The sequence below is a fragment of the Sminthopsis crassicaudata genome, chromosome 3 (assembly GCF_048593235.1).
Source record: "Sminthopsis crassicaudata isolate SCR6 chromosome 3, ASM4859323v1, whole genome shotgun sequence".
Lineage (NCBI taxonomy): Eukaryota > Metazoa > Chordata > Mammalia > Dasyuromorphia > Dasyuridae > Sminthopsis > Sminthopsis crassicaudata.
Window position 1 is genome coordinate 595096876 of NC_133619.1, and position 144179 is coordinate 595241054.

Below are 144179 nucleotides of genomic sequence, written 5' to 3' on the forward strand. Positions count from 1 at the left end.
TATAATAAAATTCAGAAGATTTAGTAAGTGATCAACACACAGTGACCAACTACAAATCCAAAGGACTCATAATAAAACATATTACATAATTCCAAACAGTGAACTGATGGAACGAGAGTACAGATTGAAGCATATTTTCTTCTCTCTCATTTTTTTTTTTTTTTTGGTCATGGCTAATATAAGAATTTGTTTCACATGTATTTGTAAGGGTTTTATTTTTCTTATTATATCAAGAGATAGAGGAAGGAAAAATAATTCAGAACTAAAAATGAAACTGATTTTTAAAATATTAAATAAGATTTTATATTTTTGTTCAGTATATGATTTTAGTGAATACAAAATTCTTAATGTGATTTCTTTCTTCCAGATAGAGTACTGAGAGGGGTAAGAATGATACAATAAATTAAAGTCAATTCTCTGTATATTTTGGAGATGAGGCCTTTAGTAAATCCACATAATATTCTTTTCTCCCATATCACCTAGGATTATACCAAAGATCAGTCTGAAGTCCCTTTCCAGGTTCTCCATCCTCAATTCCCACTATAATACTGGCTCCATGCTTTGGGCTGGTCAGATTCACAGAGGCATCCATGAAACATAATAAGTTCCTGAGGGCAGATTTAGATTAGAACCAGAAACTAACTTAAAGAGTTCCTAATTCAACCCTTCCTTTCATAGAGGGCACAAATGTTTTGGTCAAAATCAGAGAATAGTAAAGTTGTATTGAAACAGATCCAGTGTTTTCTCCACTATACCACATTTTTCTTTAAGAATGCAAACTTATAGCACTACTGTCTATCTACCCAGGTTACTTATACCTTCGGAATCTAATACTTAATGTGCAACAAGAAAATGGTCTTTACACACATATATTATATCTAGGTTATACTGTAACACATGTAAAATGTATGAGATTGCCTGTCATCAAGGGGAGGGAGTAGAGGGAGGGAAGGGATAATTTGGAAAAATGAATACAAGGGATAATGTTATAAAAAAAAATTACTCATGCATATATACTGTGAAAAAAATTATAAATAAATTAAAAAAAAAAGAATGCTAACTTAAACTTATAGTGTTGTAAGGTTTATAAGGTAATCAGTCAGTCAATAAATATTGATTAATACCATATATACAATTCTGATGGATGTGGCTCTCTTTAACAATGAGATGATTCAAATTAGTTCCAATTGTTAATAATGAAGAGAGTCAGTTGCATCTAGAGAGAAAACTATTGAAAATGAGTGTGGACCACAACATAGCATTTCTACCCTTTCTGTTATTGTTTGCTTGCATTTTTGTTTTCCTTCTGGGTTTTTTTTAATTCTTTCTAGATCTGATTTTTCTTGTGCAGCAAGATAACTGTATAAATATGTGTGTATATATATATATATATATATATATATATATATATATATATATGTTGGATTTAACATATACTTTAACATTTTTAACATGTGTTGGTCAACCTGCCATCTGGGGGAGGGGGTGGGGGGGAAAGAGGGGAAAAGTTGGAACAAAAGGTTTTGCAATTGTCAATGCTGAAAAATTACCTATGCATATATCTTGTAAATAAAAAGCAAAAAAGAAAAAGAAAAATCACCCATGCATATGCTTTGTAAATAAATAGCTATAATAAAAAAATACCATATCTACTGTGTACCAGACACTATTCTAAGCCCTGGAAATAAAAAGAAAGACAAAAAACAGCCTCAGTTCTAAAGGAGGTCACAAAGTGAAGGAAACATTCAAATATCTATGTACAAACAAGCTCTCTATAGGATAATTTGGAAATAATTATCAAAGGAAAGGCACTACTAGCATTAAATGGCATTAGGAATGGCTTTTGGTAGAAAATAAATTTTAGTTGAATAAATTGGATTGCTTGCCATCTAGAGGAGGGGATGGGAGAAAGAGAAGGAAAAAAAATCTGGAACACAGGTTTTTGCAGGGGTGAATGTTGAAAATTATCTATGCATAATACAGAATGTTGGAGGGGATGTGGGAAAACAGGGACACTGCTATATTGTCGGTGGAATTGTGAATACATCCAGTCATTCTGGAGGGTAATTTGGAACTATGCTCAAAAAGTTATCAAAATGTGCATATCCTTTGACCCAGCAGTGTTACTACTGGGCTTATATCTCAAAGAGATCTTAAAGAAGGGAAAGGGACCTGTATGTGCAAGAATGTTTGTGGCAGCCCTCTTTGTATTGGCCAGAAACTGGAAACTGAGTGGATGCCCATCAATTGGTCTATGAATATTATGGAATACTATTGTTCTGTAAGAAATGACCAGCAGGATGATTTCAGAAAGGCCTGGAGAGATTTAACATAAACTGATGTTGAGTGAAATGAGCAGAACCAGGAGATCATTATATACTTTAACAACAGTTCTGATGGACGTGGCCATCTTCAACAATGAGATGAACCAAATCAGTTCCAATAGAGCAGTAATGAACTGAACCAGCTACACCCAGCAAAAGAACTCTGGGAGATGACTATGAACCACTACATAGAATTCCCAATCCCTTTATTTTTGTCCACCTGCATTTTGGATTTCCTTCACAGGCTAATTGTACACTATTTCAAAGTCTGATTCTTCTGTTGCAGCAAAATAACTGTTTGGACATGTATACATATATTGTATTTAATTTATACTTTAACATATTCAACATGTATTGGTCAACTTGCTATCTATGGGGGAAGGAGGAGAGGAAAAATTAGAACAAAAAATTTGGCAATTGTCAATGTTGTAAAATTACCCATGCATATGTCTGGTAAATAAAAACCATTAAAATAAAAGAAAAAAAAAGAAAATTATCTATGCATGTGTTTTGAAAATAAATAGATTAAAAATTTTTTTCTTTAGTTGAGAGATGATGGAAGGCAGGGAAGGCACTGGGGAGAATACTTCCAGCATATACAACAACTGGGGAAAATGCCCTGAAGTCAAGAGATTGAGTGTCTTGTTCACAAAACAGCTAGGTGGTCAGTGAATTACAGAATACATGGAGGGGATAAGATGGTTATAAGATGTAAAAAAAAACAAAAACAAAACCAAAAAAGTGGCAGAGGGCCAAGTTATAAAGGCTTTTGAATGCCAGAGAATTTATATTTGATCCTGGAGGCAATAGGAAGTCCCATGAATTTATTGAAATGGGAAGAGGGACTGGTAGGAAGAAACTTGAAGAGGTAGGAACACCAACCAGCAGACTATTGCAATAACTTCGGAAAGAGATCTGCACCAGAAGTGTGACAGTGTTAGAGAAGGGGACATACTCAAAAGATATTGTGATATAATCAAAGTTCTTGATAACAAATTGGATGATATAAGAGATGAGTGACTTATAAGTTTAAGATGCCCGTCAGTAGTTAATGATTTGAATTCACTACATACCCAGAGTATGTAGTGAAATGCCCAAAGATCTATAATTAGTTCCCTGTTGTTTAGAATTTAAGTCAATGACTTGAATAAAGGTATAAATGGCATACTCAGCAAATCTTTAGATCACTCAACAGTGGAAGGAACAGCTAATTTGTGTAAGAGTCAAGATTTTGACAGGCTACTTCACTGGTTGAACCTAACAATATAAAAATCAGTAGGGATAAATGAAAAGTCCTACCAACTTTACAAATGCAAGATAGAGACTTGGTTAAGTGGCAGTTTGAAAAAGACCTGAGCATTTATAAGTTGAGGCAGCAAAGTAAGTTGGCAGACAAAAAGCATTATGTGATTTTGAGCTTCATTAAGGGACACAGCTTTTTGGAATAAGAGAGTGATGATTCTTTCATATTTAGTCACAGTCAGACTTTATCTGGAATATTATGTTCAGTTCTGTGAACCAGAGTAGTTTAGGAAGAATACTGACAAGTAAGAAAGCAGCCAAAAGACGGCAACCAATATGATATCTGATGCCATGTTAAATAGGTGGTTGAGAGAACTAAGAATATTTAATCTGGATAAGATTCTGGGGGGAGAAGATGGGTATATTTAAGTAACTGAGAGATATATGGAAAGGCAACTAGGTGGCACAGTCAGTAGAGTAACAGACCTGGAGTCAGGAAGTTGTTGTATAGTCATTCAGTCATGTCCAACTCTTCATGATTCCATGGGTCATAGCACACTAAACCCTTCTGTAACATGCTCTCCTGGCAGTTACAATTACTAGTCTGTCCTAGACCCACCAGAGTACCTTTGACCACTGTCCTTTGCAGTGTGAACTCTACCGGGCTCGCCTCCTCTGAGGCCTTCTAAGGTCTCTGGCCACAATCTCTTGAATCTATAGCTTAATAACTGGTAGGGCACTCAAGAACAACCACGTGTAATCTTAAAAGCCTTTATTATACCTACTCACATAATGCCCTAACTGATGCCCTGACTTGTTGGTTCCCGAGTGAACACCTGGTCAGAAGACCCATGTGTTCACTACCAAAACCCTTACCTCTTTTGGCTATCCATCTTGGCTTGGCCACCCAGGCTGGGGAGCCAGGGTGAACAGCAAGACGTTAAAGAGGGCGGTTGCTGCCTGCAGTGGGCTTACATAGGGCCTGTGAGGTCACACACACAGCCAATCAGCGAGAGAGTCACCCATTACAAAACTATCTCAATATGGCCAGGATCCCGCCCAAGGGCAGTCCTAATATCCACAGAAATTACTTCCGGGCCTCAATCTCCCGATGCACTGTGTCTGCCCATTTAAAGGCCCCTTACACCCTTCTATTCTCTATTATCTCCCAAAGTCTTTCTAAGCTATTGTTCATTGCTGTACGCTTTTTTCCCAACATCAGGATCTTTCCCAATGAATCCTATCTTCTTATTATGTGGTCAAAGTATTTAAGCTTCAGCTTCAGCATTTGACCTTCCAATGAATAATATAAATTATTTTCTTTTAAGTTTTGATTGATTTGATCTCCTTGCTGTCAGTGGGACTGTCAAAAGTTTTCTTCAACACAAATTGAAAGCATCAGTTCTATAGTGCCCAGCTCCTTATAGTCCAGCTCTCACAATCATGCAATATAATAGAAAAAAGCACAGCTTAGACTATATGGACCTTTGTCAGCAAGATTGTCTCTGCTTTTTAATATGCTAACAGAATTTGCCATAGTTTTCTTCCCAAGTAACAAATATCTTTTAATTTCATGGTTACAGTTGCCATCTGCAATGATCATTGAGCCTAAGAATATAAAATATGACACTATTTCCATTTCTTCTCCTTCTTCTTGCCAGGAAGTAATAGGACTGGTTGACATAATCTTAGATTTTTTTTTTTTTTTTAATATTAAGCTTCATTCAGCTTTTACACTTTCCTCTTTCACTCTCACCAAGAGGCTTCTTAATTCTTCTTCACTTTCTGCCATTCAGAATGGTATCATCTGTATATCTGAGATTGTTGCTATTTCTCTCAGCAACTTAATTCCACATTTTAATTCATTCAGCCCGACATTTTACATGATGTACTGAATATAAATGAAATAAATGAGGTGACAATATAGTTTTGTTACCCCTTTTCCAATCTTAAATGATAAGTTTCTTTTTTGGTTCTTACATGCTTCTTAACCCACCTCAGGCTCCTCAGGAGACAGGTAAGATCTGGTATTCCTATCTCTTTGAGGATTTAGTACATTTTGTTCTTTTTCATAGTCAAAAGCTTTTAGTATAGTCAATAAAGATATTTTTTCCTGGAAATTATTTGCTTCTCGGTAATCTTATCACTTCTTCTTAATCTTTCCTACTTGTGTTAAGTTCCTACCATTTTTTATTTTTATGTTCATTTTTACATGAAACTTTCTCTTGATATCTCTAATTTTCTTCAAGACATCTCTTGTCTTCACCATTTTATTATTTTCTTCTATTTCTTTGCATTGTTCCTTTAAGAAAACTTTATTTTGAGAGAACATTCTAGGAATATGGAAGAATAGGTCAGAAAATTCTGAGCTCTCCAATTTCCCTCACAAAGATGACAAAAAGTGCACTTCTAGTGAACACAGAGTAGCTAGAAACAAATAGGAATTGGGGTAGAATAGTGGTCCTCCTGGTTCAATCAGGAACTTACAGGAGGATGGAGTTCTTGGCTTGGAGTTCAGAGGGGAGAACTGAAGGAGGACCTGAAGCACCTCTCCCCATGACAAGAGGTGATTACATTAACAAGCTCTTATTTAAAAAAAAAAATGAGCAGGCAAAGGAGAAAAATCAACCAGAGAAAATTATTCATGGGAATAGGGAAAACCAGGATTCATCTTTACACAAGGACATTTAAGTAAAAAAAAAAAAAAAAAAACCCTCTCCTACATATTAAATGGATAGCTGTTTCCCCCAAATTTACTGAATTTACTCAAAAAACACTTTAAAAATTTAATGAGTGATTGAGGAAAAACTATAAAATACTAAGAACAATCCAAGAAAAATAAGATTTTGAAAAGAAAGTCAGCCAATTAGAAAAGGGGATCCAGAGTTTTAAGGAAGAATATGACTCTTTGAAAATTAGAATTGAGCAAGGGGAAGCTAGTGAAATTATAAGAAATAAAGAAATAATAAAACAAAATATAAGGAATGAAAAAAAACAAACAAAGAAAATATGATGTATCTCAGAAACACCTAGAAATCCTGGAGAACCGATCAAGAGGAAAAGATATAATAATTGTACTATGTGAAGCTATGACCAACAAAAGAATCTGGATACAATAATGCAAGAAATGATTGAAGAAAATTGTCCTGAAGTTTTAAAACAAAAAGAAAAAGTAGAAACAGAAAAAGTATCCATCACCACCTGAAAGAGATTTTTACAAGAAAAACCTATAGGAACTTTACTGCTAAATTTCAAAACCTCCAGATCAAAGAGAAAATTTTACAAGCAACAGCAACAAAAAATACAATTCCAGTCACAATCCGAATTATACAAGACCTATCAGCAGCTACAATAAAAGACTGTAGGTCTTGGAATACTATATATCAAAGATCTAAAGAACTAAGATTGTGGCTGAAAATATGTTCGGTAAAATTAAGCATAAGATGAACAACAACAAAAAAGGATATTCAATGAATTGCCAGATTTTCAGGATTTTGTGGCAAACAAACCTGAATAAAAAATTTGGCATATAATGAGTCACTATCGAAGATTTGTTTCAAGGGACTTAATAAGGACCTCCAAAGGCTGCCTCTTCCTTAGATGTTCACTTAGGGGAACCTCAAAGGATCACTGGGAAAGAATTCCTGTCCAGAAAGCCATAGTCTGTAGAGCTCCAAACCGAAATGATTCTCAGAGGGACACCTGACTCATTCAGCCAATAGGAGCCGGAGACTGCCCGATTGGTCAGCAAATGGTGTTTGAGGATCAGGACCTGATGGAACAGGCCAGCTCTGGTAACTCGAAGTCTTATTGGTTGGGATTCTCTTCCTCCTGCCCACCTTATCCCTTTCTATAGATGGAGCCCTCAGGTGGCTAGGTTTAACCCAGAGAGTGTTTATTGTGGCTGTCCAGGAGGGCACTAGAGCTGGGGAATGGGAGGGGAAGAGGTTGCTAAGCTAGTTAAGGACCCTTTTTTGTTTTTCTGGAAATGTGAATGAGGTGCTTTATCCAAGAATGCACTGAATTTTCAGCGCAGTGAATTTGGAAAGGAAAAATGAGTGAAAGAAGATCATCTCCCCCAGGAACAACCAACAAATAATTATAGCTAGCATTTAGAGAAGGCTTTACAGATGAATACTAATTCATTTTACCATCACAGCAACCCTGGGAAGAGGTCGGTCCTATTATTATTCTTGTTTTACAGATGAGGAAACTGAAATAGGTTAAAGTGATTTGTTCAGGGTCACAGAGCTAATAAATGTCTGAATTCAGGTCTTCCCATCTCCAAGTGTGGTGTTGTATTTATTACACTATATAATACAAATCTATCCTCCAAGCTGAGGAAAGTACCCAATTTGAAAATCCAGTGCCTGCCCTCAGAATGCTCACAAGTGCCTTATTAGAATGTATAAACTTGGGGTCAGGGACTAGTTTTTGCTTTTGTTTTGTTCTTGGATTCCTGGTACCTAGAAGGAGTAGTTATTTGGAGAGCTGACCTTGGAGCCAGGAAGACATAGGCTCAAATGGCATCTCTTATGCAAAATAGCTATGTGACCCTGGCAGCAAGCCACTTGTCCTGTCATTTCCCTAGGTACCTGTCTAAGACTGCAAATTCCAGAGTAGATGCCCACCTGCATTTATATGAGAGTTTCTTCATCCAAGGGTGTCCTACTCTGAACCCAAGGTCTGGTTCTTATTCCCCAGAGCATAGCTCAATGGCTTGAACTTTGGTGCAGAATGTTTGATGGATGAGGTGAGAATCTAGTACAGAGAGAAGATAAAAATACACAACTGCTGGAATACAGGATAGTACAATGAAAAAAAAAAAAAAAACATCTTGTGAAATCACAGGACCAATGTTCAAATCTCAGCTGCTTCCATCTAGGTGATTATGGCAAGATAGCTCACCTCTAGGGACCTCCATTTCCTCATCCGTAAAATGAAAATATTGGATTAGATAGCTTCTAAAGTCTCTTACAGCACTAAATCTATAATCCTGTGAAGTTAATAAACAGTCAATATTATGGAATAATTTGAGATAAAATATTGTCAAGAGCATGTATGACTAGAAAAAATAAACTAGTCATTCAAGGAATCTGAACAGAGTATGTAGGGAAAGGTAACAGGAATTTTGTCCTAAGGCACTGAAATTTAGAGTATTCTGAGTATGTCAACATCAGCAGAAGAAAATGACTTAGTCCCTGGTTGACAAGAATAACTAGTTAAAATTAAAAGGGCATGTTTCCTCTCTCCAGCAGCTATATCTCCTAATCAGCTCCTCCCCATCTGGCTCAGCTGTGTTCCTTTCCTCAAGTGGCAGCCTCCCAACAGTGGTCTTAAAGTATACCAGGCTCTATCTCTTCACCACAGAGTAGAGCTATAGGATCTCTCCTCATCCGCCACCTTCCCACCCATAACTGAATGTGTCTTTAGAAGTTGATTTGAGAGTTCACATCACATAGTTTACCCCAGGTGCTGAAATTGATAGTTACGGCTTTGGGGTGGATAACAGAACAACCTGAGGCGCCATTAGAAAGATCAAAAGCTTTTAGTGAATCCTCCATGGACAATTTTTGAAAAGACTTGGACAAAAACTGATGGTTAAGATGAAAGTGTTGCAACCTGAATTGGGGATGGGAGCCCTCACATCATTGAGAGTCACTGCCTGGGAGAGATATAAGCAAACAGTAAAGGGAGGTCATAGCTCAGAGCATCATAAAATTTCAGAACCTGAAGAGCTCTTTAAAAAATCATCTCCTTCAACTCATTCTTTATTCTCATTTTAGAGACGAATCCCAGAAAATTTAAGTGACACAAGCAGCAGAGAAGGAAGGATTTGAATTCAGGTTCTCTAATTCTAAATGTTTCTTTCCATTTCTTTCCATTTTCCTGCCCTGCTTTTCTCAAATTCAGGACTAATGCTTTATGTTTCCTGAAATAATGTCTTGGAATCTCAACCTGGGTTGCTAATGTAAATATGCGTGTCAAAGTTTGTCTGAAATAAAAATCTTGAGGATAGATCATTTGGATAAAAAAAAAACTGACAAAGAAAAGCACTGTCTCTAAAATATTTTTAACCATGGCTATGATCAGTTATTTCTCCCTCTCCCTCTCTTTTTCTTTCTTCCACTCTCTCTCTTTCTATTTCTCTCTGACTTCGTGTTTTTCTCTCTCTCTCTTAAAATAAATTACCCAACTCCCAATGAGAGAATTCTTTCACTCTGTATTGTTTAGGACCCAGCTTCTTAAGCTGGGGTTCATGACCCCATATGGGATCTTGTAGCTGAATGGGGATCACGAAATTATGATTTACTATCAGTAAAATGTTTGATTCTTATACCTGTTTTATATATCTATATACCTGGGGTCGTGTAAAAATTTCTTTGGCGAAAGGAGTTTTGAATGGAAAAAAAATTTTGTTAAAGCTTTTTCTTTACAAAGCATATGCATGAGTAATTTTTCTAACATTGACCCTTGCATAACCTTTTGTTGCAAATTTTTCCCTTCTTCCCCTCACCTCTTCCCTTATCTGGCAAGTAGTTCAATACATGTTAAATATGTTGAAATACATGTTAGATCCAATATATGTATACATATTTATACAGTTATCTTGTTACACACACACACACACACACACACACACACACACACACACACAAATCAGATCAAGAAGGAAGAAAAAGAAAAATGAGAAAAAAAAATGCAAGCAAAAAAACAACAGAGTGAGAATGCTGTATTGTGTTCCACTCTGTTCCCATGGTCTCTCTCTGGGTATAGATGGCTTTCTTCATCACTGCACAAGTGGAACTGATTTGAATCCTCTCATTGTTGAGGAGAGCCATGTCCATCAGAATTGATCATCTTATAGTCTTCTTTTTGCTGTGTACAACATTCTCTTGATTCTGCTCATTTCACTCAGCATCTGTTGATGTAAGTCTCTCCAGGCCTCTCTGAAATCATCCTGCTGGTCATTTCTTACAGAACAATAACATTACATAATATTCAGATACCATAATTTATTCATCCATTCTCCAATTGATAGGCATCCACTCAGTTTCCAGTTTCTTGCCACTATGAAAAGGGCTGCTACAAACATTTTTGCACTTGTGGGTCCCTTTCTCTCCTTTAAGATCTCTTTGGGATATAATCCCAGTAGCAACACTGTTGGGTCAGAGGGTATGCACAATTTGATAACTTTTTGAGTATGTTCCAAATTGCTCATGGAAAAAAATTTTAAGAAGTCCTGGTCTACTCTATATTCTCCTATATCTACTTTCTCTGATTTCTGTTTTGCTATTATTTAGACAAATATTGTTTTCTATGTGTTATGTGTGTTCATTGAGGAACTGGTATTAGGAGCAAAGGTCAAGCCATTAACACAGAGCTTGGGATCTCCCTTCCCCTGCAAATGACTACATAATCAAAAGTTAGATGGAATCTGATAATATCCACTAGACAAGCAATACTTAAGTGCACAAATAGATATACTTCTAGCCTGGGAGTCCCTCTCTCTGAAGTCAAAAGAGTGGCCTCTGGCCCACATTTTGCTTCATCTCCTCCTGGCAGGACAGAAAGTGTCAGCATTTTTTCCAAGTGATCATTCATCATTCATTTCCTTTTTAAAAAACTGTCTATTATAATACTTTGATCATTTATCAATTGTAGATAGAAATTCAGTATGATTTTTAAAAAGCAATTTTTATTTTAAAAATCTAGTTTTATGTGTCTTACTTGCCATCAATATTTTCCCCCAAGCTGTTATTTTTCTTTGTTATATTTTGTTGTATAAAATTTTAAAAATACATCTTTTATCCCTAATAATTCCATCTATTTGATGAAAATTATTTTAAAAAATCTTCCCTCAACTATTGAGATAAATACATTATTACATTTTCTTCTCTCTCTTTTATGTTTGTACTTCCATCTGGAATTCACTGAGGTGTTTGATAGAAGATGTAGAACTAAAATGCTTTCCTACCAGATTACCAACCCATTTGCCCAAGTATTTATAAGTCTTTTAAAAACTTATTTTCTATAATTTTATCAAAAACTTATCTTTTGTATAACTTAGTTGGAGTATCAATATTCTATTATTTTCTATCAAAGTCATAGCTCCTATTTTTTTAGCCCAGTGCCAAAGTTTTAATAAAAACTGTTTCATGATGGTTTAAAATCTAAGACTACTTTTATCCATGATTTTTTTCAGTGTGTCCATTGATATTCTTGTCCACTTGTTTTTATATATGGAGCAGGAGTAATCAAGAGAATATGTTTTTCTGGACCTTCCAGAAAACCAAACTTTGACATAGGTTCCTTGTTGATACATAGGAAATTTACCGGAATGACCATAGCAAATCCTAACTGCTCTCCAACGACTGAAGAATGTCTCAAAAGTAATCGCAGAGAACCCAGAGACTGATGAGGTAGGATTACTGTTGAAGAGTCTCCCACTCTGTGGTCTAATAGAAGACTGGTGAAAATAACTCTACCATTTTTCTTTGGACTCTCCCCTTGTGCTCCCTTTACCTATTTTGAATTTCCAGAAAGCTGGAGAAAGATGATTTCTCTCCTGCTCTTCTGTGCTAGCAATGACAGCTTACCACATAAACACACATAAACAGGAATATATAGTTGCTTAGCCTTTGAGGTCAGAGACTGAACTTTAAGTCCATGACTGACTTCTGTCCATTAAGTTCTTTCCCTGAGCAACCAGTGTTTTTTTATTTTTTTATTTTTTTTTATAAGAAGTAATCAGGGTTAAGTGACTTGCCTAGAGTCACATAGCTAATATAGCCTGGATTTTGAGGTCAAGTCCTCCTGACTCCAAGACCAGTTATCTATCCACTGCAAGCGGTCAACTAATAATTCTGAGAAAGTAACTCGTACAACCTTGGTAACTTCAAGAGTTCCTAAATCAGCTGCTACTAGCCCAGAAAAAAGTGATTTATTTTAAAAATGTATTTATTTAAAAAATAAAAAAAGAAAAAGAACACAAAGAAACAAAAACATTGTACTATGCACTGCAGAACATAGAGATTTCAAAATGCCTAATAATTTTCATTTCTGTAGAGAGTCACAGACAGTGGGAAACTCTATATGAGGTATAAGACCCTTCAGCCCAGAGAGAACCACCTAACAATGTCTTGTTAAGCTCCCCACCTCCCCTAAGGGCTCTCAGCCTTCCTGAGAAGTCAAGGGGCAGTGACAACCTATGTTGCTATTGAAGCAGAGTGATACCAGGTGGCAAACTAGGTACAATAGTAAGTTGTTTATGTGGTCCCAAGTGCACAGTATATACTGGGTGTATGAGCAGTGTTTTTATTACTTAAGGGTATGAGGGTATAAAAGGGGAAAGACCTTGTAATAAATGGACTTCATTTTTCCACCATCCTCAGGAGTCCTGCCTCATTACTTCTCCATAAGAAGGGTATAGCTTAATCACCTCGGCATAGGAGTTCTAGAAAGCAGGATATTTTAATCACCCCGGTGTAGGGGCTCTAGAAAGCAATAGTACGTTTTGTCACCCAAACTTGGGTCTCTAGAAAGCAGAACACAACACATTTCAAGAAATCATATATAATAATAGAAGACATTGCATTTAAAACTGTCCATATTTTCTTTGCTTCTTTGTAGGTTTTCTTTTGTTCTCTGCTGGGCACTTATTTATTTATTTTTTTCCTTTCCTCCCCTTCATGTCCTCCTTTGACCTCATTTGTATAACATAATTACTGTTTTACCTTTTCCTACATGGTTTTGTTTTTTAGTGTCCCATCACACTCAGCTCTATTCCTATCTTTCTTTTAGACTATTCAGTTATTAATAAGTGAATTATAGTTTACATTTCCACATTTAAAAGTTTGTTCTTCTTAAAATTAGTCTTTGATATTGGTTCTTGTATGTCAAGAAGTGATTTCTATAATCAGGGAAGATGAGCATAGCTGTTAGGAGTGTCCTGTAGCTGAATAACTAAAGAAATAACTAAAGCTGGCCAGAAGACTGGAACTTGTGACTTGTTCATACTATACAGGTTTGAGGAATGTGAAATATCTCTCTAGCCATCCCACATCCCATAATTTCCAGTGTATATGATTTCAGATGTGTTTGTTAATATGTGCCTGTAACTCCTTTGTGGTTTTTGCGGTAGAAGAAATAAAGAGCCGTGCTATAATACTACTACCCTTATTGTACATTGAATATCTTTTCTAGAAAAGATCCTGTTACCTTAACTCCAACCATTCTGGAACTATTTGGAACTATGCCCAAAGAGCTATTTATTACCCTTTGATCCAGCAATGTTTCTACTGAGCCTGTATCATAAAATCTATTGAGCCTGAAATCATTAAAAAAAAAAAAAAAAAAAAAAAAAAAAAAAAAAAGGGAAAAGAACCCATATGTGCAAAAATGTTTGCAGCAGCCCTTTTTGTAGTGGCAAGAAGCTGGAAATTGAGTGGATGCCCATCAGTTGGAGAATGGCTGAATAAGTTCTGGTATATGAATGTCATGGAATATTATTGTTCTTTAAGAAACGACCAGCAGGATGATTTTATAAAGACCTGGAGAGACTTACATGAACAGAGGCTGAGTGAAGTGAGCAGAACCAGGAGTTCATTAACCACAGCAACAATAAGATTATGTGATGATCAACTCTGATGGATGCAGCTTTTTTCAACAACAAGATGATTGAGGTCAATTCCAACAGACTTGTGATGGAGAGAGCCATCTACATCAGAGAGAGGACTGTGGAGACTGAATGTGGATCATAATATAGTATTTTCATCATTTTTGTTATTGTTCACTTGTTTTCTGTTTTCTTTCTCATTTCTTTTCCTTTTTGATCTGATTTTTCTCGTGAAGCATGATAATTGTGGAAATATGTATAGAAGAATTGCACGTGTTTAACACATATTGGATTACTTGTTGTCTAAGGGAGGAGGTGGGAGGAAGGAAGGTAGAAAAAATTGGGGACACAAGTTTTTGCAAGGGTGAATATTGAAAACTATGTATATATTTTGAAAGTAAAAAGCTAAATAAATAAAAGCTTATGCTGATAAAAAAGAAAAACCTTTGTGTTTCATTAGTTTTTATTTTAATATCTCGATTTGGATTTTATTTGCATTGTGGTAGTTATATTGTAGCTCACAACACTCATCATATGTAACACTCAAGTATCACATGTGTACCAATGTTTCCTTCCTCTTTAAGAGTTTGCCTTGGTACATGAATGTCATGGAATATTATGGTTCTGTAAGAAATGACCAGCAGGTTGATTTCAGAAAGGCTTGGAGAGACTTACATGAACTGATGCTGAGTGAAATGAACAGGACCAGGAGATCGTTATATATGACAACAACAAAACTGTTAGATGATCAATTCTGATGGATGTGGCTCTCTTCAATAATGAGATGATTCAGACTAGTTTCAATGCTCTTGTAATGAAGAGAGCCATCTACACCCAAAGAGAAGACTATGGTAACTGAGTTTGGTTTACAACATAGCATTTTCACTCTTACTATTGTTGTTTGCTTGTATTTCATTTTGCTTCTCTTTACAATTGTATATAATTTATATGCATATATTGGATTTAATGTATTTCATCCATGTTTAACCTATATTGGACTACTTGCCTTCTAGGGGAGGGGGCGGGGAAGAGGGGGGGAATTGGAACATAAGGTTTTGTAAGGGCTGAATGTTTTGAAAAATAAAAAACTTTAATAAAGGAAAAAAAATTTTGCCTTGAAATCACTACTACAGATTTCCATGTCTTCAAAAAATTCTGAATGGGACTCAAAGCTTGAACTGTATTAGCTCAATGAAAGCTGATCATAACTAGCAGTACTCTTCACCTTCTAATACCCAGCTTTTAAAAATGTGGTTCTCAACCCCATAAGAAGATTCACAACTATATATAGGGGTTGTGAAATTATGATTTATTATCAATAAATAACTTGTACACCTATTTTATATATCAATATGCCCAGGGCCATGTAAAAATTTCTCAAGTGAAAAGGGTTCACAAGTGGGAAAAGTTTAAGAAGGCTTGCTCTAAAAATTCCCTAGCATTTCTAGATTCAAATTCAAATCTGGGGATAAGAATTAATTCCGTCAAAATCTTATTTATCAAATGTTTCTAATCCCCATTTCCAGTTTAGGTTCTCCAAACTTACTTTTCCTACTCTGGGAAAATTCCTGAATAATTTTCTTACTCAGCATGTAAACTAAATAGAATTTGTTAAAATGAAATTGAAATAAAAGGTTAAAATCCAAAACAATTTAATTATCAGCCACTACTGCTTGTTATCAAGCGTAATTTTTAATTTCAATATCTTTTCTTTCTTATAGGTTCTGATGCCTGTTTTCTGAAAGGATCAGATACTTCTAAAGGCTTTTTGTTGGTCATTAGTATCAAGCACTCTCAATCTCAGAGAGGTAAGTCAGAGTGGAAAAAACAGCTCCCCATAAACCAGATCATACTATCTCCTTTCATTATCAGTGGTGATCATCACCTCCCTATCATGGTACCACTACCAAAGAGACTGCAATTTAGTTCCTGGTTCCAAACCAAGAAATCAGTGGTTCAATCTGTCAGCAGACTAGCCTTAGGGAAACTCCAAAGCACCCATCAATCACAACTTCTTCCTCTGTGTCTCTTCACAATGTGAAATATATACACCAGAAGCCAGAGAGAGAAAATTCCAGTCTGGCCTCAGGAATACTATAAGGAGGGCATCTGTCATAAAGGGGACATTTGTCAGAGATCACACTTTGGCACCAAAGTGTGGAATACTTTGGGGGGGAACCTCTGTCATAAAGGGATCATTTGTCAGAGGTCAGACTTTGGCTCTCCACTTCATTTTTTTCTTTGGTATCTAAATATGTAAAAAATGTCTGAGAAATAATAAACTACTTGACAACAGAAAATTGCTTCAGTATTTTTGTGTTGCTTCTGCTTTATTTTGCATCATATTTCATAGTTAGTCCTATATTTCTCTGAATTTTTCCTATTTGTCATTTCTTAGAACAGAGTAATATTTCATCACATTCATATACCATAATTGGAATGTCCTTCTCCAGTAATTGAGAAATCTTGTGTTTTATTTTTAATTGTTATAGAAGTAGTTTTTGTAGAAGTGGATCATTTCTTACTGTCATTAACTTCCTTGGGGTATAATTCCAGTAGTAGAATCTCTGGGTCAAAGGACATGATCAATATAGTAATTTTCTTGCACAATTTCAAATTGTTTTCCAGAACAGAGAACAATCCATAGACCCAGCAGCCTTGAATCAGTGTGCCTGTCTTTCCATTACATTGACCACTACTCCTCTTCTAAGCTATTCTATTCTTTGGCTTCTGTAATATTATTATTCTCTCCTGGTTTTCCTCCTACGTATCTGATCAATGCTTCTCATTGTCTTTTTTTGAATCAATTTCTATCTTCAACTTCCTAAGAATATGGCATTGCCCCTCCCAAACTTTTGTCCTGCATTCTATTTTCTTCTCTCTACATATTCTTTTCTCTATTAATTTCATCTGTTCTTTGGGTTCAATTACCACATCTATGCAGCTGATATAAAAAAATTAGATGTAATTAAATTATCTATCTAATTTTCAGACAATTTCTCTCTTGATATTTACTGAATGTCCCATCTGCCCTCAAATTCAAAATGTCCCAAATGCAACATATTTTCCCTAAACACACACTTCTTTCGAATTTCTTTACTTCTATTGGTTGATACCATTCTAGCAGTCATCCAGATCAACGACTTCTGACTCATTCTTGATGCATTCTTTTAACATGAGTTAAAAGAGATTTTAGAGATCATCTAGTCTAACTCCCTCATTTTACAGATAAGGAAATGGAGCAGTTAAATGACTTGACCAAAGTCACATGTAGCAAGTAGCCTAGCCAGAAATTCTATGGATACTCCTCTTTCCTTCATCTTCCATAGCTAATAAATTGTCAAGTCTTCATACCTGCGCATCTCTCACTTCTCTATATTCACAAAGGAAATGCCCTGTCAGAGGTCTTCATTCACTTCTAGCCAGGATTATAATAGTTTCTTAATACAGTTATAATTAACCCAAAGTTACTGGGGAATTAAGGGTAGCTGGGTAGTGCAGTGGATAAAATGTCAGGCCTGAAGTCAGGAAAACCTGAGTACAAATTCAGCTTACCTGTATGATCATGGACAAGTCAATTCTCCCTGTTTGCCTCAGTTTCCTCATCTGTAAATTGTAAATTTGTAAACAATTGAAAGAACTGAACAACAACAAGAAGTGGGGATTTACCCCAAGGCTCTGACAGCTGGAGGAGACATTTTCTTCTATTTCTGTGCCAATTCTTCAGACTTCCACTTGACTGCCTGGCCAGGCTCCAGGCTACCAACTTTAAGATCTTGTTTCTTTGACATCCTTTTTCTGGAGCCCATCTTTGTCTACTTCCACATCATTTCTGTCTGACATTTCCATACTATCACCTCTTCTTAGAGGCTGTAGGGTCAAGGATCATTAGTTCTGTTATGGAATTATGGCCTGGACTTTATGGAACAGGCTTCTCCCTCTCCTGCTGTGAGTGCATTTGACCAGTTCAGATAAAGGGATGGGAGACTGCCAGATGAGCCCAGGAGAATGCGTTACACTCTATGGACTGACTAGTTTAATCATCAGGTTAAATCCTATCCTATTTAGCAAAAAGATTCTGTCACTGGATGGTAAGTACCATTTTCACCTTGGTGGTTGTATAGTTTATTTCACTGAATAGAAGTGTTGGAGAACTGCTAAATTATATGATTCTCAGAGAAGAGAACTTTCAATGCCCCATCTTCACCTTCTTTATGGGAGACTGTGTCAATTTGCTATCATAGAAATATATTTTAAATCCTTTTTAATTCAAATGAAAATACTGAGATATAAATATTTCTTTAGTATAAAATCTTTCCCAGATTTTTCCCTTTAAGATAATGTACAAAAGGTCAAAAATTAAGACTAAGGTTATAACAATAGGGATTGAGTGGTAACAACAAAAAAAAGTATTTTTGGTAAGGTTAGTGATTGACTCTATAACTCATTTAATACCTTTTCTCCATAAAGTATTAAGATAATTGTAACTTTGACTCAAGGCTTATGGGGCAGATTTATAAAAATAGGTTCCAAATTCACAGGGATACTGCAATTAGAAAGGGAGTTGTGAAATGACTAGTGTTTATGCCCTCAGTTAGAAAACAAGTCTTTAACAATGATCTGGGCTTCCAGCCCTGCCCTATGGTACTCTCATTGAATCCTCATGAAACAAACAAAGGGATACTCAGAAATGTAAGGGCAGAGTGTTTATGAGAAATAATATTTACTCTGACAAATATGTTCAACAGAACAAATTTAATAAAAAATAATAAGCAGAATTAAAGCAAAGGAAGGGCAGGTCATGTGTGATCTTCTTAGCCAGCTTATTTCTCTTGGTGCCCCTGATTCTGGGGCAAACACCTGTGATAAAACATATATAGTCACTTGTTCATTTATGTAGAAATGACCTTTTATGATCATAAAAAGAAAACTATACATTTGGCAGACTTTGGCAGCTGTGCTGGTGACTACAATGAGACAATTGTTACCTCTGCCTTTTCTTATCCTTCTCTTCCAAACTTTTCCAAACTCCTCCTGCTGTCATGTGAAAATCTATGCTCCACCTTCCCTATGGCTTATTTCAAGTTAGTTTTTTCTCTTCCCAAACTGGGAAGAACCAGGAATCCTAGAGTGTTTTGTGACTAGTCAACTCATTGCCAGGGTAGTTTTGTATTAATTGCAGGGAATCCTGAGGAAAATTGAGAGGGGATACTCAGAGAGGAAATTGAGTACTTTGTTGACTGTTCTATTAAGGAGAGTAGAATATTAACCCCAAACTACCTTTTAACATTTGGTGACCTTTTATTTGCCCAGGACTCCTATAAATGTTACTTCAAATTGTCTGATGGTACAGAAATACCTAAGGATATGAATGGTAAGAAAGAAACTATGCTGCTTTAAACATTTGCCTAAATAATGTCAAATTTAAAATAATGTCAAATGAATAAAAATCATTTCTGGAAGATGTGCCTAAATATACAGTACAATAGTAGCATGATTTCTTTGATATTATCTATGGTGGTTTGTAGATTATTGTGGATTTACTTAATCAGAATCAGCTCTCAAGATCCAACCTGCAAGAAACCTTGTCTCTTCCCTGAATTTGCTATTTCTCATGAGAAACACATGGTGTAGTAACTAGCACTAGACTGGGAGGAAGGAATAAAAGGAGGAAACAAGTATTTATTAAACATTTACTACATTCCAGGCACTGTGCTAAGTTCTCTCTCTCTCTCTCTCTCTCTCTCTCTCTCTCTCTCTCTCTCTCTCTCTCTCTCTCTCTCTCTCTCTCTCTCTCTCTCTCTCTCCTCTCTCTTTCTCTCTCTCTCTCTCTCTCTCTCTCTCTCTCTCTCTCTCTCTCTCTCTCGCTTTCCTCTCTCTCTCTTTCTCTCTCTCTCTCTCTCTCTCTCTCTCTCTCTCTCTCCTCTCTCTTTCTCTCTCTCTCTCTCTCTCTCTCTCTCTCTCTCTCTCTCTATATATATATATATATATATATATATATATATATATATATCTACATATTTTTATTTGATCTCCACAACAATCCTGAAAAGTACATGAAATTATTATTCTTCTGATTATACAGTTAAGGGAACTGAAGCAGATAGTGGATGATTGATGGAATTATTTCCTGAGGCAAGCAGGAAGGGCACTGATGGGGATCATTTTCATCTCATAGAGATTCTCCTATGGAGGTTATGGGCAGTCCTGCCTCAGAAATCCAAATTCCATTAAATTCCCCCTATAGAAATTCCATTCCAAACAAATGTTGAGAGTATAAAGTATTTGGGAATCCATCTACCAAAGAAAAGTCAGGAATTATATGAGAAAAATTACAAAACACTTGCCACAAAAATAAAATCAGATTTAAATAATTGGAAAGACATTCAGTGCTCTTGGATAGGCCGAGCGAATATAATAAAGATGACAATACTCCCCAAACTAATCTATTTATTTAGTGCTATACCAAATCAGACTCCCAAGAAACTATTTCAATGACCTAGAAAAAATAACAACAAAATTCATATGGAAGAATAAAAGGTCGAGAATTGCAAGGGAACTAATGAAAAAAAACTCAGAGGAAGGTGGTCTAAGTGTACCTGATCTAAAGCTATATTATATAGCAGCAGTCACCAGAACCATTTGGTATTGGCTAAGAAATAGACCGGTAGATCAGTGGAACAGATTAGATACAAAGGACAAAAAAGGGTACATCTATAGCAACCTAATCTTTGACAAACCCAAAGATACCAACATTAGGGATAAAAATTCATTATTCGGAAAAAACTGTTGGGAAAACTGGAAATTAGTATGGCAGAAATTAGATATGGATCCACACTTAACACCATATACCAAGATAAGATCAAAATGGGTCCATGATTTAGGCATAAAGAGGGAGATAATAAATAGATTAGAGGAACAGAGAATAGTCTACCTCTCAGACTTGTGGAGGAGGAAGGAATTTATGACCAGAGGAGAACTAGAGATCATTATTGATCACAAAATAGAAGATTTTGATTACATCAAACTAAAAAGTTTCTGTACAAACAATACTAATGCAAACAAGATTAGAAGGGAAGTAACAAATTGGGAAAATATTTTTAAAAACAAAGGTTCTGACAAAGGTCTCATTTCCAAAATATATAGAGAACTGACCCTAATTTATAAGAAACCGAACCATTCTCCAATTGATAAATGGTCAGAGGATATGAACAGACAATTCTCAGAGGAAGAAATTGAAACTATATCCACTCACATGAAAGAGTGTTCCAAATCACTACTGATCAGAGAAATGCAAATTAAGACCATTCTGAGATACCACTACACACCTGTCAGATTGGCTAAGATGACAGGAACAAATAACGATGAATGTTGGAGGGGCTGTGGGAAAACTGGGACACTAATACATTGCTGGTGGAGTTACGAAAGAATCCAGCCATTCTGGAGAGCAATCTGGAATTATGCCCAAAAAGTTATCAAACTGTGCATACCCTTTGACCCAGCAGCGCTACTACTGGGATTATATCCCAAAGAAATACTAAAGAGCGGAAAGAGACATATATGTGCCAAAATGTTTGTGGCAGCTCTTTTTGTTGTAGCTAGAAACTGGAAGATGAATGGATGTCCATCAGTTGGAGAATGGTTGGGTAAATTATGGTATATGAAGGTTATGGAATATTGTTGCTCTGTAAGAAATGACCAGCAGGAGGAATACAGAGAGGCCTGGAGAGACTTACATCAACTGATGCTGAGTGAAATGAGCAGAACCAGAAGATCACTGTACACTTCAACAACAATACTGTATGAGGATGTATTCTGATGGAAGTGGAAATCTTCAACATAAAGAAAAACCAACTCACTTCCAGTTGATCAATGATGGACAGAGGTAGCTACACCCAGAGAAGAAACACTGGGAAGTGAATGTAAATTGTTAGCACTAATATCTGTCTGCCCAGGTTGCATGTACCTTCGGAATCTAAAGTTTATTGTGCAACAAGAAAATGGTATTTACACACATGTATTGTACCTAGACTATATTGTAACACATGTAAAATGTATGGGATTACCTGTCATCGGGGGGAGGGAATAGAGGGAGGGGGGGATAATTTGGAAAAATGAATACAAGGGATAATATTATAAAATATATATATATAATAAAAAATTTAAAAAAATTATAAAAAAAAAATTTCCCCTATAAATCTGTCCATGGTCCTTGCCATGTTTGCTGAAGTCCTTTGGATCAGTCTATCATGACACCCCGCCTCCATCACCCTCATGCCACATAGTATCTCTTCTCTCACCTCACCATTTCTCATGGTGTCTTTCTACTTCTTATAGCTAACTAATTCTTTTAGGGTCTAAACTCCTCTATAGATTTGGCCTGCCAGCTCATAGACCTCATAGAGGTCCCTTTCTCCTGGTTAATACTGAATTTCATACAGGAACTTGTCTTTTCCATCACTAATTATTAAAACTCTTTCCTTGCTATGTTCTCTCCCAACTCTATTTCATATTTACCACTCCTGATGTCTATTGTATCTCATTTTGTCTGTAACCTCTTTTCCTAAAAAATCTACCCTTTGCCAGGGAGAATGGCCATTGTGACTTCTTCACACGATTAAACCCCAACATTTGGTGCCCACAATTTCATCATTTGATGCTAAAACCCAAATACATCATTTGGAACCAGCAATTTTTCTCCTAAATCATATCATAATGACTTGACCGGTGTCACAAAGCTAGGAAATGTCTGAGGCTGAATTTGAACTCAGGTCTTCCTGACTCCAACACTATCGACTGTAATACCTAGCTGTCTGGGTTCAGATCCTGGAGCAGGTAGCTACTAGCTATATTACCCTGGGTAAGTCATTTTATCTTTTTAAGCATCTGTTTCCTCATCTGTAAAATGATCTTTAAAACCTCTTGTAACTCTAAATCTATGATCTTATTTCACTGAACACTAACTATGTGACCTTGACATGACGCTACATGAGAATGAATGGGCGGGCATGCTTAGCTACCTTATAAAATATTTTGCTCCTGGAATAAAAGGAATAAAACAATATTCTAAAACATCTAGCATATGTCTGTGAGCCTAGAACTTCTCCCAGTTCCAGGTTGTTTTCCAGATAGTATACAAACCTCTGTGAACCCAGAGGTTCAAGAAAACATGCAGCTTACTTTGCTTAGCTGCTCACCTGTTTTTACAGCTCATCCTCTGACCTGTTGGTGATCAAACAGCACAATTTTCATAATAGACATTCAACTCATATTCAGTAGACCCAGTCTATAGATGAAGTCTCTTGAATTCAGGACCCAGGAGTTATCACAACATGGTATATAGACTTGAAATCGGATGTAGATTTGAATTCCTGAAGGCTGATTTTTCCATTCACTGTCCAGTTACTGGCAGGGACTTTTAACTGCTCCTTGATGTGGCTAGCTCATTGTCGAGGTATCAAGGAAGACATCTTTGGGACCTCTCCCACTGCCACATCATTATTGTGATATTCCCATCTTGTTCTCTCCTACCCAAAGCCAATAATTCCATCCACCTTCATAACTCTATGCAGAAGGAGGAAGGAGAGCTAGAGCAAGAGGGATGCCACATATTATCTTCTTGCTGGAGAGATCCTTTGTCTAATCTCCCTTGCCCACTCTCTGTTCCCTACCCCAGATTCAAATATGCCTTTGCTACAATAATTTCTAGTTATTGGGTATTATTCTGCCTCTGAACCAGTTTCCATGCTTCCAGATAAGTGGTTCAGTGGACTGAGCTCTGGACTTAGAGATAGGAAGAAGACCTAAGTTAAAATATTGCCTCAGATACTGAACAAGTCATTTAACCTCTCTGTGCCTCCATTTTCTCTTCCATAAAATGAGGCAGTTACTCCTAGTCTCTAACGTCCTTCTCCCACCCCAGCTCTAAATCCTGTGACCTCTATAATATATCTTTTATCCAGCTGTTAAAATAATCTTCCTGAGGCATAGGTCTGACAAACCATTCCCTTGCCTCAGATGGCATCTCTCTACATAATGAGTCTGAGGGGCCAGCTTCCAGGAGAGTCCAGACGATGTGTGAGGGAAAAAAATGCCTTGGATAGACTGTGAAATACTAAAAGGCATTATGTAACTGGTTCAGCTTGGCTGGCTAACTACATGATGAATGGGAGACTCTCTGGCTGCTCTGAGAGGCACTCAAAGACCTCAATTGGTTTCTGGGATTGTGTTGCCTTGGGGCTACTCTTTAGCTAGCCTCCTTCTCTCAAGGCATCCAGAGAAAATAAAGGGCAAGAGCAGAAGTGGCTTTCTCTCTATCAGGGCTACATGATCTGAGAAAGTGACCTCAGTCTTTGTCCTCTGTATTTATTTGTCAAAATAGTATAATATTCAACTTATAAGTTTTAAATGGTCAGAAGAATGACCCACAGGAATCCAAGAGTTGGCATCCAGGCTGGGTTTTGCAGCCTGCCTAGCACTGATGCTCTCAGGACTAAGAAGTAGCCTTTGACAATGACCTTCTGAACCTAGCCCAGTGGAATCTAAGAGTAAGAACCATTCAGCAGACATGTTGCCTCTAAACATGAACTCAAGAACAATGCTATGAAGGAACTGAGCTTCCATGAACCCATTCTGCCCAGAGACAAGGGTGGTATAGGAGAGAATATGCCCCGGAGGTACTGGATGCTTGTACTTTGTTCTCACTTTATTTTGAGGTAAATAATTGTCTGTAAAAGCTAATTGATGTAAAATGGTTAAATGGAACTGGAAATGGTAAATGGAACTATAGTTCCTGTTGCTTGGAGAAATGCACTGGGTTTGGAATCAGGAAGACTTGTCTTCATGAGTCTTTCTGACTTCAGAAACTTGGGAAAAGTTACTTAACCCTGTTTGCCTCTGTTGCTTATCTGTAAAATGGGCTGGGGAAGGAAATGGCAAATCACACCAGTATATTTGCCAAGAAAACTCCAAATGAGGTCATGAAGAATCAGATATGATTGAAATGACTGAACAACAATGTTAGGGGCTAGGGAGAAAGGCGGGGCTAGAACCAATGACAAACAGAGAAGAGATATCTGTCAACTAATTAAGGTATCCAAAAATCCTGGGAAGGCTGATGGCAGGAAAAGCTCTGGGGCAGATCATACTGTCTACAGAATAAAATATAAATTCCTTAGTTTGGCATTTAAAGCCCTTTAAGGGGTCAGGATTTGACTCCATCTATTATTCCTGTTTTATCTTATACATGATCCATTCCATATATGCTATTGTTGCAACCAATTTCCAACCAACCATCATTCCATTTTTCTGTCTTTTGTATAGGTTGTTCCCTATGCATAAAGTGTACTATCTTCTTATCTCCAACTCTCAGAACCCTTTCTTTCCTTTGAGGTTTAGCCTAGGTGCCTGCCATCTGCTCCATGAAGGTTTTCTTTCTTTCTTTTTTTTATTATAGGTTTTTATCTACAAGATATATGCATAATTTTTCAGCATTGACAGTAGCCAAACCTTTTGTTCCAATTTTTCCCCTCCTTCCCTCCACCCACTTTCCCAGATGTCAGGTAGACCAATACGTGTTAAATATGTTAAAGTATAAGTTAAATACAATGCATGTATACATGTCTATATAGTTATTTTGCTTCACAAGAAGAATTGGACTTTGAAATAGTGTACAATTAACCTGAGAAGGAAATAAAAAATGCAGGTGGACAAAAATAGAGGGATTGGGAATTCTATGTAGTAGTTCATAGTCATCTCCAGAGTTCTTTTGCTGGGTGTAGCTGGTTCAGTTAATTACTGCTCTATTGGAACTAATTTGGTTCATCTCGTTGTTGAAGAGGACCACGTTCATCAGAATTGATCATCATATAGTATTGTTGAAGTGTATAATGATCTCCTGGTTCTGTTCATTTCACTCAGCATCAGTTCATGTAAGTCTCTCCAGGCCTTCTATGGAGGTTTTCTTGAAACCGTTACCTATTCATGACTGTTTTCTCTCTCCTCAAATTTCCTTTTATTTATCTCTTTCCTCTACTCTCTCCTATCCATTGTAGGATTTAAGGCCCTTTAGGGCAGAGCCTATATAATTTTGGTCATTGTTTCCCTATCTTCTAGAACAGTACCTACCTTGAACTTTGCGAGTGTTTCAAGTAGTTGCTTAATTGTGTTTTTTATAGGCTCATAAACAAAAAGCTGGAAGGCAGCTCAGAGTTTGTCAGATTTATTTCCCTAATTTTACAGGTGAGAAAAATGAAGCCCAACAAGATCAAGTAATACTTGTGCAAGGCCACTTTAGGAAGTATAGTGACAGGTTCAGGATTTGAATCCAGGGTCTCTTATTTGAAATCCAGTGCTCTTTGTATTGCATCATATTGCCTCATAGCATCTAGCAGAGTTTGAAGAAATGCATATAATCTGTAAGCATAAAATGGATAAATATTTCCTTAACTGAATAGAATTAAAACAACCCTTTTGTTTTTCATAGGACGTAAAGGAAATATTCTGTTTTAGCATGCCTAGGTTGTTCCAACCCTCTTGTCCTCCTAGGGTTTTTTTTTTTTTTAAATCTCTGATCACTTCTCTCTCTTCAAGACACCTGAATTCCTGCTCCAATTAGCTTCAGTCAAATTATTTCTTCAGAATTTCACTACTGCCAGAATTGTTTCAAGATTGATTGCTGGGGTACTTTTGACTACTTAGGCAACAAGAATGGGCATACTGCTTGTAATCATTGTGGAGATATAAAATTAGGCTGGTTTCTTCACCTACCCGGGATAAAATACTCTTCCCTGCTCATCTCTCCCTTATAAGGAGTCTTTTTTCTATTAGAATGTATGCTCTACTTCTTAAATTTTCTATATTTTTCTTGGATTTTGGTTTGTTTTTCTTTTTTTTTTTTAACACATCTAATATGGAAACATGTTTTGAATGACTTTATATATATAAAATCAATATCAAATTACTTGTCTTTTCAAGGAAGGGATGGAGAAAATTTGAAATTCAAATTTAAAAAAACTTAATGTTAAAAAAGTTTTTATATGTAATTGGGAAATATTTAATGAAATAAACAATAATTTAAAAAAGAATGTATGCTATTAGATACTTTGTAGAAACTGAAATATAACTATATGGATATGTAAACATATATTGTATTTAACATATTTAACATGTATGGGTCTACCTGCCATCTAGGAGAGGGGATGGGGGAAAGGAGGGGAAAAGTTGGAACAGAAGGTTTTGCAAGGGTCAGTGCTGAAAAATTACCCATGCATATATCTTGTAAATAAAAAAGCTTATAATAAAAAAAATAAATTTAAATTTTAAAAAATCATTTGAAAATCAAAAGACCTAGAATACCAAAAGAAATGATGAAAAGAACTAAGGATGAAGGGGAAATAGCACTTTGGTACCTCAAACTATATTTATAAAACAGAAATCATCAAACCTATCTGGTATAATTTAAAATACAGAGCAATGTAATAGATTAGACTAGGGAAATCAGAACCAATAGGATTCAAACTCAGTGTTTGATAAAGTGGAAAAGATAATTTACCTAAGAAATAAACTCTTAATTCCATTAAAAACTAATGTGAAGGGGCAGCTAGATGGTGAAGTTCATAGTATCAGCTTTGAAGTCAGGAGGACCAGAGTTCAAATTCGACTTCAGATACCTAGCTATGTGATTCTGGGCAAGTCACTTAACCCCAATTGCCTTACCAAAATAATAATAAAATTTTAAAAATAAAAATTGCTGAGAAAATGGAAAGCAATATGGCAGAAATTAGATTTAGACCAGCATCTCTACCATATTCACCTTACAATATATTCTAAATGGATGACCTTAGGATCTTCAATGTCTAACCAAGCTCTATATGCTCCACATTACCTGCCTCACCTGCCTTCATGGGTGTTGGAACAGAAGTTCTTATCTACCAGTTCCACCAAGGGAAGTCTTCACATGCTTGGGGTAGACACTTGCTAACTCAAACTGGAGTTTGAAATCCCTTAGAAGACTAGTCTGAGCACAACTCCCTCGGGATGGCCACATTGTTTGAATGCCAAATGTACACTTGCCAAAAGGACTATTTTATGGAGAACTCATGCAGGGCCAGTATTCACAAGGAGTTCTGAAAAAAAACAATACAAAGATACTCTCAAGGATTCTTTTAAGAACTTTAGAATTGACTGCATGACATGGGAGACACTGGCATGGGACTACCCATCATGACATGTCCTCGTAGAGAAAGTGCTGTGCTCTATGAGCAAAGCAAAATTGAATTAGTTCAGAAGAAACTCAAGATGTGTAAAGTTAGAGAAACCAACTCAAATGCTGATATGGACTATTTGTGTCTGACCTGATGCAGAGCATTCTGATCAGCCACAATCAGACACACTAGCTTGATTCTAATGTAGTGATGTCATTTTGGTCCTCTTCAAGAACAAAGAACAATCACCAACTAAATGAATATATAACCTTAATAGTAAAGATTATATTATTTAAAAAATTAGAAGAGAAGCAAATTATATACCTCTCATAACTATAAGTAGGAAATGCATTCTTCATCAAATAAGAGATAGAGGCAATTACAAAATATAAAATAGATTCTTGATTATATAAAACTGAAAAGCAGTTTGACATTAAAAGCAGTTTGGCACAGATGACATTAAAAATGCATTTAGGGTAAAAAGGAAAGTGTTTGAGTGGAAAAAAAAATTTTTTTCTATCAAATTTCTCCGATAAGGGTTTGGCATCCAATATGGCATCACAATAAACAATTGTGATATGTGTATCCATACACAAATACATATACATACACATACACATTTATAATAGCCATAACAAATAAATGATCAGTGGATTTAGAAAAATAGTTCTTAAAACAAGAATTGCAAAGTATTCCCACTATTTATAAGAATGCTCCAAATCACTAATAACAAGAGAAATATAAGTCAAAACAACTCTGAGATTTCATCGTACACCCTGAAAATTGGCAAAGATGACCCAAAAAAGTCAGTGTTGAAAGTGTTGTAGAATAAAAAATACAAATATATTGTGCTACTCATTTCCCCTCACCCCCTCATCCTTATGATTCTGGTATGAGAGAGTGATGGCCACACATATGGGATGTCAGTGGGTTTTTCAGAAAAGTCACTGTGATAGCACAATGTACACTAAAACATTCTTTTTGCTCTGAATTTGCTGTTTGTACTTTGGCAGGCTAGGATGTGGTCATAGTATCACTAAAAACACCATTGATTAACTTCACTTTTTGTTAAGTCAGAATTGAATCTAGAAAATGAGATGAAATGTTATTCCAAATTTTAATATAAGGAGTGTATTGTCCATGTGGGCTATGTACATGTCCACCTGGTTTTTTCTTAATTCTTAATAGGGAGACATGAATAGATATCTCTGGAATTTTGGACACTCTTCCCCAAGAGATTTTGATTTCTGCCTGTAGAGGAAGAAATTGGGAGGGGGAGATTGGCTTATTGTATTTTCTTTACATATGTAATGTCAGACTAGAATTATATCTATCTACCACCCTAAATATTACTAGTGTAGTGAAAATGATTTGTTCTTAGCTTTACGCCATTTTCCTAGTCACCATCTCTTAATGCATAAACTATATCTGAAGACTTGCCTCTCTTCCCACCAAATGCTAATTATACAAAGTCCATCACATATAACGATAGCAAATAAGCCTTTTTATTCCAACGGATAGCAAACAGAAATCTGAGAAGTTATATAGACTAGAAGTTATCAGATAGTAATATAAAGCTGAATGAATTATCCTACTGGGAGCAAGACATCTCACTTAAACTGTGAGAGTCTCCCCTTATATGAATAAATTAAGCCTGTAACTCCAGGATGAAATTAGAATACACAGAAGAAAAGGAAGCTTGACTAATTACTCCTATGTAGAGTTATTTATCTCTAATCAAGCTATCTTCTCATTTCCATCCTAGACTTTTGACTGTGGGGGTAATAAATTCCTACCACACACATCCATGGTTCATGAAAAAGGATATATGGATAGGGGGTTCTCCCTTCCTAGCTCAGAATTCATGGACTAAAAAGGGAAATCATTCCTCAGATCACCAGCCCAATAGTAGACATAATAGCTGGCAGTTACAGTAACTCCGGATCCTTTCTGCAATGAAATGACTTCTTCCTGGTCACCATCTCTGCTCCAGGCACAGAGGCTCTTCTCATGTCACCATGGCTCCTGGCCAACACATGACATGTTGTCCCGCCTCTCCATCTGGTCTCCAGTCACCCCTGATGCTTCTTTCTGTTTCCCAGAAGTATAAATATCAAGGTCAGAGGAAGAAAGAGAGAAAGCAAAGAGGAAACGTCACAATATGTAGATACCATTCCTTTATAGTATCACAGTGACTTCTATCTCATTGCAACTGAGAGCTCAATAAAATCCCAAATGAGAGGCCATAACCCTTTCCTTCTAAAGTCTTAAAAGAGGCTCTATCACTCTCTCCATAAGGGTCGATTCAAGGAGATAAGTAGGACCAGCAGAAGCTGCAGATACAGAAGGAAAGGGGAGTGAAGTTAATGAGACTGCTATCAACCATACTCCTCAAGACCTTATTTTTTCATTTGTATCCCCAAAGCACAGCAAAAGTGTTTTGCACACAATAGATGCCTAATAAATGCTTGTTGACTTAAATTAGATTGAGTTTAATTAGTTTAAATTCTATAATTCCAAGAAAAAAAATCAGAAATAGGCAAAGGAAGCAGACATCCAGCTGCTGCCAGTAATTCCCTAGTCTGTGTGGGCTGAGTTTAATGGGGAATGGAAAGGATAAAAGGATGAGAGAAGTATGGAGCTGTCTGTAAAGTGTTTTCTGGAACCTTAGCTGTCTCAGATAATTTTTTTTTCTTTCTTTTCTAGAGAATTTTAAAAAGTCAATGTGTTTATTTGGGGGCAACTACCCTCTTCTACTTTCTTAGGGACCGGATACTCTCTTTAAACTGCTAAAATTTCTAACTTATCCAAAAAGATCACTTAGCTTATTGTTTAAGCAAATGTCAGGGAAGAAAGTCATTGCCAACTGCCTGTTTTTAATTCTTCAGACATAAACCCCACCCAAACCACAGTGTGGTATAACAGAAAAGAGCCCTGACCTTGGAATCAGAAAGCCGGGGTTTAAGGCCTAGCTCTACCATTAACTATCTGTATACCTTCAGTAACTCACTTCTCAACTTTAGTTTCCTCATTTGTCAAATGAGGGACTTGGATTAAATAATCAGGAAGGATCCTTTCAGCTCCAATATCCTAGGATTCTTTATGCTTTTGTAATAGGGCCCATTTCTTTTCCCACTATGGAGAATAATGCCCAGTTATCACTGAGGGTACCAAATAAACACATGGAAGTTTATGGGCAAGAACCACTTATGCCTATGTATAACTCATTGCTAAGGGATTTTCACTGTGTGATGATGAAAAATCCCCTAACTGGTTACTGAACCAGAAAAGCTGATTATTCAGGGGATTTTAATAAGAGATGATAAAGTTTCCTAATTGGTTGCTCAGCTGGAACTCAATAAAGTGTGACCTGTGTGTGGAGCAAGTATGAAGTAAGGATATGGTGAAGAACTTACAGCAAGGTTAAATTCCTTTTCTGTATTCTATCTTCTCTAGGTCTCTGTGACCTGCATAGGTATGTTCAATGTTTAGGCTACTAATTGCTTAGATTTTTTGTTGACATTTATGTCTGTCCAGGCTATCGATGTTTAGGCTATTAATTGTTTAGTTTTTGAGATATATGATGACATTCAATTAACTGGTGGGGAAGGGGGGGGCACCTATCTCTTAATGTTCCCCAAACTCATGATGTAATCCTTTTGCAATTAAACCTATAAAAACTGTATATCTTCCCTTAGTTCTTTAGCCCTTCTACCGTGAGCTTTCTTTCTTTCCCTCCTCACGGTGGAATTGCTCACTCTCATGAGAATTTGTTAAATAAACAACTTTTCTGCTTTTTACTTCGAGAGGTCTCTGAAAAGTCATTTTTGGATAGGATTTTCTATCCCTCACACCTGTCTTTTTACTCTTTTCTCTTTTCCAGTTTTGAAGTCTTTTGAGGATTATCGCATGCAGACAGTCATGTGGGAGAAAAATAATGACCTTATCTTTCAGGTCCATATGGGGAAGAGGACATGCTCTTTCCAAGCAAGGTCTAGGATGGATGGGGCCCCTTTTTTTTTTTTTTTTTTTTTTTTTTTGCATTTCCTTTACTTAGGTAGGAGTCTTTATGAGTTTTGAAAGATATGTTAGTCTGTATTTGTAGAAGCAATGGTAACAGCTTTCTCACTGATTGGTAGTAGCACCGAGTCCACCAAAGCCACAGTGGCTGGGGAAATATATCAAATAGACTGGCCAGCAGAAAGTACTGATCTAGTTGGGTTACTTTACCAATGGGTTATTCTAGGTGTTAACAGAGTACAAGGAAGAGGATAGAGACAAAATGTAAAAATTATCAATTAGCAGTCTTGCAGAATCCATTATGTCCCAATATTCTTACATATAAACCTCCTAGTATTATTAATTGGTTGTATTAGCGTATTTGTTACTGAAATCCTATTTAATGGGTTTTATTGTTATATACTGTGATTCTATCTATAGTTATCATTGTTTTCTGTATAGAAACTTGTTCCAAACCCAATTCACATTGGATATCAAGTATTCTTTTCCAACTTCCTTTTTTAGGAAAACCCTAGACTTGAGCCAAAAATAGCATTGTCCTTAAAACTCTTAGGTGGGGGGAGGAGGGGCAGCTAGGTGGCGCAGTGAACAGAGCACTAGCCCTGAAGTCAGACAGATCCAAGTTTAAATCTGGTCTCAGATACTTAACACTTCCTAGCTTGTGACCCTGGGCAAGTCACTTAACCCCAATTGCCTCAGGAAAAAAACAAAAAACTTAGGTGGGATTTAATGAGTCAACAAATTTGAGAATGGAAAGCTAAATTCCCTTAATTAGAAACAAAAACTTGTAGCACTGGATGCAGTATGAATTACAATGGCAGAGTACAAGAAGTAGGGAATAGAACTAATTATCATACTCTGTGAATCCTATTATCTATGTCTCTATGACAGATTGTTTTTCAGGTGAGGATAATACAGTAATTTTTAAGTGGTAGTTTTCTTTCTTATTTTGTGATTTGATTTATCTAGTTCTGAGAGAGGAAGGTAGAGATCTCCCACTATTATAGTTTTGCTATTTCTTCTTGCAACTCTCTTAATCTCTCCTTTAGGAATTTAGATGCTACACTACTTAGTGCATATATGTTTAATATTGATATTGCTTCATTATCTATGGTACCCTTAGCAAGACATAGTTTCCTTATCTCTTTTAATTAGATCAATTTTTGCCTTTGCTTGATTTGAGATCAGGATGGCTACTCCTGCTTTTTTTACTTCCCCTGAAGCATAATATTTTTTTCTGTTACATCCCCTTTCCACCTCTAATTTTTTTTTTTTTATATTATAACAGTAAAATCAAATTATAGATGTATTCTCTATGTATACTCATAACAGAAATAGTTCTCGAGTTTTTTTTTCTTTTTCTTTTTATCATTTTATGCTTCTCTTGAGTTCTATATTTGGAGGTCTTGGCTGCATTCCAAGTTCCTTGTCTTTCAGCCCTTTGATCCTTTAAAATGAAAGTTGATAGGTCCTGAGTAATCTTTATTGTGGCTCCTCAGTATTTGAATTGTATCTTTCTGACTGCTTGTATTATTTTTCCCTTGGTCTGATAGTTTTGAAGTTTTGCCACAATATTCCTTGGGGTTTTAATTTTGGGGTCTCTTTCAGGAGGTGTTTTGTAAATTCAATGATTCTGATCTATGACATCTGGGCAGTTCTTTTTGATTTCCTGAAAAATAGTGTCTAGGATCTTTTTTTCATCATGGATTTCATGGAGTCCAATAATCCTTAGATTGACTCTCCTAGATCTATTTTTCAGGTTAGTTGTTTTCCCAATTAGGTATTTTACATTTTTTCTATTTTTTTCATTTTTTTGGTTTTGCTTGACTGATTCTTGTTGTCTCATTGAGTCATTCATTTCCATTTGTTCAGTTCTGAATTTTAGTGAATTATTTTCTTCATTTACTTTTTTTTTTTACTTCTTTTTGTAATTGTCCAATTGAATTTTTAAATGAGTTGTTTTGTTCTATGGATTTTTTTCCCATTTCACAAATTTTATTTTTTAAGGAGTTATTTTCTTTTTCCATTTCACAAATTCTGTTTTTTAAGGAGTTATTTTCTTTTCTGTTTCACAAATTGTTTTTCCGGGAGTTGCTTTCTTTTTCCATTTTATCAAATCTATCTTTTAATTAGTTATATTCCTTTTCCAAACCCTCTTGCAAAGTTTTCATTTTCTTTCACCATTTTTGTTCTAGCTCTCTGTTAAGATCCTTTTTAATTTCTTTTAGGAGAGTCTTGTATGATGGGGATCAGGTTATTATCATTTTTGGGGGCTTCATCTGGAGACCATCTGCCTTTAGTTTCTTCAGAGTTTGATATCTATTCTTTTTCACCATAGAAGCTATCTATTGTCAAGAGTTCTCTTTACTTTTTTACTCATTAAAAAAAAAAAAAAAAAAGTTAAGGTCTACTTAAAAGTAGGGGAGGTTTTTAAGCTTCCTCTACAAGCAGCAGTTTTCTCTATGTGCCACCGTGGCTGCACTGGGTCAGTGCTGACTCATTCCCAATACTGGGTGGGCATGTCCAGGTCCCGTGAGATTCTGGTGTTTGGGGGTTCACTATTAACTTTTGTGTTTGAATTGAATGTTTTCTAACTTCTCTGCTGATCTACTAGCTTGCAGCTAGGGCAGAGTAACCAACACTAGTGTAGATTCCTCCCGATAGATTCTCTTCTGTTTAGACTCTGCACCACAACACAGAATCTGCACTCTCTGCAACTGCCCTGGAACTCTGCATTGTCTGCACTGGCATTTGTACTCAGCTGCTTGTGCTTGCCTGCCTCCCTCCCATTTCCAATTGAAACAGACTTTTTCTGGCAATCTTCAAAGTTACCTTCTGCTGGTAGTTTGTTGCACTCCCAAAATTGGTACAGAGGCAATTCAGAGACTGGGTTTGCTTAATTAGTCTGGGGTTGTAAAAAAAAAAAAAGTCAGAGAGAAACTTGTATCATCTCTATCTCCTGGAAGTCAATGTGGTAGTTTTTTAGAAGAAGAATGATAAAGATAAGGAAATATTTATTTCTCCTAAATTTGAAAGGATGAAACTGATACTCTGGGAAACTGACAGGATCAGCGAGATATAAAACATCGGCCAGGATTATTCTAAAATGATCAACTATGATTGTCTTCCCTCTTCTCAGCTACACACAATGATCCAAGACAAATGGCTCACAAAGAAAAATATTATCCATAACCAGATAAAAAAGTGATGGACTCTGAATGTAGATCAAAGTATATTTTTCCTTCCTTTTGATTTGATTTGATTTGACTAATATGGAAATATGTTTTGCATGATAGTATATGTATAAATTAGATCAAGCTGTATCCCTTCTTCAGAAGAGAGAGTAAAGGAGGAAAACAGAGAAAACTTTGGAACTCAAAATCTCATAAAAATAAATGCTAAAATTTTTTCTTATCATGTATCTGGGGAAAAAATAAAATATTATATAAAAAATGTTAGGCTCTCTGTACACAAAAAAAAAGAAAAAGAAAAAAAGGAAAAAAATGACATTAGCTTTCACTGAAAAATTCTAGAAAAGGAGCAAAACTATTTTATTTGTCCACATTTGAAGAATAGTAAAAAGAGAATGATTATTAGCATAGAAATAAATAGGATAGAAAATCAATACTGGTATCAGCGGAGGCAATAGGGGCAGCAGCAACAGAGGCTGCTTTTGGAACTCTCTGTCCAGAAATCTGAGTTGCAGTGTTCACTCATAGTACAGGTTCCTAGAAGGATCTCTGAAAACAGCTGAATAAAACTCATGAAACTTGGGATATTCCACCTTTCACCCTGGAAACAGAGTCCTACTTTAACAAAGAGTTAAAAGCTGAGCAATAGGCTGGAGAAATGAGCAAACAACTGAAAAAGATTCTGATCATAAAAAGTTACTACAGTGATATGGAACACACTCAAAACACACTCAGAAGAAGATAACAAAATCAAAGCTCCTACATCTAAAACTTCTAAGAAAAATAAGAATTGATCTCAGGCCATGGAAAAGCTCAAAAGGAATTTTGAAAAGCAAGTAAGAGAGGAAAAATTGGTTAAGAGAAATGAGAATGATGCAAAAGGAAATACAAAAAAGTATTGAGGATAAAACATGCCTTAAAAAGCAAAATTGGCCAAATGGGAAAGGAGGAACAAAAGCTCATTGAGGAAAATAATTCTTTAAAAATTAGAATTGAGCAAATGGAAATTAATGACTTTGTAAGAAATCAAGATACAATGAAGCAAAACCAAAAAAAAAAAAAAAAAAAAAAGAAGAAAGAAAGAAAGAAAGAAAAGAAAAAGAAAAAATGTGAAATATCTCATTGGAAAAAGCTGTTCTGGAAAATAAATCCAGGAGAGATTATTTAAAAATTTTTGATTTACCTGAAAACCATGAAAAGATCCAAGACATCATCTTTCAAGAAATTATCAATGAAAACTGTCCTAATAGTCTAGCATCAGAGGGTAAAATAGAAATTGGAAGAATCCACTGATCACCTTCCGAAATAGATCCCAAAGATGAAAACTCCCAGGAATATTTAACCAAATTCTGGAACTTCCAGTCAAAGAGAAAACATTGCAAATATCCAGAAAGAAACAATTTTAAGTATGGTAGAACCACAGTCAGGAAAACTTTAAAGTTAGTAGCTTCTAAATTAAAGGACTGGAGGACTTGGAATATGATACTCTAAAAAGCAATAGAGCTAGGATTACAGCCAAGAATCACTTATAAAGTAAAAGTAAGTATAACCCTTCAGGGTAAGGTGGATATTCAATGAAATAGAAAAGTTTCAAGCATTTGTGACCAAAAACAAAAACAAAAACAAGAGCTGAATAGAAAATTTGATTTTTTTTTTTTTTTTAAATTGGGGAAAAGAAATTTATTGTACAATGCTGAATTAGTGTCTTCTAAATTAATAGTTAATAATTAAACTCTTTTTTTTAATTATATATATATATATATTTTATAATATTATCCCTTGTATTCATTTTTCCAATTTACCCCCCCTCCCTCTATTCCCTCCCCCCGACGACAGGCAATACCATACATTTTACATGTGTTACAATATAGTCTAGGTACAATACATGTGTGCGAATATCATTTTCTTGTTGCACAATAAACATTAGAATCCGAAGGTACATGCAACCTGGGCAGACAGATATTAGTGCTAACAATTTTCATTCCCCTCCCAGTGTTTCTTCTCTGGGTGCAGCTACCTCTGTCCATCATTGATCAACTGGAAGTGAGTTGGATCTTCTTTATGTTGAAGATTTCCACTTCCATCAGAATACATCCTCATACAGTATTGTTGTTGAAGTGCACAGTGATCTTCTGGTTCTGCTCATTTCACTCAGCATCAGTTGATTTAAGTCTCTCCAGGCCTCTCTGTATTCCTCCTGCTGGTCATTTCTTACAGAGCAATAATATTCCATAACCTTCATATACCACAATTTACCCAACCATTCTCCAACTGATGGACATCCATTCATCCTCCAGTTTCTAGCTACAACAAAAAGAGCTGCCACAAACATTTTGGCACATATATGTCTCTTTCCGCTCTTTAGTATTTCTTTGGGATATAATCCCAGTAGTAGCGCTGCTGGGTCAAAGGGTATGCACAGTTTGATAACTTTTTGGGCATAATTCCAGATTGCTCTCCAGAATGGCTGGATTCTTTCACAACTCCACCAGCAATGTATTAGTGTCCCAGTTTCCCCACATCCCCTCCAACATTTGTCATTATTTGTTCCTGTCATCTTAGCCAATCTGACAGGTGTGTAGTGGTATCTCAGAGTGGTCTTAATTTGCATTTCTCTGATCAGTAGTGATTTGGAACACTCTTTCATGTGAGTGGATATAGTTTCAATTTCTTCCTCTGAGAATTGTCTGTTCATATCCTTTGACCATTTATCAATTGGAGAATGGTTCGGTTTCTTATAAATTAGGGTCAGTTCTCTATATATTTTGGAAATGAGACCTTTGTCAGAACCTTTGTTTTTAAAAATATTTTCCCAATTTGTTACTTCCCTTCTAATCTTGTTTGCATTAGTATTATTTGTACAGAAACTTTTTAGTTTGATGTAATCAAAATCTTCTATTTTGTGATCAATAATGATCTCTAGTTCTCCTCTGGTCATAAATTCCTTCCTCCTCCACAAGTCTGAGAGGTAGATTATCCTCTGTTCCTCTAATCTAGAAAATTTGATTTTTAAATACAGAACTCAGGAGATGCATGAGGAAGTAATCAGGAAAGGAAAATCATAGGGGAGCAATAAGATTTTTCTGTTTACATTCCTACATGAAAGGGTGATACTTGTAATTCATAAGAACTTTCTCATTATTATAGCAGAGGTAGTATATATAGACAGAGAGCACAGTTGAATACAAAGGGATAATTAAAAAATAAAATTAAGGGGTAAGAAAGGAATGTACTGGAAGGAAGGGAAAGTGAGAAGTAGAATGGCATAAATTATCTCCTACAAAAAGAAGCAAGAGAAAACTATTGCAGTGGAGGGGAAGAGAAGGATCAAAGGGAGAATGAATAAACTTTACTCTTAGGAATTGGCTCAGAGGAAGTAGCATAGACACTCAAAACTATAGAGGAGAGAAAGAAGGAGAGAAGTGGGGAGGATGAGAAAAAAGGGCATATTGGGGGAGGGAGTGGTCAGAAGCAAAACATTTTTGAGGAGGGACAGGGTGAAAGGAGAGAGAGAATAAAATTGACAGGATGGGGGAGTGGAAATACAATTAGCAAGAGTAATTGTAAAAAATAATTTTGAAGCAAGTTTCTCTGATGAATGTACAGAGAAATGAATCAAATTGAGAGAGAGAGAGAGACAATTTTCCAAAGGAAAGGATATGATCAAAGGATATGATCTATGCCCAAAGGGTTATAAAAATACGTACACCTTTTGACCTAACAGTACCACATATAATCCAAAAGAAATTTTTTAAAAAGGGAAAGAACCTATATGTACAAAAATATTAACAGCAGCTCTTTTCTCAGGGCAAAGAATTGGAAATTGAGGGAATGCCCATGATTAGAGAATGGCTGAATAAATTGTGATATGTGATTATGATGGTATAATATTATTCTATAAAAAATGAGCAGAAAGCTCTCAGAAAAACCTGAAAAGTCCTCCACAAGCTCTTGAAAAATTAAATGTACTGTTTAAAGTAATAGCAATGCTGTGGGATGATCAACTGTGAATGACTGCTATACTCAGCCATGCAAAGATCCAAGACTATTCTGAAGGACATGAAAAATGCTATCCATACCCAAAGAAAGAACTGATTGGGTCTGAATACATATTGAAACATACTTTTTTAAACTTTAATTTCTTGTGTGTTTTTTTGGGGGGGCAGATTTATGTTTTCGTTTGCAACAAGACTTTTATGGAAATGTGCATAATTTCATATGTGCCTTCTCAATGTGGGGGTGGGGTGGGGATGGGAGAAGAGAGAATCTGGAACTCAAAAGTTTTAAAAACAAATGTAAAAAATAGTTTTACATGTAATTGGGAAAAGTAAAACATTTAAAATTAAAAAGAACAAAAAATAGTAAAACCAGGAAATGATTTTTGACCAACAAAATTGACAAACTGTTAGTAGTTCTTATTAGAATTAGAATCTCTTATTAGAGAGAAAGAAGTAAATCAGAAAAATCACAAGCAGAAAAAAGAAATCACCATAGCAAAATCCTAAGAATATTATTAGGAAATAAAACAAATGATTATAACAAATATGAGAATTTGAAAGAAATAAATTATTTGCTACAAAAATATAAATTGCTCAAACACCACCGGAAATTAAAATTTTTAATAGATCAACACTGAAGGAAGAAATTAGAATAAAAGAATTACCCCTCTACTGGGCATTCAGTCATGGTGTTGCCCTGAAGAATTTCACACCAATGATTCCTCAGTCACCTGGCATGTGGCAATAAGGTCTTCCCAGATCAAAAGTACCAACAGTTTTTGGAAGGTCAAGGAAAGAAAAATTGGTCGATAATCTTGTACCATAACCCTCTATCTACCATGAGAACAAGGTTCCAAAAATAAAGCCAAAGCTATGCAAATCATCAAGCAGTCCCTAATAACGAACAGCAAACAGGACTGACAGGTGCCAGATGTACTCCCTACACAGACCTCACCAGAGAAGGAACCAAATAACATCCTGTGGCAGAGGTAATTACTATTACTTCATTCTTTGGCAACAGTATCCCATGCCCAGTTGCTGTTACCCTCTCAAAAAGAGGCTTTATTTATTTTTTTCTTTTCATCCTCTCAACATAAAGAGGCAATTTTTTTCTTGTGGATTTCAATGTTTGCTATTTGTTGATATTTGTTGATCCTTTGTTTTCCAAGAGGACCACAGAATCATGAAGAGGCTGCCATGATGTGCAAATGAATTGGATTTCACTGAGGTAGGGCTATATAGTCACCAGCATCATTTTTCTCATCCATCTGAGTCAAATGGCCAGGTATAGACCAGGATGACTAGAAATGGTCCTGGATGCAACTGGAGACCTTGGCCTTTGCAAACTAAGGTCTTTTTAACAGGTCTCAGTTGACTGAGACAATACCCAACCAGTGATTAAGAGTAAATAAGAAAATAAACCTTTAACATTCTAATAATTGGCTTCCTAGTTCCATCAGCTCTTTAGGCTCCATGACTGATACCATTAATATAAATAATATTTTTACAGAAATAGTTATATACTAGAGCTGAAATTCTATTCATAACCTCATATTCTCTTTCATTTCTTTTAAACCCGTTGTATGTTCCCATTGTGACTTCTAGTCACTCTATCCTTTCCCTGTTCTCTATATATCACCTATGTTTTGATCTCACTTTTCCCTTTATAGTCTTGACTCTATAATTAATCAGTTCAAATATGTTCTAAATTCCCAAATCCTTTCATCCCTTGATGAAAGATGTTATCAAGCTCTTTCCTTACCAATGCCCAACCCTGTGCCATCCCACTTTTTCTGCTCTTTCTCTAATACTATTGAATAGTGCTAGAAGGAATTATAAAACTATGCTGGATTCACTACAGGTTTATTAGCTGATTTCAACTGCTGCTTGGCAGTTTTTTTTATTCTTCCTTGATTGACTGTCTTGTATTCTTGAAAAGCATTTGTTTCAATTGGTCTTTTCTCTTCAAACTTCATATACCTTTGTTTCCCTCTTAGGGAAGACCTTTGCTATTTACTTTACTGAGAAAATGGAAATCATCTGTTGTGATGTACCTAATGTTTTAGACTTTAAAACTTCTCTTTATTGCTCATTTTATTTTCATTTCTTCCCCATTTCTGCCTCTCTGTACACTTAATCACATACCTCTTTGCCTTTACAACGCTGTTTGTATGTCTTTTTCCTGATGAAAGAAAGAAAAAAAGAAAGAAAGAAAGAAAGGAAGGAAGGAAGGAAGGAAGGAAGGAAGGAAGGAAGGAAGGAAGGAAGGAAGGAAGGAAGGAAGGAAGGAAGGAAGAAGTGAAGGAAGGAAGGGTGGAAGGAAGGAAGGAAGGAAGGAAGGAAGGAAGGAAGGAAGGAAGGAAGAAAGAAAGAAAGAAAGAAAGAAAGAAAGAAAGAAAGAAAGAAAGAAAGAAAGAAAGAAAGAAAGAAAGAAAGAAAGAAAGAAAGAAAGAAAGAAAGAAAGAAAGAAAGAAAGAAAGAAAGAAAGAAAGAAAGAAAGAAAGGAAGGAAGAAAGGAAGGAAGGAAGGAAGGAAGGAAGGAAGGAAGGAAGGAAGGAAGGAAGGAAGGAAGAAAGAAGTGAAGGAAGGGTGGAAGGAAGGAAGAAAGAAAGGGGGAAGGAAGTAAAAAATTCTTATTGATTAAAAAAGAACATTAAGAAAGGAAAACAACATAATCATAGTAAAAACCAAAACATACCAAACAACATGGCAATGTCAATAGATGCAGAAAATGTCTTTGACAAAATTCAGCATGTTAAAAACGTATAAAACATAAGCAGGAAGTTTTTAAAAAATATGATAAATAAATATATCTAAAACCAAAGTATAATTTTACATGCAATGAGGAAACACTAGAAACTTTCATAATAAATACAAGAGTAAAGATGCCCTCTTTCACTAATGTATGACATAGTTCTAGAAACTTTAGCAAAAGCCATAAAAGAATGACATCAAAAGTATATACATAGTATTTACAAAATTATAGCTATAAGATTATAACACAAAAGCTTACTTAGAAATATTAAAGCATCAGTAATCTACCAACATTTTTGAAAAAATTAGCATCTGCCAGGCAAATTGTCAAAGAAACTCATGGAAAAAATGTCCATAAGTAGTAGATAAAAACAAACTCACAAAATCAATAGTGTTTCTGCAGAAAAATAACAAAATTCATGAGAAAGTAATAGAAAGGGAATCTCATTGAAGATCAGTTCAAAATTCGTCAACCTACTAAATCTATTAAAGCACATTCAATATTTGTATATATTTGATTACAAAGAACCTCTTAAAGTTATAAAGAATAACTTAAATAGCTAAAGGAATATTCAGTTCTCATGACTGAGCTATGTCATTGTAATATTATTGATAATACTACCAAAGTTAATTTACATATTTAATATTACATCAATAAAACTAAAGAGTTACTTTGCAGAACTGGATGAAATAATAATAGAATTTATTTTTAAGAACAAAAGATTTAGAATATCAAAGGACATACTGAAAAAAAAAAAAAAAAGATAGGAAGGAAAGGAGAATATTACTTCCAGACCCTAAGCAACAATATAAAGAAGGGATAATTAAAACCATTTGGTTTAACCAAACTATTTTAAAAATAGAAAAGTGTACCAGTGGAACAGACTAGAAAAAGAATCAAATAATGAAACTCAATAACCTAGTGTTTGATAAACTTAAAAACATAAATTATCTAGGAAAGAACTCCCCATTTGACAAAAACTTCTGGAAAAACTAGAAAGCAATAAGACAGAAATTAGGCTTACATATCATACCATATTTCATGGTGGTAGTGGCAGTTGTTTGTCCTTTGTTCACAAAGAGGACCATAATGTCAGGGAGGTGATGCTATGACATGCAGGTAAATTGGATTTCAGGGAAGGCTATGCAAGGTCACCTGCCTCACTTTCCCCTCCAGAGTCATCAGTGACCAAATATAGATCAGGACTACTGGAGATGACCCTGGATGAAATGAGAGACCTTGGCCTTTTTAAACTTAGGTCATCCAACTCTGAGGTTTTATTACATATCTTTCAGACTAGCTAAGATAAAAGGAAAAGAAAAGAATGAATGTGGGAGGGGATGTAGGAAAACTGGGACACTAATACATTGTTGGTGGAATTGTAAACTGATCCAGCCATAGTGGAGAGCAATTTGGAATTATGCCCAAAAGGCTATCAAACTGTGCATCCCCTTTGATCCAGCAATGTTTCTACTGGGCTTATATCCTAAAGACATTAAAGAAGGGAAAGGGACCCACATGTGCAAAAATGTTTGTGCCAGCTCTTTTTGTAGTAGTGAGAAACTGGAAACTAAGTGGATGCCCATCAATTGAAGAATGGCTGAATAAATTGTGGTATATGAATGTTATGGAATATTGTAAGAAATGATCAGCAGGATGATTTCAGAAAGGCCTGGAGAGACTTACATGAACTGATACTGAGTGAAATGAGCAGAACCAGGAGATCACTGTACAGGGCAACAGCAAGATTATGTGATGATTAATTCTGATGGACATGGCTCTTTTAAAAAATGTGATGATTGAGATCAGTTCCAGTGATCTTCACTCCAACGAAGAGAGTCAACTACACCCAGAGAGAGGACTGTGGGAACTGAGTGTGCATCACAACACAGCATTTTCACTCTTTTTGTTGTTGGTTGCTTGCATTTTATTTTCTTTCTCATTTGTCTTCCTTTTTAATCTGTTTTTTTTATGTAGTGAGATAACTGTATAAATATGTATGCATATATTGGATTTAACAAATATTTTACCATGTTTAACATATATTAGACTACTTGCTATCTAGGGGAGAGTGGGGAGAAGGGTGGGATTGGAACACAAGGTTTTACAAGGATTAATGTTGAAAAATTATCCATGCATATGTTTTGAAAATAAAAAGCTTAGGTCTTCAATAAGTCTCAGTTTGATTGAGGCCTCACCCATTTCATGGTAAATTCATAATAGATAGATGATCTGAATATTAAAGATCATACCACAAAATTTTTTTTCACAGGTAGGGGAAGAACTCTTTTTTTTAATTAAAGTTTTTAATTTTCAAAATATATGCAGATAGTTTTCAACATTCACTTGCAAAACTGTGTGTTTCAAATTTTTTTCTCCCTCCTCACCTCCTCCCCTAGACAGCAAGCAATTCAATATATGTCAAACATGTGCAATTCTTCTATACATATTTCCATAATTATCATGCTGCACAAGAAAAGATCACATCAAAAAGGAAAAAAATGAGAAAGAAAACAAAAAGCAAGCAACCAATAAAACAGTGAAAATACTATATTATGATCCACACTCAGTCCCCACAGTTTCTCTATGGGTGCAAATGGCTCTCTCCATCACAAGATTATTGGAACTGGTCTGAATCCTCTCATTGTTGAAAAGAGCCAGGGTCATCAGTATTGATCATTGGATAATCTTGTTGGTGCTCTGTATAATGTTCTTTTGGTTCCACTCACTTCATTCAGCATCAGTTCATATAAGTTTTTCTGAAATCACCCTACTGATCGTTTCTTATAAAACAATAATATTCCATAACATTCGTATGCCATAACTTCTTGAGCCATTCCCCAGCTGACGGGCATTCACTCAGTTTCCATTTTCTTGCCACTACAAAAAGGGCTGCTACAAACATTTTTGTACATATGGGTCCTTTTCCCTTTTTTATGATCTCTTTGGGATACAGACCTAGTAGTGACACTGCAGGATCAAAGGGTATGCAGAGTTTGCTAGCCTTTTGGACATAGTTTCATATTGCTTTTTAGAATGATTGGATCAGTTCACAACTCCACCAACAATATATTAGTGTCCCAGTTCTCCCAGATCCCCTTCAACATTCAGCATTATCTTTTCCTGTCATCTTAGCCAATATGACAGGTGTGCAGTGGTACCTCAGAGTTGTCTTAATTTGCATTTCTCTGATCAATACAGTGATTTAGAGCATTTTTTCACATGACCAGAAAAGGTCTTAATTTCTTCATATGAAAAATTTCTGTTCACATCCTTTGACTATTTATCAATTGGAGAATGGCTTGAATTCTTACAAAATTGAGTCAATTCTCTATATATTTTAGAAATGAGGATGCAAAAAAATATTAGGGGATACTGGAGTGGCTTGTCATACTTCTCCAGTTCATTTTACACAACTGAGGCAAACAGAGTTAAGTGATTTTCCCAGGGTCTTACAGCTATTAAGTATCTAAGGTAAGTGTCTTGAATTCAGGAATATGAGTCTCTGATGCCAAGCCCAGTGCTCTATCCACTGCACTACCAAGCTGCAAAAATATTTTATAACATGAAACTGAAAAACTTTTACACACCAAAACAAAACAAAACAAAACAATACAATACAAAAAAAAAAAACGTTAATGCATGTAAAATAAAAAAAGGAAGCAGTCAAATGGGAAAACAAAATCTTTATATCAAATATTTCTGAGGACTTTGCATCCAAGATATATAGACAAGTAACAGAACTGCATGTGGCCAAAAAGTCATTCCCCAATAGACAGATGGTCCAGAATTATAAGTTTTCAAATGAAAAATTGCAAACTATTAACTGTGAAAAAATTATGAGAAATGCACATCAAAATAGCCATGAGTTTAAAAAGTGGTTCTCTTTACCCTTTCTTCTTTTCTTTCCCCTCTTCTTCCTTTCCACTTTTTTCTCTCTCTTCCCTTTCCCCCTCATCTCCGTATCTAAATCTATGTAAATATAGCTATTTATTTGTGCTGTCTCCCTTATTCCCAAGGTTCTTGAGCTCAGGGAATATTTCATTTTCTGTCTCTGCTTTGACACAGAATAGGCACTTCAAAACCGGTAGTTGATGATAAGTGAAGTATTTTTAGTTTTATTTTCCTAGTCCAGTAACACATGTGTGACTTTAATGCACATTGCTTGTATAATATAAATGTAGAGGGCTAGTTAGATTGAAGAACTTATTCCAGACATAGTTCGGGAGGAGGACCAGAGAGAGTTCCACAAGATTAGTATTTCAGAATGCAAATCCATTTTCATATCCTTAGATTAATATTAATATTGATTCAGAGCCAGCCGTCAGGCCATGAAGTCAATAATCTGGAGTCAGTGAAAGGGGAGAACAGTCTAAAAGTTTGAAAGCTTAGTCTTTGGAGAATAAAGATAATACAGCCGTTGAGGGAGCCCACCCATGAGAATTTGATATACTTTGATGAAATTGTTAGTTAATGACTTGTGAGCATATCACCACCTGGTGGTTAAAAGTATATTATAAAAGTATGTTTTGATATGCATTTCTCAATTTGGAGCATTCTTTCACATAGTTAATACAGTTTGCAAGTTTTCATTTGAATTATGCCATCTTGCTCATTAATCAAACAAAGTAAGTAACAATATGTCTTTCTGTATGCAAGAAGGTTGGATTCCAGGTGTACAACTAAATTTCAATGGCAAGAGCTACAGGTAATATTTTGTGTATGTGATCTGCATCAGTGTGGTATTTCATCTGTAATATAGATTTACTTTCAGATTCCTTTCCTGAAAAACACTTTTGACATGAAAATAAAATAACCCTATTATTGTTTTCCTTCATTCTCAGAGGACTATGACATCAGGAAAGAGATGTTGTGACTTGTAAGTGAATGGGATTTAAATGAGGGAGAACTCTGCAAAGTTGCCAGCCTTAACTCTCTCTTCTGGACTTATCTGGGTCTAGTGGCAAGATATAGATTAGAATAACTGGATATGGCCCCAGATGCAGTAGGAAATGTTAGTCTTTTTGAGCTAATAAGCACTTTCCCTGACCTCAGTTTTTTTCTGAGGCAAAGTCCATTCAATGATTAAAACTAGGTAAAAAATGAGGCAAAGAATGGCTTCTTAGTCAAATAAATTTAACTGGGAGGGGTTTTGGTCAAAACAGAAACAAGTGCTTTTACTTTCACTCTGAGCTATCTGAATCAAAACTCATTGTTGTCCCCCAAAAAATGAGAGCCAGAGTTATCTGGGTTTAAAGATAGGTTTATTAAGAGAAATCTAGCAAGATAATTATATAAATATGTTTACACATATTGGGTTTAACATATATTGTGTGTAACAAGTAAAAAAGAGAGAGAAATCTGGTCCCCAAAGTCCAAGATATTTTGCCAGGTTTCAGCTACAAAAATTTAAATTCCTTTGGGCAGAGCACCCACAAGTAAGGATATGATTTCATATGTGGACAGGAGAAGGAAGTGTGGAAAGAGAGGAAGGAAGGAAGGAAGGGAAAGAGAGGAAGGAAGGAAGGAAGGAAGGAAGGAAGGAAGGAAGGAAGGAAGGAAGGAAGGAAGGAAGGAAGGATGGAAGGAAAGAAAGGAGGGAGGGAGGAAGGAAGGATGGAAGGAAAGAAAGGAGGGAGGGAGGGAGGGAGGGGAGGGAGGGAGGGAGGGAGGGAAGGAAGGAAGGAAGGAAGGAAGGAAGGAAGGAAGGAAGGAAGGAAGGAAGGAAGGAAGGAAGGAAAGGAGGGAGAGAGGGAATGAGGGAGGGAGGGAGGGAGGGAAGGAAGGAAGGAAGGAAGGAAGGAAGGAAGGAAGGAAGGAAGGAAGGAAGGAAGGAAGGAAGGAAGGAAGGAAGGAAGGAAAGGAGGGAGAGAGGGAATGAGGGAGGGAGGGAGGGAGGGGAGGGAGGGAGGGAGGGAAGGAAGGAAGGAAGGAAGGAAGGAAGGAAGGAAGGAAGGAAGGAAGGAAGGAAGGAAGGAAAGAAGGAAGGAGGGAGGGAGGGAGGGAATGAGGGAGGGAAGGAAGGAAGGAAGGAAGGAAGGAAGGAAGGAAGGAAGGAAGGAAGGAAGGAAGGAAGGAAGGAAGGAAGGAAGGAAGGAAGGAAGGAGGGAGGGAGGGAAGGAGGGAGGGAGGGAGGGAGGGAAGGAAGGAAGGAAGGAAGGGAGGAAGGGAGGAAGGAGGGAAGGAAGGAAGGGAGGAAGGGAGGAAGGAGGGAAGGAAGGAAGGAAGGAGGGAGGGAAGGAAGGAAGGAAGGAAGGAAGGAAGGAAGGAAGGAAGGAAGGAAGGAAGGAAGGAAGGAAGGAAGGAAAGGAGGAAGAGTGGGAGGGAGGGACGGAGGAGGGAAGGAAGAGTGGGAGGGAGGGAGGGAGGGAGGGAGGGAGGGAGGGAGGGAGGGAGGGAGGGAGGGAGGGAGGGAGGAAGGAAGGAAGGGAGGGAGGGAGGGAGGGAGGGAGGAAGGAAGGGAGGGAGGGAGGGAGGGAGGGAGGGAGGGAAGGAAGAAAGGGAGAGAGGAAGGAAGGAAGCAAGGAAGGAAGGAGAGGAAAGTAGGAAGAAGGGAAGGAGTCAGAGAACCTGATTTCTAATCCCAGATCTGCCATTTATCTACCTGTATGACCTTGGACAAGTTGTTTAATAAACCAGTTTTTATTAAGTGCTTACAAGGTGCCAGGCTAAGTGCTAGGAATATTAAACAAGGCAAAAACAATTCCTGAGCTCAAGGACATCCTAATGGGGAGACAGCATGTAAATACCAAGATATAGAAGATAAGAGGAGATGAAAGGTCTCTAGCAGCTGACAGGATCAAGAAAGTCCCCCTGTATCAGGTGGCATTTAAGTTGTGTTGAATAAAAAAATGACAACTAGGGGGCCAAATGTGGGGCCAAAATTACCATCACAGAGGGCAGTCTGTATGTAGTGTAGATGGAGAGGAAAAGCAAATAGGCCAGTGTATTTAGATGGTAAAAGTGTGGAGTGTATGGCATTAAAAGATTAGTGTTCTAGGAAGGGTCCAGGTTATGAAGAGTCCAAAATTTCAGGGAACTTTATATGTGGATCCTGGCAGTCAAAAGGAGTCATTGGAGTTTACTGAGGAGTCAGATCTAAAATTTTAGGAAAATCACCTTGGCAGTTGAAAGGGTGAATTGGAGCGGGAAGGGATTTGAAACAAGGAGATCTGTCAGAATTAATAGTCTAGGAGATTGGTAGTTTTTTTTTTTTTTTTTTTTTTTTAATAAGTGAAGTGCAACCCTAGGAGAAATTCTGTGAAGGTATGAATGAAAAAGTTTGGCAATGAACTTAGCATATGGAGATTCCTGATTTGAGGATAATGTTAAGGGTGTGCAACTGGCAATACCCCCACCTTTAATGAAGAAACTAAAAAGAGGGGAGGATATTGGGGAAAAGATGAATTGTGATTTGTACATACTGAGTATGAGATTAGTTCAAGATGGTTAAAAGGTAGTTCATGATATATCACTCAGGAGAAAGACTAGGGCTGGATAATCTGGGAATCATCTACATAGAAGTGATCATTGAACCCAAATCTGATGAGAACACCCAGTGAGATAGTATTGAGTAAAAATAAACCTTGGGACACAGGTACAGTTAATGGGTATGACCTGAAGACTACAGGAACAAAGGAGATAGTAAAGGAGACTGTGGAGATGTGGGATAGGATGAAGAAGGACTAAAAGAACATTCTCACAAAATCTCACAGGACATCCAGGAAATTAACAGTAGTGTTAAATGTCACAGCATTCAATGATGAAGACTGAGGAAAAAAAAACTTATTAGGTTGGATGTTTAGGGAATCACGGGTAAATTGGGGAAGTTTCTGTGCATACCCTTTGACCCAGCCATACTACTACTGGGCTTATATCCCAAAGAAATACTAAAGAAGGGAAAGGGACCTGTATGTGCCAAAATGTTTGTGGCAGCTCTTTTTGTTGTAGCTAGAAACTGAAGTTGAATGGATGCCCATCAATTGGAGAATGGTTGGGTAAATTATGGTATATGAAGGTTATGGAATACTATTGTTCTGTAAGAAATGACCAGCAGGAGGAATACAGAGAGACTTGGAGAGACTTAAATCAACTGATGCTGAGTGAAATGAATAGAACCAGAAGATCGCTGTACACTTCAATGCTGTATGAAGATATATTATGATGGAAGTGGATATCTTCAACATAAAGAAGATCCAACTCACTTCCAGTTGATCAATGATGGACAGAAATAACTACACCCAGAGATGGAACACTGGGAAGTGAATGTAAATTGTTAGCACTACTGTATATCTACCCAGGTTACTTATACCTTCAGAATCTAATACTTAATGTGCAACAAGAAAATGGTATTTACACACATATATTGTATCTAGGTTTTACTGTAACACATGTAAAATGTATGGGATTGCCTGTCATCGGGGGGAGGGAATGGAGGGAGGGGGGGATAATTTGAAAAAATGAATACAAGGGATAATATTATTTTAAAAATTACTCATGCATATATACTGTGAAAAAAAATTCCAAATTAAAAAAAATAAACTAAATAAATAAATAAATAAATTGGGGAAGTTTCAGTTCAAAAAAAGATGGGAAGCTAACTTATAGGAGATTATTAAAAGAGTAGAAGTACTGTATATACACTATCAAGTTCTTTAGGTAAATAGAGGGAGAGAGATAAAGGACATTAGTGTAGATAGTAGGATTAAATGAAGATTTTTTTCTTAATAATGGAGAAGACATGGACATATTAATAGCCTGCAAAGAGCCAGTGGTTAGGGGGAAAAAAAAGATAAAAGAGTAAGAATGATAGTGGAAGCAAACTGCTAGAAGACATGGGAAAAGGGTAAATGAAAGCTGCAAAGGAGAGGGACTGACTTTGGCAAGAAGAGCCACCTTTTTATCCAAGACCAGAGTGACCTTCTTATAATTAGTGCACATGGTAAAAACCAGTGGAGCTATGGAGCTAATCTTTTTTTTTTTTTTTTTTTTTTTTAACAAAACATATGCATGGATAGTTTTTCAACCTTGATCCTTGCAAAACCTTCTATTCCAACTTTTCCCCTTCTTCCCCTACCCCTCCTAGATGGCAGGTAGTCCAATACATGTTAAATACAATACGTGAATACATATTTATACAGTTATCTTGCTGTGCAAGAAAGCTCAGATCTAGAAAGGAAGTTAAAAAAAAAAAAAAACCTGAGAAGGAAAACAAACATGCAAGCAAACAATAACAGAAAGAGTGGAAATGCTATATTGTGGTCCATACTCATTTATGGAGCTAATCTTATAAACAACAGAGTTAAAGGAAAACACTATGAAATCAAGTACCTTATATTTGCATCTCATTATAGCAATTCAGAGGTGCTGCATAGCATTGCAAAAACAAGATTCATCATTTTTTAAAAATTAGTTTTACCTATTATGATTAGAGTTATTTGCTATGAAAGGAAGAGGGAGAGACACAGTTTTAACAACATTGGAACTGGTCCTTCAGGTCTAAGAGCACATAATCACTTAATATAAGTATAATGGGACAAAACATTCTTAGCTCTACATTTAAATTCAGGTAAGAGTTATAATTAATTTTGTGGAACAAAAAAAACACATAGAAAAGTTTCACATTATTTGCAGGATACAGAACCAGGCTCAGGATTAATCAGACAAAAAACATTCTTGCTCAAAAAGAACATAATATAATAGGGAAACTGAGTCAAGAAGACCAGACTTTTGTCTATGCAAAATCATCCCCTCAAAATTCCCAGAGACAGACATTCCACACTCCTTTTATACCTGAATTCAAAAATCAAAACATCAAATTACAAACCCAAGAGATTTTACCTCAAATATCAACTTTCACTAATCATAACTTAGGGATAGATATAGAAATTATCTCATGTTATTGCAATAATGTATGTGTAGCAATATAAAGTTTACTAGCTCTTTAAAAAATTCACTCAATCTCCTCCTTCATTTTCTTTTTGAGTTTAATCTCATTTTGGTATAAAAATAAATCATTAGAAGTCATTAGAAGTTAATAAAATAATTACATTCTGGAACTACACATAGAAAATTATATAAATTTCTGCAGTTTGAGGGAAAAGATCCCCTCCCATCTTATTTATGTTGGCTCTTGTCTGCCTCCCCAGGCTGACCAGAATTTAAAATGTAGAGTTTTTTTTTTTTGAAGGCTTTGAAAATTCTGTAGAAAAGTTTTCTTTTTCCTTTGGCTGATCAGATTCCGGAAAAATTAAGTTGAATTTACTTAAGATACAAAATACAGGTAATGCTAACATCATACTGGATATTATATAAACTGAAACAAAGAAAAGACACAGGAATGTTTGCTAAGTCTTCCCAATTAATCCAGAGAAATAGGTTTCTAAGCCAGAACCAAACCAAACCAGATTGGATCAGACCCTTCTACCTGATTGATAAGATGGGAAAAGAGGGATTGCCATTTTTGGATCAGGGCAGCACAGCCAATCCTTACCTGACTAAGTTTACTTATCAGGTCCTCAGTATTGAACTATAAAAGCTATCCTGAATGGAGAGAAGTCTGTGGAATTTCCCAATTGTAACCCTTGCAATTCTACAACTCAGCCCATCCAGGAATCTCATATTCCAGATAAACCCCCGTTTGCAGTGAGTGAAATTGCTGGTGCCAGAATTAAATCCAAACCAAACCAGATCATTGGAGTTGCTTTAGCTTTCTTGGCTACTCAAAAAGTTCAAATGATGGTTGATTGATAATAGATACCAGTGGGGTCTCAAAAGCTACACTGTTAAAACTATGTCAAAAGGCTATAAAATTGTACATACTCTTTGAACCAGTAGTGTCACTGAATCTGCAGCACAAAAAGATCATAAAAAAAGGGGAAAGGACCCAAATGCACAAAAAGGTTTGCAGTAGCTCTTTTTGTGATGGCAAAGAATTGGAAAGTAGATGCTCATCAACTGGGAAAAGGTTTAATAAGTTAATAGTATGTGAATGTAATATAATATTATTGCTCCATAAGAAATGAGCAGGTAGATTTCAGAAAAGTCCAGAGAGACTTATGTGAATTGATGCAGAGTGAAGTGAGGATAAGCAGAAGAACATTGCATCCCAGTGATAGCAAGACTGTGCGATGATTAACTATGAAAGACTCAGTTTTTCTCAGCAATACAGTGAATTAATACAGTCACAATACACTTGCAATAGAAAATGTCATTCACATCAAAAGAGACAACTATGAAAACCTTATACAGATTGAAAGATTTTCACCTTTTTTTTTCCTTTTTCTTTCTCATGGTTTTTCCCCTATTGTTCCAATTTCTGTTTCATAATATGACTAATATGGAAGTATGCTTAAAATGATTATACATGTATAACCTCTATCAGATTGTTTACTGTCTTGGGGAGGGGAGAGGTAAGGAAACAAAAACAAAAACGAACTTAAAATCTTACAAAAATGAAAGTTGAAAACTATCTTTACATGTAATTGGAAAAAAAAATATTGAAATAAAAAACCCTACAATGTGAAACTAGAATTGCTCTAACATGCTAATACATGCTAATGTATGAGCTAGAAGTCCAAAGAGTATAATATTTGAAAAAAGGGATCCTAATCCTAAGCTGCAAATTTGCTCTTAACTAGGTAAACAAGGTAAACCCCTCTCTTTGCTTCCACTACATTCCTGTTACCATGATCACCATTCACCTTGAAACAATGCAGTTAATGGCATAACTCTGGCTAGTTTCTCATATGCTAACTATAGCCTATGATTCTGACAAAACAATGAGATTTACTGCCCTACTTTTACATTGAGGGGGCAATATATGTTTATACAACAAGCCTTTTTTCCCTATCTATTATCAAACTTTTTCAGGAATTTATAACCTCTTAATTTATATCCAAAGGAATGAGAAAAGCTCATTTTCCACTAGGTTATCAGAATTTGAAATTACATTCTTTTATGATTGCAACAAGCATGCAAAATACTATGCTGTACAGTTAAACAGACTTCAACCAGCTGACCTGAGTGATAAAAAAAACCCAAAGAATCACTGGTTCATATCGTTAATCTAATGTTTCTAAGATCAAATATAAACTCCTCTGTCACTCAAAGCAACCTATTTTGAAAGATTGTATCCATGACCCCTTTCATATACTTTGTTGTTCTACCATACTTGATGTTTCTTATATTCTACATCCATCTGGCCCCTTTGTGCCTTTGAACAGAATGCACTCTATCCTCAATCCTTGGCCTCTTAGAATCCTTAGGTTCCTTCTAACTTGGCTCAAACCAATCTACATGATTCCTTTCCATCTGCTAGTTTGTCCCCACCAAGGTCATATAGAAATTTAATGTTAGTTTCTTAAGAGTTACATGTCACTTGACAAAACATGATCTCCAGAGTAAGATCAATATTTGTCTTTGTAACCCTAGCACCTATAAAAGTACTTGGCACATAGTAGGTATTTAATAATTGCTTGTTGATTTGTTAGATTGGGAAGAAGCTTTAGATCTAGTTCAGTAATTCCATTTTACAAGTGAAAAAAAATTTAAGCTTCAGAAAGATTTACTGACTGGCTTGAGAATAGGTCAGGAGGTGACAAAACTGGAACTGGAATTCAAATATTCTGTCCAGTGCAGAGACCAATGCAAAACCCAGAGAAAAATAATAATCCAATTTTCTTTGTGGTTATCCAATATAAATCTTTTATTTAAAAAATGACAAGTTAGATAATGAAGTTCTTTTTTTGACAGTTTTGCTTGAAGGTACACAAACTTAAATCAGGAAAACGGAGAGTCATTTTTGAAATACAATGTATCATTTTTGTCAAATATTGCTCTATGTTGCAATGAAGTGGTCATTCTCTCTATATAATACATGTTTATTTTTATAGATCAGGTTTTTCAATCAATAGGCTCTTGGCCCCTGTCATGATTAACTCAACTTTCTGCTGAGTCACAGGACAATGTTACTTTTTTAAACAGATATCCTTTACATAGCCAAAATCTTTCTTTTAGGTAAATCTTGGCAAATATGGAAATAAGTTATAGCATTACCCACTGGCCACTTTTAAAGAGAAATGTATAATTAGTAAAATAAAGTTTTTAGTGCTAGGAGGGATGCTTCAACCAAAATCTTTTCTGCAGTAGAGGCAACAGAGAAAGATCAAGTTTAAAATCTGACTGAAGCAGTTTCACTGAAAAGGACAGCAGCAAGACTATCATTTGAGTGTAGTTTACCTGTTCACTTGAACCTTTATCAGAGAAAGGTTACATTATTAATTATGACAAACACACTTAAATATATTTTCCTTCCAGTCTCTAACAATTTACCAATGTTCATTTTTAAAGTATTAGAAAGCTATTATATCTTTTAATTACCTGAAGGGAAAACAATCTAAAAAAAGAAGGGAAGGAGTCAAAATATTTCAGTGAATTTTTCAAAAAAAAAAAAGTCTTTTTATAGTATAACTATAATCATTTCTTAATCGATCTGTTCAATAGTCCATTTTCAAAAATGGAAAATGTAGAAAAGCCCATAGGGTTATTAGTATGCTTCTTAGGAAGATTAAATTTCTTCCTACTCTAGCCAAGAATTCATGAATGAGGAAACATACTCAGGCCCTGAATTTTTTTCTAAGTTTGAATAGAGAGAGAATTGAATATATCTGTTTCAGTTTCTTATAAAGAAGGCTAGCTATTCATCTGTCCTTTTTCTTTCTCTCCTTTTTTAGGACAATCACCATGTTTTTCCCCTAAGGGAAAAGAAAACAGTTCTTCTTAGAAGTCCTTTCATTTCTGTGTTTTAAATGTCAATAATCACAAAAACTTCTGGCTTCTCCTCATCATAAACTTGCATAGCTGAATATGTTATTGCTTTGACTTCAGTCCCCTAAAATGGTGATTGGAAACAGAAAAATTTAAATAAAATTTAAATAGAGAAAATGAAATGTCATAAATCCTGAAAACAACATGGCACAAAGACTAAAAATTTATGCTGCTGTTCCTCTTATCTACTTATCTCCTTCTACTGCCTTTCTGAAGCAAGGTAGTACTCCAGAGAGAGTTCTAGACTTGGGAGTCAGGAATACTTAATTCAAATCCAGATACTTACTAGTTGTGTGACCCTGGGCAAGTCATTTAATGTCCTACACTTTCCTCATGTATGCAATAGGCATAGTAACAGCACCTGCGTTCCAGGGTTCTCATGAGGATTAAAGAACTAATATATGTAAAACCCTTTGCAACCTCAAAGTGTTATATGAATGTTATTATTATTATCTCCCTGTTGCTCATCAGCACTTCACTTTTACCACTAATTTAATGGCTGCTGATCAGGTGAGTTACATGACAAGAATAGTTGTCATAAGCATAAGGCTTGCTAGAAGTGGCTTTCATCTATGGCTTTCAGAGGTTGTCCTTTAGGAAGAAAATAGTTTTATAGGGCTGACCTCCGAAACCTCTGAAACCAATCTAGTGCAATCCTCTCATTTTATAGATATGCAGACTCTGGCCTGGGGCAGGTGAGTTGGAGGGGCTGCTAAGTAATTTGGTTGTTGTCATACATGTAATAAACATAAGAAGTAGGATTTGACCCCAGGTCACCTGACCCCAGAACTGCTACCCTCTACTTTTGGTCTCAGGAAATAATGTTTGGCATATGATTAACATCATATTATCTTATTAAAAACTATAATCCATATCTGTGAAGTCCCTCTACCAATGTGCTAAGAGCATCTAAGCACCTGCTTTGAAGCTTATGGACTTACTCAGAGCTGTGTGGGGGCCCCAAGGTCACCCGACTTCCTGTCAATCACTCAGCCAAGTAGTTTCTAGTAAGGGACACTTCTATCACTTCTATGAGCTTTAACACTTATCACATGCTTTACATATACTAGTCATTTACTTCCAGGCAAGTTATATTAATTCTGGAAAAACCTGTCCTCTAGAGTATTCTGTGACTTGCTCATGACAGCTAACAGGAGAAATGCTTCCTTCAAAACTTTTGACATAACATTTGTTAAGAAAATTCTATCATGTTTCTCTTGCTCTGGGTAAAAAATGTTTTAAAGCTACAAAATGTTTACATACCTGAGGATGCTTGGTCAAAGAAAACTCTTCTCCCCACCTTAAGAAGAATTTAGATATGGTTAAGTCTTGCATAATTTTAGTAATTATTACTGGATTTTTGTATTTTTCATGGCACTTTATGGTTTGTAAAGCCCTTTATACATATTATTTAATCAGTGAAATTAAATTATTTCCTTATTATTTGATCTTCACAATAATACCATTAGGTAGGGGCTACAAGATGAGGAAAAATGAGCACAGTAGGGAGTGAGTGAATTGCTTAGGGTCACACAACTAGTATGTGTCACTGATGGGGAATAAGGATTTATACAATCCCTACTAGATGCCAAGAACTGTGATAAATGCTTTTAATAACGATTTCATTTAATCCTCACAACAACCTAACAAGTAGGTGCCATTATTATTACAGATGAGGAAACTAAGACAAGGCAGACAGACTTGACAGGGTCTACTAAGTGTCTAAAGTTACATTTGAACTCAAGTCTTCCTGACTCTAGATCCAGTGGCACCCAGTTGATGCAATAAGCAGTAGGAAAATGGGGCAGCTAGGTGGCTCAGTGGAAAGAGCACCAGCCTTGAAGTCAGAAGGACCTGAGTTCAAATTTGATCTCAGACACTTAACACTTCCTAGCTGTGTGACCCTGGGCAAGTCACTTAACCCCAAATGCCTCAGGGGAAAAAAAGAAAAGCATTAGGAAGATCAATGACCTACAATTTCAATAACTCAGCATATGAGGTTGGGGGAAGGGAGGAAAGAATAACTGATGAAGAATTTTAATTTGGAACGTCCACTGTTCTAATTTTTTTAGGCAATTTGGTCACATAGATCTTTTCTACCAAGCTGACAGGCACTCCTGAAAACCAAGTGTGCAGTACAGGATTCCTCATAAAGAAGGTATTTGACAAATGCTATTTTGACACACACATATCTTCTTAATGAGGTTTCAGGTGAAATGGAAATAATACCTATTGTTATTTATTCTTCATGTTTATTATCTGGTTTATTTCAAGGCTCAGTTAAAATCCTACTTCCTACAAAAAGCATTTTCTGATTGCCCTTAATGTGACTTCTCTCTCTCAATTACTTCCAATTTCAACCTGTCTATAGCTTGTTAGTAAGCTTTCTCTGTTCAGGCTGTAAACTCCTTGAGAGAAGAACTATCTATTGCCTTTCTTTGTATCCCACTGATTGGCACACAGTAAGTGCTTAATAAATACTTGTTAATTGACCTAAGATTGGCCTCAAAGAAGAAATATGTGAATTTACTTCCCCTCTTCTCTTTAACAGATGAGGACTGTTGTTTATAGCTCCAGATTTGATTTATTCTGTTGAATTACTTTTTTTTCCCCACTCTTCCTTTTCTGTTCTTTGTTATAAAGGATAGCTCCCCAGGTAAAAACAAACAAACAAACAAAAAAAGTCTGAATATATTGGAGAAGTAATGTCTCATAAGAATAAAAGAGAGAAAGCAAAATAAAAATAGATTTTTTAAAAAACCTATTGCTTACCCAATTGAGCGTAATTTGAAGTTTCTTTGGTCAATAGATAGTACTTTCACTTCCTAAGGAGAAAGAATAGAAGTAAACCAGACTTGTATGTAATAATAAAAAGTATGTTTGCATTACCCAATTTTTCTAAATAAAAAATGATCAGGGTCATCAGAATCCTTCCTTCAAGTGAAAGGAATTCAAATATTAAGTAACTAGGGCAAAGTAACTATATTTCAACAAAAAATTAGAATAATTTCTCTGAATCAACACTTTTTTACACATTTGCATAAATAGTCTTGATTTAATTTAACTTTAAACAATCTAAGGACTACAATTTTGAAATTAGTCAACAGTGCAATATGTAACCAATAAAGCTAATGTAATTTTAAGCAGCACTGAGGAGCCCAGTGTCCAGGATTAGGGAGGTCATAATCAATGCTGCAGTAGTCAGAAGACATCTGGAGTACTAGATCCAATTTTAGGTAGCATATTTTAAGAAGGTTTTTTTGAGAAGCAAGAGAGTGCCTACTGAAGTTTATGATTTGTGATTTGAAGGAAAAGGGATGTTTAGCTTGGGGAAAACTCAGGAACAGTATAGCTATCATCAAGCATTTGGAAGGTGATTATTACAATATATATTGTATATTGTAAAAAATAATAATTATTATTATAAATTAGGAGAATTTGCAACAATGAGTGAAAACTACAGAGCCTACCACAGGCTTAATGTCAAGAAGCACTTCCTAACAATAAGAGCTCTCTAGAATTGAAATGAGGTGCCTAAGGAAATGTAGGTTATTCCTTCCCTTCCCTAGAAGCATTCTGACTAAGGTTGTGAGGATATACAGGGGGATTCTTGTTTAGGTTGAAGAATATGGCTTCTGAGGCAACTCTAATTCTGTGTTTCTGTGCAGTAGAAAAAAAAACAAACAACTCTGCTCAGTAACAGAGAAAATTAGTGCTTACCCGAGGTATGAAAAATTCATCAGCACTGAATTTATATAGCCATTCATCCAAAAAGTGAAAGAGAAGAGATTGCAGATCATCTCCTATAAAGTCAAACCACAAAGAATTATAAATTCATTGTTCCTCAAATTCAGAAATGATCTTTTCTAGCAAAAAAAAAAATCTGTACCCATTTTATGCTTTTATTTTTCATTTTGCCCATTATATATTTATCATATGGTATGGCATACCGATATATTGATCATCTTCTTTGCTAGATTATAAATTTCATGAGGGAAAGAACCATTATCTTTCCCTCACTCCAGCACAACATATATACTTAGTACATGACTGATGAGTCAACAAATGGATAAAGTGAATACTATTTTAATAGTCCCTACATTTTCTACCTTGAATGAAAATCAGGAACGAACTATATATTTGCATATGTAATGTGAAAGTAGGTCTGGCTAATATTGTTGTTAAATGTTCTAATGCATTTAATAACATGAAATGCTGTACATTTATAGCAATTCTCTCTTTGGAGGATGTGTTTATTCCTAGAAGAAAAATAAATTGAAGTAAAAAAAAAAAAAAAGATTTAATGATTATTTTATGTTTTTAACCATACAGGCTCTGAAGTGAGCATATGAGGAATATTTAGTTAGGAGTCAGAAAGTTCAAATCTGGCCTCAAGATACATTTCCTAGCTCTGGGATTCTAAGGAAGTCACTTAACTGCTGTCTGCCTCAGTATCCTCAATTATAAAATAGAGATAATAACAGTACATATTTCAGAGGGTTACACTGAAGATCAAAGTGAAGGACTTAGCAGTGTCTGGCACATAGATGTTTAACATTTATTCCTTCCCCCCCCAAACCACAGACCTCTTTTTTGAAACAAAAATCATTAAATGTAACAAATAGAGTAGCCATGTCTAAGAACATATGCATCTTTTATACCCACAACCTCCCACTCTCCACCAAGAAGAGGGAAATGTGTTATCCCCTAGGTTCTGAAACCAATATTAGTCACTATATTAAACCCAAATTCAGACACCTTTGTTTTGTAAGAAAAGTGCTTTTTTACCTTCAGCTTCCACCTCAACTGTTTGGAGAGGCTCAACAGTTCCTGTATCTGTCATGTAACCAAACATGGCCATTGCACACTGCTCAAATGCTTCTTCCAGCGTGTCTCCCCAAGCATGTAACCTATGGAGATAGAATCAAGTCACTCCTGCAAAGAATCATTTCAGGGCAAAGGGAGAACAAACCAATGTAAGCACAAAAAAACTAACTACACTGACAATGAATGCTTCAAAACCACCCCTTTTATTATTCCAGAGGAACCAAATTAGGCAGAAGAAAAGGATTAAAGTAGCCATATACAAAGTCCTCCTTTTTAGTCTCAATTTAATATAGATTTTTAAGGGGATATATATAGTGATTTTAAGGCTTCAAATTCCAGTAATACTCACTGTACATCAGCTGTGTGATCCAGATCTAGGGGAGGGAAAAATACTAATGAGATCCTAAATTTGATGTTCACATAAAATACAAAAATTACATCTAGATCATTATTACAAAATTTCTAAACTTTGATGAAGACAACAAAAACTACATTTATATATCTCATACTCCAGTATCAATTTGTACAATTATTTTAAAATTTAAAGTCTAGCTGGCTATATGCTACTTAGTAGCTGTATTTATCAAGCAGCACAATATGGCAGACAGAATTGGCCTCATACTCAAGAAGACCTGGATGGATTTAAGCTCCTGTCTCTGCTACATATTAAAGCTAGGGCAAGTCATTAAACCCAGTTCCCCAGGTAACTCTTTAAAACTATAAATTGCTGAGAAGGTGCCAATCTGCAATGATAAAGGAAGTTCCTTACCCAGAGGTCTCTCCACTGATGAAATTATAGGTCCAATGTAAAATTGGTATCATTAAATTTAGCAAGTCAAATGTGTAATTAAAATAAAGGACAATTCCTAAAGGGAAGAGCAGGAACTCTGATTTCACAGTGATCTGGAGAGTTACTAAGAAATTTATTACTTAATTAGAAAAATATTATCTAACCAAATAATTTCTTGTCACAGTAAATAGCAAAAACATAGTAAGAGTGCATCCTAGTTGAATTTCCTCTAACAAGGAAAATTAAATTTTTACTAAGTGTCCTTTGAGTACAAGGAATTACAATACCACTATAAAAAACAAATGAAAAGCTTTCTATAAATTTTGCTTTTTCGGATAGCTAGGATACTAGAAACAAAAAAATTTCTCACAAGTAGAAAACAGATCATATATATTTTATAATCTTCATAAAAATATTCAAAGCTAAATTTTACATAGGACTGGTAAATATACACACATATACTTATATGATATATTAAACAATTTCTATTGTATCTAAATAGTTCTGCTCAAAGACAAAACATTGAAGTAGCAATGAAATAAATATTTTATATATTTGAAATAAATATTTTATATATTTGTAACAAAGCTTAATGATTATATTCAGAGAAAAGAAGAAAAATTTTTGTTAGTGTTTTCATAACAAAAGAGGAAAGATAGCAGCATAGTGGGATTGAAAGAACACTGGATTAGGAATTAAAAGATTTCATTTCTCTTCTCAATTGTCATTAATAACCTGTGTAAATTTGGTTGTTACTTAATTTCTTTATGGTTCAATTTCTTTATATTTAAAAATGAGAATACCTTCCCTACTTCACTGGATTGTTTTGAAGTTTAAATTTGTAATTATTTTTCACATTTGTTCCTTCCTTTCCGCCAAACCTTCATTAGTTCATCTTTTAGAAACCTCAAAGTATTATATAGCTGGCATTTAGCTAGATACTGAGTTAAAATCATTATCTAAATTACTATAGTAACTTAGGCTTTTTGCCTCTACTTCTGCCCCCCTTCATTGCTAGATTATTTTTGAAAAATGATATTTTAAGAAAATTATTCAGTGACTTACTGTCCACAAGACAAAAATCTAAATTCTTATGGTGATCAATAAAATAATTGATGAAATGATATTACTGAGTAATATTTATGTGGATGACTAGTATTATATTTATCTATATCTCACACTTCTTAAAAGTGTGGTTCAAGATCCAAATGGGCTTATAACTGAATGTGAAGGTCACAAAATTATGATTATCAGTAAATGTTTGATTTGTATACCTATTTTACATATCTATATACCCAAGGTCATGTAATATAAATTCTTTGAGCAAAAATGGGTCACGGGTGGAAAAAGTTTAAGAAGGCCTACACTACACTACAACTTACTTTGAATCAAAAACAATACCTCAAAGGAGTAGTAGGATTTTTAGGACATCTAAAATAAATGGGGACCAAGGTAGATAATTATTCCAATCAGAATGGGAGCACTGTAATGAGGAGAGGAGATAAAAATAGGGCCAGAATGCTCCTAGATCCTCCATTTGAGAAGGGCAATCATCCAACTTTACTTTTCTCATTACTTCATGGTCTCTACAAACTCATTATCCTGAAAGATTATAACTCTTAAATTCACACCTCTTTCATTTCCCTTTCTCTTAGGGTCCAGATCTCCCTTTGACTAGAGATGGTGGACAATGGAGATCTCTTACCAAATCATTTATTTAAAGAAAGGCCCAGAGCAGTCTTCTCATGATTTGTTACTAAGTTCTAGCACTTACAAATTCATCAGATTGTGAGTGCCCAGAGTGTGGGAGTTGTTTCTGCCTTTTTTTGTACCCTCAATACTTAGTATATAGCACTGAGCACATAGTAGTTACTTAATATTTATTGATTAAGAGAGAGCCAGCTAAAGAAATAACATTTGTTCATCCATATATAATCAGACTGGAAAGGACACTGGACAACATTGCCTCCATTCCTCTTCTATACACATCTGTACCACAATAGGTGGTATATAGCTTTTGGACTTTTTAGTGGCACAGCAGACAGAGCACTGGGCTTAGAATCAGGAATCAGGAATCCTGAGTTCAAATCTGGCCTCAGAAACTCAGTCAGTAGTTGTGTGATCCTGGGCAAGTCACTTAGTCCTGTTTGCCTCAGTTCTTCATCTGGTAATGAGCTGGAGAAGGGAATGTCAAAACACTCCAGTATCTTTGCAAAGAAAACCCTAAATGGGGTCACAAAAAGTTGAATATAACTGAATAACAACTGAACTTTTATGCCCTTTTCAGCAAAACTGCCCTGGAGATTACTTTCACAAGCTTTCACCTATTTAAAAATACTGGGAGAAAGGAAACTCACAGACTGTGACTTGTCCTGGGCTGAATACTGAATCTTACATGAAGTCACTTTCATTTCACACTTTCTATCCAAGCTCTTTTACCTGGTTTTTAAGACTCTTCCCTTCCTATCTCTCTCCTATCATTCCCCCAAGTTACTATTTGCTCTAATCTGGCTAGTTTCCACACTATCACACAAATATGCCAATTTCATTTCCCTGGTTTCAATCATGTTGTCTCCCTCAATGGGAATGCTTAATCTTCTCTCAACTAATCAAAATCTATACATCCCAGCTCATGCTCGACCTCTTCTTTAATTCATCTTCTGTGATAACACTTTTCTGAACTCTTACAGCAACCTACAATTTAAACAAACACTCAATTAGCTACTTATTACATTGTTGTAATTCTTTCATGCAAAGTGGTCCTGGGTTCCCAACCAGACCTCTTTAAGGGAAAATATCTGGCACAATTATTTGCAGATAGTGGCCATTCAAATACTTGGTTCAATTTTTATCTCCTACAATTGAAAATAAATAAAATATTTATTGGCTGTCTTTAGATTTACTAAGCAACTTTGTCTACTTTAATACAATAGAATGATCCAACAGAAAAAATGTTGGATTTGGAGTTATAAGAATATTCAAATTGCAAGCTCTGCTGAATCTCTAATACCAGTTTGACTTTAGGCAAGTCACTTACCCCTTCTGGGATCATGTCCTCACCTGTAAAACGAGGGGATTGGACCAATGACCTTCAAGGTTCCTCCTAATGTCAAATCTATGATTCTGTGACTTTTACCCTCTAAAAGAACTTTAAATGTATACAATACATATACATTTATATTTAATATAGACTTAAGCTCAACCTTTAAAAACGAAAGGCTGTAAAGCTTGAATCATATAAACATACTCTGCATAACTTCATACATCTAATAGATATAATGTTGCTTGCCTTCTCAGTAGATGGGAGAGGGGCTGGAGGGAAAGAATTTGACATTTTAAAAATGTTATAAATCAATGACTAAATAAGCAAAGGAAAAAAAAAAAAAAAACCACAAAACCCTGCAAAGTTGGAACCCAAATCACCAATATTTCATTATATAGCACTACAAAATCTGAAATTTACTTACAATGACTCTGTGAGGTAGGCAGGGTATTGTTACTACCACTTTACAGTAAGGAAATTGAGGCTCAGAGAGTGAATGATTTCCCAGAATAAGTTTTCCGCAGTTTAGCCTTCTGAACATTAAGACTAGTAACACTAATTTCATTCCATCCAATACTCTATGCTGCCTAGGATTAAAGGGTCACAGAATTTCAGATATGAGTGAGGACCAGAAAGCCTAGGTGACTTCCTCAAAGTCTCACAGGTAACATAAGTAGCAGAGAATGATTCAAAGTCAGGTACTCTATTTCTGGATCCTATTTCTTCTGCTACAGTCATTCTGTTTATTAATGAATTCAAGTTCACGGATGAATTAATTTGCCTACTTCAAGAAGACTCCGATGCCCAAAGTTAGCACCCAAATCGGATTTCCCTCAGTCCACAATTTGCTTATTTCTATACCATTTAGAAACTGACTTTGCGCATCTCCAGGCTTTCCTCTCAACTAGACAGATGAAGTCATGCACGGCAGGGACTTCTGGGCTGGAAGGGCCCAGAAAATGAATTACAAATAACGTAAAAGTGGGAAAAGATCTTGGGGCATCTGTAAGATGCGGGTGCTTCCGACCCTAAATCTACATCCTGGGATGGACTTTACAGAAAAGGCCACTGACGCTCATTCGAAGGAAGGACTCCTAGGGTCCCCCAGGGAGCACGAAGCTGGACCGAATTGCTCGGGGAAAGAACCCCGGATCTGAGTGAGTGCTCTGGGGATCCCTTCGGGGTAACTAGGTTTTCTCTTCACTTCCGGCGACACCTCGGTAAAACGAGGTCGGGTGAGAAGAGCCTCCAAGGGTCACTAGTGGAGGGACTTCCCACGCCGCGGGAAGGGCCCGTTCTCCCCCCTAGGAAGGCCGCCCCCGCTCTGAGGACCCAAAATCTGAAAGGAAGCGCACTCACACTCATATTTACGGATGGCCGGGGGGTACTTGGCCTTGATCGCCTTTTGCGCTTCATTCAGGTTGTAGTCCCTCACGTCTTCCCCTTCCTGAGCCATGACTACTACGCCCGAGGCTCCACTTCCGCCCTCCGCTGGCGTAGCTTCCGCCCGGAGTCTCCGCCCCGCGACTAGTGCCCTTAAAGGGCCAGACCTCAGTTCTTTCCATTATCGTAGACTAGACCCTAGCCCGGAGTGGTGCTGGCCAATGGGATTAGGCGCTAAATTAGCTCCCAGCCTTTACACTACTGTAGGTCTGGGCGAGGATGCCTTCGCCCTCGAGTAGAGAAGCTGGGCTTCTCTTCAGTAAAGGGCCCTGGGCTCCCTCTCCCCTAGATGCAGGGGGATCTCGACTCTCCAATTTAAGGAGGTGAAAGCCAGAGTCTCGGGTGAGCCCTAATGGAGCCTAACTTTGGAAAATGGCCGCCTCCCGGGGGAGCTCCGAGTCTCCTCGGTTTCCAACTTTCCCCTCCCCCGCCCCCGCTCACGTGACCGCCAACCGTTTTCCCGGGCGGCCGAGCTGCGCGCGCTCACTAATCTCGTCAACTCGACCGCGCGGGGAGAGGAGGAGGAGGTGCCAGGTCGTGGGGGGAGGGGTACATGGCGATGCCGAAGCCGGCTCCCGGCAGCGACGCGCTTTCCGATTGGTTACCAACAAGAGCTTTCCTCCCCCTTCCCCTCCGTTTCGCTTCGGCCCGTTCCGATTGGCCGCCGTTGGCGCGAAGGTGCACGGCTCGGGCCACACGCAGGGGCGGCAGGAAACAATAGAGGCCGTGCGCGCGGAGCGAGCGCCCTCGAGCCCTCCCCATCCCCCACCCCTTCACCCTCACCCCCCCCTTACGGTGCCGCGACCCCGGGAGCCCCCGGTCCCTCTGCCCGTCATTCCGTCCGTCAACTTCTTCGCCCGCCATGGCCGACAAGGAAGGTGAGGGAAAGTGGTGAAGGGAGGGGTGCTGAAGGCGGAGGAGGGGGCCTCCAGGCAGCCCCAGCCGGCCCTCCCGGACCCGCAGAGGAAGGAGTGCGAGAGGAGCCTTTCCTCCCCGCGGTCCCCGGCCCTCCTCCGCGTCTCGGGACTGCCGTCCTTCCGCAGGCCTCCGCCTCGTCTACGTGTCCGTCCCCAGGAAGGAGGCCAGGGGCCGGCGCTGTTCCACCTGGGCCAGGGGGAGGGGTGCGCGGCCAGAAGCTCTGTGGTGAATCCCATGCCCGCATTTTACACATGGAGAAACCGAGGCTGCAGAAGGCCCGGAACTTTCCCAAATCCGCCCAAGTGCCGAGTAGCAAAGGCAGAATCGGAACCCAAGTTCTCTCCTGGGGTTGTGGGGCTTAGCCCCGACTCCTGCTCAGGCTGCGTGACCTTGGACAGGTGGTTTAACAGGAGGTGGGATGGGGGTCTGCTGATCTCGGCTTCTAGTCCTTTCTCTCGAACTTCTGCAATAATCTTCCTAAAACGCGACGGTCCTTGAGGAGCTTCCCTAGTGCAGGCTCTCTCCGGCTCCCTAGTGGCCCAGGAAGAGTGCGGACTTCTCGATGACATTTAAACACTTAATAATCCAGAAGCGGGCAACCTCTCCAGTCAGGTCTCCCCGGCGGTCTTCGCCCAGCCTAAGCGTGGAGCCGTTCTCAGCCGGTCTCCTAACGTGTGGTTCCTGTCTGAGCCTTTACTTCAGCTCCTGCCTGGAGTACACGTCCCTGAGTGTAACAAGCATCAAATAAGCTGCACGTTTCCACACAGGGAGCGAAAAAGCTGTTTCCCAAACTATCACCCGAGTTATCTGCGTGTGTCTATCGCCCATTCTCCAAGTGTTAGCGGCTGAAAGTGGGCGCTGTTTTTAATCTTTGTATCCTTGATATTTTCAATGTATAAAGCACAGTTATGTTTGCTAACTTTGGCTCAGGTCCATTCTTTTCTTTTGTTGACTCCTGTTTACTCACCTGGAAAAGGCTTAATTCAATCTTCAATAAGCTTTTTCCAGGAATAGGATGTGAAATGGACCCTGGCGTTCATTCCAGGCTCACGCATAGGAATAGGGCGCGGTTTGGAGGGGTCACACCTACAAGGGACTGGATGTCCCCCTTCTCAAGCTGCTTGAGAAAAGGGCCAGCAGTGCGTTTTTTCCAAGTACTTTTATCAAGAGGTTAACTCCATTTATTTTTTTTTTTTTTTAGCAGCCTTTGACGATGCTGTAGAAGAACGAGTGATCAATGAAGAGTATAAAATATGGAAAAAAAATACCCCTTTTCTGTATGATTTAGTAATGACCCATGCCCTAGAGTGGCCCAGCCTGACTGCACAGTGGCTTCCAGATGTAACCAGGTGATGTGAATATCTTAATGGTTAAAAAGACTAGGAATGGCATCAAAATAGTAATAGTAGTGGCTTTCATATATATCTTTACTATTTACAAAGAGCTTTACAATATCCTAATTAAAAAAACAACCCTCGAAGTTGTTTAATAATAGCGAAGGGCGCTATTATTATCTCCATTTTACAGATGAGGAATTTGAGGCAAAAGTTAAGTGACTTAACTTACAACAAGTACATGTCCTTTGCTAGATCTCAGCCTTGTCTTCCCGACTCCTGGTCCAGCAGTCTCTTCACTGACCCCCTAGCTATCCTAGATTTGAGGATATATCTGTAACTGTAACCAAATGTATTTTTTCTACAGTGAGGACCCTAACCTTGAGTGGGTTAGGACTATATCGATTGTCGTTCTCCTCCCCTCTCCAATAACTTAAGGAGATGGCATAGGAAAAAAAGATAGTAGGACTTTAATGGTATTTAAGGCTTCTAAAGTGCTTTACATTTGTCATTGTTGTTTGATATTGACGACAGCCCTGAGTAGTAAATTCTCATTTGCCTATTTCATAGATGTGGAAACTAGGACTAAGTATGATTTAAGTATAAGTGCCTAAGATCAAATTCTCTCTTTGGGTCCAACACTGTGTGCTGTACCAACTAGCTATATCTAAATTGGTTGATAGCTATTTTTATGGCTATTGATATTGCTCCGTTATTCCTGTGTGTGGAAAGATAGAAGCAAAATAGTTTCAGTAATTTCACAAGGGCTAACACTACTGTGAACAGTTTTCTAATCTAGAAGAAATAGTTTAGTTTTTGGTGAGCTGAGTAGTCATGTGAAGGATATAGCAAACTAGAGAGTGTCATTCTGAGAATGATGAATTTGGAAGGAGACCTTCTTTAGAGTCTTGCAATCACTTTAGCCTTACAGTTTTCTCTATAAAATGAAAAGTTGGTCTGAGACATCTTCAAAGTCCTTTCCCATTTTTGAATCTTGGTCATCTGTAAAGCACTGACCAGGAAGCCTCCATGTGCAGAAATAGTGCTTGCATATAGCCAGCATAATAAATACATTTGTCTGTTTAGAATGTTAAAATAGGTTTTTAAAAGATTACCAGTGTTCCAAAAATATTTCATCTTTCCTGTGTTAGTAGCATAGCAGTAAAGCTCATTACCTTTTTATGTCATCAATATCCTGAGGAAGAATTGTATTTAAAGCCATAGATTACAAAAATTTTGCTTAACTTATTTCTTTTAGCACTCATGTAATTTTTTGTAACATTAGCAAAAAAAATAATGGAAAGAATACTGGACAAGGAATGAGTGACTTGGTTTCAAAGTTTGCTTCTTCTAGTTTTGTTCTCCATCAGCAAGGCATTTAACTTCTTTAAGCCCCAATTTCCTGATCTGTGAAATAGGGGATAATAGTGTTTAACCTTGTGGTAAGAGATTTGAATAAAATATTGGTAAAGCTATTTGCAAACTCAAAAGTGTTATATAATTTCAGCTATTATTATTGCAGACTTTGGCTTTATTCTGATTTGCCTGCCTGACTACAGATAATTTTAAATGTTTATTTTGGTATGTTTTTCCTATTCATTTTGAACTTAAATATGTTTATATGGTTTTTAAGAAATTTTCAGTTAATAAGTTTTTCATTCTCATCCTATGTGACATGTGTGCAAATTATATCTTTCCAATAGAAAGTAAAGTTAGAATAAGAACTATTTTATTTTTGTCTTTTGAGGAATTTTTCTGAAGATATGCATAGCAAATGGTTAGTTGTAGGGTCTCTGGAGCTGGGCAGGGCCCCAGTGAACTTCTAGTCTAAGGATCTTAAACCTTTTGTTAAGTATGTCTTATACTCCTTTGGCAGACTAATGAAGCCTCTAAACTCATCATAAGGGTGCACATTATTTTACAGTACAGTTGAAGAAACTGTCAATTTCAGTTAAATATTAGTGAAAACAAAGGTGTAATTTGTTATCAGAATTATGGGCCCAGTAAAGTCTACTTGATCAATTTCAGACTCTTATAACTGAGGAAGATGGAGGCCCAGGGTAAAATGATTTGCCCCAATCTTATAGTTAAAAAAAAAAAAAAAAAAAAAAATGTCAGAAGCAGGGTTTGAAATGAGCACTTCTCATTCCCCAGTCAGTAATCTGTTCATCTATCTCAATGGTCCTCAAACGTTTTAAATAGGAGACCAGTTCGCTGTCCCTCAGACTATTGGAGGGCTGGACTATAGTAAAAACAAAAACTCACACTCTGTCTCCGCCCCTCAGCCCTTTTGCCATAACCTGGCAGGCCACATCTGGCCTGAGGGCCTTAGTTTGAGAACCCCTGGTCTATCTGTTCAGTAGTCTGTAGTTGTTTGTGTTGAATAGTACCAAAACAGGTGTTTCCCTTTTTATTTTCTACTTACATTTTGCAGATGTAGGCAGCTCTATAATTCTGGTCCTGGAGATTTTGGTGAATTCAGATATAATTGAATGTCTGGACCTATGACCTTTAGTGGACTGCCCTAGGAATCTTTTGGATGTGTTATTTAGGGTGTATTATTTAACATGTCTGTCAGTGACTTGTATAAAAACATATCATAGTTATATAATTTGCAGAAGATGCAATCTGTGAGAGGTAAGTAATGCTCTAGATAAATCAGAATTCAGAAAGATTTCCGACATAAATTATTGAGCTAAATCTAAGTTAGTTATCTACTGTGCTCCAAGCACTGTGCTGGGAATATAAAAAGGAGGCAAAAGAATTCTCTAGGAGTTTACAATCTAATGGGTGAGACAATATGCAAACAAATATATACAAAGCAAGATATGCATATAGGATAAATCAGAAATAATTAACAGAGGGAAAGAATGAAAATTAGGAGGGACTGTAGTATGGAATTTTAGTTGTGACTATAATTTGAGGATCCAGTAGAAGAGAGAGGCAGGAATGGTCAGATAGGTCAACAGAATCAAATGTTCCAAAGAGAATGAAGTTTTGAAAAAAAAGATCACTGGATTTTAGTAACTTTGGAAAAAGTAGTTTTGGTGGAATGATAAAGTTAGAAACTAGGTTGTAAGGGGGCAAGAAGAGTGAGAGGAAGAAAAGTGGCAGCACATATTGTAGATGGCCTTTTTGAGGAGTTTAGCTACAAAGGGCAGAAGAAATAGAGAACCACAGATATAAGGGTGGCAGGATATGGACATGATTTTAGGCAGTAAGATGAGCCAGTAGGGAAGGAAAGATTGAAAATAAGTGAACACTAGTTGGTGCAGTGGATAGAGCACTAGCCCTGAAGTCAGGAGAACCTGAGTTCAAATGTGACCTCAGATACTTAACACTTCCTAGCTGTGTGACCAGAGGCAAGTCACTTAACCCCAATTGCTTCAGCAAAAAAAAAAAAAAAAAAAAAAAAAAAAAAAAAAGTGAATGAATGGGTGGGGGGGGAGATGTGTTGGAGGAAATGGGATGGAATGGAATTACTTGAATCAATGGAGGGTTAGCCATGGTAAGGAAGAGATAGTGGGAGAAGGCTTCTCAGAAATGGGAGAGAACTAAGGAAAAAGAAGAGATTTCATGGTAAATGGCCTCAATTTTTTCTGTAAGATATAAGGCAAGGTTCTTCTCTAAGAAAATAGGATGGTGAAGAGCACTGGTAAGTTTGAGGAGATATGACAAGGTATGGGAGAGTCACTGAGGAGAGTGGGATAGTAAGTTGATAAAGAGAGGTATAGTAGAATTGCTTAGTAGTAGTGAAGTCCCAGTTGAATTCTTAACAAATTTGTAGAGGCCTAGTCACACCAGTTGCATGATTTTTTCCCTCCACCTTTGTACAATAGCACATGAATGAAAACAATAAATGGCTGGAGTGAATAAAGACTCAAACGTGTGGGCATTATCATTGATATGATAAAAGGATTAGGGCTTCTAGAGAAGAATACAGTATAGAGGTGATTCGGTTCACCAGGAAGTCAAAATGGGAGAAGAATAGAAAGTAATAAAGGGTAAATGAAAATTAGGAGAGAACTGAAGGATCAAGAATACGGTTATATAAGGGAAGGCAGAAGGAGAGGTGAAAAACTAATAGATTATAATTGGGTAAGGAGATTTCAGAATTCTTGAACATGGAAATACTGGGAAGATCAAGTATGATCATTTTTGTGTGTGACTGAAATGGTAGGAGTGTTGCTCATGGGAGGCGAATTGATCAAGGAACTGAGTGGTAAGGATATTTGAGGGACAATATGTGTATTGAGAGCAAGAATTCGAGGGGAGAAAAAAATTGTAAGGTTCTGAACTCATAGAAAGAAGGGGAAGTAACCTGGGCTCTGTAGACAGTAGCATCTAGGATCTTGATTGAATAGTAGATATGAATAGCAGAAGCCAAAGAAAAGGTTATAGAGTGATACAGATAAGGGAAGAACCTAAAAGTGGAAGTGGGAAACAAATAGGATAAATACACAGTCTTGGGTTCAAAAATTCAGCTTCACAAATAAAGATTGGGACAGTCATAGCTAAATAGCCTGATTTAAGCTTTAAAAAAAAAAAAAAAAAGTCTTAGCAGATTATAAGCTTGATATGAATCACCAGTGAGATGGGAAATCTAGAAAATGACTATAATATTAGTTTGCCTTAAGAGAGACCTAACTTCCAGGAATAAAAAGCAATAGTCCTATTATAGTTCTCTGTTGTTAGCCTACATTGGAGTAATGTTCAGTCCTAGGTAACACCTTTTAGGGAAAATAGTGGTAACCCAGAGAAGGATGAATGGTATGTTAAAAGATTTCAATTGGTATGTTCAGTTGAGAGAAGAAATAGCTTTCCATTTTGTAGTAATAAATTAAAAAAAAAAAATTTAGGTAACATAGAGGGCTACCATGTGGAAGAGAGATTAGGTTTGGTATTTGGCTTCAGAAGGATGAACTAGGAGCATTTGTCAAAGTTGTAAAAAAGGAACATAAAACTGTAACACAACCTGAAAGTGAAAATGAGGTGGAGAAGGGGATAGGGTACATAGTGTCTGGCCTCAGACACTTCCTAGCAGTATGACCCTGACCAAGTCTCTTCACACTGATTACCTCATTTTCTGTAAAATGAGCTAAAGAAGGAAATGACAAACTATCTCAGTATTTTTGCCAAGAAACCTTTACAAAGAATAAGAAATTACTGAATTTAAAATAACAAAATGAGAATGTCTTGAGAGGTAATGACTAATTCATATTTTGCTGGAGTTTTTTAATCAAAAGTTTTATAAGACATGTATTGGAAGGGATCTTTTGTCAGGTATCTCTTAAACTCACAGATAGATAGACTGATTCCTTCCCATTCTGAGGATTTATCCTCTGCTCAATGCATGAATCCTTTTTTTGCTGTTTTTCACTTCTCTCCAAATTACTTTGATAAAGTCAGAATTCAAAATGTCTGCCATGTATCCATCACTATGGAAGATTTAAAAGAATAATGTATGGGTAGCTCAGGAGCACTCATGATTCCTTCCCCTCTACTGCTGTTTGTTGTCTTTTGTATAAGTTTAAAGCATCCATTTCAAAGACCCAATAATTAAAGATTAATTAGAGTAACCATCTTTGCTGTTGCAGACCTGAAGGGAAAGATTTCAGCATTCATCGACTTGTCCTGGGCACACACACATCAGATGAACAGAATCATCTTGTGATAGCCAGTGTGCAACTTCCCAATGATGATGCTCAGTTTGATGCCTCTCACTATGACAGTGAGAAAGGAGGTAGGATTCACAGCAAATTTTATTTCCAACATTTTATGTCATGAATTTTTGCAAAGGTGGTGGGAAATATTTAATAAAAGGGCTATTTATGTTTGAAATGACATTCTAGCAATATTTTAGGTTGGGAAAGCAAAATTCACTGTATCCTTGTTGTTTTATGATAGAGTGAGAAGTTTAGATATTTCTGTTCAAATGTATATAATTTTGGGACAGCTAGGTGGCATAATGGATAGAGCATCAGCCCTTATGTCAGGAGGACCTGAGTTCAAATTTGGCTTCAGACACTTAATACTTCTTAATTGGGTAAGAGGTGTTCTAGTCTTTTCCAGTGGTTTTAAGATGTTGGTTTAAAAAAAAAAATTTGTTTTTAATTAAAATACAATTATTTAGAGCCTTGTAGAGCTAGAATGTATTTTACTGACACCAAAACAAAACCTTTAGCTTTCAGTGGTAGTTTAGACTACTATTTAAAAAAAAAAAAAAAAAAAAGTCAGCAAGAGATTTTTAGAATAGACTTGAAAAGATAGAACTGATTTATATCCTTTTTTTTTTTTTTTTTTTTTTTTTTTTTTTTTCCCCTCATGTCCTTTTGATTTAACCACATGTATCTTTCACTTTCTCCTGCTCTGTGTTGATAGTGGAGATATTTTGGTGGTTCTCTTTGAGGTTTCCTTATAACTAACCTAGCTTCTTGGATGGCTATAAGGGCAGCTTCTTACCATCTCCCAGAGTAACCAAGTGGAATGTTTCTGTCTCTCTTCAAAGTCCTTAGTTGATTAAGAGGGGAATAAAATAATTTGATTTCAGGTAAATGGTGGCAGGCATTTATTTGTATAAAGCATTTTCAAAGAAACACTGGTAATGCAAGCAGTAAAAATGTGAAAACTGGCTAAAGTTTTACTTTTTCCATTAAATAGGATGCATGTGTTTATTGTGGAAACTGAGCAGAGAAATGTTATAAAATGAAAATAATTTATTGAGCTTAGGTGGAGGAAATTTTCAGTCTAGTAAAGTACACCTTACCAAATAAGAACTATTTTCTTTTTAAACATCATATTTTAGGATCATCATTTAGTATTCTCTCAGCTATACAATAGTTAGTAAACTAATATTAAATTTTGAAGAAAACAAAATAATTGCATAATTAACACTTTGACATTCTCAACTTAGTGTTCTACTGACGTCTCCCCTAACGCAGAAAATCATAGCTTACCTTCCAGAGCCTTTCTTCCTAAGTGAAGTGATGTGACCAAAATATAAATGATCTATTCATCATCTACTATGGTAGCTTTTGGGAATATGTGTATCCTTGTATAATCCATGCTGGAATCAGAAGGCTTATCCAGTCCTATAATCCCTAACTTTAGAAGGAAATAAGAAAAAGCTTTTGTTTTCTGTGTCCTCTACATCAGTAATGTCAAAGTCAAATAGAAAAGATCCCTGTGGCATCATGTTGTCTTAGAAAACAACAAGTTAATATGTTATCTGTGTTGTATTGTAGTTTTAGTTTCTCAGTCTGGTTCAGTTTTGAGAGGAGAGTTGTCACTTCTGCTCCACATTGGAACCTTTGAGAGTTGTAGAAACACCCAAAAAGGGATGAGGGGAATTGGGAGGGAAACTGGAGACTTCAGTGTTTGTGGTCTTGAATTTGAGAGATTTTCAGCACTGAAAATTTTTAAATGAGAGTTGTATATTACTTAATTTTTTTTTTCCAGTTTAAAGCAATAAGTTCAATAGTTGAATATTTTAAATATATCAAATTATTTTGAAACTTGAAGGACTTTAAAAGCTAACTGGCTACAGTGTATAAGTTGGCTGGTATTTCATATGATAGAAATGCCTTTTGAAGCATTGTAGCCTGTTTAGTTTGTGACTAAGTTAAATATCTGTAATGTGTATCTGTAAAACTTTTATATAAACATAATGTATTTTATATACCAAATTGAAAATACAGAGCTATTGTCACTACTTAGGAGATTCAGGTATAAAACAAAAATTCTAGAACTAGGAATAAAGGAATGGAAGCAGTCAGAAATGTTAGTTTAGAAAGCCTTCCAGCTAATGAATTAAGAAAGGACTTGGTCTATTAAGTTCAGAATGAAATTCTAGCTTAATTTTTACTTGAGTTAGGGAGGGAAGGTACTGTTGGTACTCAAATTGAAATGAAATGCCTAAATTTCACCATACTAAGGAAAATCATTCTGTTCAATCAGTTACATTGTATGTTACTTTGTTTTTTCAGTTAAGAGCTTCTACTCCTTAAAAACGTCTTAAGTTGCACGGGGGGGGGGGGGGGGGGGTTGTTGTCATTGTGGGGTGTTTTGTTTTATTTGAAATCTTCTGTATAACAAAATACTCTGGGCCTAAGCAGTCGATTTTTCAATTTCTTGACTTACTTAAGGAACTTCACTTAAGTCTCTGAATTGTATTGTATTAGGTAACTAATAGCTATTTAGATTTGTAGCAGGGTATTATCCTTTTACCTAAATAAAAAGCCTTTACTATGTAGACATGGGATCAATAAGATTATTCATAAATTACTGTGTGTGTGTGTGTGTGTGTGTCTGTAGTAGTAGTAGTAGTAGTAGTAGTAGTAGTAGTAGTAGTAGTAGTAGTAGTAGTAGTAGTAGTAGTAGTAGTAGTAGTAGTAGGGTTTAAAATCTGTAAGATATCTTTGCTGATTAACTGTGATTTAAACTAACATTTTGTAGTAAAATGTTTTAAGTAATAACAGACAATAAAATTTGCATTGTAGACTAACAAAGTTGTTTTTATTGCCTTTCATTTATTTTCACTAGCTACTTGTACATAGCTAGGAAGTGTGGAGTGATCATTAGTATTTAAATCTAAAAGGAATTTTTAGAGGTGATATGTTGGATGAAAGCCTGTGTTTTCATTGTTTATTTGGTATTTCTGAGCACTGGTTGTAGGAACAACATTTTATGAGACTCTAGCAGAAGCTAAAGGGGGGGGGGGAGATAACATATGGGGAGGCAGGAGTTGGCTTTGAGCAGTGGAAATAACAAAAACCTTTGTATCTATAGTGAAATAGATGGTAGGTACTTGGTAGGTACTTGGTTATTAAATTGAATCCTCCCCCTATATTTAAAACTGGAAAAAGTTTCTGGGAACTTGGGAAAAGACTGAGAAACCAAAGAAGAAAAGTATCTTGGCCTAGGCTATGCTTTTTTTTTTTTTTTTTTTTTTTTTTCCTTTTGTTGGATTAGATCCAGGGGGCACATGACATCCAGCTTAGTCATGCCAGTATATGAGGTGGTGGCATGTATATACCTCATACAGCAAGCTGCCTCTGTACACTTGGACTGTAGTTACATAATAACATGAAAAGAATTCTCCTGCACCAGCTTTATCCTGCAGTCAATGAGAGACTCCCCCAGGAGTATCTCAGTGACTATTTATTGTCCCTGGTCTCGGAAGGAGTGTTTCTCCCAAAGGATAACTTAAAATTCATCTTTGATAAGAATGTGTGCCCATTAAATTTTTTGGAGTTTTTTTTAACATCACCAAATTTTGTTCCAGTATCTCTTACTTTCCACTAAGAGAATCATTCCATATAATAATGTTTTTTAAGTAAACAAAACTGCTTATTTAATATATCAAAATGCATCAAAAATAATACATCATAGAAAGTTATGCAGTGCACTATACCTGTGGACTTCCTACCTTGGTGAAGTGGTTATGTGGGATTGGGGTATTGTCATAACATTCACTTTTGATTTTATTTAATTGTTTGCTTTTTAAAATTAAATATTTAATTATTTTGATCATTATTTACATTGTTGTTGTCGTCATTTTGTGTATTGTTTATTTTATTTTCTAAGCACAATGATAACCCAATGCTGCATATAATTTGTTTAACTGTTCCACAGTGGAATGAAAACCTTAGTTTCCCTTTTTGGCTTTCTTCTTGTTGTATAAGAATAAAAACTGATAAGTTGTGTTTCATTGTGGGTGGGGTGGTTATGTCAGTGACATCAGAGATGCAGTGAAGCTTATTGATCAGGTCCTGTCTTTGTTTTCACTTAAAAGCTGAAAACTTTGGCTCCAAGATGCTAATTTGTGTTCAATAGCTATTCTTAATTGTCAGCACCATTGTCTCTGCCTTCCTTTTTATTTGTAAAATTTTATAAATGTCTAACCTGAATTTTTGTATTTCCAATTTCTTTCTGTCAACACTATACTTGCCTGGATAAATTTGTTTTCTTTAAACTTCAAGAAAAAAGTAGGTGAACAATCTGGCATTAATTTAACTTCACTGTAAATAGCTGGTATGCCAAGTTAAGTTACACAGAATGATAGATGTTTGCAGATATACTTGTGAAAGATTTTTTTTTTAACTTTTAGAGTAATTCATAAAGATATATAACTTTGATATGTCTATATTGATTTCAGCTAGGAATATATACATTGGAAGTTAGGAAAGTAAATTTGATGATGATCTGCTATCTCCAGCAGGGAGAATACGCATTTTTACAGAACCAGTTATGTGCCAGTGTTAAGCATTATAATTATTATCTTATTTGAGCTTCATAACAACCTAGCAGAGTATATCAGTTGAGGAAGCTGAGGCAAACAGTTACATGCTTTGCCCAGGATAACTAGGAGCCAGATATTTATTAGCATCATTATTAGCAGTGCCACTATATCCACTGTGCCAGCTGCTATCTCGTGATAGCAAAATTACCCTAGAAAGAAAAAAATGAGGGTGGTATTCTTATTTTTGTAAGTTGAGAATTATAAATGGAAAACACAAATTGAAATTGTCAGTAATTGGGAATTGCTGGGGAATAATAAGCAATTTTTAATCGCAAAATTTTCACATGCTTAGTTAGCATCCTTTAGATTTAATATCTAACAATAATATTAATGTGTGACTTTTCAAAAATATTTTCAACTGATTTCTTAGGAGCTGTTTCTGGTATGATATTGGCAACCTAAAGCTAACCTTCCTTGTGTATAGTTTTGATTAGCATATGTGTAATATATCTTCCTGCTTCTATATCCTTCAAATAGTTTTTCTTATATTTACAGAATTTGGAGGCTTTGGCTCTGTAAGTGGGAAAATTGAAATTGAAATCAAGATTAACCATGAAGGCGAAGTGAACAGGGCTCGTTATATGCCCCAGAATCCTTGCATCATTGCAACAAAGACTCCATCCAGTGATGTCCTTGTGTTTGACTACACCAAGCATCCTTCAAAACCAGGTACTCTCTTTTTTATATAGACAAACTTGTGTGTTCACCTGGAAGAGAAATGCCTCGGGCCAAAGGAAAGTTTGCCAAATAATGGGAATGCATAGCTCCTTTCAATCTAGCCTAATTGCTACTTATTCTTTGAATAATTTAGCATTTTGTGTTTAGTAGGTGGGAAAAGATTCTTCCCTCTTATTTAAAAAGAATCTTCCTGTAGTGAAAAGGACTTTAGTACTTCTGTTGCATATGTATTGTGTGTTTAGTCAGTATATCCTTGGGGGTGGAGGAAGAGAAAGAACAAGAGAATGAACTTAATGAATAAAGATCTTGAATTGGAAGAAAGGCTCCAAAATAATAGTGAACTTCTTGCCTGTGGTTCTTCTATTGCCTAGCATAGGTTCAAAGTGACAAGAATAATTTGTCCCTTTGCAGATCCTTCTGGGGAGTGTAACCCAGACTTGAGACTCCGTGGACATCAAAAGGAGGGGTATGGGCTGTCATGGAACCCAAATCTCAGTGGACACTTGCTTAGTGCATCAGATGATCATGTGAGTATCTTTCCCATCATCTGAAAACTTCTTAGGAAGACACTGGGATTAGTCATTTGGATTTTTACAAGGAGTGTGGGTGGTGGTGACTTTTCTATCTAAAAGTTTGTTCTACTTTTTAAGACCATCTGCTTGTGGGACATCAGTGCAGTTCCCAAGGAAGGCAAAGTAGTGGATGCAAAGACCATATTCACAGGACACACAGCAGTAGTGGAAGATGTTTCTTGGCACTTGCTCCATGAATCTCTCTTTGGATCAGTGGCTGATGATCAAAAGCTTATGATGTATGTAGAATTTAAATTTTTCCTCATTTTCTCTCATTTAGATTACTTATACTTTTAGACAATCTCAAACTTACTATTTTGTTCTGTTTCTTCTTTCTGGCTATAGCTGGGATACACGATCAAATAATACTTCTAAACCAAGCCACTCAGTGGATGCCCACACTGCCGAAGTAAATTGTCTTTCTTTTAATCCTTATAGTGAATTCATTCTTGCCACAGGATCAGCTGATAAGGTAAGGTGTTTTGTTTGGTTTTTAGTTTGTCTTGTCCAAATGCGTAGAATGAATTCTTACAAATTTTCTTGTGTTGAATAGGCTGTTAGATCTTTAGGGAATGCAGGTATTTGCCTTTCCTATTTTGTGAAATTTTGTCTTTGCTTTTCTTTTTACATCTAGACTGTTGCATTGTGGGACCTTAGAAATCTGAAACTGAAGTTGCATTCCTTTGAATCACATAAAGATGAAATATTCCAGGTAAGAATGATTGCTTTACTCTTGGGGGGAAACTTCCTTGGATTTTAGGTAATAGAAGTAGTTCTATTTTCCAATTCCAATAACAAAATGTGTTTCCAAGGGAAATTTGCCACTTGTGAATAAGAGCTAGCTTTTTTTGTCCTGCCTGCAGAGGGCTTTCCTACTTTATTTTCCTTTGATGATGTTTTTAAAAAGGGAAGTTCTAATTTAATTCTTCTATACTAAGTCCTTATTGTTGCCTCATTGTGATATGAAGATAATCTTGAGGTTCTTAAAATCCATATCAACTCCAACGGGTTCTTTCCCTGGCAGAAGATTTAGAACATCAGCTTAGAAGTGTATTTCATTTATGTTTTCTGTGAACAAGTCTCATTAAGTACAGAGAAACTCATTTACCAAGTTGGCCACAAGATTAGGAATTTTTCAGTTAATATGACCCTTTAAGATACACTGCTAATCTCTAAAACGATTAGTCCATGTCATGAGTAAAATAACAGTTTCTTGAAATTCAGATACTTGGGTTTGTGTCACAATCACTTCTCTTTTGTTTTGAAGATGTTTGTGAGCAGTGGAAGTAATTATATATTTTTCCAAACGGTTCTCTTCTCTTCTCCCCCTCCTGCCTTCACCCCCAGCCAGGGATATAAGACTTTGGCTTCGTTGCTTTTGTTGTTGTATTGTTTTGTTTTCCTGTGGGACTCCTCAAGGCAGAAGATCAAAGAAGGAAACTCTTGGATTAATCCAGATGTGAAATAATGGCTAGAAACTTGATCCTATTTTGATAAATACACAATAGTGACCACTTAAATATAAATTATTAATGACTGTAGACAGGTTGAATTTGAAGTAATTTATATGTGATCACTACTTCTAGATCAAATTATTAAGGAAAAAAGAAACTAGGGGGAAAATATTTCCAACTAGTAAGACAGAGCAGTTAAGAAGACCAGAAGGAAATGAATAATAACAGATAACTTGTAAGAAAATGGGAAAATAGCAAAAGGATTTTTGTGTAAATTCTCAGACATTTGTAATTGTGGGTGTTTAGAAGATTCATTTGTTTTATTGGAATATCCTCTGGGAGTTTCTCTTTATTATTCTATGGCAGTCAGCCTGGGGGTGATGTTTGAAGTAAGGTTTAGACATTGTTCCATCTTTCACCCTTTTTATTCTTCCAGTTCATGGTTCAGCTTTATGCAAATTGACAATCTCCATCATAGATCTAAAACTGCTTTACTTCCAGCACTACAATGTACTGATTAAAGAGATTAGAAAACCAATTTTTTTCCCCCTTCTAGCTATGTAGTCCTAGGCTAGTCACTAACCCAGATCTGGTAGAAGCATTGACTAAATTTAAGTATGTGTAAATTCAACACATTTGTTTCACAGCTTTCTCTATTTCTCTGATGTATTCATTTGTTAAAAATGCTTTGGTGGCTTCCTTTTTTGGCATCACTGACATTAGTGCCCCCCAAATTAAAGGAGAAAATATAGTTTACTATATATAGCCAATAAATATAGATAAGCAAAACAAAAATCCACATATTGGACTGGAAAATGTATTTAATTTTTCTTAAGTAGCTTTACAATTGGATTTCTATTATATAATCTTCAGTACTTCCTTTACTTTTCTCACTTCTCTCCACCAGTCCTTCCCTGCCACCCTTCAAATTCATTTTAAAGGCAATCTGGCAGAATGCTGAACATAGAACCCAGGAAGACTTAGATTCATACTCTTTATAGATGACATAAGCTTGTAATCATAGATCACTTAGTTTACCTAAATCTTCATTTCCTTATTTTTAAAATGAGGATAATTCCTGTAGGATCCATTTCACAGAATTGTCGAGACACTGTATACATAGTACTTTGTAAGCTTGAAAGTAAATTTAAGTTCAGTTCTGATTCAGAGTATCAATGACTGTCTTAAAACATTCATAGGATCATAGACTTGGAGCTAGCAAAGAGGACCCTTAGAGGGAATTTAGAGCCAGCTTTTTAAACTGTAGAGTGTGACCCCATATGAGATCTTGTAACTGAAGTTTCTTATCAGTAAATGTTTGATTCATATATCTATTTTAAGGATCTACCTAACCAGGGTCTTGTAAAAAAATTTTGGGTGAAAAGGGGATCTTAAGTAGAAAAAGTTTAAGCTCTGATCTAGTATTGATGAGGAAACATGAGGCCCAGAGATATGAAGAAATTCTCTTCAAACCACACAGGTAGCAATAAATTTACAAACAAACCCGTTTTCCAAATCCAGTTTTCTTATCATAATATGCCTCAGATGTTATTGTCCTGTATAAAAAAGAACAGCAAAAATTTCCAGTAGTTAATGGTTACAGACTATATACATTTTAAGATCCTTTGGCTCTGTATTAACACTCTTTTGAGAACTAAACACATAATACCTGTCCAATTTGTATTTACTATCATTTTCTCACCCATAACATCAGGTATAGATAATCTGATCTCTGAACCATTGAATTTGCTTTGTTCATTTCTCCATTTCTGTTTTCGTACCTTCAGAAAGTCCCAAATTAAACTGTACTTCATGAAACTTTACTAACTGTTCTAGTTCTCATTCTTCACAAATTACAGTTCTGGTTGTTGCAAAAGTAACAGAACACAGAGTAGATATATGGGCTTTTATGGGGGGGGGGGGGATATTTAGACCAAAACATAAGGCTTGGGATGAGATTTTGAATGTAAAAATGCCTTTTCCTACCAGTCTCTCCACCCTCTTTAGCACAGTAGGACTCTCACCTTTGTTTTTTGGGTTTTTGTTTTTGTTTTGTTTTACCAATAGTCTTCTTTCTTATATCACCAAAATTTCTCCCAGTAACCCTGTCCCTATACCCTCCCAGAGAACTATCTTATAATAAATATCTCTTAAAGAAAAAGAGGAAGAAGAGTGGGGGGGGGGGGGGGAATCAGCAAGATCAAGGAGTTCATTCAGAAGGTCTGAAAATAGATGCTTTGACCAACACTGTGGACTGCCTCACTCCTGCCATCCTTTTTTTTTTTTTTTTTGAATCTTGCTTGTTTTTTGTTTGTTTAGATTATTGTAGACAGTTGTGTATATTGTTGTCTTGGTTAAGCTTATTTTACTATACATCAATTGGTGTTGTTCTTTATGTGCTTTTTCTGTATTCATTGTTTTTTATACCCAGTAAGATTCCATTACATTCACATGCCACAATTTGTTTAGCCATTCCCTGACTGATATTGTCTATATATTTTCATAAATTATTTGAGGCATCAGAATATTTTTTTATTAGAGCAAGTTTAGGGCTCCTCTGGTTGTCCACCTGATGTTTTTATACCACAACTCACTTGCAAGCTTTGATGTTCCTTTAAGTTTCCCACAATTTCAGTCTTTGGATAATGTGGCATTTCATGATTTCCTACCATAGATAGCTTCATCAGGAGTATTAGTATAAAAATTGGATTTTATATCAAAGACTGCCTTGATGTCATTGATATAGCACTGTTAGTTTCCTAAAGGCAATCCTGTTCCCAAAACTCTACCTCTTTTTTTCAATTCTGGACCCAGCTCATCTTCAATGACTTTCCTAGATGCATGTATTGCTAGACTAACCTAATGGACCATCACCAAGCATGTAACACTTTAGACTGCATATTATTTATTCTTTTGGATTTTCCTGTGTGGAATGTTAGACTAGTAGTCTTTTAAATGGTTGTTTATTTCACCGAGATCTTGTGATACTCTGGAGCTTGATACAATCAGCACAATTTAATCCTCAAATAGGAATGTTTAAAAGACCTTAATCATCCATAGAGAAACTCTTCCATTAGAAATTGATGTAAACATCCTCTCTGACAGTAACACCTTTTGATACTCAAATATCATGGTTTTTAATGCCTTGCTAATATTAACATAAGCATAACAAACACTTTGTTGGAGAAGAACCTTGAAGATAGATTTCTACATTTTGTCCTTTTAAAAAAAATTTTTTTAATTCTTCTAGATTGCCATTTCTATTAATGCCATTCATAGTTTTTCTTTGGACCTATTGATGTCTTTTCAGAATTGCCTCTCAAACTAATTTTTTTTTATCCCTTTTTTAAAAAGTTTACATTGTTCAGGTCCATTCATCATGTAAACAACTTTTAAATGCCCTTCTCAGTACTGAGATGTTAAAATATAAATTGTATAGCTTCATAGAAGCTATACACTATAGAAACATTAGTATATCTATTCTATTTTGCTTTTAATTATTGTTCTAGTCTCTTCTCTAAATATTGTTGGAATGATTTTAGTTGAGGCTTAAACACTACTGTAATTTGCTTATAATTTTAGGGTTTAATTGAAATTCTGAAGTTGCTTTCATTCAATGGTTCTCAGACTCCTTTATGCTTTTAGAAATTATTGAGGACCCCAAAGTTCATAAGGGTTATCTTAATGATATTTTTACTATATCAGAAGTTAAAAGTGAAATTTTAAAAATACTTAATTAAAAAAAAAACTCATGCTGGCATAAATAACATTACTTATGAAAAATAACTTTGCAGGGTGTTTAGTACAGTTTTATGATTTAAATTTTTAGAATGGCATTGTGTTACATACTTTTGCAAATATCTAATAGGGAACAGCTGGCTTCTCATCCTGTATTCAGTCGTATGATATGTTCTTTTAGTTGAAATATGTGAAAAATATCCAACTTCACAAAGATGTGTACTTGAAAAAGGGAAGAGTATTTTAGTAGGCACATATTGTCTTAGTATTGTAAATATAATTTTGAGCTCATCGGACCCCCTTTGGGGCTCCATGGGCCACATTTAAGAACAACTGCTTTGTGGTGTTTTTTTTTTTTTTGTTTTGTTTTGTTTTGTTTTAGTAACCATTGTAGTTTTAAACCAACTATCATCCCCAAACTGTTTTCCAAACCTCTGTCCAAATTTTTCCCTTTAAAGCTCACCCCCAGTGCCATTTTCTTTGTGAAACTTTTCTTTGACTCTTCCCACTAAGAGGTGGTCTTCAGATTTCTCCTAGCACTTTATTTGCCTTTCTTTTTATTAGTTTTTTTTGGGAGGATGTGTGCTAATATGTTTTACCTCTGCTTCATTCTTGTATCTCCAACATTCACAGGATCTTGATTTTGGTATCTGATAAAAACTTGTTAAAGAACAAAGGGAGTAGTATGCTATAAGACTGGAAATATATGGGTGGTCTCAAATGTATAAATGCTTAAAAAACAAAACATCTGTCTTTGGAATCAAGAGATTAAGTTCACATTTCACTTTTGCCATTTGCTACCCATAGCTTTGGATTAATCATTTTACCATTCTGGAATTCATTTTTTTCTCCTTTGTTAAGTTAGACTAGATGACTCCTAACGAATTCCAACTCAAAAATTCTATAACTTAAAGATCTTCATTACTCATCTATTTAAAAATATTTAGACATTTTTAAATTCCCCCCCCCCCCAAAAAAAAAAGGAAAAAGAAAAAATATTTCAATCCTCATCTTTTCTACTTCTTTCTTTCCTCAATTCAGGTTCAGTGGTCTCCCCACAATGAAACTATTTTGGCTTCCAGTGGCACTGACCGCAGGCTAAATGTCTGGGATTTGAGGTAAATTATTTGGATCACTTCAGTTTCTGCTTTTAGATTTCATTTACATGTCTGTATGATGTAAAACTTGTTTTGTTTTCTTTCTGCAGTAAAATTGGAGAAGAGCAATCTCCTGAAGATGCAGAAGATGGGCCACCAGAATTATTGGTAGGTTTTTGTAGTCACAGTACTCTGAACTAACTGATAACTGGGTTCTATTTCTTTTTAATATCTTGTTTTATTTCTTTCAGTTTATTCATGGTGGTCACACTGCCAAGATATCTGATTTCTCCTGGAACCCAAATGAACCTTGGGTTATTTGTTCTGTATCAGAAGACAATATCATGCAAGTCTGGCAGATGGTGAGTGTTTTTAAGTCTCTTGGATGGGGAGTGGGGAAGGGAAAGCAGGTAGGTTGGCAGGGCAAGTGAGCAGAAGTATGTGTTTATCTTTCTAAAACATTGTGTCACTCACCTGTCCAGTAGCTAGAGACAGAAAGCTGGAAGATGGGGATTTTTTTTCTCCAGGCTTTTCCACTGACAAATTTTATGGTCTTGGCCAAAGCTTTTAATGCCTTAGTCCAGGTAATTCTGCTTCTCAGAAGACTAATGAAAGTATTGCTGGAAAATCTTGGAAAATATTATTATATAAGCACACCAAGTTGCACTGTCTTATTGAATGTCCTAAAACATCATTTATAAAATCTTAAATCCTTAAGCTTAATTCCTTTTCATTGTATAGATTATGATTCTAGTTTAAGTGGTTAGTTATGTCTTGTATGTAGTGTGTCCCTTAAAAGTTGAAAGTTAATTCAGTCTAGTTATACATGAAATGTGTGAGGTTTTGACTTAAAGGAGCCTTAAAAGTATGTCCTTTTGGGATACAAATAAGCACCTTCTGATTTACCTGGTTTATAAATTGGAATTTTAAGTAGTCCTATAAAAATAAATAGGCTTGAAGATGTTGGCTATCAGAAGGAAACTGGTAAACTCCTATCTATAAAAAAATAACCTGATACATTTCAGTGGGAAGCTTGTCTTGAGAAAAATCCTGTATTCCATCTTTGCTCTATCTTTTGTTGTTTGGGACAGGCTGAGAACATATACAATGATGAAGACCCTGAAGGAAGTGTGGATCCAGAGGGACAGGGGTCCTAGACATGTCTGCACTGGTGCTGATTTTTAGACTCCTCTTTCTTCCCAACCTGAGATTAATTTAACACTGGTTTTGAGACAAGACCTTTTTTTGTCCAGACATTCTTCTATAGGCACCTGTCAACCCAGAGAGTGAATGATTTCTGACTTTACTGGGGGGAAGGAGGGCTTGACTCAGCAGAGCCGCAGACCCATATTTAATTTTTTTCCAAGAACTTTTTATGAGTGAATCCAGCTGTAAAATCTGATTTAGCCGCAGCAAATGGACCATGAGTGTTTTATTTTTCTTCTTCTGCTATAACTGCAAGTTTTTCAAGCTAATTTAAGTAAAATTAGAATGGGGTAGGATTTATATCCAGGTGAGGAGTCTGACCCACTGAGGTATGAGCATTTTAAAGATGTCTAAAAACTGTTTTCCTTGTTTATAGAGATTCAGAGACTAAAATTGGCATGGCTACCTTTTAGGGTCCAGGTAATCCCTGTTGTAGACTGGCCTACCCCTGCTGGTTTCCTCTGTAACCAGTCAAAATTTCTTATTAAAATGTTTTATTTAATTTTTTTTTTCTTCCCTAGTGACTGTTAACTCTCTCCTTCTATTTCTCATCGGGTGGGGGACAAACAGCCATGTGAAATGTTGTAGTTATACCTACAAAAATATCTTTGTTCACCTCATATAGTTTTGCTCTCTAGTATATTTCTTAAGCTATGTTTTCATATTATTTCTTTCCTGTGAATTTTTCTTTTTCTTTTTTTTTTTTTTTAACTTGGGACCACCAGGTTATAAAGGTGTATGTTTTTACCTGACAGATGTACTGCTGGTAAACTGCCCAGTAATCTGAAAACAGAGCAATTGGTAGCTGAAATATACTTTAAAATTAATTCTGGATGGCTTTTCTTTTTTCCTTTCTTTTAAAAAAAAAAAAATTTCCAATATACCCCACATAAATGGAATTAGTCCTTGACCACTCGTTTTATACGATGTCCTATGGGGTAACTTGTCCAACCAGCAACCTGTTACTGTCTATGACTAACTGTAAGTGCTTATGATGGAATAAATTGTTTTTCTATATAACAACTGCTGTGAGTTTTTATTTTATACCCAGAATTCTTGAAGTGTACTGAGATAAATTCAAACAAAAGTAAAATTAATATCAGTTTCAGAAAAACATTTAGCTTTTCATAGATATAAATGAAGAGACATTAGACAAAATATCAGCAGCAGGGCCTGAGTTATTCTGATGGAATGTTTGTGTTTTTTTCTTCTGAAGTTTATTGCTCATCTTTATCTAAATAAATACACGAATCTTCAAGAATATTAAGAGACTATTATAGACTTCCAAGAGAAATTTTAAATTTGAAGGTTGGCCCTTCTTATAATGTACTGGTATTTTTCCCTAGTGGGACATGTACCTACAAGTTAGTAATAATAGGCTGTGAAGGTTTTATTTTTCAAGACCTAATAATACCAAATAGTATTCCAGGTGCTTGGCCACCTCTTTTATTATTATCCAAGTGCTTTGCCTTGTACCACAGCTGTCTTCGTGAGGCTAAAATTCTATGAAAGTCCAAACAGCCTTAAACCATTTTGGTCCCTTGTTTTCAGCATGACATGTGTGTGCTGTGTATTGGAAACTATTGATATGAATAAAGAAATGAAGCTACTGGAGCCCACAGCACCCTTATAAATGCTTAGCTTTAAGAAAAACTTCTATTTAAAGTCAGACACTTGTGGCATGAATAAATCAAACTTTAAAACTTCACTTGATTAAAATAGGCTGCCTTGTTGACATTTGCTCTGCCTTACAAAGGCTTAGAGCTTTGAGTCAAAGTAAGGCAACAATTTCTGCTCCAAAACACCGCAAGGCATACATTGGTCATTGTTGTGTCCTTTTCATAGCGTGCACATTAGTCTGCTGGGGGCAGCAGGTGCTTCCATTCTTCAGTGCAATAAGCTCTATTCCCTATAAGCTGAGGGTTGCCTGGTATTCTGCTTCTGGTGGGGTGGGCAGCAAGTCTCTAAAACTGACAAGACAAGTGCTTACTTCTGTCACAAGACAGAGCATTTCACCAGGTCCCTCGTACTCCCTTTCACACTGCAAAGAAAAAACGTCCAGTGAGGCTTTAGTGCTCCTTCATTAGGAGGTTTTGTCTTTTGTTTCCGGGTTACAGAGCCGGCCGTAGATTTCTAAACAGCTCCTGTAAAAGTGAGAGAAAAACAGGTTTAGATTACACATTACCAAAACAATGAAGTTGTCAACTTAGATTAGAGGGAGTTTCTACCTTGGGAGTTAACTAGAAAGTGAATTGGATGGTATCAATACTTGTTCCAATCACAGACTGCTTCAATTTTTCCATCTGAAATGAAATCTGTCACCTTCCCACCACCCTGAACAACTGTCAAACATAAGGATTAAAATAATGAAACAATCTTTAGGTCAGGTAGTAAGAAGCCCCAGGCTATTTTTTTAAGCAAGAGATGAATGATTTATTGACCATTATGAAGTGCTTCTCTTACTACACTATCTTATTTACTTAGTCCCAAGCTGTGATGAAAAGTATTAGCAGTCTTTCCACTTAAATAAAAAACTGAGACATTTATATGTAACCTAGACTTTTGAACTGTGCTACTAATTGGGAAAGGAATGGGCACCTTAGTGTCGGACTGCCTCTACTGACCCATACTAAATATGTTCTTTGGACTGAATAATACTGACTCAGTGTGATATTTTGTAAATGTCACTGTCACACTAATTCATGTCACCCTTTCGTTGGCCACCTTAGATGATAAAACTGCTGCCTCATTGTCATTCTTAAATTGTTTAGTGAATATGGGAGGAAAAATTAGTCTTATTAGCTATTTTCCCCTGAAGCAATATTTGTGTTGAAAACTATTTAAAGGGACAAGACCTGAAGATTTTGCTTTTTTTAAACCTTTCATTGTCCATTTAAATCAATTATGAGAGGTCTTGTGCCGTATAAAAATACCCAGTCGTGTTAGGGGCATCTTGGACTGTAACCTCATTTCTCATAATTGTGATCTGAGCTATGCATCTAAAAAGTATGTCAGAAGATCAGAAAACTATTGGTATGCAGGCTTCTAGAACCAAACCAATAATGACTAGTATGGTTAAGTTGGTTAGCATTCAAAGGATGCAAGCACAGGTCTCCCACCAGAGAGATCACCTTGAGACTGTGTCTCTGTTCCACTTCCCGCAGGAGTGGGGGCATCGAGCTGCTCTGACTTCTTGGGTAGCATAGCCCTTTAAAAACACAAAGCCATTTTTCATCCAAGAGTCAATAACTGGAATTTTTAAAAATTATCCCCTCACCCAAAATCAATCCTTCACAAACTTCCCCTTAAGCTTCTACCTCCTTAACCAGCATTTATGAACATTTTAGGTAGCAGTAAAAACTGACTTATAAATAGAGAGCTCTTCAGTGAGGCTGATCCTTAGCTCCTCCATCTCTTTGTTCTTCTGCTCTTGGAGTTGGACCCTGCTTTTCAATTGCCTCTGACTGTCTTCCATTTCTTCCATCTGTTCCTGTAGAAAAAAAAGCCAAGGGGATTTTTAATGAGCCTGGGTGGAAGAGGGCAGCAGAGAATGAGGGCTTTTCACATTTACTCAGTCTCCTTGTAGAAGCATGACGGGATGAATTTCAGACTCAATTGGCTTCTCTACCATGTGTTCCATAGACTTCCATCTGCAAGGGAGGCAATAGCTATGTCTTAGACAGTCTGTGAAGTTTGGAAGCTTTTTTTTTTTTTTTTTTAATTTATTCCAAAGCAAAGATCATTAGATAGCTAATACAATCTTTAATTGTACAATTCGGATTCTGGTGAATTGGGAAAGAGGGTAGGGATTCAAAATATTAGGGACAAAACTTCTTGATCCAGCAATATGACTGACAGATTTGTATTTCCAGATTTTTATACAAAAAAAAAAAAAAAAAAAAAAAGCAGCTCTCTTTGTAGTGGCAAAGAATTGGAAATTGAAGGGATGCTAATCAATTGGGGAATGGCTAAATGAATTTTGGTATATGATTGTAATGGAATACTATTGTATTCCATAAGGAATGACAAGCAGGATGATATCAAGAAATCCTGGAAAGATATCAATTGATTCAGTGAAGTGAGAAAAACTAAGGAGATCACGGTACACAGTAGCAGCAATATTTTACAATGATGAACAATGAATGACTTGGCTTTTCTCAACGATAAAATGATTCAAGACAATCCCAAAGGACTCATGTGCTGTCTCCTTAGAAAGAACTGATGTTTTCTGAACACAGACCAAAGCATGTTATTTTTCACTTTTTGTCTTTGTTTTTTTACTATTTATTTTGGCTTGATTTTTCTTCTACAATGTGAAACTGTTATATGTGATTACACAAGTATAACCTATATCTAATTATCATCTGGGGGCAGGGGGAGAAGAAAAGGGAGAGAATTTGGAACTCAAAAAAAACATTAAAATTGTTCTTACATAATTGAACATAAAACAAAAAAAAATGTTTTTTAAATGGTAGGGACATAAGGACTCTTAAATCATCTGGTCTAAGTCCCTCATTTTATAGACTAAGTAGGCTCAGAACGAGGAGGGTACTTGCTTGAGGTAACATGATAATGACAAAACCAAAACTAGTACCCAAGTCTCAAGTGGCAGTTGATTAGAGATTAGTCAGCAAGAGAGTTTTTGATGTTTAGTAATGAGACATCTGGTCTGGACCCCTTTGATCCTTTCCAGTTCTAAAATCTGTGTTGGGTTTTTTTGTTGTTGTTTACTCTGATATCTGGGTGGTCTTCAATTGTCTTACAATTTAAGCTCTCTGAAGAACAGAGATAGTTTATTATCTACTATAGGATTATCAGTCATCAGATACTTAATAAATGCTTGGTGATGGTAGTGATGATGACTTACAGGCATCTGAAATTGAATCCCATTTGCAACATCCATATACTACTGAGCCAGAGATTTATGGGAATTTGTCCAAGAATTAAATTAAGTTGATGGTAATAAGAGACTGCTCTCAAATAACACTATCTGAGATCTTGACCAGATCTCTCTGACAATTGAGTCAGCTTAGCTTGAATAAATTGCTAAGTGATTAAGTAAGGTGTTTGTCAGCCATTCACCAGTGTAGCTGTTGGTCTAGACAGAGGCTAGGGAGTGGGGGTTGGAAAGTATGTTATGAAAGGCCAGTGACTTCATATTCCTCAGAATCTGAAGCCTTATCACTTCCATTTTTTGGGCTTTAGTTTTCTCTGAAAAGTGAAGGTTTTGGACGAGATTTATCCTGGGCTTTTTCCTGTTCTTATATATTCTGCATCATGGAACAGGAAACTAGCTTTGGTATATCTCGCTTTTAGAAGGGCCAAAAATATTTACTGTCTGAATCATCCTTGATGTTGCACCTGTGATACAACAATGAATTTATAGCAATAAAGCATTTTATTTCTCCCACTCCATGCTTTTCAACCTCTGAGCATTTGCCCATGCTGTGTCTTATACCTGGAATACCCACCTCTTTAACTATTGATATCCTGCCCAGACAAAATATTTCCCTCTTCCATGAAACCTTCCCTTATCTCACTGACTGGAAGAGATAACTCCCTTACCTGATGTCAGCACCTCACACTCTGCTTTTGTACCAACTTATTTCATATTTCATTAACATTTGTATTGTTAAAACTTACCTATTTTATTAAGTGCCTATCATATAGATAAGGAGCCAGTAGTATGAGGACCACTTCCATTTATCTTGCACACTGCTGTCAGAGTTATATTAAAGTACCTACACCTGTTTTAAAAGTCACCTTGGCTTACTGTGGCCCCAAAGAGAAAGTCCAAACTCTAGTCTGTCACTGTTTGAGCCCCTACCTGCCTCTTTATTTTCCAGTGTTCCTTTACACAAATTATCCTGAGCCAGTCACACTGATTCATTGTTCTGGAACGGGCTAAGCGTATTCATTCTGTTTATATTTAATACTCCCCCAACTCTTGTCTGATTCATGTCCTGTAATGGCCAGTTAAAACTGTTTCTTCCACAAAGACTTCCTAGCTGTCTACGCCTGCCATGTTATTTCAGTCTGAAACCCTTTTAATGAACCACTCACTTGGCACCTTATAGGTATTCTGTACTCTGTCTCACAAAACTCAATGTCTTTAGTGGCTGTTTCAGTGTTCTTGGTATTCTCAGCCATTGTTTGTCCTCCAAGAGGACCGTGATGTCAGGAAGGTGATACCATGACATACAAGTGAAATGGATTTGTGAGGGAGGGCTGGGCAAGACCACCTGCCTCACTTTCCCCTCCAGAGCCATCTGGGTCCAGTGGCCAGCTAGAGATCAGGAGAACTGGAGATGGCTTTGGATGCAATGGAAGGCCTAGGCTTTTTTAAGCTAAGTTCTTTAGCAGGTCTCAGTTTGACTGAGACCAAAACCATTCAATGATTAAGACTAGGTAAGAAGGAAATGAGGGTACGGCCAAATGGTAAAGTAGATAAGAGCACTAGCTCTGGAGTTAGGAAGACCTGAGTTCAAAAACTGTCTCAGACACATGGCTTGCTGTGTGAGCTACTTAGTTTCAAGTGCCTCCCCCTCAAAAAAAAAAATGTAAAATTAAAGAAATGAGGCAAAAAAAATGCCCTTTTTTTTACCTAGTCCAAAAAAATAAATAAATAAAAGGAATCAATCTGGGAGAAGAGACCTTCAGAGTTTGTGACCAAAACTGCAATATGCTATTTACGTTCACTCTGAGGCAATCTGGGCCAAAATAAAGACCTAGTGGTCTGGGACTTTTGGTCCGCCAATCAATTGAGACCCAGAGCCATTTCAGTATAAGGTTTGGTTCTTAAAGAAATCTAGCCCATGAACCTCAAAGTATAAAAGGAGAAAACTTCTAAAGCTTGTGGTTCTGCCCTCATTCTTAAAGAGGACCATAACATGAGGGAGGTGTTAGCATATATGCAAGTAAACTGGCTTTAAATGAGGGAAGCACTGAGAATAAATAGAAACTGGTAAACACTTATTAGTAAAATGATTCAATGAGCACTAAGCGCCTACTCTGCGTAAGATCTTGTAAAAAACAACTTTCAAAGACTTTATAGGAAGAAGTTGAAGACACACACAAATAACTCAGTATTGTACAAATTGAGGCATGATTAAATGCATAGGAAAGTCAAACAGTAGCCTGCAATTCATGGAGAGGAAGAAGAGCTTTTACCTGGGAAGACCAAGGAAGGAGCATGGGAGAGATGTAACCTCTAATGTCTAGCACAGGGCCCTACATAGATGAGGCTGTTCAGCTTATTGATGAAGAGGGCATGAAGGCACATATAAGCTGACCTTGACAGGTTGGGACTGAGGAAACCATTTCAGGATTGGTGACGGGAATGGGGAGAATGGGACTCAGACCTAAATGGAGAGATGGGAAAGGGCAAGATGAGACGGAGGACCAGCCAAGGAACACGCTTTGCCTGGAGCCTTGTGGGAATAAAGGGAGTGAGAGGAGGCCGGGTCCAAATGATGGAGGGCCTTCGAGTAAGAATACGGTGCCTAAATTGTATCCTATGAAACAGGCAGTCAGGAGGTTTTTAAGCAAGGCAATGCTGTAACCATCCTTGTGCTTGACAAGGATCAGCACACATTTATATTAATTTCTTTTTCCGCATCTAGTGTCAAACACATTTCCCTCCAGCAGGGGGAGGAAAAGGTGCTGGCTCTGAATAGCCTTCCAGGAACTGGGTAGCATGAACTTTTCCAGAGGTCAATTGGAAAATGAGACCCAAGATTACTTAACCCTGTAATTAATTACCCTAATGATCTCTCCCACTAATACCCTGCCTGATATAATTCCCGCTCATACTCTCCCCATTTTCCAACAGTACAGAACTCCCAACTCTCTGTGTTCCCTTGTTCCCATCCAACTCAATGTCCCACTCCAGATTTACTTGCCCTTTCCACCGTGCCTGTCAAATACCTGCTCCATAATTAAACTTAATTTCATCTTAAGCTTTTCCCTTTCTCCTATCATCCTCCAGCATTCACTGAGCCCTGCCTGGCCAGCTTTTCCAGTCACTGGTTACCTTTTTAATATCTATCACTCACTGCTCATGATAGAACTGGAGTATTCTTTATTCCCCAGTACCACTTTCAGACTCTCTACTTCCTTCACTAATCAATTCTCTTTTGAGGTTCACACTATCCAAATATATCAGCCAATCCAGAGCCCACTGAGGATTACCAAATCTTGGCCACTTTCCCTCCTTACATATTGTTTAGTGCCTCTTTCAGTCTTGCTTTCTAGCCCAACTTTTGCCTTCATACCTTGAGATTTCCTCCTATATACTGATGTTTACTTAAAAATCCTAATATCCCAGATCCTCATTTTACTCAATGTCTATGACCTATTCTTCCACTTTACTTTCAGCTACTCATGGGGATGGTTCTATCATTGAACCTTCCATCACTCACAAAAGTTCACTTCTATGTTTATGAACATTTATAAACATTTACCATTTTAGCTTCCCTCTGTGATCCCTCCTATTTTTGGTCTTCATGGTGACCTCCAAACCCTGTACCCCTCAGTACTTTCCTAGGCTATCACCTCTAACCTGGCTAATCTCTCCTTTCCCAGTCTTAGTCAGTGAACCAGTGCAATTCTAGACCTTTCTAGAGATAACTGGTGGCAAAAATGGATGAAGGGCTAGGCCTAGAGTCCAGAAGATATTCAGATTCAGCCTCAGACATTTACTGGGAAGATCAGTTAACTTCTGTATGCCTCATTTTTTCATCTGTAAAATGAAAATAATAGCACCAAACTTCCAGGATTGTTATGAGGACAAAATGAGAATATTTGTGAAGTGCTTTGTAAACCTTAAAGTATTAAATAAATGCTATTTATGATCTGCTACTCTCAAATCTCTAGCCCTGTATCCTATATACTGATCATAACTTGCCAAATGTGGATTACTTCCACCCTCTGCCTTTTACATCTAATCATAAGTTTGCTGGTAGCTGGAAGAAGTCCAGGAGAAAAAGAAGCTGATTGGGTCCATTACAAACTTGTATTAGTTAATCTAATTAACTGAGTCCATTGCAACAAGGCAGTCCTTTAGTTTCCTTCTAAGTGATCTCCTATCCCACTCATTCTAATGACTGCTCCAAATCTCTTCACTACTTCACTATCTTCCCTTGGCCTCCTAGCTTCTCAACTTCTTAAACAAGGATCTGGCCTCATACTTCATTGAAAAAATGGAGGCCATCTGCCAAGTCCACTCTTGCCCATCATCTCCCCTAAATTCCAGTGTCTGATGTTGAGGTAGCCCTTCCCCTTCCTCTTCCTCCTCTATATGTATTCTTGTCCCTTTTTTTCTAGTCACTTGGTCTATTATCCCAACTGTCTCTAATTGTCAATTATCTCTATTAATTCCTTCCCTGTTGCCCACAAACATACTCATGTTTCCCCTTCATCTTAAAAAAAAAAAAAAAAAAAAATCCAGCTCACTTGATTCAACCATTCCTGCTATCTCCCTTCATTCCTCCTTCCTTTTTCAGCTAAGTGCCTTGAAAATGTTCACATTTTTGTACTTCTACTTTCTCTCATTTCACCATTTTTAAAATCCTTGACCATTTGAATGATCTCATTCAACTGAAACTACTCTTCATAGCCAGTGATTTTTTAATTGCCAAATCTATTGGACTTTTTGTAGTTGTCATTCTTATTAGTCTTTCTACATGTGACACTGTTGATCATTTTCTCCTGCTGAGTACTCTTTTTTTTTTTTTTTTTTTAAACACTGCTGTCTCCTATTTCTCCTATTTGTCTACCCATTTCTTCTCAGTCTCCTTTACTGGATCTTCACTCATAGCATGCCCATCAACTATAGGTATCCCCCAAAGTTGTACTCTTTTTCTCTGTAGTTGGGTTCAATAACCTGGGCTCCACAGACTCCCAAGATGCCCCTAGATAGATGTCAGATGATATTTGGATTTAGATGGGAAAAAAAAAATTACATCCTTTTTTCACTAATCTCTAATTGAAATGTAATATATTTTTCAGTTATTTAAAGACACTCTGAGAAAAGGACTTTAGACTTCACTAGGCAACCAAAAGAGTCCATGGCACGTACACACACAAATGGTAAGAATACCTGCTCTATATTCACTCACTTGGTGATCTCATCAGTTCCCATGTGTTCAGTTATCTATCATCTCTGGGCTGATGATTGCCGCATCTATATATATCCAGCCCCTGTCTCTCTCCTGAGTTTCAATCCCATATCACCAACTACTTAGTGGGCATTTTGACTTGGATAGCCCATAGGTACCTCAAGCTCAACATGTTTAAAGCAGAACTCATCATCCCTCCCCCCCAAAATAACTCTGACCTTCCCTATTATTGATGAGGATATCACCTTCTTCCAGGCATCCAGTTCATAACGTTGAGCTCTACTTCAATTCCCCACCTTTATACCATATATCTAATCTATGAAAAACTCCTGTTGTTTCCATCTTTACAGAATTTTTCATACATTCATTTCACTCCACTCTCACACAATCACCACTCTAGTTCAGGGCTTCATCACCTCTTCCTTGGATTACAACAATAAACTACTCGGTCTTTCAGTCTCTCCCTATTCTAATATATCTTCCATTCAGCCACCACGGTGAGTTTCCTGAAGCCTAGGTCTGACCACATCTTATCGGCACTACTCCCACCCCACACCCAATTCTATACTTCAGTGGCTCCCTTTTACTTCTAGGATCAAATAAAATATCTTTTGTTTGGCATTGAAAACTCTTTACAACTTGGCCCCTTCTTAGCTTTCCAGTTTTACTTCTCCATGCATTCTATCATCCAGCCATACTGGCCCAATGGCTAATCTTTGCAAAGGTTATTTACTTTATTTCCTATCTCCATGCCTTTTTGCTGGCTGTTTTTCATGCCTCCCTCCTTCTCTGTAGAATTCCACCTTTCCTTCAAGACTCAACTGCTTTCTGCAGAAGGCCTTTTTTAGTCCCTGAAGCAACTGGCTGAGTCTTTTCTTTTATCTTCTCTTTATTGTGTATACATCTTGTTTATGTACTGATTTTTATATATGTTGCTTTCCCCCATTAAAATGCAAGTTTCTTGAGGGCAGGGACTGGGTTTGTTTTTTGTATTTTTTGTTTTTACTATCTTCAAGACTTAGCATGATTCCTTGCATATAATAAGCACTTAATAAATGCTTGTTGATTGAATAAAAATTAGCACACTATGGTAGAAGATGCTTTATCAACACAAAAGTACAAGAGACCTTTAGTTATTATTTAATCCTATTACTCAGATTCCATCAGATTCCATCAGTCCCTAATGTCCTATCCCATCCCATTTCCTGCTGTCTCAAGACCCAATTTCATCTATTGCATTTTTGCTAATTTACTGATAATCACATTAGGATCCTTAAATCAGGAAATTCAATAACTACAATATGACATTTAACAATCTTAACAGCAATATTTTGCGATATCTAACCTTATTCTCTCTTGCTGTTTTAACAACCTGTGCTCAAACAGATGCTCCCTCCACCATGACCTTAAAAGCATATAAATCTCCTTCAGATTCCAACTCTCCACCTTAAACAACACTCATGGGGGGGCCTACCCTGTATTGTTTCACGTCCTCATCTCGCTTCTGTCTCACAAGCAAGATCTGGTCTTCTAGGTTCCTGTTTTGCAAACGGAGTTGTCTGGCCTCTGCTTGTAATGGTCTCAAGGTCTCCTTCATCCCTTGAATTTCTGCCTGTGTTTTCTGTAGTGCCTTTGTCCCAGCATCCTTCCTCTCGAGGAGTCGCATCAGTTGGGGTTCATACTCTTCTTCTAGGCCCTGGCGGCTTTCTGCCATGAAACTCTCAAACTCAGCAGAGAGCCTCCGACTCTCCTGTAGAAAATGGCTATCCCCCTGACCCCGAGGGGCTTCCAGCTGCTGCCGAAAATGCCCTTTCTGTTTCTCACATGTATCTTTGAGCTGGGTCAACTCCTCAGACAGCTGGGCAACACGAGCGGTGAGTTCGTCCTGGCAGGCGGCAAACTGGGCGACTTCCTGCTGCCGGCACTCCAGCTGGTACTGGCAAGCTACACATTCTTTTGTCACCTTGAACAGCTTTTGCTTCACCACCCGGATCTCCTCCCTTAGCCCATCACACTCCAGCTCCCCTTGGGCATGGAGTTTGTAGGCAACCAGAATGTCCTGGTGGACCTTCTGCACCTCCTGCAGAACCGGCTCTCGAAGCAGCACCAGTTCATGGATAAGACTGTCCCGCTCCTCCTCCAACTGAGCCACAGCTTCAATGCACTGCTGGAAACGGCATTCCAGAAGCTCCAGCTCCTCTGGACTCAGGCTGTCTTCAACCCTGAGGCTCTCCTTGGAAGCAAGGTTCTCCTCACAACTGGCTTTCTCCCCCTGTGCATTTGTCTCCTCTGCATTTGGGGTCTCCTCTGTATCAACTCTCTCTACCTCATGCAGTGTCTCCACTGGGCTGACCATCTCCCTTACACACAGTGTCTCTTCTGGGGTGACTTCTTCCCTCACATTCAGTGTCTCCTCTGGAGTGACTGTCTCCCTTACACAAAGTGTCTCTTCTGGGATAACAGTCTCCCTTACACAGAGTGACTCCTCTGGGGTGACTGTCTCCCTTACACATAGTGTCTCCTCTGGGTCAGCTTCCTCTTCTGAGTTCAATGTCTCTTCTACGTAGAGTACATCATCAGCATCATCTGTGGCTCCAAGGTAGAAAATATCCTCTAAGTTGACATCCCCCTGTAGGGACAGAGTCCTCTCTGGGTTCAGGACCTCTTCCCCTTGCAGGAATTCAGATTTCTTCTCTTGGAGTGAAGGATTGTCCTCTGCCCCTGAATCCCTGCAAAAGAAAATTCTGAGGTCTGTGGAAAGCCAGAGCGAGGATGGGACTTGTATATGAGAGTAGTTTCTCAGACTTTGGTAATGTTACATACACACACACATTCTCCCTCTCTCTCCCCTTCCCTTTTACTTCCTAAAGTGATTCCTTGAAAGTCCAACCCCCCCCCCCCCCAGGGAAGCTGTGACAGCCAGTTTGTCTGGGTACACTCACCAGAAAAAGGTGACAATTAGACACTGGATGGACTTCTTTTCTTTCTAAAGACTCTTTAAGATCTAAATAAACTTCCCAAACAGCAAAGTATTTCATAGAATGTTGTGAGTCCAATGCAACTTCATTCAATGCCCTAGTTTTCCAGATTAGGAAACTGAGACTTAGGAGAAGGGGAATGATGTGCATGAGGTTATATAGTAAGTGGAATAACTGGGATCTAGTTTTAAATTTTCTAACTCCAAAGTCACTGCTCTTTGCACTATACCATAATATCTCTGTCTTTCTAAGATTGAAGCTTAAGATTTGTAGTTAGGGTGCAAAGTCTTTACCATTTATATTTCAAATTCCTCATAAAGGTTCTTCTTGTTTCTTACCATTGTAACCTAAATCCTTGTGGGGAACTTCCTTGAAACCCTTTCTCTGCCCTCAAAGTGGAGGCCCAACAGGTTTTTTGGTTGGATCTGTAACTTCTTAGAATCTTCCAACTAGAAGAGACCAACCCTTCATTTTATAGATGAAGAAGAAAAAGGAAAGATTTGATTGGTCATACATTAACTGGTAAATAGTTTGAACTGGACTCCTGTCCTGAACTCAGGACTCCAGGTTCCTGCCTATCTTTGTTCCAGTATGCCAAAAAGGCCACTTCGACTTTAGAGAAAATTGCCTGGATTCAGAATACATTTGGAATTGCCTTGTTTACTCCTGAAGCAGTTTAAGAAGGAACAGGACTTAAGGGGAAAAACCACCCTCTTCCCTCTTTTAAACATTTGTGCCTTCTAACAGATGTATCTCAGTGATCCGTGTTGTGAGCTTTAACATCAAGCTAGCTCTCCTCACTCATTCCCCAACTCCCTTCCCTGCTTAGCTGTGAAACCATTAAAACTGATTTTGATGTTTAATTTCCCACCTTGAGACACAGTACTTTGCAGAGTGGGCATTTGATAAATGCTGATAAAAAGCTAGGTGGCAAGTGAATAGAGTGCTGGACCTGGAATCAGATTTCATCTTTCTGAGTTCAAATCAAGCCTCAACTACTTACTTGATGAGTGACCCTGGTTAAGTCACTTCACTCTGTTTGCCTCAGTTTCCTCATCTGTAAAATGAGCTGGAGAAAGAAATGGCAAAGCAGTATCTCTGCCAAGAAAACCCCAAATGGGCTCACAAAGAATCAGAGAGGACAAATGACTGAACAACAAATTGGAAAGATAAGGAAAGACTCTCTGATGACACTGGTAGAAAGAACAGCACCTTCAACCACACATTAGTTTTAGATAATTGTCTAAGCTAAAATACTGAGAAGTTAAGGGACTTACTTAGGGTCACGCAACCAAAATGTGTCAGACATTGGGCTTCCTGGCTCCTCAACTGTTTCCTACACCTTTACTGATTCATTCCACCTACATCATGAAAAGCTTATGGATTATCTGCTGCTTGTTTGGAATTTACATTTGTTCAAGAGTTCTCCCTTTCCGTCATTAATGGAGTGATCATTGAGAGATGACTAGATTAGCTTCCAATTCTTCAATTCAATCTCCTGTCACTTGGCAGGGGTGTCTCAAGGATGGAGGAACCCTTTAGGGACTTGGCTTCTTATACAAAAGGAGGATACAGAAAAGCTTTTTACACAGTTGCTCCTCTCTAAAGAAACAGGTCCAACGTTGGAGAAATGGGAGGCTTCTGGGTGGTGAGAAAGCGCTTAGCTGGGACTTCAAAGCCTATAACCTCAGGATTCATTTGGACCACAGAAATTCTCCTTCCCCTCTGATCCCGCCTAGTCCTTAGGAGATTTTCTACCTTTTAAGATTTTACGTGTGTGTGTGTGTGTGTACAAACACACGCACATCTTGACAAGGGGGGTATGGGGAGGAAACTGTATGCAAGTATGAATGTGTGTCTCTAGTGCCAGTTTTATCTTTCAGCCCAGGAGAAAGCCAGGCCACCCAGTCCACTCACTCCTCACCTCTCAGAGCCATGGCATTCTGGGACTTGGGCTGAGGAGTGAGGGGGAAGGGAAATGTTAAAACCTGTCAGAAAATCCCTCTCAGAAGATAGCAATCAAGCTCTGTCCTGTCCTCCCACCTCAAGGCAAAGAAGCCCCCCAAAACCACAAGCTGTGCGATCCCCCACACCCACTCTTTTAACATCGGCCAAGAACCAAGAGGCCAAGTGCAGGGCTCAATTAACTCAGGGCTTTGGGGGTCACCACTCTTTTATGAAAGACAGGGCGGTGGGGGAGATGGAAAAGACCCTTAAAGACAATATGAGGCTGGATATTTGCCTTTCCTGCATTTGCTGTATTTGATGATTCATACCTATTAGAAAAGGATTGATTCCTTTTTGGGGGAAGGTCCCCCCAAACTAGCACAAGAGAACTGAATTTCCCGAATACACTCACGCACACACAGATGCCTCCGGGCTAGGCTGGCCTGGACGCTCCTGCCCTCCATGGGGTTTTCCCGGCCCCCAACCCAAGCAAGGCGCAGGGGAGCCATTCCGGCCAGCCCTGCCCATCCTCACGTTCTGGGCGGGGCCTGGTATCTAACGGATCGGGCGAGGATCTTGGGGTGGCGTGGGGTGAGGGGCACGTGGAGAAGGGGCGAAGGAACGGGAAGAAGTTGGAGAGAAACCGGCAGGTTGTGGAAGTCCCTTCCCCAGCCCGTCTCAATCCTGCGGACCCCTCCCCAAAGCCGGGCGGGGCTGGGCGGGTGCGGCAGACCCTTCCCAGCGGCCAGTCCTACCTCTCCAGCCCAGCGGCTCCGGCTCCTTCCCCGCAGGGGCCGCCCTCCCGGGGCTCCTCCGCGCTGGCCATGGCCGGGAGGGTCTCATGGAAAGCTGCAGCCCCGGGTTATTAATATCCCGGCCAGAGCCTCGCCTCGCCGCCAGCTGCAATACCAGCTTGCAGCCCGAGACACCGGATCCCTCCCGAGCTCCCCGCCCCCCGCGGCGCGCCCACTTGGCTCTCGCTTTGGCCTGGGCCCAGGGGGCGGAGAGAAGCGGCCCTGGACCGGTCAGCCGGCCCTGCCCAGCGCTGCCTCCCCGGGGGCGGGGATTGTGGAGGAAGAGCCCCTGGGCTGGGGGCGCCTTAGCCGGGAGGCTGGCTCCGGACTCCTTCACAGGCTCATAGAACTGGGAGGTCCCTTAGAGATCGTCTCTAAGGAGTCCTTTTGGGGGAAAAAACCCACAAAGCGCCTCATTTTACAGAAACTCGTGCCACTGGCATGGGCAAGGCAGTGGCACAGTCACAATCAGAACCGGGCTCCCTGTCTCCCAATTCAACAGTCTTTTCTCTACACTGACGCCTCCTTCTCCGCTTCCTCCGCTGAATGGGGAACGTCGGGGAAGGAGGGGACCGCCGGTGCAGGAGAACTGGCCCGGATCCGTGCCCCATTCCCACTCCCTCTCACAGCCCTCTCTCCATCCCTCCCCGCTCTTGGGCCCAATACTTCCCCATCGGCTGATCCCTGAGGGGGGAGGGGTACCACAGCCTCTCCCACCCCACCCCCAACCCTGTGGCCAATTAAGAGCTCTCTCTGACCTGCTAGATAAGGCTGGTGAGCCGACTGATGCCAGAGACACGTTGGCACCCAGCCCTGAACTTGAGTGACCCTCTCGGACGGTTTGCCATGGAGGGCGCTGTTTAGATGCAGATTGGAGTGGGTCCTTTCCAGCCGTGGTCCTGTGGTTTTCCTTATGCAGTCCAGGCCATCTCTGCTGGTCCTGCTCTGTCTGGCCTCGGGACCCAGATGGCTCGGGAGGGGAAAGTGAGGCAGATGACCTTGCACAGCCCCACTGAAACCCGATTCACTTGCATGTCATGGAGTCATCTCCCTGATGTCCTGGTTGTCTTTGAGAAGGAAGGGCAAACATAGCATCACTCCACTAAATATCCGGGATGGCTGAGCAGAGTGGATTTGCCCCATTTTCTGCTTCATAGATCCAAACCTAGATACCTTGGGCATCAGCCTGCGCGGTGCCCTGATTCTGAGACCAGCCATGATAGGAGTCACACCACAGACAAAACTCAATGCTGTGGAAAGAACACTGGACTTGGAGTCAGGATCTGGTTTTGATTACCTGTTTCTGTTTTGGCCAGAAATCCAGGGTCCAGTCCCCTCCCCTATTTTATCTTTTTTATTATTATTATTTTGGTTTAAATAAAAGAGACCATTCTCTGCCTCATTTCTAACCTCCCCTTAATCACTGAACGGGCGTGGCCCCAGTTAAACTGAGATCTGTTGAAAACCTTAGCCTTAAAAAGGCCAAGGGCTCCCGCTGCAGCTGGTACCATCTCGTCATCCTGATCTCTATCTGACCACTTGACCCAGATGACTCTGGAAAAGAAATTGGAAATGGTGACTTTGTACAGCCCTCCATCACTTCAACCCAATCACGGCCCTCTTCAAGAATGAAGGACGGGCAGCAATAACATGGATGAGGATGTATGGCTGTGAGACCTAAAAACATGTCTCCTTGTAATTGGAAATAAGTTTGTTTGTTTTGAGACTGTCTCCCTATCTTGCCCAGCCTGAAAGTGCAGCTGTCACTCACAAGACCAGTCCCACTTCTGATGGGCAGGGAAGTTTTGACTTACTCTATTTCTGGTTTGCCCCTCCTTAGGCATGTTGGCAGCTCTCTCCGGATCACTCTATATTGGTCCTAGATTTCCTATGGACACCTAGTTGGCCTTTGTGCGGTTGCACTTCAAAACTCCCAAGCTCAAACAGTCCACCAGCTCCAGACTCCCTTGGAAGGGAATACCAGAGGGCCACACACGTGGACCTGTAAATTAGTGTTTTGTAAAGGGCAATGGAGAGACACAAAGTGAGTGTTTCGTTATATAAAAAAGAACTTTACAGAAAACCAGAGTGAAGGATATCATTAGGAGAATGTATGTTATGGAGTGGGGGGAAACACTGGTAATGCATTGGTATTCTTAAAATGACAGGAGAAAGCCAGGAAGACTTCTAGAATAGTGGGCAATCCTACCGTGATGGACTTGGGTAGTGTTCTGCATTGTGAGAATATCCAATTCAGTGAGATCACAAGTCTATTCAGATGTATGAATATGAACTAAGGATGAATAAAGAAAGTAGAACTAGAAAATATACACACTGGCTGCCTTGACATTGATGAAAATAACATAAAATAAAATTCTACAAAACTCAAGTGAAACTAAAACCACTGATCTCAATCTCATAGAAGAGATATACATTCCATCATTCTGTACTTCTTTGTCAGTTGGGTTTTGACTATATTTGACTTTTTTACAAGGAAAAATTGGAAATGGGGAAAAAATGCCATATTGGCAAATGTTTAACTACACAAATGTTTCGGCGATCTCAATTCAGGAGAATCCTCCAGCAAGGCAAAACCCAACACTCATGCCTACCCTTTGTCTTACCTCACCTCAAAAGTTAGTGGTAGGGGGCAGCTAGGTGGAGCAGTGGTTACAGCACCAGCTCTGAAGTCAAGAGGACCTGAGTTCAAATTGACCCCAGACACTTAACACTTCCTAGCTGTGTGACCTTGGGCAAGTCATTAAACCCCAGTTTGGGAGGAAGGGGGGGAAGTCACAGAAAGTTCACCTACCATGCTGGAAGATAAATTCAGATTAAAGAAATCTTAGCCAGATATCCAACTAAACAAAGTCATCCCAAGAGCATTTTAGAATAGAAAGATAATTATAAACACAAGAAATGGAAACAATTTGCTAAAAAGCACTTCAATAAACTGTTTCCTCCATTGAGATTAGTAGAACTACCACACTTGTAGTACTAACATCACAGTCCCTGAAGTGTTGATAAAAAATGCAGAAATGGCACTAAAGAGAACAAAAATGGGAAAAGCAGCCAGACTAAATAAAAAGTAAAGCTCAAGATTGATGTTTTGAAAAGGCATAAATAAAATTATTTAACAGGAAGAATAAAATTAATATCAGTAAGGTACCCTATTATCAATAAGGATACCCTACAATGAGTGTTTTGTGAGTGTGTCGATAAATTCTTGTGAGTTCTTGGTTGTTGCTGTTACTGTTGCTGTTGTTGTTGTGTGTAATGAAATAAAGGTTTTCCTACCTAATATGAAATTATTGCTTTGAATGCTCATCCTTAGGGACCCTCAGATGGGGAAACTGGACAAGCTATACCTAAATTATATTTGGAGGTTTCCCAGAGTATACTCTAGGAGAAGACATAAGTCAAAAAAAGAAAGAATGACCTCCTTGGGTATCCAGATCGTTTGTGGATCCTGTGAGCCCTCAAAGGAATTTAAGGGGCTCTGAGCCATAGGTTGCATTTTGCCAAGTCTTTAGGATAAAAGGACTATCTAGTTTCAAGATAAGCATTTTTTCAGGATCTATACTAGAGATTTAACAAGAAAATTAAGTAGTGAGTTTCCCATCACTGAAGGTATTGAAAGTAGATATTAGATTACCTCCCACCTGTCAAATTATTGTAGTGGAGAATTCATGTTTCAGGGACGGGTTAGAATACATGGCCTGAATCTCCTTCTCTAGCCATTTGGTGAGGGGAAGATAGGATTTAGTGTTTAGCCAAGTTTATATTCATCTCGCCCTCTATACAAATGAGGTCTAATGGATTCTAGAAGACTGACATGATCCCAACAAAACCCATAACCCTTACTTCCTCTCTCAGGGAATGAATTGCCCACATGCACCTGCAAGTTGAGTTGTCCCATCAGGACTGGTGAGAGGCTTGTATTGAACCAGCCACACTTGCTCACTTGTCCTCCTTGTCACCGAAGGGATGTTGAACTCTGAAATTCCTTCATTGACTACTCTTTTCTGTCTTTCCTACCTTTCTCTTGCCTTTATTTTCCCCAATACATATTCTGGTATTACCAGTGTAATACATCTATGCTGCTACCAGTGTAATACATAGTCAACTCTCATAATCCCTCTATTCTTCTCTTTTTTCCCACTGAATTTTTGATTTCAACTCCCCTTTCCTCCCCAGCCTCAACCCTATGGCTAGCCACTTCAATAATTCCCTGTTCTCTTTCCTTGAATATTTGTTTCCCTCCTATTCTGTAATTTCTATGCTATTAACCCTTGGCCCCACATGGTTCCAGCTAAGCAAAGCTGGAGGAAGTCACTAAATCATGCTGACATATCCATTAGGAATTTGAGTCTCTCCTCTCAAGGCCTCACCACTGCATGGCAATCTGTTTATTCATCATTTACAAAATCCTCATCATATTCTCTACAGCAGCCATTCCAAACTTGTCTCAGACCCCAGTTTTACTCCCTTCCTCTCTCCGAGCAATGTCTTTGTTAGCTACTTTAATGAGACAACTGAAGTCATCTTATATGGAATCTCAAAATTCCCATTTTTCCCTCTTCTGAATCTCTCAAAACCCTCACCCCGCTCCTCTCCTTTTCTAATCTCAGAGGATAAGATGTCCTTCCTTCTTGACAGGAAAAAAAAAAAAAAAAGAAAAGAAAAAAAAAGCTAAATTTCCTCCCCTATATCTTGGATTCTATCTCTTTCTGCCAGCTCCAGGTCTATGCTCCATCAATCATTCTTTTTCTTTTTCTCTTGTTTCAGTATCTTTCACTATGACTCCTTCCTCTCAGTCTACAAGCTTTCTCAGGTCTTCCTTATTCTAAAATCAAATTCAAAACAAAAATCAACAAACACACTGAACCTTACCCTTGATCCTACTGCTTCCTCAGGGTATTGGTCTATGTCCCTCCTTCCCTTCACTGGCAAACTTCTAGTTGCCTTCCTCAAATTACTGATCCCATACTCTCTCCCTCCTCAGTATCTCGTCATACAACTTCTGTCTTCACTCATGGAAAAAAAAGTTTGCTGTTCAAGATAATTAATGGCTTCCTTGATACTAAAACAAATGGCATATCTGTCCATCAAACCTGACCAGACCGCTATCTTCCCCTAAATCTCTGCAGCATTTAATATAGCCTCCTTCTTCTAAAAAAAAAAAAAAAAAAAAAAAAAAAAAAAAAAAAAAAAAAAAAAAAAAGTTTGTTTTTATATTTTGTTCTTGCATCACCTACATTTCTTAATGTATCTGTAGAGAGGTGGGTAATTATAGGTGGTTTATAGGTATACTCCCTTTGTGGTTGTGTTCCCCTTCCAGAAGCCCATTTTAATAAGGAATTTAAAAAAAATTTTTAAAGGTGAAGGATAACCTGGAAAGTCTTCCATGAGCTCCTGCAAAATGAAATGTACTGTGTACAAAGTAATTGCAATGTTGTGGGATGATCAGCTGTGAATGACTTTGCTGTTCTCAGCAATACCGTGATCCACGACTATTCTGAAGGACTTATGATGAAAAATGCTATCTGTACCCAGAGAAGGAACTGATTGTATCTGAATACAGATTGAAGCATATTTTTAAAAAATATTTTTCTTAAGGTTTTCTTTTTTTTCTTTCTTTCTTTCTTTTTTTGACATGGGAATCATAGAGATCTATTTTCTATTTTATAGAAATGTTTTGTATAACTTCACATGTGCCTTCTCAATTAGGGGTGGGATGGGGAGGGAGGAAAGAAGAGAATCTGGACCTCAAAGTTTTAAAAACAAATGTAAAAATTTTGTTTTGCCAAAAAATGGGGGGGAGGGAGTTCAGTAAAACTAACCAACTTATCCCCAAAGCAATCATATCTGGCATTCCATATCTATAGTTTCCCATGTCTGCAAAAAGCTCTTTTGACCTCCCTCTCTTCTTTTTTTCTTCTTCTGAGGTTGAACTTCCTCTCCCCTCTCCTCTTGATGTGCTTTTTTCACTTGGTTTCCATGACTTGCCATTCTTGTAGTTCTCCCACCTATCTGGATGGGTCTCTCCTCTGATAATTTTATCAGCTCATTTTCTTTCTCCTTAAATGTTGGTGTTATCCAAGATCCTGTTCTCAGATCTTTTTTCTTCTCTCTACTCTCTTTCTTGGTGATCTATTTCATCTGCTCCCAAAGCTCCAATGACTTCCAAATCTATATCTCTATTCCTACCCTCTTCCCTGAATTCTGCTCCTAAATTTCTCACTGTCTTCTGAACATCTGTGCCTGTCTAAGAATGCTGAAATTTACAAAGTGCTTTACACAAATTATGTCATTTGAACCTTACAAAAACTCTATGGCGTCCCACTGGCACCTCAAACTCAAGTTGTCTAAAATAGGATTCCCCAAAATTTACCCTCTCTCCTAATTTCTCTCTTTTTAAGGGCACCATTGTTTTTCCTGTTAGGCTCATAACCTCAGTCATCTTTCTTCTCTCTCATCCTTCATATTCAGTTGCCAGATCTATCTTCTCTTACATCCCTACCCTCTTAGGAAGAAAGGAAAGAGGGAAGAAAGGACTGAAAGAAGGAAAGAAAAGAGGGAGGGAGGGAGAGAAGAAAAAAGGGAGGGAGAAAGGAAGGAAGGGAGGGAGGGAAGAAAGAAAGAACAAAGGAAGGAAAGAAGGAAGGAAGGAAAGAAGAAAGGAAGGAAGGATGGAAGGAAGAAAGGAAGGAGAAAGGGAAAGAAGGAGCAAAGGAGGAAGGAAGGAAAGAAAAGGAGAAAGGAAGGGAAGAAGAAAGGAAAGGAGGGAAGGAAGGAAGGGAGGGAAAGAGAGAAGGAAGGAAGGAAAGGAAGGAGGAAGGAAAGATTGATTAACTACTTATTACATGCCAAGTACTATGTTAAACACTTTATCTCACAACAACACTGGGGAGGTCAATGCTATTATTATTTCCATTTTACATTTGGGGAAACAGGCTAACAGAAGTTAAGTGACTTATTCAGGGTCACACAGTTTAAGGATCTGAAGAAGGATTTGAATTCAGGTCTTCCTAATTCCAGTTCAGTGTTCTAACCATTGTGCCACTGCCTCCTAACAATACCAGTGGCAACTAATACTATTGTTCTATATTCTTAATGATCTCCCTATTCCAGGGCATCTCCTCTGCAATCCATCCCTTATACTGATGCCAAAATAATCTAATCTCTCTCTAAGACCACATTGAGGAAGAAAGTCATAGAAAGCTGGCATCAGGATCAGCTACAATAGACTTGGCTCTTCTCAACTAGGTGATGATCTAAGACAACTCCAATAGACCTAGGATGGAAAATGCCATCTGCATCCAGAAAGAGAACTATGGAGACTGAATGTGGATCAAAATATAGTATTTTCACCATTTTTTGGTTCTCTTTTTCTTTCTGAGTTTTTCCCCTTTGGTTCTGATTTTTCTTTCACAACATGAGTAACATAGAAATATGTTTAAAATGATTGTACACGCATAACCCATATCACTTGGCTTGCTATCTTAGGGATGGAGAAGGTAAGAAAGAGAGGGAGAATAAATTTGGAACTCAAAATCTTATCCCAAAAAATGAATGTTGAAAACTATTTTTACATGTAACTGGAAAATAATATAAAATAGAAAAAGAAACAGTAAAAAAAAAAAAAAATAAGTTGGCATCAGTCAGGAAGATCTAGATTCAAATCCTCTCTCTGACCCAAAGTGTATGACTCTAGGCAAACCATTTAACTTCTTAGTGCCCTAGAGAATTCTCTAACTGTAGAGAAACAGATGGTTTACATGAATAGAGGGAGTTTCCCTTGCACTACTACTAACAATAGCACATGTCACTGATCTCCTTAAACACTTTTCATGACTTCCCATTCATTTCCCACAATACATTAACTATTGATTAACAAATAAGGAATTTGTTGCCTTCCACATTTTGGGTCCAACATACCATCGAAGCCTAGTTCTGTACTACTCCCAGTGTACTTTAAGCTTCGGCCAAACGGGATTCCTATTCCTATCCTACCCTCTCTCCTATCCGCATACTTATGCTTCTTTCCCCATGCCTAAATATGCTTCTCCCACTCTGTCCACAGAGTCCTTCCTTCTTTCAAAGACCACTTCAGGAACCTCTTCCTACAAGAAACCTTCCTTTATCTTCCTTTGCCACATTCTCAAAGCACACCGTACCCCTTCTTTGTACTTGTCTCATTCTCTCTTGAATCATACAGTCATTTCTGTTGTTATTCTCATTGAGCCCACTACAGCATTAACACAAGCCCCCACTATTGGATATGAACCTGATGGGGGTGAATTCTGAAACTGTGTCCCCTTTAATCTGTAAAAGAAGGGAGATTCCCAGTCTCAGGCCCTCCTAGGAAAGTATATCTTCCCAGACAAATTAAGCTGCATCATTTAATTGGAGATCTTGATCAAAGCACCCTCCATTGATCTTTTGAGATGGCCTGGATCTTCAGGAAGTTCCAGAGTCTGAGAAAAAGCTTTCAAAATGATTTTATTCAATTGGAAATTGAATTTCCAAATTGAATTTTTCCAAATTTGATTTGCTCATAAAATAGGTTGCTGTTCACACACACTTTGCAAATCTCTTCATTAAGAATTTGCCCATTAAGGGAATTCCCTCTCAGCAAACAATAAAACTTCCTTTTTTGCCACAGATTTTGGAGTTTGCGAATTCTCTCGAATTTGGACCTGTGTCTCCAAGCAGAGGGGCTTTCTCCCCCTTATTCCCACACTTCATCAAACCTATCATTCCCTCTATTGGATGGTAAACACCCTGAGAGCAAGGCTTGTATCCTTACTATCCTTAGCACCTTACATATTGAGGATGTTTGTTAATTGAAGGGAATAGAATTGGAGAGGGCAGTCGTTTGGAGAGACAGGCAACATTCTGTGAAGCTGCTTCCATTTTAGACACCCCATTCTTTGGGAGTTCTCCTCTCCTACCCCACCCCCATCATTTTCACAAGTTTCATAACTGTGCTTTCTCAATTCTACCAGCATCAGTATGAAGGTCAGATTTAGCTCCATTGGCTTTCTAATCTAGGTTTGTCCAAGGACAGAAACTTGGGGAATTTGTCTCATAATGCTTGGATTCACGTTCCCTTCCGTCTTGGGAACCATTTGTCATCTTTTGGGATCTGCCCATTTTCCACTTCATCCCTCTGTTTGGAAAGATTTTTGACTCAATAGCTGAGGAATGCTGCCAGTTTATAAAGGTTGGCAGGGGTAGACATGTAGGCTGGGGAGGGGAAAGGCACAGTAATCTTGATTGACTGGGAGACTAGGGAAGAGCTAGGCAAAGGATTCTTCACTTTTTCAGTGTCATAGACCTCTCTGGTATTCAGTCTGCTGAAACCTTTCTTAGAATTTTCAATCTATCCAATAAATCTAGCAGGGCTTTTTAAACTTTTTTCACTCCAACTCTTTTTTTGCCCAAGAAATTTTTATGTGATCTCAGGCATATAGGTTTATAAAATAGCTATGCAAATCAAACATTTACTGATAATAAATCACAATTTTACAATTCCCATATTCAATTATGAGGTCCTGTATGGGGTGGAGAACCATAGTTTAAGAAGCTGAGATGTAGATCATTACATTACAAAGGAAACCAATCATTGAAATATAGTGAACAAAATAACTTTCAAAAACATTTTGTGGATCTATGTGTGGGATAGTTTGTCTAAGTATGACATTGTGCTTATAAGGGATATTGTGATGATGTGTGATTGTGAGTCTGCTTGAATACTCAGATATGATTGTGGTTCTGTGAGGATTAGAATGCCTGTGTAGAACTGGTAGTGAGCCCATTTGTGATTGTGGGTCTGTGGTGTTTGTCCTTCTTTCTCCAAGAGGACCATGACATCGGCGAGGTGATACCATGACATATAAGTGAATTGGATTTAATTGAGAGAGGGCTGGCAAGGTCACCTGTCTCACTTTCCCTTCTAGAGCTTTCTGGACAGATATAGATCGGGACTACTGGAGATGGCCCTGGATGCAGTGGGTGGGTCTGTGAAGGCCAGTGTGGAAGCATCTGCATGTGATTCTAAGTCTATAAGGGGTAATATATCCACATCTGATGGCTGGGTCTGTGTAAACTCCCAACATTCCTCAGCTAATGAGTCAAAAATATATTTAAACAGAGGTATAAAGTAGAGAATGGTGGAAGAGGGTGCTGAGAGTGGTGGAGGGTTGTGTGCATGCTCTTTGGGGGCTGTGCTAGAACTTGTGCCTCTGAGCTGTTGCTGTGTTTATGTCTCTCTCTGCCTCTTCAAAGACTGAGAGGGATAAATGTCCAGTGCCCAGGCTGGAAAAAATAAGCCCTTGTAAGGCATGAAACAGAAAAGGCTGGTTTTGGATGCTGGTGGTCATTTCCTGACTTACCTCTGAACTATTCCCAGGGAGGAGACTCCAGAAACGCCAGCAGCTGCCTCCTTCTGTCAGTTAGGGGGTTGCCAGCTCCAATGTTTGCTGTGGGCAGCTTAGCAACGGCACCAAGGGCGGCATGGGTAGGGGCCCCCCTCCCCGGTGATAAGCCAGCCCAGAGAGCTTAGCCGAGCTGAACACCCAGGGCTGTAGGGCTTGGTCCTGCCTACTCCCAGCCCGATCCTGTCCGTAACAATACCTCTAAATACTTCTAAAGTCCACCAAGCCTCCCACTTAGACTCAGCCTATGACTGGGTTCCTGCTGACCGTATCCACAACCAAACGAGATCATGTGTGTAAGACATTATGCCTGTCTTAAAGTCTGATGTACATATCACCAATTATTCACAGGACACAATTCCTATCCTATTGTTATTATTTTTTTTTAAAGGGACTTGTGATTTCCTTGGTGTATATAGAACTCCCCCAGGAGGAAACAAGGCTCTGAAGCTAGTTTCATAGACTGATTGTTATTAGGGGCTACATTACTTTTGTCCCATACTTTACAAACAACATTTATCTGTTTGCATCTGTTACATGGACAGCTAGGTGGCATGGGGGGATAAAGCATTGAGTCTGGAGTCAATTAGACTCATCTTTGTGAGTTCAAATATAACTTCAGAGCTTTTCTAGCTGTGTGACCCTGGGCATTTCACTTAACCCTGCCTGCCTCAGTTTTCTCATCTGTAAAATGAGCTGGAAGAAGAACTGGCAAACTACTCAAGCATCTTTGCCAAGAAGATCCTAAATGGGGTCAAAGGAGTGGGATACAGCTGAAAATGAACAATAACAAGTCTCTTATATGTTACATATACATGCATATCTGTCCTCAAGAAGCTACTTGCTACTAAATGGATAAGGGAGAGGAAGTTGATATGATATATTCACAAAATAAAACAACAGACATTTGTATAGTAAGTTAAGATTGACAAAGCTAATGCAACAAGCAGAGAAGTTTTGGGAAGTTACAGTGGAATCTTGTACATAGTAAACAAAACAAAACAAGTTTTATGTAATAGAGACCCATACTTTCAATCTTCTTTGCCTACTCTACATATATTTTACATATACATACATACATATACATATTTTAAACACATTTTATTTGGTATTTAAGTTCAGAAATAGAAACATTTTATAAATATTGGCAAAAAGTTCAGCATACATTGTCTCCTGTGAGTTTTACAACATATCTGTAAAATAGATTTGTTCAATTGTTTCAACCATGTCCAATTCTTCATGACCTTATTTGGGGTCATTTTTTTTCTTTTTTTTTTTTTAATGTTTTTATTTTCCTCATTTATATGTAAAACAATTTTTAAATTCATTTTTAAAACTTTGAGTTTCACATATATTTTAACATATTTAACACGTATTGAATTATCTGACATCTTAGGGGAGGGGGTTGGAGGGAAGGAGGGGAAAATATGGAACAGAAGATTTTGCAAGAGTCAATGTTGCAAAACTAGGGGGCAGCTAGGTGGCAGCTAGGTGGCACAGTGGATATAGCACCAGCCTTGAATTCAGGAGGACCGGAGTTCAAATCTGGTTTCAGACACTTAACACTTCCTAGCTGTGTGACCCTGGGCAAGTCACTTAACCCCAGCCTCAGGAAAAACAACAACAACAACAACAAAAAAAAAACTTTGCGTTTCAGATTCTCTCCCTTCTTCCCTATCCTCCACCCATTGAGAAGGCACATATGCAAAACATTTCCATAAAAGTCATGTTTGAAAGAAAATATAGATCTTCCCCCCTGGGGGGGGGGAAACTCAAGAAAAATAAAGTTAAAAGAAAAGTATGTTTTAATCTGTATTCAGATTGTAGTCAGTTCTTTCTCTAGATATGGGTAGCATTTTTTCATCATGAATACATCAAAGTAATCTTGGATCATTGTATTGCTGAGAATAATCATTTGGGGTTTTCTTGTCAAAAATCTTCAGCTCATTTTATATATGAGGAAACTGAGGCAAATAGGGTGAAGTGATTTGCCCACGGTCTCATAGCTAGTAAGTAAGTGTCTGAGACCAGATTTGAACTGAGCAAGAGGAGTAGACATGAAGTGGATACTACTGGCATTTTAGTGACCATACCACAGATGAGAAAAACAGTTCATTTCATTTTTGAGTAATCGTTAGGAAGTTTTTTCTGGTTCTCTCAGTCTACTTCCCCACCTTCCTTTTGTATTAGCAAGTGAGACTGCTAAGTTGACTGCTCCTCTTCCTCCTACTCTTCCTTTTCCAAGTTCTAGGGCTAATCCTAGGGTTCTAGTATGGTAACTAGTTCCATTTCAGCTGAGAGAAGAGAGAAACATGTTGAGAATAAAAAGTTTTCCTAAAAAAAAGTTACCAAATATTCGGAGATGAGATTGAGTAGATTTTGATACTAGTGTCTGGTTTTAGGGGCTTTTATGGCTAGCATTTCTAGTATTGCTTCTGTTAATCCTCCTGCTTCCCACTGATTAATAGACTTAGATTTTAGAAAGGAAATTTACACCTACTAATTAGGTGTAACCCTGATAGTCCTTACAGAGACATTTCCCCAAAAGTGGGGAATACATTCCCAGCACCAAAATTTTTAGTAAATGTTTAGTAAAATTGTAAGTGTAGGCAATTTATGTGGTAAAGAGGTAACTCACAGCTCCTTGTGATAAGAAGTCTTTTTCATCTCTTCCTGAAATCTTCTTGCACTTCCCCTTATGTTTAGCTCTCTAACTGGACCAGAAGAGTCGGTGCTCTTGTAGAATCCTGAAACTACCTTCATCTCATCTGTCTTTGTGACTTACAGTTCCTAATTCAGACACTTAGCCATAGATGCTTCAAGGACACTGCTACTATATCCAGGGCTACCAATACTGACCTGAATTCAGGTCTTTTGACCTTTTGAAGTTCACAGGGTCATGATATAGTCAGTCCTATCTCTGATTATTTGGAAACTTTTTCTCTATTCTCTCTCTCTCTTTTTCTGGCCAAAAGCATTGTCTTCTGCTAGTCCAATCTCTGTTATGTTCCTTGAAAGTTTACTGGGAAAAATTTACAGCCAAGGTAAGTGAACTTACCCACAATATTCAAAACTTCTCCATTGCCTCCTGAAGTCAGAGGACCTGAGTTCAAATTTGATCTCAGATACTTAACACTTCCTGGCTGTGTGACCCTGGGCAAATCACCTAACCCCCATTGCTTCAGAAAAAAACGTCTCCATTTGTTGTCATCAATGGTTTCACATATGGATAGTGTGATGCTGGCTGATGGAGTACCTGTGTTTCCTTCGTGTTAATTGGTAGGCCAAAATTAGCACAAGCAACAGAGAACCTCTCAGGTAACACGGTGAATGGGATGGGATGGGATGGGATGAAGTCAAAAATCACGTTGCTGACTGAAATACAACAAACTCTTCCTCAAACTTTCTCTGAATAGATGAGGAAAATGCATGAAACCAAATCCCAATGAGGAACTTCAAGAAGAAAATCACAGAAATTCACTTTTTCAGGAAGGGTTGACACAGAGAAACAGAAAGAGAGGTATGTGGACATTGGGGATGAGTTCTGGCTGGGAACCCACATTCCAGCACAGGGAGAGGCTGTGCAACAGGGCAAGAGGAGGTCCCAGACCCATACTGAGGCAAGGAAGTCTTGTACAAAGCATGGGAATTGTGCCAACTAGCAGTTTTGTTGCTATCTAGTTCCTAGGTATAGATCCAGGTTGGATGGAGGAAGGAACCTTGTTCCAGGTTAAAGGAGTCCTGGACTGTGTCCCGAGAGAAGTACAAGTTCAGAAGTAAGCAATAATGAGATGATCAGACCTCAGGAGCAGAGCTGCATCTCAGGTCTCATTTTTAGGTCAGTCTCTGTGTGTACATATATAAATGTGCATGTATGTGTATATTCACTATATTGTATATATTTGTGCATTGCAGTGCATATGTGGGCACATGTATGTGTGTTATATGTGTGCCATATGTGTGTATATATGCATTGCAAGCATGTGTATTTTCCCTTTCCATCATGTCCACAGAAGAAATTTGCTTTATTTACTACACATGTTTGCAACATTTCATTCTCATTTGGGGGGTGGAGCAAAGAGAGGGAGAGAAAGAAGATTTTTGCTGATTGAAAAAACATTATTTAACGGGGAATGGGCAAGGGAGAAGGGAGAAGAGAAAGAAAGACACTTCCTCTTCTTTCCCAGAGTGATCCCCTTTCAGGGGTCTAGAATCCTCAGCTCCAGAATTTTGCTCCAAACTAGATGACCAATTTAAAATTCAGCCCACGGTGCATTTGGACTCTTTCAGCCAATCACAAATCTTATCTTTTGTTACATCATGTATAACATTAATAATCAAAGCTCTTCATTCCTCTCATTTTAGTTAAGGATCAGCTTGTGTCTAGATTATATTTCTGCTTGATTCAATTGAGCTACTTAGAACTTCTGTGATTAATTGAGTGGGGCAAACCCCCAATGAAATTGAACCTAAAATTTGTCCTTTTTGAATCCACATATGCAGCCCTTTTTGGAGTGGCAAATTGAATGAATGTCCATCAGTTGGAGAATGGCTGAAAAAGTTATACTACATTAATGTAATGGAATATTATTATTCTATAAGACATGATGACAGGTTGATTTCAGAAAAGCCTGGAAAGACATAAAGTGATGCTGAGTAAAGTGAGCAAACCCAGGAGAACGTTGTGCATGGCAACAACAAGATTATGTGATGATCAACTGTGATTGACTAGGCTCTTCTCAACAATGAGGTGATTCAGGACAATTCCAGTGGACTTTGGATGAAAAGTATCGTCCACATCCAGAGGGAGAACAATGGACACTTGATGTAGATCAGCGCATGGTATTTTAGACTTTTTGTTGTTTATTGTTTTTTTTTTCTTTTTTGTGTTTTTTCCCCTTTTGATCTGATTTTTCTTGCATAACATGATGACTATAAAGATACATTTGGAAGAATTGCACATGTTTAGTTTGTATCAGATTGCTTGCTATTTGGGGAAGGGGGAGGAGGGAGAAAAATTTAGAGCACAGGATTTTGCAGGGGTGGGTATTGAAAATTATTTTTGCATATGTTTGGAAAAATAAAATACTATTGAAAAGCAAAAAAGCAAAAATACCATTTAAAAATTGTCCTTTTCATTGCTCCATGTTTTGCCCTTTGTGGTCAAACAGAACAAATCTCCTTACTTTTTTGGGAATTAGTTTTTTAAGGCATTTAGGATTATGTGACACACAGGATTTAGGATTAAGTGTCATATAGTGTCAAGTGTCTGAGGTCAAATTTGAACTCAGGTCTTTTTGACTCTATCCATTATGCCACCTAGTTGCCCCTCATTTATTTTCTGCATGACAACCCTTCAAATACGATCGTGTGTTCTCTTTATCTCTTCTCCTGGCTAAACATTCATAGTCTCATTAGTCATTCCTCATGTGACATGGACTCCAAATTTGGTGTCTCCTTTAGGTCAGTAATGTCCTTCCTCAACTGGTGCCCAGTTCTGAAACAATACTTCAGAAGGATCTGACCAGGATTCTCTCTGAGCTCCAGGGTGGATTGAGACCTCCTGGATGGATTGAGGCCAGGAGAGGTAGGGCAAAAAAAAAAAATGGACAAATTAATTGCCACCCTGACAATCAAGGAATGTTAAATGAGCTAAAGAAAAGCATCCAGGACGTGGCCATCTTCAACAATGAGATGAACCAAATCAGTTCCAATAGAGCAGTAATGAACTGAACCAGCTACACCCAGCAAAAGAACTCTGGGAGATGACTATGAACCCCCACATAGAATGCCCTCTGTTTGTGTCTGCCTGCATTTTTATTTCCTTCACAGCTAATTGTACCCTATTTCAAAGTCCGATTCTTTTTGTACAGCAAAATAACCGTTTGGACATGTATACATATATTGTATTTAATTTACACTTTAACATGTTTAATATGTATTGGTCAACCTGCCCTCTGGGGGAAGGAGGGGAAAAGTTGAAACAAAAGGTTTGGCAATTGTCAATGCTGTAAAATTACCCATGCATATGTCTGGTAAATAAAAAGCTATAATGAAAAAAAAAAAAAAAAAAAGAATCAAGAGGACCTGAAAAAAAAAAAAAAAGAAAGAAAAGAAAAGCATCCAACATGTTGGGGGCAATGGATGATTTATGGAAGGACATGGATTCCTCCCTGATGAGGAGTAGGGTGGGTTGTGATTTATTCAGCAGTCTGGAGGACTCACAGGGATGAGATCATATTGAAGAATTGAATAAAAGAGGGAGAAAAGAAATGAAGGGACAGTAACCTCACTATCCTTGCTCAGTAATCTCCTGCACCGATCTGAGTTTCTTAGGCCCAGTTGTGGTTTTTGAGCCCTCCCTCTTATTCCCTAGCTCTTTCCCAACTTTCTGTCTTCCTCCTTCTCCTCCTTCTTCTTCTCCTTCCCCTCTTTCTTCTCCTTCTCCTCCTTTTCTTCTTCTTCTCCTCTCTCTGTCTCTGTCTCTTTGTCTCTTTATCTGTCTCTCTCTCTCTATCTCTTTGTCTCTGTGTCTCTTCCTCTGTCTCTCTCTGCCTCTTTGTCTCTTTTCTTGTCTCTGTCTTTCTTTGTCTCTCTATCTCTCTCTTTCTCTGTGTCTGTCTCTGTCTCTCTATCTCTGTTTATCTTTCTGTCTCTTCCTCTTTCTAGTCTCTGTCTTTCTTTGTTCTCTTTCTCTCTCTTGTCTCTGTCTGTCTTTCTCTGTTCTCTTTCTCTGTATGCCTGTCTCTGTCTCTGTCTCTGTCTCACTGTCTCTCTATCTTTCTCTTTCTCTCTGTGTGTCTTGTCACTCTGTCTCTCTCTGTCTCTTCCTGTCTCTCTGTCTGTCTCTGTCTCTATCTCTGTCTCTCTGTCTGTCTCTCTCTCTCTCTCTCTTCTCTTCTCTTCTCTTCTCTTCTCTTCTCTTCTCTTCTTTATCCCTTGGCAATCTTAACCACTTCCACTATCACCTCTAAAGATGACTCTTAAATCCATATCTCAAGTCCTGACCTCTGCTTCGAGCTTCAGGCCCATATCTCAAACAATTTGTGGGAAAATAACTACTTCTGATAAAGAGCAATACCATTTAATTACTTTTGTTATTGTTTGCTGAATTGTTTTTCAGTTATGATTTGGTTTTTTTTTCTTTTTTTGACAAAAATACCGAAGAAATTTGCCATTTCCTTCTCTAGCTCATTTTATAGATGAGAAAACTGAGGCAGACAGGGTAGTAACTTGCCCAGGGTGGCCCAGCTAGTAAGTGTCTGAATTGAGATTTGAAGTCATGAAGATGAATTTTCCTGACTTCAGATCAAGATCAGATCAGATTTGCTCAGCATCACACAGCTATTATGTGTCAAAAACAGTACTTGAATCCAGGTCTTTCTCTAACTTCTCAAGTTTCATCTTATGCTATTTCTCTCCATGCTAATTGAGACCATTTGTCCCTCCTACATGTGCTATATTTTCCCACTTTCTTGCCTTTGCTTATCATCTTTCTTTCTCTTTACCTGTTGAATTCTGTCTGTGTGTGTGTGTGTGCTTATGGCAATTGGGGGTAATTGTGGTTAAGTGGCTTGTTCTAAGGCTGGCCAGTGCTCTATCTGCTGTGCCCTCTAGCTGCCTCTATCTGTCAAATTTTTACCCAGCCTTAAAGCTGAAGCTTAAATGTCACCTTTTCCTTTATTCCTTCAGGAATAATAGGAGACTAACTTTCCCCTTACATAGTACACTATCCCAGAATGATCACGAGATGACTTTTATTTAGCAAAGATACTTGTATGTGAAACAGTTTAATAAGCATTGATTAAGTGTTTACTATGTGCTGGGCACTAGATGGTGCAGTGATAGCTAGACCTGGAGTCAGGAAAACCTGAGTTTAAATCTGGCCTCAGAAACTGTCCAGCTGTGTCATCCTGGGCAACTCACTTACCCCTGTTTGCCTCAGTTTCCTCAAATGTAAAATGAGCTGGAGAAGGAAATGGTAGACCACGTCAGTATTTTTGCCAAGAAAACCCCATGTGAAGTCATGAAGAGTCAGACAGGATTGGATTATGACTGAACAACAAAAAATGTTCCAGAGAGTTTGCTAAGTTGTTTGTCGTTGTTCATCCTTAGCTCTCAAAGAAGACCAATAAGGACTTGGGAGTGAAATGAGCTTCAGTGAGGAAGAGCTACACAAAGTCAGTTTCATTCTCTTCTCCCAGAGATCCTAGAGTCCAGTGGTGATGGCTCAGGGTGCAGTGGGTGACATTGGCCTTTTAAAATTAGGGTCCTTCCCAGGTCTCAGTTTGTTTGAGGCAATACCCATTTAATGACTAAGGGCTAGGTAAGAACTGAGATGCAAAAGCATCAATCAGGGCAAAAATATGGTTGCTCAAATTCTATTGGGAGAAAGCATACAAATAACTGTGTGTGTGTGTGTGTGTGTGTGTGTGTGTAAAACTAAGATATGCGCATGATAAATGGAAAAGAATCTGAAAAGGCTTCCAGAAGGTGAAATTTGAGTTTAGTTTAAAGCAAGGAAACTGAGAAGCAGAGGTGAGAAGGCAGCCGTAGGAGACATGGCATCATTTATGAGAAACTGTGAGGAGGCTAGTGTATCTGGACTGTAGAATTCATGGAGAGAAGTAAACTAGAGGAAGACTAAGAGGCAGGAAGAGACCAGGTAGTGAAGCAGTGTAAATGCCAAACAGAGGATTTTATATTTGATCCTGGCATTTAATAGAGAGTCAATGGAATTATTGTAGCAGGAGGACATGCTCAGACTAGCTTTTTAGGAAAATCACTTTGGCGTCTGTGGGGAAGATGAATTGAAATAGGGAGACTTTTAAGACAGGGAAACCATTCAGAAAGCTTTTTTAAAATTTCTTCTTTTTTTCTTTTTTTTTTAATTAAAGCCTTTTATTTTCAAAACATATAGATGGATAATTTTTCAACACTGACCCTTGCAAAACCTTATGTTCCAAATTGTCCCCTCCTTCCCTCCAGCCCCTCCCCCAGATGGCAAGCAATCCAACATATGTTATAAATGTTTAAATATATGTTAAATCATATATATACACATATATACATTTATTCAATTCTCTTGCTGCATAAGAAAAATCAGATCAAAAAGAAAAGAAAATGAGTAAGAAAACAAAATGCAAGTGAACAACAGCAAAAAGAGTAAGAATGTTATGTTGTGACATTTAGAAACCTTCTGTGAAAAACTCCTCTAAATAGAACTAGAAAATGCATCAGACTGAATCCTGATGTCACAGTGAGTCCTTTGTCCAGCTTCCATTGTTAAAAGGAGACAGACAGAGACGTGTGCAGACATAGAGGTCTTGAGTTAGGGCAGGGGCACTCCAGTTCTGGAAAAGGCTGTGCACCAAGGCAAGAGAAAGTCCTCATCCCATCCTAGGGTGCCCCAGACCCATACAAGGACAGCTTCAAGTGGAAAGAAAAGGGGGCCTTAGTAAAGGAATGGCATTCCTGGCTAAGAGAGTATACTGAGAAAGGAGAAAAAGAAAAGTTTGGAGAAGAAAAATAACAATTCTATTTTGGAATATTGAATTTGGAACATTCAATTCAAGATATCCAACAGATAATTGACGACATAAGACTGGAGATCAGGAGAGAGATGAAAGTTAGATGCATAAGTCACAGAATCATCAGCATAGAGATGATAATGGGAGCTGATTTAATCACCAAGTAAGAGGATAAACAGAAAGGAAAAGAGGGTCCAAGACAAACTTTGAGAAACACTATAGTTCTTGGATATAAATTGGATAGAGAGCCAACGAAAAAGGTTCAGGATTGATCAAACAGATATGAGGAGAACCAGAAGGGAAGAGGGTCTACAAAGTCTGGAGAGGGGAGAGGAAGCAAGAGGAGAAGGCAGTCACCGGTGTCATAGGCAGGGGAGAAGTGGATAAGGATGAAGACTGAGAGATTTGGCAATTAAGAGGTCATTAGTAACTGTGGAGAGAGCAGTTTCAGTGGAATGATGAGATTGGTAGCCATCGAGAAGAGAAGTTACCTGACTGGGGAAACAGAAGGGCCATCATTCAAGTCAGGGCTGACAGAGATAGATGGAGGAGATATCTAAGTGACATAAAAAAAAGGAAGGAAAAAGAGGGAGCTCTTATTTTTCAAAGTAAGAATGTGACCCTAGGCAAGTCACTTAACCCCAATTGCGTCAAAAAAAAAAAAAAAATCAAAGTAAGAAGTCCCCAGCTGAAAGGGTGTTATGGGAGGCTTGAAGAGGGAATAAAATTAAAATAAAAAAGTTTGAGATAGCCACGATGATGAGTGCTATAGCAAATTGAGTAAGGAGATAGAAAGGATTGCCTGGCTGTAATGAGGACCTCACTGAGATTGTGGAATAAATTTATAATGGACCTCGTCAACATGATTTAATGATTTTCTCTAGCTCCATTCACCAGTATGCCAGTTAAAACAAATAGTGAGGGGCAGCTAGGCAGCACCAGATAGGGCACCAGTCTTGAATTCAGATCTGTTAAAGACATTTAACATTTCCTAGCTGTGTGACCCTGGCAAGTCACTTAACCTCAATTGCTTCAACAACAAAAATTAGTGAGAAGAATCCAAGGTTGGGGTCTGGCAAGGCATGATCTGCAATAAATAGGCCAGAAACTGGAGTATTGATGATATTGTTGAGGAAGGGAAGATATAGTCAGTTCAAGAATGAGGACCTTAGAAAGGCCATAGAGTAGAGAGATTATGGGCCAATCAGGCAATCAATAAGCATTTATTGATCACCTATTACATGCTAAGCCCTGCCTTAGGTGCAGGGGACACAAAATAGGCAAAATACAGTTCTTAATCTCAAATAGCTCAGTCTAATGTTGGTCACAGTGAGAACAAAGAAAAAGGTTAGTGGTTGTTTCCACAGGAAAAGATGGAATGTGTGTTGGGGTCTGAGAAAGGGGGAGAGCTTCCCTTCTCAAAAACAGCTACTGCAGCATCTTAGGGTTACTGCATCACTGAGATTCCTGATTAGTTTCTCTAGATTACAGCTTTCCCAGAGTTCCAGATCCCTAGAGCTGTGGATTATGACCTTCTTGAAATTCCAGATGAATGAATGAAAAAATATTTGTTAAGCACTTCCAATATGCAGAGCACTGTGCAAAATATAGGAAATGCAAATAGAGACAAGTAAAATGGTTTCAGCAGTCCAAGAGCTCATATTCTGACAGAGGGAAACAGCACATAGAGATTTCAGCTGCAAATCCAATAGTCCTTAGAATGTAACAGCAAAGCCAATAATAAGATATGTTAGTATCACTTCCATTAATAAAACTGTATTTTTTGTGGTATTGAGACATTTGATAGCTCCTTTCTGGGACTTCAATAGTTGTGGATGCTTCAGGGACAGACTGCATATAGCACCTGAAGAGGCAGCTGACGGGTTGCACCTTCACAACTTTTATCAATTTTAATGGAATCTTGTTTATTTTACCTTCATAACAGCCCTCCTATAAGTGCCCTTCTCTCCACTCACCCAGCAGCCCCTGCTGCCCTTCTTATTTCCAGTAAGATTATATTTCACAAGAGCCTTTTAACTGATCTCCCTGCGTTAAGTTTCCCCTACTGCAATCTAACCAACTGCCAAAATGATTTTTCAGAGAATGTCATCCCTTCCTGCTCAAGGACCTCTTGTGGCTCCCTATTACCTTCACTATTAAACATTAACTCCACTTGGTAGTAAAGCTCTCCATACCTGGCCCCTTCCCACCTTTCCTTACCCTTCTTATATTTTGGTCTCTATGATTCAACATCACATGCTACCTTTTCAAGGGCAGTCACCATGCCTGAGATGCTTTGTCTACTCACTGACACCTCTTGGTTTTCCTGGTCTCTTTTAAGAGTCAGTCCAACATGTATACATATATTGCATTTAACATATACTTTAACATATTTAACATGTATTGGTCAACCTGCCATCTGGGTGAGGGGGTGGTAGGAAGGAGGGGAAAAACAAAAAAGGTTTTGCAAGGGTCAATGCTGAAAAATTACATATATATATATATATATTGTAAATAAAAAGCTATAATAAAAAAATGAAAAAAAACAAAAGATTCAGTCCAAAAGATAGCTAAATTGCCTAGTGGATAGTATCAGGAACATCTGAGTTCAGATTGGCTAAGATGACAGGAAAAGATAATGGTAAATGTTGGAGGGGTCGTGGGAAAACTGATACACTAATGCATTGTTGGTGAAATTGTGAAACAATCCAACCATTCTGGAAAGCAATCTATAACTAAAACTATACCCAAACTATGCATATCTTTTGACCTAGCAGTGCCATTACTGGGTCTGTATCCCAAGGAAATCATAAAGGAGGGAAAAGGACTCCCCCACACAAAAATGTTTATAGCAACTCTTTTTGTGGTGGCAAAGAACTGGAAACTGAGTGGATACCCATCAATTGGGGAATGATTGAATAAGCTGTAGTACATGAAGGTAATGAGTATTATTGATCTATAAAAAATGATGGAAATGCTGATTATAGAAAGGTCTGGAAAGATTTACATGAACTGATGCTGGGTAAAACAAGCAGAACCAGGAATACATTGTACACAGTAACAGCAAGATTGTGCGATTATCAACTATGAAAAGTTTGATTCGTCTCAGTGGTTCAGTAATCTAAAGCAATCCCAATAGACTTTGGACAGAAAATGCCACCTGCATCCAGAAAAAAATCTAAAGAGACTGAATGTATGTTTCTTTTTTCTGTTTTTTATCTCTCCCATGATTTTTCCCTTTAGCTCTGATTTTTCTTTTGTAACATGATTCATAAAGTAATATGTATTAAAAACAAATAAACTTACAATAAAAAGAGAAAAGAAAAAATAAAAAGGAGCAGCTGAGTTCCAATCTAGCCTCATACACTAGCTATGTGACTTTGGGCAAGTCACTTAAGCCTGATTGCCTTCCCACCTCCCAAAAAAAAGCCCCAACATATTTTATATGTTGTCTCCTCCATGTGTATGTGAGCTCCCTGGGAGCAAGATTTTTGCCTTTCTTTTTTATCTCTACAACTTAGAATGGTATCTGGTACACAGTGGATACTTAAATGCTTGCTGACTGACTAACAATGGCTGCAGGGAAACTTACTGGAGAAGGTGGCCCTGCTATTCCCAGGATACTGTAGTGTAGAGTCCTTGGATGGATCTAATAGGATCTGAGGGGACACCATACAAAATGTGGTGGTGGTGGTGGGGTGTTCTGCTTGGCCTCTGATCCTAATCTCGATATCTACCATTACCCATAGTGATTGGCTGAGATGTTCATCAGTAGTTTCTGGAAGGTATATATCTCAGACCAATCATTGCCAATTTTCCTGACTTTTGTTTTGCCACTGGAGAGAGTGAAGCTGATAACTTTGCTATGGTTCTGTCTCACTAAAAGCCAATTCACTCACAAATCAAGACATCGTCCTTGTGATGTTCAGTCCTCTTCAAAAATCAAGGAAGAACAATAGTAACATCTCAAGCCTGGGCCAGATAATCCCTTCATCCCCAGCTCAATAACTTTGTTTTTCCCAAGGACTTGTTCCATTTGCACATGGGTACTTCAAAGCTCAGACAGGCCTGAGGCCTATTCTAGGCCACAGAAACAAGTTAAAATGCAAGGGATGCTAGTCCTTCTACCCCATGGGAATGTCTGCCCTAACCTGAGGCAGCCAGAATGTTTCTCAAGAGTCTAACTCTACCCTGAGTCTCTCCTAGCCCTTTTGAGGACTAGGAAAAGGTAGTGAATAATAAAGGCTGGACTTAGAAACAGGGGGATTGAATAGGGTTTGAATCACAACTCTGATACTCCTAATTGAGAAAGTCACCTTGGGTTGTCTTGGGAAGGTCACCCAATTGGGTTGAACCTCAATACCTTTAGAATGATGTTTCTCACACTTCTGTTGACAAGTGGAGAGGGGTCTGGTCTTAGAATCAGAGGAGCCCAGGGCCAAGCTATTGTGCTGGCTGTGAGACCAGGAGTCAGAGCCTTGCACAGCCCTCTAAGTCTGCCACGCTCCCACAAATGGCTCAGCTTCTCTAGAGCTTACATTTAGAGAGCACTTTAAGATCTTAAGATAATTTACAAACTTTCTCTCATGTTATTATGCCCATTTTGCAGAGGAGGAAACTGGGGCTGACTGAGGATAAATAAATAAATAGTAAGGCTGGAAAGTAGGAAGGATTCTAACTGAGGTTTTCTTGCCTCCAAGTCCAGAATTCTATTCACTGTGCCACCTCATATTTTTAGGCCAACTGGAATCATATAGAAGAAAGAGGAAAGAGGAAGGGAAGAAAGAAGGGAGAAAGGGAGGGAAAGAAAGAGGGAAGGAAGGAAGGAAGGAAGGAAGGAAGGAAGGAAGGAAGGAAGGAAGGAAGGAAGGAAGGAAGGAAGGAAGGAAGGAAGGAGTGAGGGAGGGAGGGAGGGAGGGAGGAAGGGAAGGAGGGAAGAAAGAAAGAAAGAAGGAAGGAAGGAAGGAAGGAAGGGAGAAAGGAAGGAAGGACCTCATTTGTAGTTTGGTTGAAAGTGTTTTATAATTCTTAAAGGGTTATAGAAATGGAAATTATTTTAATTCTTATTGGAAAATATTTATTTGGTACCCATATGCAAAATATTGATGAATGCTGCATATATGAAGATGAAAAATAATACTGTCTCTATCCCAAAAGAAGTTTACAATATTTTAAAATCATTTTATTTCATTTTAAATAGTATTTTATTTTTCAAAATATATGCAAAGATAGTTCTTACTATTCACCATTCACTTTAGTGTTCCAAATTTTTCTCCCTCTCTCCCTCCCTCTCTTCTCCTAGATAGCAAGTAATTGGATATAGGTTAAATATATGCAATTAAAAGTTTATGATGTAAAGGGAAGAGCATAACCTATAAACAAATATGTTCTTTTCTCAGGGACTGGTTTTTTTTCTTTGCTCTCTCAGGACTTAGCATAGTTCAGTGTTTAATAAATGCCTGTTAGTTGATTGATTGGTATGAGACCAGGGAGAAAGTGTTTGGGCTAAAAGAAAGATCCAGACAAAGAAAGTACTATGAGAAAAAGAGAAAAAAAGGTCATTTTTATCTTGGGTAAAGAGAAAGGACACTGCTCTTGAGCCTTGAAGGAAAGGCTTCCAAAGTCTTTAGTAGGGATGAGCGTGCCAGACCTGCAGTCAGGAAGATTCAGCTTCTTCAGCTCAAATCTGACCGCAGACACTCAGCTGTGTGACCCTGAGCAAGTCACTTAACCCTGTTTGCCTCAGTTTCCTCATCTGCCAAATGAGCTGAAGAAGGAAATGGCAAATCGCTCCAGTATCTCTGCAAGAAAATCCCCAAGGGAACACGAGTAACAAGGGTGAGGAGGTCTAGTCTAAGCAGAGGTGATAAATGTGAGGGACTCCGGGCAGCCCTTTCTCTGAGAGCCTCGGCTTCCTCGTCTGTGACACGAGGGGATTTGGGTAGAATCTGAGCCCCCGTCCGGTTTAAGATCTGTGGTTTTCTCCTGTGTGCCTTCGGGTAAATCGCGTAAACTCAGTTTCCTCGTTAGGAAAACCGGGATAACAGCCGCGGGGGCATCTGCATTACTCGGACTGAGAGACCTAAGTGGGATTCTGAGACTACACTTTGCAAACCATAAAAAGCCGTGCAAATGTCGGCTATTATTACCCAAATAAAAGCGGTGTTTACGGAAGGTCGGAGTTCGAGGGAGGAACTTTTAGCCCCGGCTTCGCCCCTCCCCGGGGGCAGGAGACCGAAAAGCACCTTTTCCCCCGTTTGACTCCATTTCTCCCATCCCGGGGGCAACAGAAAGAGCTCAGCACCCATGACGACTGTCACTTCATCCCTTCGGAGCAAACTGCCTCAGTTTCCTCACCCGGAAAAAGCGAGCCCCTTCCAGCTTGAATATTCATATTCACAAACTAAAAGTGGGGGCGTGGCGCCGGACTAAAGAGTCCCTGTTCCTTCTAACTCTAAAACTTTAGAAACAGATGGTGAGAGATTCTGTCCCGGGACACCCCTGGGGCTGTAGTTCCCAGCAACGGCCACGAGGGGTCGCAAAGCATACGGATTTCCCGGGGGGTGGGTGAGGCGCGAGCCCGGGTGTTCCGCGTCTAGGACTCCGAGGTGGCAGTTTGTCCTTGGTTCTCTCAGTGTGTCAGAGGCTCCGGGGAACCCGCCCCCGAGAGGCCGCGAGCGCGACCGGCTCCCGCAGCTACACCCCGGGTTTCCGCAGGCGGAAGAAGGGAAAGCCCCGGCTGGGCGGCCTCCGGGTGGTCTCCCAGCTTCTCCTCAGTCTCACATCAGAGGCTCAGACAGAGACAGAAAGACACACACACACAGAAATAGAGACAGAGACAGACAGACAGACAGAGAAACAAGAGAGAAGACTCACAGAGAAACATTGAGAGACAGAAAGACAAAGACAGAGACAGAGACAGACACACACATACACACTCACAGAGAAACAGAGACAGACACAGACAGACAGAGACAGACACAGACACACAGACACACTCACAGAGAAACAGAGACAGAGAGAGACTGACAGACAGAGACTGAGACAGAGACACAGAGAGACAGAGACAGAGAGACAGAGACAGAGACAGACACACACAGAGAAACAAGAGAGAAGATTCACAGAGAAACATTGAGAGACAGAGAGAAAGACAGAGACAGACACAGAGAGAGACAGACACACAGACACACTCACAGAGAAACAGAGACAGACACAGACAGAGACAGACACAGACACACAGATACACTCACAGAGAAACAGAGACAGAGAGAGACTGACAGACAGAGACTGAGACAGAGACACAGAGAGACAGACACACAGACACACTCACAGAGAAACAGAGACAGAGAGACACACACAGACAGAGACAGAGAGAGACTGAGACAGACACACACAGAAACAAGAGAGAAGACTCACAGAGAAACATTGAGAGACAGAAAGACAAAGACAGGGACACAGAAAGAGACAGACACATAGACACACTCACAGAGAAACAGAGACAGAGAGACTGACAGACAGAGACTGAGACAGAGACACAGAGAGACAGAGACAGAGAGACAGAGACAGACACAGAGAGACAGAGACAGAGAGACAGAGACAGAGACAGACACACACAGAGAAACAAGAGAGAAGATTCACAGAGAAACATTGAGAGACAGAGAGAAAGACAGAGACAGACACAGAGAGAGACAGACACACAGACACACTCACAGAGAAACAGAGACAGAGAGACACAGACAGACAGAGACAGAGAGACACAGACACACAGACACACTCACAGAGAAACAGACAGAGAGACACAGACAGAGACAGAGAGAGACTGAGACAGAGACACAGAGAGACAGAGACAGAGAGACAGAGACAGAGACAGACACACACAGAGAAACAAGAGAGAAGATTCACAGAGAAACATTGAGAGACAGAGAGAAAGACAGAGACAGACACAGAGAGAGACAGACACACAGACACACTCACAGAGAAACAGACAGAGAGACACAGACAGACAGAGACAGAGAGAGACAGAGACAGAGACACAGAGACAGAGACAGAGAGACAGAGACAGACACACTCACAGAGAAACAGAGACGAGAGACACAGACAGACAGAGACAGAGAGAGACTGAGACAGACACACACAGAAACAAGAGAGAAGACTCACAGAGAAACATTGAGAGACAGAAAGACAAAGACAGGGACACAGAAAGAGACAGACACATAGACACACTCACAGAGAAACAGAGACAGAGAGACTGACAGACAGAGACTGAGACAGAGACACAGAGAGACAGAGACAGAGAGACAGAGACAGACACAGAGAGACAGAGACAGAGAGACAGAGACAGGGACACAGAAAAAGACAGACACATAGACACATAGTCACAGAGAAACAGAGACAGAGACTGAGACAGACAGACAAATACACACACACAGAAGACTCACAGAGAAACATTGAGAGACACAGAAAGACAAAGACAGAGATACAGAGACAGACACACACATACACTCACAGAGAAACAGAGGCAGAGACACAGAGAGAAAGACAGACACAGAGACACACACAGAGAAAGACACAGAGACAGAGACACAAAGACACAGAGACAGACACACACACACACTCACAGAGAAACAGAGACAGAGAGAGACTGACAGACAGAGAGAGACTGAGACAGAGACACAGAGAGACAGAGACAGAGAGATAGAGACAGAGACAGACACACACAGAGAAACAAGAGAGAAGATTCACAGAGAAACATTGAGACAGAGAGAAAGACAGAGACAGACACAGAGAGAGACAGACACACAGACACACTCACAGAGAAACAGAGACAGAGAGACACAGACAGAGACAGAGAGAGACAGACACACAGACACACTCACAGAGAAACAGAGACGAGAGACAGAGACAGACAGAGACAGAGAGAGACTGAGACAGACACACACAGAAACAAGAGAGAAGACTCACAGAGAAACATTGAGAGACAGAAAGACAAAGACAGGGACACAGAAAGAGACAGACACATAGACACATAGTCACAGAGAAACAGAGACAGAGACTGAGACAGACAGACAGATACACACACACAGAAGACTCACAGAGAAACATTGAGAGACACAGAAAGACAAAGAGACACAGACAGACACACAGATACACTCACAGAGAAACAGAGACAAAGACAGAGACACAAAGACACAGAGACAGACACACAGATACACTCACAGAGAAACAGAGACAAAGACAGAGACACAAAGACACAGAGACAGACACACAGATACACTCACAGAGAAACAGAGACAAAGACAGAGACACAAAGACACAGATACACTCAGAGAAATAGACAAAGACAGAGACACAAGAGACACAGAGAGAGACACACACACACACTCACAGAGAAACAGAGGCAGAGACACAGAGAGAAAGACAGACACAGAGACACACACAGAGAAAGACACAGAGACAGAGACAGAGATACAGACAGCCACAGAGACGGCGGCTCCTCTAGCCAGACGGCACAGCTGAACTCGGCTGGACCCGGCCGAGCTGAGCCAACCTAGCGACACAGCGGCCTTGTTTGCCCCTCGAATACCCCCGAGATTTTTCGCTCTAGAGTCGGGTCCACGGTTCAAATCACTGCCAGTTCAGTCCCGTTCCTTGGCCTTTTCTAAACACCCTCAAAAATAACCTCCCGCAGATGTTAGCTAGTTTGCTTGTTCTCTCCCCCATCAGACTGTAGACTCCTGGGGGGCAGGGATGGCTTTTTGTAACACCAGGACAGTGCCTGACACATATAGTAGGCGCTTAATAAATGCTTATATATTTTAACATGTTTAGCATATACTAGATTGCTTGCCACCTAGGGGAGGGGATGGGGGGAAGGAGAAGAAAATCTGAAGGCTATGCAAAGATCAATGTTGTCAAATCATCTGTGCATATGTTTTGAAAATAAAAAGCTTTATTTTAAAAAAATAAATGTTTATTGAATTGAATGGGGGGGGGGGAAAGTTTTAAATGCTATAATTGCCCGAGTTTCTACCTCCCTTTAAGTGATTTGCTCGGGAGATAACAGAGGAAGAAAATAAGATCTAAGCCCAGAAGGTATGTTAGAAATCCCACTCATTTTACAGATGAGGAAACTGAGGGGCAGAAAAGCCCATCGAGTCACAGGGATTCAGTGGCAGGGCTCGGGTCAGCATACAGGTCTCCAGCTTCCCAGTCCTTCCGCGATCACGACCTCCTGGAGAAATGAATAACACTGGACTACTTTATATGATCTTGGGATCCCTTCTGGTTCCCAAACCAACGCTTCCAAAGGGGAAGCCCCCCTCCCGCTGCGGTTCCACCTCCACCTTCCGTGGATTGGAGTTTTTGTTCCATCTCAGCTCCTGTCCTTTGACCTAAGGTCTCTCTCTACTGGCTCATTCCCTACAATAATCTGCTTCCCCTGCCTGGGTCCCCGATCGCAGGGCGGGGATTGTGTCCCGCAAGTCTCCAAACCAGCTCCTCCTGCCACCTGGTTCTGGAGAAAAGCCTCGCCCTCGCTTCCTTCCCCGGGAGCTCGTCACTGACTCAGCAGCTGGGGCCGGGTTAGGGACGGGCCGCTCCGGGCCGCGGGAGAACAAACACTACCCCCTGCCCCCAACTCAGGCGGGGCTGGATTAGGCTCAAAAGGACAACAGTTCTCTCGGGTCTTTATCCCAAGGACTGATAGCCTTTCTATAGCTTCACAGAGTGCCTTCCCCACGCGTTTCCTGGAAAGTCATTCATTTATTCATTAATCCAACAACTGGTGAATTGCCACTATTTACAAACCATTGTAATCGGCACTAGGAGACAAGGACAAATAAAGACTTTACTTTCTCCTGGAGGGGGAAGGAGAGGGGGGGATACATCTCCAGTCAAAGAGGAGGGTCTTGCAGCTCCAACTTAAAGCTGAGTGTTAAATTGTACACTGATTAAATAAAAAACAAAATAACGTGGGGAGGGAGAGAGTACTGACCACTAAGAGGAGGAAGTAGGTATTGTGCATGATCCCTATTTTACAAACTGGGAAACCGAGGTTCGGGTCATAAATGAGAACCCTCCCGGCCCATCCTCGGGCTTTTAAGTGCTTGGCCCAAGAGCGCTGAGCTAGTAAATGGAAAACTGGGACTATCAACCTGGACTTTGAAGCCCAGTCCTTGTTTCGTCAGACCCAAACGACTTGCTGAGCTAGGCCTGTCAATGTGGTGTAGCATGGGAGGGCCAAGCAGGTTTAAATCCTGATTGTGTGCCCTATGTGAACCCGAACAAGTCACAGGGGAATCCTCCTTTACAAAAATAAAATGAAAATTAAGTCTCTCAAGATATATAAAAATGCTTTGCAAATCTCAAAGGTAATATTTATATAGCTTTTTAAAAATAAATATCTCATTTGATCCTCACTACAACCCTCAGAAATAGGTGCTATCATTCTACTACTTTGTACTACTGATGAGAGAACTAAGACAGAAGTTAGGAAGTGTCAGCTTGGATTTGAACTCAGGCATTCTTGACTCCAAGTCTAACACTACTGTACCTCCCAGCTGTTAAATGTTACCTATTATTATTACAATTTCCAACTCTAAGTCCACAATGATTTCCTAATGGCAGAGAGTTGAGGGACCTGCATGGCAGAATGTGTCCATTATCAGACTTTGATACTGTACCAGTTACTGTATTTCTGTTTAGTTGCTTTTCTAAGGTTTATTCTGGAAAGGGAAAAGGAGGTACTGCTAGAAATGACTGTAATATATAAAAGCAAAAGGCATTAATAATATATTTTTTAATGACGGATTATATTAGTCTCTAAAGAGTCATTTTAGATCTAAATTTTATATGGGCTGGTTAAAGTAGGCAGATTTCCTCAGCAAAATATTTTGTGCTACCTTTTACAACAGAAAACCTATCATATTATTGTATTTAATTTATACTTTAACATATTTAACATGTATTGATCAACCTGCCATCAGAAGGAAAAATTGGAACAAAAGGTTTGGCAATTGTCAATGCTGCAAAATTACCCATGCATATATCTGGTAAAGAAAAAGCTATAATAAAAAAATATCTATCATATTAAAATGGAATTGGACAATATTAACAAAAATAGATAAAAATACCCCTCCAAAGTGGGGGATATTTAAAACTAAATCAATATGTGGTCTGGTGCCTTTTCTTTCTGAACTAATGTTCTTATAAATGCTTTCCTAATGTTCCTAGTACTGTATTATGAGGGGAGGGGGTTTATTAACCTTTTCTGTGCTGTGGACCAAAACCCTTGGTACCCTGAAGCTTCTGGATCCCTAAAATGCCCACTAGAAGGCTAGTCCTTTTCTTTGTTGATTCTCTTCAACTTATATCTGTTTGTTCAGAATGGTTAACATGTTATCTCCCTGATAGTTGAGCTGCTTACAGGACTGTCTTTTGCTCTTTTTATCTCTAGTACTTAGCACAATTCTTGGTACTTAAAAAGAACTTGAGAAACTTTTGTTGACTGACTCCTAAATGGAATTCTGTGTATTTCAGTAAAGGAGCAAAGTCTTTCAAGGAGACCCAGACAAAAGGCATGCATTTAAAAAAAAATTTTTTTTTTTGTGGGGGGGTTTTTCTTTCTTTAAAAAAAAAAAAAATCAACAACAGAGGATCTATGAATTCTGCTTTATGACTTTACTCTGGAGGATTTGAGGATTTTGAGCAAAATGTCATTCTAAAAAAAGACGTCTAGCCTGTTTACAATGAAGCACGTTGCGGTCTTTGCCCCTTAAAATACTCTGTGATCTCAACAAATCACATACTCTTTCTGGGCTTCATATACAAAAAAAAAAAAAAAAAAAAAAAAAAAAAAGGCTTGGACAAAGTGGACTTTAAAGACTTCTAAATTTAAATATTTCATTCAACCTTGATTCCTCTGATGCCCAATTCAGTGCACACCCCAATTATACCATGACACCAATTGGGTTAAATGCCTTGTCCAAGGTCACACAGATGAGACTAAAAACCAAAGGGCAGAGGCCTTCTTCCGGGAGCACAGAGCTTAAGTCAGTTTTGATAGATTGATTGATGGCCAGGGAGCAGCAGGGTCAGGGTTCTTGTTTTGGCTGCTCCTGGGAAGGACTTTTCCCTCTTGCTTTATAGGGTGTGGTGTGGTGCTCCATACTGCAGATGCAACTCTGGGAGCTAAAGTAGTCACAAATCATTAGACTCAGCATCAACCCCAACCCCAACTCCATTTTAGCTACTTTGAAGAAGGGACAGGACTGGGATTCATCAAGGACTGAGGACATATGATTGTCTGTGACTATGCTTGTGACTTTCTTGGGAAGAGGAAGCCACTCAGCATTGGGAGGAAACAAATCTGGACTTTCAATATCTGCTCTGCCACTGACTAGTTGTGACACTGAGGGCAACAGGCTCCTCCCAATGGACAACTTTCCTTTTTGGAAAATGATGATGTTGGATTAAATAACCTCTAAGACTTTTTCCCAATTCTAATGTTCCAGAAATCTGTGTGTAACCATATGGATCCTTAGAATGTCAGAGCTGACTTTTTGTGTTGGCAAATTGGGAAAAAAAGAAAAAAAAAAAAGATGCCCATCAATTGGGAAATTGCTGAACAAGTTGTAGTATATGAATGTAATGGAATACTGTTGTAATATTAAAAAAAAAAAAAAAAAGACGAGCAGGAGGCAACTAGACGCTACAATGCGTGAAGCACTAGCCCTGAAGTCAGGAGGATCCAAATTCAAATCTGACCTCAGACACTTAATACTTCCTAGCTGTGTGACCCTGGGCAAGGCACTTAACCCCAATTGCCTCAGGGGAAAAAAAAAGATGAGGTTCATTTCAGAAAAACTTGTAAAGCTTTAACATGAATTGTTATGATGCTGAGTGAAGTAAGCAGAACCAGGAGAACACTGCACACAGTGACAACATGGTATGATAATCAACTATGATAGACTTAACTCTCCATAGCAATACAGTGATCTAAGACAATTCCAAAACACTTATAATAGAAAATGCCATTCACATCCAGAAAAAAAAAAGTAGAGATTTAATGCAGATCAAAGCATACTATTTGCACTTTTACTTCTGTTTTTTTTCTTTCTCCAATTTTGTTCTGATCTTTTTTTTTTTTTTAACAACATGACCAATGTGGAAATATGTTTAATATGCCTGTACATTTATAACCTTTATCAGATTGCCTGCCATCTTGGTGATGGGGAGGAGAGGGAAGGAGGGAGAAAAATATTGGAATTCAAAATCTTATAAAAGTGAATATTGAAAACTATCTTTACATGCATATTGTCATACAGGAGCCACCTGACAGTGGCTGCTGGAGATACAACCCAGAATGGAGCTCCTCTTGTGTGAGGATGATACAAGGATATTGAGAGGCGGTTGTTTCTCTCTGACCTCTCTGACTGAGAGGCTGCTGTGTTTTCTGACCTCTCTCCTCCTCCCTCTGCCTCTAATTTATCTCATTCCCAGTCTGCAACACCTGTGTCAGCAAAGGCTGCCCTGCAACTCCTTCAGATGTTATGATCCACAGCTGTGGAGGCTCTTGGAGAATTGACCTACCCCTTAACACATGCAACTGGAGAAAACAAATTATTATTAAGTGGGCGGGAAAGAATGTCAGAGCAGAAAAGGACCTCAGAGAACTCATAGCACAGGAGTTTTTAAGCCTATATTCCATGACCTTGGATTGTCTTGGTTATTATTTTTTTTTACATTTTAATAAGCCTATTTCAATCTGTAATTCTATTTCTTTTATATGCACTTAAGAACATGATTCCAAAAGTCCAGAAGTTTTATCAGATTGTTCAATGGCAGAGAAAAGGTTAAGAATCCCTGGTCTAATGCAATACACCACCATTGCTCCTCCCTCTTTCACTTCTCTACATTCTCCACCCTCTAATTCAACATTTACCCACAGACAAATTGTCCTTATACAAAGATATTCCCTTAACTATTCCTTGGATATCTCCTTTCTCTTACTTCTCCTATTCAGTCTGAATCCAGAGACAGCAAGTTTAAAATAGTAGAACTCTAGGCCGGCAGTCCTAGGCTGGAGACTGGGGTTGAACATTGCCACTCATACCAATTAGTTCTGTGATTCTGGGTCACTTATTTAACCTCTTGGGCATGAGTTTCCTCATCTATAAAATGAGAAAGTTGGATTAGAGGACCTCTAAGGCTTTTTTCTATTTCTATTTCATTCAATGAATGAATGAAAAAGCATTTATTTATTACACGGTTACTATGTGACAGGCACTGTGTTAAGAACTAGGGCTATAATTTGGAACTATGCCCAAAGGACTATCAAACTGTGCATACTCTGATCCAGCAGTGTCTCTACTGGGCCTGTATCTCAAACAGATCATAAAAAAGGGAAAGGGACCCACATGTGCAAAAATATTTGTAGCAGCCTTGTTTGTAGTGGCAAGAAACTGGAAATTGAATGGATGTCCATCAATTGGAGAATGACTGAATAAGTTATGATATATGAACGTTATGGAATATTATTGTTCTATAAGAAACAACCAACAGGATGATTTCAGAGAGTCCTGGAGAGACTTACATGAACTGATGCTGAGTGAAGTGAATAGAACCAGATCATTGTACTGGGCAACAAGATTGTGTGATGATCACCTGTGACGGACATGGCTCTTTTCAACAGCAAGGTGATCCAGACCAGTTCCAATAGACTTGTGATAGATTGAGTCATCTGCACCCAGAAAGCACAACATAGTACTTTCACCTTTTTTTTTTTTTTTTTTTTGTCTGCTTATGTCTTTCTCATTTTTTTTTCCTTTTTGATCTGATTTTTCTTGTGCAACATGATAAATGTGGAAATAACGTTTAGAAGAATTGTGCATGTTTAACATATATTGGATTTCTTGCTGTCTAAGAGGATGGGGGAAAGGAAGGGAGAAAAATTTGAAACACAAGGTTTTGCAAGGATGAATGTTGAAAGCTACCTTTACGTGTATTTTGAAAAACCAAAAGCTATTATTATTTTTAAAATAAGAACTAGGCCTATGAATACAAACATGCAAAAAAGAAAGCCAACCCTTAAGGAGCTTATAATTTAACAGGAGGACGATGCTGTGAAAGCTGGGTAGAGGTGTTTTGGTCAAAGGCAGAAGGATAATGAATGAAATCATTTATTGACATATGCAATTACTGTTCCCAGATCTAGAAGTTTCCAGGGGAGAAGGGATAGGAGAGTACATAAGGAGGCATAACCTGACAATGACCAATAAGCAGAATGATCACATTAAATATGATGACTTTGATCCTTGGAGGTGGCTGGATTGTGTACTTGTCTTCCTGACAACCTCATTGTTTATTCACTGTGCTACCTACCTGCCACATTGCCTATTGCCTTAGGCTTTTCACTGGTCTCCCTGTAGTAAGAATATTGACCTGTGGCAGAGGAGGCACACAGGGACCAAGAAACTAATAAAGGGATTGTTTCTTCAATCCCATACAGATTCCTCAAACATGGAGCCATATGCATCCCCCTGAAGTAGACTGGAGCTCAATCAACCTCATGTCTGCTTAGGTGGGAAGTATTCCAACCCATTCTCGCTATGCTGCTAAAGTGATTTTCCTAAAATGCAGTTCAGACCATGTCAGTCCTTAATCAACAAATTTCAGTGATTTTCTAATTACCTCCAGGATCCAATGTAAATCCTATGTTTAGCATTTAAAGCATTTTACAACCTTAACCTTTCCTTCCTATACTGGTGATTTATATTTTATTCTACTATCAACTGTAAAGAACTGCTTGCTGATCCTTGAACACAGAACTACATCTTCTATCTATGGTCTTTCTTCTCTTTTAGAATGTTAGTTTCGGAGGGAATGGATTATATTTTTGCCTTTCTTTGGGCTAATCCCATTGTTTAGCACTGTACTTGGCATCTATTAAGTGTTTAATAATAATGTTTGGACGATTTCCCACCTCCCTTCTCTTTAACTGTCCTTCACATAATGCCCAATTAGTCTTCCTGAAGCATAAATCTGGCCAAATCTCAAGTTAAAATCTTCAGTAGCTATTTATTTCCTACATAGAAAAGTTTGAGCTCCACTGCCAGGAATTCCAGATTTCCTATAATCTGGCACCAACATCTTTCAAGCCTTAGTTTACACAATTTTCCTCTATTCATTTACACTCTAGTCAAAGTGAACTCTCTCAAGGATACTCTCCATGTAGGTCCTGTGCTCTTACGTTTTTGCCCTATGATCCCAGGCCCTCCTGAAATTCTTCTGTGAGTTACCAGGCTCTTCATCCCAACTCTCCTCTCTCATGGCTACTTACATTCCTAGTCATCTCTAAAGAGCAACTCAAACATCACCTATTCCAGAAAGAAACTGATGACCTTCCTTTGTTAGTAATGATCAACTTAACATTGAACGTTGCCTTTCTTATGTGACTCGCCCAGGGTCACACAGCTAGTATCTGAGGGTGGATTTGAACTCAGGTCTTCCTGACTCCAGGGCCAATGTTCCATTCACTGTGCTATCTAGCTATCCCAATGTATTTTTGATAGAATGTAAGAAAGAAATCTTGGCATCCATACCATATAGGTAGAGGGTGCTGGATTTGGAATCTGAAAAGCCTTATTTTAAAATTCCATTTCAGACACTTAATAGCTGTTTGCTAGTCATTTAATCTCTTAACCTCTCCTACTTTTTCTACAAAAAAACAATATGGTAAAAATTAGGCTCCAACTAATATTACATATTCAATAATTGTTAAAATGAACAATGCCCTGAATATTGAAGGTTATACCATAAAAATTAGAAGAGAAGGAAATCATGTACTTTTCACTGTTTTACATTCTGCAAGAAAGTCATTCTTAAACAAACAAGGGATTGAGTGATTACAAAATGGAGATAACAATACCATTTACCCCAGGGTGGGGAAACTTGGGTAGGTTCTGAAGTTCAATTGCAAATCTTAAGTACTATATTAAAATTATGTAGCTAAAAACTATATTATAAAGCAGTGATCATCAAAACTATTTGGTACTGGCTAAGAAACAAAGTAATTGATCAGGGGAATAGGTTAGTTCATAGGACAAAATAGTCAATGACTAGTAATCTAATGTTTGACAAACCCAAAGACCCCAGATTTTGGGATAAGAATTCACTATTTGACAAAAACTGCTGGGAAAATTGGAAACTAGTATGGAAGAAACCCTAGTTTCTTAGTTGACACACACACACACTTAATACCATATATCAAGATAAAGTCTAAATGGGTTCATGATCTAGACATAAAGAATGATATTATATATTGGATTTAACATATTTTTTTAACATATTTAGCAGGTATTGAACTATCTGCCATTGAGGGGAGGAGGTGGGAGAAAGAGGGGATAATTTGGAACAGAAGGCTTTGCAAGGGTCATTGAAAAATTACCCATGCATATGTTTTGTAAATAAAAAGCTTTAATAAAAAAATGATATTATAAACAATTAGAAAAACATAAGATAGTTTACCTCTTAGATCTATGGAAGAGGAAGCAATTTGTGACCAAAGAAGAAATAGAGATCATTATTGGTCACAAAATAGATGATTTGGATTATATTAAGTTAAAAAGTTTTTGTACAAACAAAACTAAGGCAGACAAGATTAGAAGGGAAGCAATAAACTGGGAAAACATTTTTACATTCAAAGGTTCTGATAAAGACCTCATTTTTAAAATATATAAAGAATTGACTCAATTTATAAGAATTCAATCCATTCTGCAATTGATAAATAGTCAAAGGATAGGAACAGACAATTTTCAGATGAAGAAATTGAAACTATTTCTAGTCATATGAAAAGATGCTCTAAATCACTATTGATCAGAGAAATACAAATTAAGACAACTCTGAGATACCACTACATACCTCTCAGAGTGGCTAAGATAACAGGAAAATGTTGGGAAGGGATGTAGGAAAACTGGGTCACTGATACATTGTTGGTGGAACTGTGAGTGGATCCAACCATTCTGGAGAGCAATCTGGAACTATGCCCCAAAGGCTACCAAACTGTGCATACCCTTTTATCCAGCAGTGCTAGTACTGGGCTTATATCCCAAAAAGATATTAAAGGAGAGAAAAGGACCCACATGTGCAAAAATATTTGTGGCAGCCTTTTTTGAAGTGGCAAGAAACTGGAAACTGAATGGATGCCCATCAATTAAAGAATGGCTGAATAAACTATGGCATATGAATGTTATGGAATTTATTGTTCTGTAAGAAATGACCAGCTGGTTGATTTCAGAGAGGCCTGGAGAGACTTACATCAACTGATGCTGAGTGAAATGAGCAGAACCAGGAGATCATTATATATAGCAACAATAAGCTTATAAGATGATCAATTCTAATGGATGTGGCTCTCTTCAACAATGAGATGATTGAGGCCAGTTCCATTTGTTCAGTGATGAAAAGAACCAGCTACACCCAGGGAGAAAACTGTGAGAACTGAATGTGATTCACAACATAACATTTTCACTCTTTCTGTTGTTACTTGCTTGCATTTTATTTTTCTTCTTCTTCTTTTTTACTGGTTTGATTTGATTTTTCTTATGCAGCATAATAATTGTATAAATATGTATGCATACATTAGATTTAACATATATTTCTACCATGTTTAACACATATTAGACTACTTGCCATTTAGGAGAGGATGTGGGGGAAGGGAGGAAAAATTGGAACACAATGTTTTGCAAGGACTAATGTTGAAGAATTGTCCATGCATGTGTTTTGAAAAATAAAAAGCTTTAATAAAAATATTATGTAGCTAATATTGTTGATTATGGTTGCTTACATTTGTGTCTTATCCCATTGCTATATAATGAGTTCCAGGAGTATCCATGGAACACAGATGAAATTAAGCTGAGTTCCCCAGGCTACTTCTGGGGGGTTGCATGTGAATACTTGAAGATTTGTATGTTGGCTTGAGGAAGCAACTTTTTCACTAGTCTCTTGGTTCCTCCTCTGCTACAAGTCAAGATGATGTGTCAAAGGAAATTGGACATTAAGCCAGGAAAAATGGCTCACTCAGCAGCATCTTAAATTGAGTGTCTCTATTCTCTGGCATTCTCTCCTTTCCCTTTTCTGAATACATGATTTGGAACTTTCTCTGGAACTTCCTATCATAGAGGAAGAGCTTCTTCTTCCCTTTCCCACCTAGGACAGTAGCCCAAATATGATATTTAGGGCATATAGTGTTGTTGATGAGCTTATATCCATATCTCAAGACCGTAACTGCCTCTTCTGCTTTGTGTTTCTTACCACTAAGCAAAAGTGACCAGATAGTAATCCTAAAATGCTGAGCCAAATACATCATCAAGATGACCAGAGGACCTTATTTTGAAAATGTTCCAATGGGATGTGCTATAGCTAGATGGCAAAGTGGGATATGTTTATGTGTGTATGTATATATGTGTATAAGAGAAAGAGAAGAAAGAGAGAGAGAGAGAGAGAGAGAGAGAGAGAGAGAGAGAGAGAGAGAGAGAGAGAGAGAGAGAGAAAAGATAGACAATGAGAGCTAGAAAGAAGAGAAAGACAGACAGACAGACACAGAGATAGAGACAGAGAAAGAAAGCAAAGAAAGAGAGAGGAGACAAAGATAGAGAGACAGTGAGTGAGAGAGAGAAAAAAAGGAGAGATGGGGAAAGAGACAGAGATATGAGAGACAGACACAGAGACAAAAAGAGAGAGAGCATGAGTGAGAAAAAGAAAGAGAGAACAAGACAGAAAGAGAGAGATTGAGAGA

At 38.0% G+C, this 144179-nt stretch overlaps 3 protein-coding genes across 8 annotated transcripts; 1 reads left to right on the forward strand and 2 right to left on the reverse strand.

The window, feature by feature from the left end:
- Positions 1 to 29813: 29813 nt before the first annotated feature.
- Positions 29814 to 66642, reverse strand: ZBTB8OS (zinc finger and BTB domain containing 8 opposite strand). 4 transcript variants are annotated; one of them, XM_074305385.1, is made up of 7 exons: positions 66199 to 66642; positions 61356 to 61380; positions 60968 to 61089; positions 59900 to 59982; positions 58952 to 59004; positions 57443 to 57479; positions 29814 to 30479 (listed from the first exon to the last, which is right to left on the reverse strand). In XM_074305385.1, exons 1-7 carry the CDS (start codon positions 66293 to 66295, stop codon positions 30402 to 30404), a joined length of 495 nt encoding a protein of 164 aa, XP_074161486.1. In that variant the 5' UTR covers positions 66296 to 66642; the 3' UTR covers positions 29814 to 30401. The 4 variants fall into 4 exon arrangements, with proteins under 4 accessions (XP_074161486.1, XP_074161484.1, XP_074161485.1 ...); XM_074305383.1 differs by lacking the exon at positions 29814 to 30479 and adding an exon at positions 55029 to 56243; XM_074305384.1 differs by lacking the exon at positions 29814 to 30479 and adding an exon at positions 55029 to 56348 and having other exon boundaries at positions 57401 to 57479.
- An 88-nt stretch (positions 66643 to 66730) lies between these two features.
- RBBP4 (RB binding protein 4, chromatin remodeling factor) lies at positions 66731 to 88599 on the forward strand. 2 transcript variants are annotated; one of them, XM_074305381.1, is made up of 12 exons: positions 66731 to 67160; positions 68402 to 68549; positions 74132 to 74277; positions 79330 to 79503; positions 79924 to 80039; positions 80163 to 80323; positions 80430 to 80556; positions 80719 to 80796; positions 86318 to 86394; positions 86484 to 86541; positions 86625 to 86735; positions 87465 to 88599. In XM_074305381.1, exons 1-12 carry the CDS (start codon positions 67145 to 67147, stop codon positions 87528 to 87530), a joined length of 1278 nt encoding a protein of 425 aa, XP_074161482.1. In that variant the 5' UTR covers positions 66731 to 67144; the 3' UTR covers positions 87531 to 88599. The 2 variants fall into 2 exon arrangements, with proteins under 2 accessions (XP_074161482.1, XP_074161483.1); XM_074305382.1 differs by having other exon boundaries at positions 66824 to 67160; positions 68405 to 68549.
- Positions 88600 to 89265: 666 nt separating this feature from the next.
- On the reverse strand, positions 89266 to 103612 carry SYNC (syncoilin, intermediate filament protein). 2 transcript variants are annotated; one of them, XM_074305378.1, is made up of 5 exons: positions 103378 to 103612; positions 99172 to 100426; positions 90945 to 91069; positions 90711 to 90787; positions 89266 to 89723 (listed from the first exon to the last, which is right to left on the reverse strand). In XM_074305378.1, exons 1-5 carry the CDS (start codon positions 103446 to 103448, stop codon positions 89713 to 89715), a joined length of 1539 nt encoding a protein of 512 aa, XP_074161479.1. In that variant the 5' UTR covers positions 103449 to 103612; the 3' UTR covers positions 89266 to 89712. The 2 variants fall into 2 exon arrangements, with proteins under 2 accessions (XP_074161479.1, XP_074161481.1); XM_074305380.1 differs by lacking the exon at positions 90711 to 90787.
- Positions 103613 to 144179: the final 40567 nt, after the last annotated feature.

What these genes read in the sequence shown, in the direction of transcription:
- SYNC (XM_074305378.1), bottom strand. Translation starts at nt 103,448, where the DNA reads ATGGCCAGCGCGGAGGAGCCCCGGGAGGGCGGCCCCTGCGGGGAAGGA. An exon ending in AGGACGTGAAACAATACAGG is followed by an intron (nt 91,070 to 99,171) that starts GTAGGCCCCCCC and finishes TTTTTTCTACAG; the next exon opens with GAACAGATGGAAGAAATGGA. An exon ending in GAAGAGCTCTCTATTTATAA is followed by an intron (nt 90,788 to 90,944) that starts GTCAGTTTTTAC and finishes GTGTTTTTAAAG; the next exon opens with GGCTATGCTACCCAAGAAGT.
- RBBP4 (XM_074305381.1), top strand. An exon ending in CTATGACAGTGAGAAAGGAG is followed by an intron (nt 74,278 to 79,329) that starts GTAGGATTCACA and finishes TTATATTTACAG; the next exon opens with AATTTGGAGGCTTTGGCTCT. An exon ending in TTAGTGCATCAGATGATCAT is followed by an intron (nt 80,040 to 80,162) that starts GTGAGTATCTTT and finishes CTACTTTTTAAG; the next exon opens with ACCATCTGCTTGTGGGACAT.
- ZBTB8OS (XM_074305383.1), bottom strand. Translation starts at nt 66,295, where the DNA reads ATGGCTCAGGAAGGGGAAGACGTGAGGGACTACAACCTGAATGAAGCG. An exon ending in AGTTGAGGTGGAAGCTGAAG is followed by an intron (nt 59,983 to 60,967) that starts GTAAAAAAGCAC and finishes TTGACTTTATAG; the next exon opens with GAGATGATCTGCAATCTCTT. An exon ending in ATGAATTTTTCATACCTCGG is followed by an intron (nt 59,005 to 59,899) that starts GTAAGCACTAAT and finishes CTTTCTCCTTAG; the next exon opens with GAAGTGAAAGTACTATCTAT.